This window comes from Rhipicephalus microplus, chromosome 10, assembly GCF_043290135.1.
Source record: "Rhipicephalus microplus isolate Deutch F79 chromosome 10, USDA_Rmic, whole genome shotgun sequence".
NCBI classification, from domain to species: Eukaryota; Metazoa; Arthropoda; class Arachnida; order Ixodida; family Ixodidae; genus Rhipicephalus; species Rhipicephalus microplus.
In genome coordinates this window covers 64,954,556-65,055,995 of record NC_134709.1, presented here as the reverse complement: position 1 = coordinate 65,055,995, position 101,440 = coordinate 64,954,556, and the positions used below count along the sequence as shown (strand labels likewise).

At 46.7% G+C, this 101,440-nt stretch overlaps 1 protein-coding gene across 3 annotated transcripts; it reads right to left on the bottom strand.

Annotated features, from left to right (window-relative positions):
- Positions 1–14,809: 14,809 nt before the first annotated feature.
- LOC142774431 (uncharacterized) lies at positions 14,810–99,788 on the bottom strand. Of its 3 annotated transcripts, none has more exons than XM_075874786.1 (15): positions 99,698–99,788; positions 54,647–54,700; positions 52,371–52,530; positions 50,160–50,350; positions 42,320–42,629; positions 34,182–34,311; positions 33,442–33,487; positions 32,149–32,220; positions 31,285–31,327; positions 30,617–30,757; positions 24,420–24,558; positions 18,496–18,582; positions 16,547–16,595; positions 16,017–16,091; positions 14,810–15,217 (listed from the first exon to the last, which is right to left on the bottom strand). In XM_075874786.1, the coding sequence occupies exons 1-15, from the start codon at positions 99,746–99,748 to the stop codon at positions 15,146–15,148; spliced, it is 1,620 nt and encodes a 539-aa protein (XP_075730901.1). In that variant the 5' UTR covers positions 99,749–99,788; the 3' UTR covers positions 14,810–15,145. The 3 variants fall into 3 exon arrangements, with proteins under 3 accessions (XP_075730901.1, XP_075730902.1, XP_075730903.1); XM_075874787.1 differs by having other exon boundaries at positions 50,172–50,350; XM_075874788.1 differs by lacking the exon at positions 54,647–54,700 and having other exon boundaries at positions 99,698–99,783.
- Positions 99,789–101,440: the final 1,652 nt, after the last annotated feature.

Genomic DNA, 101,440 nt, shown 5'->3' with positions numbered 1-101,440 from the left:
CTGTCTTTCGATAAAGGGTTCTGTCACTCTCGTGTATATATGGTAGAATATTAATGCGAAGGCAAAAGTTCAAGGCAATATGATAAGACTACTTAGGTTAAAATTGTGTATCACTGCGGCAAAGCACACAAACGTCATTTCCGTCCCCATTTCGTTTGCCTAAAGCATATAGACTATGTTACGAATGGGTTTTAGTGCTGCCAAACTGGGCTGTTGACCTTTGTGGTTTGCATCTTTGACAACTAAACGAACAGTGTTACTGTAGACGCATGTATACACATGAAAACGGTGGAGTAGGTGCATGCGATTCTTCCTGGTTTTATAATTGGCGTCACCATATGAAAAAGAAATATATCACAGCATATGTATGAAGTTAATGACAATGAGTGGGTGAAGCTCCAGGGGATCATCGGTAAAACCCTGAATCCCGTGAATCCCTTTCCCAGTACATCGTCAAAGACGGCAATCTATCCATCCGTCCATCCGTCTGTCTGCTTGTCTGCCTGACTGACTGCTACTCATCGGAGTGGAGCGAGTGCCGCAGCACCGGCGTCATCTAGTGAGCACTCCGAGTACTAGTGGTGGCTACGACAGACAACTACAACGGCAGACAAGCCTACGTCTTAAAGAGCTTCGCCCCTAAAACAAGATATTGGCTTAACACCCCAAGGTGACGGCACCTGGATGTCTTACGGGAAATCGTCTATACGCCGTTTGTCATGTTGCACCTTCTGTGTAGTCTTTCGCGTAAACAAAAGCTAGATGTACCAACTGCAACAGTATACCAAAGAGTGAGAAAATAAATTGAGAGAAAGCCAGGGACGTTAACCAGATCAATATACCAAAGACTTTGTAGCAACAATACAGAAAAAGAAAAAAAATCTTTTCGGTGCATGCTGGAAGTCCATAGCAAATCATTCGAACGAAACGTTTCACTAATATTCTTCTAGGTACGCAGTTCTTTTTATTTGAAGCATGAAATTTAGCGCATTCGCGGTGTCACATACTTGTTGCGAGAATTCGAACGCTGCATTTCTCGCGACGCGTTGCTCCGGTTGCTTTTCTGAGGCAGCATTCGCAAAAGGGGATTGATGCATATTTCATAGAATATGTTTTAAAAGGCACGTTAACGAACCCCAGGTGGTAAAAATTTTCGAAGCCCTCCACTGCGACGTCTCTCATAATCATATGGTGGTTTTGGGACGTTAAACCCCTCGTATCAATTAGGTTATAAAAGGAAAGTAGAACGTGCTTTCACGGGAGTAGTTACAGTGTACTTGGAAGTAGTAATTGTCAATGAGTGTGAAATAATCGGATTCCTCGCAGTATAACTATTATTTAGTTTGGCGATATACGATACGCTACAGAACACACGTGCTTGTGGTAAAGAGGCGTCTGGAATCTTTAGCTCCGGCTGCTTGTGCATGCGAAAGTTGTCAATCTTTACGTGCGAATAATTGATGTATTTGCTTTCACCTTCGAGTATTACAATGTGTCAGATAAAATAAATACGAACCGATTAATCAGCTGTCATAACAGTTTGAATAAAATGTAATTAATGGGATATTCCACAGAATATAATAATGAAATGACCAAATGGGGCTATCCTATTTGTGGTGCGCGTGTATCGTGACAACTGTATTACGTCGTCCTTTACAACGTGGCGTACTGCCTTAGCAATCCGAGAAAAGGTATATTTTGGTACCTTTGCCATTCTATTAAACCACCGCTCCACGCCGAGTCTGCTGAAAAGTGTAAAGCTGCATCAGTTCATTTTTTTTTTCGTCTGGTGGCACAGAATTGTTATCGCGTCCAGCGTTAGCTCAACCGCGAGATCAAGGCGGTTTTGCATTCCCCGACGTTTCCGTCACGGCTTCTACATTGTGCCTCCGCACTCTATTGCGAATACTAAGCAGTGATGGCGTGCCCGCTCAGACACTGGCTCGCTACCATCTGGGGCCATCACTACGTGTCTTCTTGCTGGATAGCCAAATAAACCAAGGTCCCCAATCAACTGAATTACCATCTTTGTATCGAGCCCTTCTGGCATTTCACCGACGTTTGGAAGCTACATGCCCAGAGGTAGAGGTGGCCGATTCTAAAGTGGTGGACACAATGGCCGCCCTTCCACGGCTCTTGGGGCCCCAGCATCGTCAATCTGCAATGAACCACGCTTGGAAACCAATAACTGCCGCAGTGTTGCCACGGCGTCTCAGAGACTTTGTCTGGAGGTTGGGCTGGAACTTGCTCCCCACGCGACATCGGTTGCAGCGATAGCAGGTGGTTCGCGCTTCCACTTGCCCCAACTGCGTCATGGTAGAGACCAATCGACATGCGAAGTTTGAATGTGTGGTTTCCCGCCTTTTTTGGCGTGCGGTTAATGCTGGTTTTCGGGGACAGGGTGTGCGAACTTTCGTGTCCAACGGCCGATTTCCGCGTAGCCGCTTCTCCGCTCTGTTAATAGTTGCGGGGCTGTTCAGCCTTTGGAGAAACCGATGTGAGGCCGTAGCTGCCAATTGCCGCCGGCGTACTTTGTGGCCGATACTGGGGAGAATGAGACGAGAGATCCTCGCGTTCCTCTCCGAGGAGCTTTTCTTCCTCGGGGAGCAAGAGTTTCTGTGGCATTGGTCATGCCCTTTTGTCAAGGTGGAACACGAAAGGATACAACTAATTTTTCGACCGACTTGGTGCTAAGCAGCGCCCGTTGAGTTGTTTTATGTGATTTCATTTGTTACATATCGTGTTTCATTGCATCTATTGTATCGTTATACCATTGTATCATGATATCGCATTGAGTTCTTGTGTACATATATGCCAACATCGTACGATAAAATAAACTATTTGTTTTAACACGTGTAATATGGCATTTCCTTCAACGATTACACTCTGAAAATGCTTGGAGTTTTACTCAGCGTGAAAGCTTCGTGGAAGTGCGGAGCAGTGCGTGCTCTCTCTCTCCTTCTTCCCCTCCTCCTTTCTCTCACAACCCTTTCCAGCCGCCTTGCTATACTAGACAAAGCTGTGCTATGCCCTCGAACTCGTCCTTCGTTTTCCTCATCATCAAGCTCACTTTTCTTTCTTTTCCATACTGCACTGTGCAGGACTGTATGTTATGTTTCACCCTCCCCCTCCTCATTTCAACTTCCTCGCCCTCGCTTCCCTTTCCCGCCCCCTTGCTACATGCACTGTAAATACACGGCTATGTAAATGCGTGAATTTGCCCCGGCGTGACGTCCTATGTTTAGCCCTCTCGCGACAACAAGCAACGTAAGAAGACTGATGAGAGGAGATTGCAGCATACGACAGCCTTAAAATGTACGTCTTTCTGTCCGTATACTTGCATGCAGGGTGCCGCACAGCGGCTTTAGCCGTTGGCGACAGCAAAGTAATTTCAGGTTCCTATAGTTTCGACTTCCGGCATTAGGGCTAACACACACGCACACACGCACGCGAGCGCAGGGTAGCTTGGCGTGTTTTTTTCTGACGACCTCCAATGTTATACATGATCTCACACCAAGTTCCTCACTGTGCGTGCAGTGGCTGCGGTTTATATACGCGTTCACTGTTTTAATACCCAGTTGAGTGTGAACCCATCTTTCCAACCGCGTTGTATTTATTGCAGTTTGAGCGGCACTTGTTCGCAATCGGGCGTCGAAATGGGAATGCAGCAGCTATTCCGGCCGCTCCCGTTACCTTTTTTTTCCTCTCCCGGCTCCGTCACGTGATACGACCTTCGTCCGTAGGAAGCGACAAATCTCTTCTCTCGTCGTATATACTGTCCGCTAGCGTTTCGCCTTTTGACGGCCAGCCATTCGGCAAGCGTTTCAGTTCGTGTAACAATCCACATCGTAGGGGTGCGATGGCAGCGAAACGGTGCCCAGAGAGCTCTTCGTCTTCTCTCTTCTCCTCTCTCTATCTCCTTCGCGCACTGCCTCCAAGTTTGAACAGAGCTGCCTGCTCCTAAAAATTATATATAAAAAGAAAAATCACCGCTGACGCGTTTGGCCGCCGACACCTTCCGGCGCAGCGTATCGTACCGTCGCAAACTCGGGGGCAACTCGTCGGACGCTCCGGAAACAATCGCCCCGGGAGCAACAAGCCCGCAACGAGCCCATGATGAAATCGACAAATCACGGAGCCGCCCGCATTCCTCCTCGCCCGCTTTCAGCAGTTGCCGGCTTGCGCGCGGAAAGCCGAGTGGCGGGACCAATAAAAGCCTCCCTCTCTCTACTGTTCTTCTGTCCGTCTCTTTCCCGCTCTAACCTCAGTAGCTCGAGCTACGGAACGGAGCCTTTCTATCCTGCAACTCTCCCCCCCCCCCCCCCATCTTCCCGTCTCTTTCTGAACCTTAACGGCTTCTACCCTCCCGCTTTCCCGGCTGCAAGCAACGCATAGCGCGGTGCGGCGTGCCGTGAAAGCGGCAATTGAATGGCGCCCGAAGTGGGACCCGAGGGAAGGAGAGGGAACCCTAGCGGTGTGCGGAAAAGGGGCTGCTGGCAACCATGCTCAGCCGCGTCCGCCACGCTGCCTGTGGACCACGCGGGGCTGCTACCACACACGACGCCACCGTCGTATTATTATGGCCGTGTATATAACAAACCGACCGGAGGAAAAGTGTTTTTTTGGGGAAGCGTAATAGCCGAGGTGAGGAACTAGAGCTAAAGAGGAAAGGAGATGGGGTGGACGATGACGGTGAGAAAGGCCACACATCTTTCCAACTCTGCACCCTCTTCCTTCATTTGAGCGTCGCTTGTAGTTGTGTTCGGCGTGTAGCGCCATCACTTTCTGAGTCACAGTTTGTTCGCATCGGCGTTTTATATCGGCGCGCCGATCTTTTTCGGTCCGCCGCCCTCCGTCGCGATAGGGAACAATTAGGGAACACCGGCTAATTGCGCCTTTTATTGGCGCGCGTGCCTTTAATTCGGTTAGGAAGGAAGTGTTGCGGGAAGTTGGGGGAGGGAAAAGGGACACGGTATCTAGGTGGCGTGCTTGTAGCGAGAACGATGCGGTCCTTTTATTTCGGGTTATGTATAGATAGATTCGACCCCCACCCGCCGACTTCCTCGTAAAAAAGCTAATTAGCCACGTCAGACGGGTCGATTGCGGCTCCGTAATGACGTAGTGGAGCATCAAGGGCCGGTCAGCCCTCCCTGTTATCGCGGTATTGGTTGCTGGATCGGGAGCAGAAACAACCGATCCGTACGTGCGTGCAATAAAGTGTAAACGTGGTGCCAATCTACATTTTTTTCTCCTTTTGTAAGACTGAAGAAAAGTCGTGGTTGCGTAGGCGCCATCGTCTGCAGTCACTACCTTGCATCATCGGGAGCAGACGACGTGCAACTGGGCAGAAGAAAAACAAAAACGACTGGCTACATGCTAGCGTTCTGCAGCTCTCTGTCAAATGCAGCGGCTTCGGCTGCGGATTCTTTCTTGGTCGCGCCGTTTCCGGCTTTGACTGTCTTTCTTTTCGCGGAAGTCAAGACTCGGCGGCAGGCTACAGGGGAAAGAAAAAAAAAGAAAAGAAGAAATTGAAAAGGAAAGAAAAAAATGAAAAGGCCTCCCGCTTCCGCGTTAGCGGATCTCTTGCTTGGTTCCGCTACGACCATGTAACATCTACGCAGAAACACTGAAAAAGCTCCCCGATGCCGCTAAAAATAAAATGATGATGATACGAAGATTAGAACAAAACACAGAAACGCTGCGCAGTTTGCTCACGGCCACATCCACCAGTACCTTTATTTCGACGTCGTCGCCGCGCGGTGGAGCTGCTGCTGCAGACGGGCTCCGGGCTTCTTTTGTTTTGGTTCCGCGATGAACCACCAGACGGCCGCGCCTTCGCTCGTCGATTTCGTTCACGGGAGCAACAAGCGAAATCGCTGTGGCGTGAAATACCTCTCTCTTGCTGGCGGAGTTCGCCTATCAAACCTACCATATACGCCTCCCCTTTTCCTTTATCTTTCCCTAGAGTCTTTTTTTTTTCGTCCCATCCCGTTTTAGGCGTTTCTTTTCATTCGAAATGGAACAAAGGCCTCGGAAAGGATCGTGATCTTCTTGTTCCTTTTCAATTTTTGTTTTGTTTCATGCGTCGAGTGCTTATACAGTGGCAAGCTCTGACGAAATACCGCTGAAAGGGGCCGAGGAAATGACACTTTCAGCAGGAAGAGAATCTGCGTACCCCCATCTTTTTAACCCCCCCCCCCCCCCTTTCAATTTCTTTTCTCATATCTGTTTTGCATAGTTGTTTTAGTAGTGCATATTTCGCGCCGACCGGTAATTACGGAACAGAACCCTTTCATAGAGAACGCTGGGTGGCTCGAGCTTCTTTTGTCTAGCCCTGCTCGACACGGTGCACGTTGCCAAAGAAAGACACATGAATAGCGGTGATTTGAAATCGAGGATGTTTCAGCGCGGTGCTGATGAACAATGAAAAAGGAGGGCTTGTAGTGCCGTAATTACAAGTTTGATAATCTTCCCATCTTTATCGATGCAGTTTTCTCGACTTCAACGCTTCTGAAATTACGTTCATAACACCTCCACGTAACACTTCGTTTTTCGTTGGTCCATATGGTAGCCACTTTCAAATTGTTTAACCGCGTTACCATGAATGTACCGCATGTAGTAGTTTATTGCCTGTCTGTATTTCTTCAGTGTTCATGCAAACCATTGCATATTGCAGATGTTTGCGCACACTTTTTGACATGGGTTGATTGACGGTTTACTTCTCACACAAATTATGATGACGCCAATGCAATGTTTGCATTTGGCACCGTAACTCGGTAGCCGTTAAGCTATACAAGGGCTGGCAGAATGCAGGACTGTAACCAAAACGGAAAATATGGAGTTCTAAAATAATTATTTCTGAACGCAAACCATCCGTAATACAAACTTTCACCCTGGACGAGTGAGAGGCCCCCGGTTATACGTAATAGCCGAACGAAAAATTCAGTTCATAATTTCACGTGGCGCAGCGAGAATTTTTTTTCGTTCATGAATTCAGCAACACATTTGATTTGTGTAAGTACCTCTCAACAACTCTCAGCATTTCTGCGCTAGTTTCAGATTCCACATTTGCTTTTGTGTAACTGATACCACTGATGACTAATTGCATTTGTGATGTAGAACTGTGCATTAACCTTGCTCTGTTCTGTCTGTTTCATTGCTTGCCCTTGAATATTTCCACGTGATGTTTTCCGCAGTATTACCATTATGTTATGTATTGATCGTATTGTTATGGTTAGTCAAGCTCGTTAATCGTTGCTTACACATTCGCATATTTTGCTGCATTTTTATATACCCGACATATGTAGCCATAGGAGGTTTCTCTGAAACTTTGGGACCTCCCTGCTGTAATATTCTGGCCATGCAACTGAACTGGACTTAATAAAGCAAATTTGGCCAACATAGAACTTTTTGGAAAGGCCGCGTGGAAACGCATGCAGTGGAGCCATATAGTAGACACAGTAATTGACATGGTTCGCAGTGAAAAGGCACGTAGACAACAGGCACTGACCGTCCACAATTTTTGCTAAGCGTCACGTGTTTTAGCGTCTATTTGGGTCGGGTGTCGGCTTACCATGTAGAAAGTACGCAACTGCCGTACTGTCGTCATCTTCAAAACATGTTTTAACCACTAGTTGCCTGATCGATTTACTGTGCGCTCTGAACAACTAGCGCTGCTGAAAGATATTTGAAAGATCTGCGTAGCGAACACAACGGCAGGGTGTTTCCGTGCTTACCGTGTGCGTTATAATGGCCCTTATAATAAAATCGGGGCTTTATTTACGTCCAGAAACTCCGATATGTCTACGATGGACGCCTTCGTGGAGAGCTCCAAAAATTTCGACCATCTGGTGTCTTTTAACGCGCACTCACAAACCACAGAGCAGGGGCCTCCAACGTTTCGACGAAATGTGACCGCCGTGGCCGGGATCAAAACCGTGACTTTTCGGTCAGCAGCCAAGAAGTGCTACCGCTGCTCCACTGTTGCAGACGTTAGAAAAAACGATGAAAAACTCTTTTAAAGCTGCTTTCTTTAAATTTTTACCATGGCACAAACTATGTTGGAAAATAATACTCGTGCGTCGGTATGCGCTCATACACATCACTCAGTGACGGACTTGGCGCATGCTGTACATTTCGCCGTTCATCGCCATTTTTTTTTCTCTCATCGCTACAATCTTCGCCCCAGCTGCGTGTGTATATATACATTGCGCTGCCGCCATCAATCAAAGTAAGCGATACGCAATATGGCACACCTACTGGGAAGAAGGGTGTGTGGGTGGTGAGCGATGGAATGGCACTTGTGCGCAGGAGAAGTTACCTATGTGTGAGCTGCTGTATATACACTTTGGGATGCTCTTGAGACACCACCACCACCACGGTACGCGATGCGGGAGATGTCCCCCGGTGGTCGTAAACAGATGTTGGCAAATGGGTCTTGGAAAGGAGTCGACGGGGAGAACACGAGACGAATAGGGGAGGGGGTGCCTGTACGGCAATCGAGCGGGGCTGAGAAGGATACAAGTGCCGCGATGCAGGAACGAGCGAGACGGGGATGTGATCATTGCTGCGGATGTTAGCCGAACGGCGTGTATCGCACACCGGAGGGTTATTATTCTCGCCGTGCCGTGAGCGTTTTCGAAACTGCCCGATGTCTGCGCTCTAAAAACACTTCGCGCCCTTGCAGGAGTATTCCTTTCTTTCTTTCTTTCTTTCTTTCTTTCTTTCTTTCTTTCTTTCTTTCTTTCTTTCTTTCTTTCTTTCTCTCTTTCTTTCTTTTTTCTTTATTTTTTCTTTTTCTCTTTCTTTTTTCTTTTTTTCTTTCTTTCTTCCATCTCGGAACAATAATTGTCATTTCCTGTTCACTTGACCGCGTTTCAGTTTTGATAACGTGGCGCTCGCCACTTCTCTATCAAGAATGCTTCGCCACAGAAATATCATGCTCAACACACGCCCGAACTACAGGTAAAAAACTGCATGGCCACATATCTGCGTGCTTCGGTGCAAAGGAGGTCAAAAGGCGATAATCTTCAGACTGGAGGCGCTGCGTAAGATATGGCACCTTCTGGCAGTAATGTGAAGAAATGAAAATTCTTTAGAACGCAGAGCCACGTGGTAGGTGGCAGCATTAAACCATTTTAGCTAATTTTAGCGTAGCGTAGGGAAACGCCCTCTTTTTCATTCATAGCGCCGCAATTTTTAGCACAACGTTATAAACACTGCGGCCTTTAGAATTACGCATGCATGCATTTTCTAATTAAAGAAACACACATTCGAATTGATCTTGCGCCTCAAATACGCGTAGTAGTGCTTCTTGATTCACAATGTTCACAAGTATCAACGCAGCCAGTAGATCAAGCTGGGTGGGCGTTGAGCCAGGGGTTAAACGTTCGCCGATTGGTTGAATCATTGGACAAGAGGACCAACAAACAGGCCGAGAGACAGAGACATCTGTGCTGAAGTACATGCCCAACTAACACTACAGTCATTAAAGCAGGGCCTATGATGATGACTACGGCCTATGTAAATGGCTCACACCCACTGTGGGAGATGAGACTTATTTAAGAGAGATTCTGTCGTCGTCTTCAGTTTAAAAATTCCTGCTGGTGCACGCGCCGTGCAGCTGCTGCTATATAGATGCAGTTCCACAGTCGTCGTGATACGGCCGTCACGTTAAAAGAGCTCATGCCCCTGCTGTGCTGGAATATACAGGGCGCGCTGGATTGAAATAATTAGGTCAGACACGAAACATAGGCAAACATTATCGTTAAAAAAAAACGAAGCAAACCGTTCTCAGTTTCAAATGCAGGCTTCACCGCACACTTATTCCCAGTTCGCTGCCTCACTTATTTTCCCAACCGCAGATTCGCCCTTGCATACTTATAAGCTCAATAAGTTGTGTGTGTGTGTGTGTGTGTGTTTGTGTGTGTGTGTGTGTGTGTGTGTGGTTGCCGCGCTACATTCTTGACAACGCTTCTGATGGCCAAAGCAGTCGGCGTGGCGGTGGCAGTAAACAGCGACGCTAATTGCAAGACACACACGTCACTGGCGCACCATCCATGCTCAGATGCGTCCCATTCGTAGTAAGACGGTAAGTTGGGCCAGTTGGTTAGGATTCATCGTGAACTTACTTACAGCGCAAGACCAGAAAAAACACAGGACAGGGAAGGAGCAAAAGAGAAAGAAAAGAGGGCGCTGTCTTTTTTTTCTCTTTTGCTCCTTCCCTGTCCTGTGTTTTTTCTGGTGTTGCGCTGTAAGTAAGTTCACGATGGTGTCCCATTCGAACTGTAGATGTTCCGAGCACGACGCTCCTCATGAGCGTTTACCTTGTTGCTCTCAGTAGACGGCTGCATGCTATAGCTTACCTATAGCGGAGAACACATATATTATACGCTAAACTGCCCGTTATTCTTTCTGAACACGTAAGTGTTTAGGAGTGCGCTATTACGTATAGTTAATTTAGCTTTTATAATGGACAGCTTACAGCTTTTGAGTAGTAGATTACCATGAGCGCTGAAGCACTTTAACGCGACAGCGTTAAAGAGCGTTGGTTGTGAGCGAAAAATCATCAGGTTGACGGTGACCAATGCAGTGCGATGTGGTATTTGACATGGCTGTAGAGGTGCCCTCAAATGAATCGACATATGGAAGCGTAAATTTTACTTAGGCTAAAGTTCTGACCGTGCACATTGGACCACAGTTACACAAGACATGTGAGTTGAACGTAATATAAAAATGCCGAGGAATCATTACAGAGAAAGATCTTGCTAGTTCATGCAAGGTAGTTCACATATTGGTTTTCTGGTTCATCTTGAAGAAAGCATGCTTTTAGCCTATGTCAGTCCGCCAGCTAAGGGCTACTGCCTAAGCCTAAGCAAACCTATGTAGTGCCTTCTATATGCCGAAAATACTTGAGGAATGTTGAAAAATTTTTTTTTGATAAGAAATGTATATTCCGAGCCTCATTCTCGATGAGCGGAAGAGGAGCAGTCAAAAGTAGAAAATATTATTTCTGCTGTGGCAGGGCTTATACAAAAATAACACAAAAGTTTTCCCAGCTCGCGCCATTATATATAATTGCTTATGAGATGTATTTGGAGCATTGCATGTTCGCTGGAGCGGAAGTTTCGAATGCGGGTCTCGTCATCGTGAAAACTGTCTTCAAGAAGACGAGACCTCTAGTCGTAACGTCGGCTACAGCGAATGCCCAACGCTTCCAAGGACTTCTCATAAGCAGTTGTACCTATAGGGGCGCGAGCTGGGAAAACTTGTTCTACATAGTATTACCAGCGAAGGTGTACTTGGTCAGGTATCTCATGTCCCAGATACATGGTAACACTTGTGAGCATCGCGGCCCGGTACGGAAACACCAACAAAAATATTGAAGGTCACTTTGTAAATTACAAAGTGTGTTCGGTGAAAGCCTGAAGAAGCTGTATTTGGTTGAGCATTTCATTTCCGCGATTCAAAGTAACACTTTTGGGCACCACGGCCTGGTACGGGAACAACAACAACAAAACAATTAAAGGTCACTTTATAAATTTTCAAATGTGTTCGGCGAAAGCCTGCGGCCATTCGACTGAGTATGTCATGTCTCTGTATTGGCGTTATCCCCATTTGAGGGGAGATTCTCCGAACCTCTTGCTGTGGAATCCTCACCAGGCCGCCTGGGAGCCATTTGACTGGCTCGACTTTTGCAACGAGACGTCTGACGAATGAGCGCTACCGCGCGTGCTGCTGTGACATCACATCAAGCGATTACTGATTGAGTGACAGGGGGAGAGACTACAGTACGTTGCAACGTTCCAGGGCGTGGATGGACCAGTGGTCGGACACCGTGAGTAGGATCCCTGAACAGAATTGGTCGTAATACGCAGTGGTCTCGGTCGACCAAGCTGAATCGATCAGCAACGCCGCATTAATCGAATGTTCCTCCTCGAGCACTGATGAGCAGGTGGACATCGCCATCGCTGTCCTCTATATAGGAGAAACGTGCTAATGTATTCAGTAACTCCCGGGTCGCCATCCACTTTGTCGCTCAATCTCCAAGGAAGGACGCTGACGCGTGGGTGAAAAGGGCATCCTTAATCACTTCTTAACGTAGATTCGTGCTCACATAGGCCATTTTTGAAGAAGGCCTCCACAAACCTCAAAGAGCGAGCACACTCCAAGGCGCGAGGTCGGATGTACCGCGCTCGCTCTCCCTATCCAACGACGTTGGACAATATAGATCAGCCCATCTCATACAATGACTGATCGCACTGCACTTCCATCTAGGCAGGTGGTCTTCTCACAGAAAATTACGCACAGCACAGGCTCTGTGTAATGTTTGGACTGCTACAGGTGGATGTTTTTTCATATCTGGCGTTATATAACAAAATTTACCGGGATACTTACTGTATCAGCTTTAAATGAGGTAGCTTTTAAAGCACATACTGCCCCTCATTACTAGGCAGTGATAAAGCCAACCCGGCCAAGTGGTGCTCCGCCATAAGCCACCCAGAGAGGGGGTCGATTTGGAGCGTCCAGAGAGCATACGATGTGGCGGTCAGCCTCCGTCTGCCCCCTGGGCGCTATAGTTACGTCTCTCAAGACTCGGTCAAACTTGACGAGCGAAAGAATTATAAACTGGTATATGCGTCACCTTAAGAGACAAGAAGAGAGCAGAGTGGATTAGGGAACAAACGGGGGTTAAGGATATCATAGCTGAAATCAAGAAGAAATGGACATGGGCCGGGCATGTAGCGCGTAGACAGGATAACCGCTGGTCGTTAAGGGTAACTAACTGGATTCCCAGAGAAGGCAGGCGAGTTAGGGGGAGACAGACGGTTAGGTGGGCAGATGAGATTAAGAAGTTTGCGGGTATAAATTGGCAGCAGCAAGCACAGGACCGGGTTAACTGGCGGAACATGGGAGAGGCCTTTGTCCTGCAGTGGACGTATAGTCAGGCTGATGATGATGATGATATGCGTCACATGCATTAAATAAAGCCCACCAGTAAACACTTGTTCACTAAAAAAAAAACGATGGTAACAGTTAGCCTAACAAGTGGGTGTGCCACAGAACTCTGTGTAGCCTGTCAGAGAACTACCATGGTCACAAACACGTATATGTGCCCCAGCAATTAAAAAAAATGCGACTGCGCACTGCATTAACTAAAGTGGAAGATGGCGACAGTTAGGTCAACAAATGGCCGGCGCGTTGCCACAGTCACACCACTGTCACGTGATATTTCGTGGTTATAAATGGTGATAACACAACCGAGCATCTTAAGCGAAGGCTTCCTTATAAACCTGTGCAGAAGTTTGGTATGGTCCAGGTGAAATAAACCTACACAACCACCTCATCAACATGGAGGGTTTAATAAAAACCAGTGACAAAGCATATCTGAAAGACCTACATAGCACACAAGTAAGTGCGTTAGCCCGACAAAGGGAAGACCACCAGCCTGGCTGTTTCATCGGTGTCCGCGAAGCGCGCATGGTGTAATTTTTTTCTACGCACCCTTCACCAAAATTTTATTAGAAATAGGATGATAGCATTGTATACACCTGTTTGTGTCGTCAACAACCCCAGTAGCGTGGAAATAGAGCATACTTCAGTACAGACCGGTACACATTAATTACAGTGGTCGTGGAACTACGTCTTTGTGTAAATCTTACTAGACTTAAAGATCTGGTGCGTGTGACATTCCGAGTGCTGCTGTTTGGAGTGCTGTTTTGACGGGACGGCTGAACTTCGTAACGGGGACATGTGCGCGAATCCAACGAATGGTTGGGTCACATCATTGTGAACATGTATGCTGAGGAAGTGTGAAAGAAAATTAAATGAAGTGGCACAGGAGGCGGGATTTCAAAAAAGGAACCATCCGTTTATTTGGCGCCTTTGGCAACGTTTCACGGGCGCGATTTTAAATAACTCAACGTGTGACAAACAGTGACCTCAAGAGGAAAGGCCCAGAAAAACGGTACGTGTAGAACTAGGGGATGTGGGGTGAGGGGATATTTGGAAAAGGTGGGGGCGATGGGAAAACAGGAACAAAGGGAAAGGGGCGTGGGGATCAAATCGCGAAGGGGAGGGGGTAAAGTCTGCACTATGTACAACAAGGAGGAGCAGCTGTAGGCGCGCGCTCGCTCCAGCACTGTCGCTGGAAGGGAGGAAGGTTCACCGTCCTCAGTAAGGGAAGAGGTTGTACAAAGGATTCTGGGGGTGGGTGTCACATGAACCCATGCGACGGGCGCCTTCTAAAGGCCTTCTCCCTCTCCTCAACTCTAAAAAGTTTCGTCGGGCTACTCTGTGCACCGGCAAATGGCGATGTTTTTGATGGGTCAATCTCTTTTCTTATATTTGGTGTAAGGCTTTCGAATGAAGTATAGTTGTTTCATTCAATTTCTGAGTCACATGAAATCCATTCAGAAGGCTTTACCGCAAGCTATAGAATTTCCACGTCAAAGAAGGTAGTGGACAACTGTGAAGCACTTGGCATTGGCTTCTCTTCAGCAATACCAGTATCCACGCAGTGTAGCGTATTAGCCTCAAAGTTTCGTAAAAACAATATTTTAGCCAACCACGCCACGTATTAGAAAGTATATCTTAGACACTGGCAGCCATATATATATAGTTTTTAAAACATAATCCGGGTAGGAATATTTGTTGCAAAAACTGTGTTCACGCTCTACAAGAAGGTGATGGATTGAACATCGCGAAAGGGCCTGGCAGGTAGAATTATGTATTATATTAAAATCATTTCTGGGATGCCATAGCGCCAGTCGTGAGCTATGTCAACTCGGCATAACAGGCTGTTCATAGCTATGCAGAGGTAAGCAGTGAGGTCATAAAGCCAACCAACCAGGATCGCCACTTCTCGACGCGCAAGACAGCTAGCCCGACATATCTCTCCTTCGTGACTATAAAACTCGCCGTAACACCGCGACACCTCGCGGTGAACATCACGGCTTGTTGTGTCTCGCGGCGGCGAGAACCATTGCACTTCGTCGTTGAAAGATTGAAGCCAAGCTCGCTCATTAGGGCCCAGCGGCCAGTCTCCGCACCACGTGACGACGTACGAAGGATGGACGCGTCGATGCCCTTCGGAGGCGAGTAGGGGTGAAGCGGAGCTTGGTAGGTGGCGCCCCCTCCTTCCCTTCTAGAGGTGGATCTTGCGCAGGTCAGAAGGGCACGTGACCGCGTCGCATTGTGGGCAGAGCCTCTTCGCACTCTGCATGACAAAGCAAGACGGGAGGCAAAACGTTACGATAGTGAGGAAAGTTTCACGATGAACAAGTGACATGGTGTGCAAAGCAGTGAGTTTCAGTGTAGCACACGTGTAGGCCTGTTATATTGTTTAATTTTTTTAAGAGCGAAGGGTTAACAATAGACAGCATTATTGGTGTGTTGGTATTACGAGAGTAAATTCCGAAAGCTTCATATATACTACAGACGAGGTTCGATATATCTAATACATATATAACGAATTATCGGCTATAACAAAGTAAATGATGACCTATGTTGTCATAATTACAGTTCCGCAAACATGCATTTATACCAAAATTTCTGATGTAAAAAAGCTATTTTCTTGTTAGACTGACTTCTATGTCACGAGTTTTGGCTTATACTATCAGGAGAAGTAATGTTTGAGCGTTTTGCGCAAGCTTAACCTTGATGTGCACTTTGAAATGTGTGTCGTCACACTAACCTATCACCGCTTATGAGTAAGTAAGTTTCACGTGATGCAGCGCCTGTACGTGGCACGACCCGCGCTCGATCTTTTCATGCATTTCGGCTATTGTAATGTCCTTTAACGAAGCAGCTATACCACCTCAATGCATTCAATTAAGTCTATCATAGCCCTGTCTTTTTCTTTCTGGCTAACCCAAGCTCTTTGCATAGTAGGACTGCTTTTTCTTGTTATTGTGAAAGAGTTCATTCGCTAGTGCAAAGTGATTATTTTCGGTCCGTGTCTCTACGGCATTTTTATACGGGTGAGAGGAGGCCGGATGTGCATATAGAGTGCTTACCAGAGTCTGAAGCCAGCAGCGTTCGCAGTGAACGTGCCAGCAACATACGGAAACCACCGGAGTTGTGTACGGACCCTGCGAATGAAGAGAGAGAGAGAAAGAAAATTAGGCACATATTGACGCAGCACTCACGTCGCCTACTCTAATTTGTATATATCTACTACAGAAGCAAGGCGATGTAGTAGATATATGCATAAAATAAAATGTAAACTGTTCACTTCCACCAGGGACGTTTCAGTTAACGTGATCGTGCGTGTGCGCAAAGTCTCGTATATCGTATTTCCGTATTGTGAACTGAACTACAGTGATGTTTGGAAACGGAACGTGGCAAAATATTTCTTGAAGCCAGTGGCGCGTCAATTGGTCAAGTTCGTGAATTTCCCGTGGTTCCATTAGCAACCTAGCAACGACAGGATGTTTGGTTTCTCTGTTTATTTATGTGTGGCGAACTGCCTGTACTGTATAAAAATAATTATGATTCGACAAAAAGAGAAGAAAATATGACGCATGAGGTATCCTTCCGCACTTACCGAGCAGACGACGCACTTCCACCTGACCGTTTCGTCTGCACTGGCGCTTCTGCACAGAAAGAGACGCAGGGAAGAATATACGAATATGAATAATGAAATTTAGCAACCTTAAAGCATCAGAGCGACATCAATGCAACATCAAAGCATGGGTTTCGACATCGCGGCAGCATTTTTCTACGCTGTCAAAGTAGCAAATGCCCTAAATATCACCGCAAATGACAGTCAATGCCAGAAAGAAACATACATTATACGCGAAAGGCAAAGATGTTGACTAGACGAAAATATTCATGGTTTTGCCATCTTGCATGCACTCAAGATAAATAAAAATCAATAACAAAGGAGGTTGGAGAGAGTGCCGGATTTGTGTCTCGTAAGAATACTACGCATGCATGAGTTTGAATTGTGCTTTGATGACGTGGCACAAACGACTCTCAACATGATTTGGTAGATTGATTGGACAGCATGACGACAACGGACAGCGCGCGGTTGGATGAAACCAACGGTGATGATGATGACTACACGAGTTGATAAGGGCGGTATACGACGACTACAATGGAACGAGACGACAGCATCTTCGCGAGGTCGTCAAGGAGGCAATAGCACGTGTGACATGAATACTGCAGCACGACAATTGAATGATAACACCCTAGATGCATTATCTTTCCGCTTCTATACTACACGAAGACACCTAGCTGACAGTCCTCCGGCCATTGCATGCTTCTAAACCGGCCCACTTCCGACACCACGAGAGAACCAGACACCGCAAATATAGCCGACTTTACGAATGGTGAATGGACAGATGGATGTTGGACGGATGTAAGAGGCACTTCATTAAGATCGGGGTAACGGATATTGTCAATATAAACTTTTTATGTCAGTTGTGATCTTCTCTTCCCGATCCTTGTCGTTATTGTATTATTATTATTATTAATTTTAAAAATCATGCCGGAGGCAATCAACTGAAATTGGGTACTAGGGCAGAAAAAAAGATGTATAAAAGCGAAACTTATCAGCGAAGGATGGATGGATGGATGGATATGGCTGTACCCTTTAGATCGGGCGGTGGCTAGCGCCACCAAGCCATAATAGTTAATGAACCCAAAACTACATTTATTTTTTTTTCCCTTAAAAAGTGAGTTTGAGGATTCGTACTTTGCAGTGAAGAGTTTAATTTTCACTCGTGCCTTGACTTTAACCATCAATCAGATAACCTCCTTCTAGTTAAGTCTACTTGCTTAAAGTCTATTTTGCCCTCCCGGTCCCTAAACCCCAGGCCTTTGAAAAACTCTGCGCCATCATCCTGAACTATAGGGTGAAGCCCTTTACAGAACATTATCAAGTGTTCGGCAGAATGGTCGAGGTCGACAGCGCCACCTGTCGGTTAGGTACCCGAGCGAGTCTGCGCGAGTCTAAGGGATGCAAGTATTCGGGCATTTCATTTCCACCTATATGGAAGTTAATCGAACGCCGACTGTTGATACGCCGAGTCTCAACCAAATATACGCTTCGTGCTCGTGTCTGTATAAATCAGTTACTATGACTTGCAACTCGGAACGTGACAGAGTGATGTCCGCCGGGGCCCCTGGTTAGGAGGTCACGGTACTCGGCTGCTTACTCGAAGGTCGTGGGTTCGACCTCGTCTACGGCGATCGCACTTCAATGAAGGCGAAATGGTAGAGGCACATGTTATGTGCGATGACACCGCCCCTTAGAGAACACCAGATGGTTAAAATTTCCAGAGCCCTTCGCTATGGCGTTCCTCATTATGATATTGTGGTTTTGGGACGCAGCTTCCCATTATTATTATTATTATTATTATTATTATTATTATTATTATTATTATTATTATTGAGAGCGAGAGAGAAACAGGAAGAACGAAACGAGAAGCTAGATAGAAGATAGAGAAAGGTAATCTACAGCTATACGAAAGGTGCCGGACAAGCAATCACCTCTCATCGGCTGCTTGACCGTCTTCAGGGCAGGGCGTTTCACTACTGCTCCCGACACCGGCTCCCGCGCCCGATGACGAAGGGGACCTGGGACAAGGCCAATAAAACGGAGAGAAAAAGATAAGATCGTAAGCCGAATGAACGAAGAGCGTGCTGGATGTTTGAAAAACTAGAAAAGTGCCCCCCCCCCCCCACAAAGAAAAAAATAAAACCTAGGTTATGGATGCCATTGCGTGTTCATCATCGTGCGTAAGCAAAACTGGTGTCGCGATCTCTAAAGTTCCTCAAACTATATTGCAAAGTTATGGATTCATCGGGGTGACATTCATGATCAACGCAAACACCTGGTACGCTCTGACCATCATTCGCGTTCTCGGGGAAACCGAAGTGTCATCGTAGCTCTGAGGCGTAGAAGAAATGACTTTTATGAATGTCTGCTATTTTGTACGCTGTTTAGGGTACAGGGTATGGAATGACATGCCCATTATTACATTACTGAAACAAAAAACAAAGAAACAGAAAAGGACTAGAGCTATTCACCTTTCTTGTGCCAGCATTCTAATTGTGGCCATCTCTGCCAACTATTGCATCGATCAACGATTGTCAATCGAACAAGTCCAATTCGTTATTATTTTCTTTCTTCAGCTCAGTGAACGTGCCGGTCATCTTTATTGCTATTGCCACATGTCATTCTAATCGCGTCACCCTTTGTTCTTTTCTTCTTTTTTTTTTGCGCTGCCGAGCATATCGCACGAATACAGACCCCAGAAAGGACGGCGGAATTATAAAAAATCTCTTCCCCTCCTCGGCTCCCCAGTTCCCTTCATGCTTGCGTATTGTCCCCAGACGGGACAGGGCAACAGCGTGTGGTGCTAGGAAGCCGAAGCACCCTCCCTCGAAACGTCAAACAGGCCCCGTTTGCGCGTGCCTAAATGGCGTTGTGCGCCGTCGACATAACGCCCATAACGCATCATTGTTTTTTTTTTGTTCATCACCGTACATTACTCTTGGTGATTCAGGCGGGATGAATTGTCCATCACCCTGAGCATCGCTTCTCAGTATCTACTCATCTTCTGGATTACTATCAGCCTTACCTCGATTCACGTTTGCACTCACATCTACTCACACGCGTTGCAAAGGTGTGTCTTTCATACACCATTTTGATATTTTTTATTGATCACAGGCGCGAAATGCGTAGGAGAGAGTCTTGACATCAACTGCCCTCCCCCTCCCCATACCCGCCAATTTTACCAAAGAAGTTCTTCGTAAACATGTCATATTGACTGCAGCAGCGTTGTACGCATTTGCTCGCCAGTATATTCATTGTGTATACTTTATACCCCGCACCTCCACCAATGATGTTACGGGGAATAAAGTATACACAATGACTATACTGGCGAGCAAATGCGTACAACGCTGCTGCAGTCCGAGCACGTTCCACACAGCACTTCGTCGTCGTCATCCTCAGGCATCTACTTAGCCCGTGACAATATGTTGTCATCTGTTTTAAGAAAAATGGCCTAACTGGCTTAAAAGCAGTCATAGTTCTTTTTGAAAACACTAAGAAGAGCACCGACTACGTGAGATATTAGGGTTATACAGCATTGATATCGTGAACAAAAAAAAATAATTGTAGGCTAACGGACTCGTGAGTCGCTTCACTCAGACTCGGACTCAGATCAAGCCTTGAGTCTGAGACTGAGCGAGTCTGGGTGAATAATGTTTTAGTGAACTGAAGTCCCAGCGAGTCCTAAACGCAAAATATATTTCATGAGTGAGGCCGAGTGAGTTCGACAAGACATAAATGGCTCTCCCCAGCTTCACTTAATCTGACAGGCTTCGCCATGAGTGGTATATGTTTCGTCCGTCACCTTGACTTTCCGCCTCTGACCTCCATCACCACGCCATACGGGTCAGTTCCGTCACTCCCCATCTCTTTTGTAACCCTCCGCTAGAGGTCGCCCTCTCACCTGACACCGCCAATTTGATGCGACTGCCGCGTCACTCACTTCGGTCTACCGGAACTGATGTCACTCACGGCGTCGCCCCTTGCCTCCCTTCCTTTCTACTCCCGCGTTGGGCCTGTCCCCAGCTTCACCCAGTCACTGCTCCCGCAAACCCTCGCTTCCCTTTTGCGTGTTGTTTTTTATATAGCAACTCCCGTGTCGGTCTCTTCGCGTTCGCGTACTTGGAGCCGTATTCATCTCCGTGGGTGCGTTTTGCACCCCCCCCCCTTTTTTTTCTCAGGCCCGACGTCGAAACGGACGGCACCCGTCAACCCGGGTGCAATTTGACTAAAAGCACCGCCGCTTCCTACTTTCCAGAGCGAGCGTTCTCTTCTGCGTCCCGTCAAAAGTGCATGGGACGGCTGCGATGCCCTCCGCCTATCACTTCGAACCGGACCGGTTCCCGTTGAAACTTTGTGTCGTGCGCGTTGGACGCGCAGTGCCGCAGCCTTGAGAAGAGAGCGTGTGGGGCGTATTTTTTTCTCTACGCCCCAAAGTTATCGAGCATCGCTGCCGAAACTGGCGCCCCCTTGACTCCACTTCACACCGCGCGGGCTTGGATCCTTATCTTGTTTTCTTGTATAGCTGTTTCTTTTTTTTTTCGATTTGAACTTCGCTAGGAGTAGCGACGATGTAACCGAGTGTCGATCTTCGTGCCGGTCATGCGAGTCAACTCGAGCCGTCCCGCGTCAAGCCGAGGCAAGTAAGTTACGCGCTAAAATAAGGGTAGACAGGCGGGAGCGGGGGAGGGTAGAAAAAAAGATGGGTGGTTGTCAAGCAGCGGAGAACATCTTGTCGTTGAGGAAGCTTGCCCGCAGTCCTAATTGAATTATATCGAGAGCATTTGCATGAAAGCGAAACGGAGACCCGTCGCTTGTATGCGAGTGTTTTCTTTGTTGTTTTTTTTTTGCTCTTTTGTTCTGTACGAATGCTTCTTGATACGCAGAGGCTAAAGAAGAGCACACGCTGCACTTACCCTTTGTTTTCTTTAGAAATGTTTCATAGTTTCAATTTATGCTTAAGAATACAATTTTGTATTTTTTATACCACCTGACTCTGTAGAAACCAAGTCCCGACTGCTCTTCTAGTGTGTCGACAATGAAGACCTTTCATAACACAAGAAAAAAAAAAGAAAAAAAAGAATGCACAGTGAGAGAGAGAGAGAAAGAGAGAGAAAGAAAGAAAGTCCATTAATCTAGAGCTCTCTGATTTTTCTCGGTGGCACTCATAGAGGAGTGACTTCGTGAAGTACCGACCTAGTTTTTATTTCTGAATTTCAATGCAGGATACAATTGTTTTTGTTCTCACTTCTTTAGCACGCATTTAATCTCGCCTGTCAGAGTTTGAAGACAGAGCCGACTCATCACGACTAAGTCTGACGTTCGTACACTTCGCATTGGTGATTTGTATCAAGTGCCTGACGTACGCGTACGAAGATAATTTGGTCTTGTTTTTTTTTCTTGTTCTACAGTTCATTCCCTGCCTTTTTGGTGGCGGGGAAGGCGTTTCGTCTGCGCTATAGCTGCGATCGTTGCATGTTCCCGCATGCTATCATTGCACATAGAATGTGCGACGCTTGGCGCAGTGTTATCGCAATAGAGACTTTATACAGAACCTCACGGCGATACTGACGCCGACGGCGAAATTGTGGATGCAGTGTCTATGCAATGCTATTGCAGTAAACGTTCTTACGTTACTTCCGATCAAAACTGGCGTGCATTTGAACCACGCGCTTGCATGCCATGATTTTTGCTTCACCTTTAAGCGTCCATCTTCTGCGGGCCGCAGTTGGCGTCGCTGTCACAAGGTTGCGCCAAGATCGCCGTTGTGGTCGAATGACTTTATGCTTTAACAGTTTAATTTAGGCCATGCTCCTTTGTGTGTCTATAATTTCGGTATTATATAAGCCTAACAAGTTTACGGACATTCGAGAGTTTCGTAATTTCAACGGTTTAAAAAAAAAGGAGAAATTTAATCACCACCTTACGCCCTATTCGTCGCATGGTGTCAGCTGTGGCGGCTTGCAACTGGGCTTTTAGTGCCGGCAAAGCAACGTCTTCTACTGTTTTTACTGCACTGTACTTTAAAATGTTTTTATACCTCTGAACTCATTTGCGTAGCGCCCGATTACAAGCAGCTATATATATTTTATTTTTCTTTTATTTATACTTCAGCATTACGTTACCAGATGCCACTAGGAACTGCCCAATCACAAAGCATTCACAAAGCACATGAATTCACAAGGAGCAGCTGCATGCAGTACGATGTTATAAAACAGTAAAACTGCAACACATAACGACGTATCATGAAAAAAAGCAGTTATGAAAAAAAACGTGCTTTTAGTCAATACTTCGTTTTCGTAGCCTAAATGAGACGTAAAGGTGCAGTAATAGAATGCTGCATAACTAATGAATGTTGCAACACGGCACGAAATTCGGGCTATTTGGCTCACATTTGCATCAATAATCACAGCGCTCATTTGGTAACACATGGACGCTTTAATAACCTCTGCATTTGAATTAGAGCATGTTTTTTTCCCGACTCATACATTGTAGAGGCATCGACAAGACTGATGGCGATCAAACGACATAAGAGTGTCTCCCGTTGCGCCAATGGACATTGTGAGGAACATGCGTAAAGCGTGAGAGGACCTTCTTGAGTGTTGCCACTCTTGTATCTGATATGGGTTCCTTTCTTCAGAACTCACCTTTTATTGTAACAGTTTGTATATTGTGTTAGCCCGATTAAAAGGAGCCACGCATATTGGTATGATCATTTACACAGGTCAACACATTTGTCTAGCGCCCTGGAACAGCCCTCTTCGACACGTTACGGCACGTTTCGGTGTCGTGCATACCGATAATGAGTAGCTCGAGATAGCCCGAATTTGTGCACATGTTCTATATAAGCGGCCATGCCCGGTACAATTTGGCTTTTTTAGAACCAAGTGTAATAGAGAAACGGCGTAAGTTCAGCCCGCAGCGCGCCGCTGCATTGTTCTAGACAACTTTGTTGACCTGGCAACATGTATTCATCTACCCGGACAGCTGCGACAAACGTAGGAAAACTGTGCAGGACACGCAGCCCAGATGGTGCATTCAGGGTGAGGTCAGTAGATGATGCAAGCTGCTTTCTCATCTCTCAGCAACATCTTTTCTCCCCTTCATCCCTTCCCCAGTGCAGGGTAGCAAACCGGATGTGCGTCTGGTTAACCTCCCTGCCTTTCTTTGCATCTTTATCTCTCTCTCTCTCTCTCTTGCATGCTCAGAGGCGAGGTGGGGTCAAAGAGTGCCTTATGAATGGTACTACATACATACGGTTAACAACGACGTATCTAAAGGGTCAGCTGGAACGTGCGCGAAGAGAGAGTACGACGCGACGCACGTTGGTGCTTCGCAGTATATACTCACTGACGTTGCGGTCGGTGGACAAAACCTTTGCCAAAGTAACTTTTACTTGACAAAGGCTGGTCCACCAGCCGAAACGTCAGTGAATATACCGTGAAAAAAACCAACGTGCGTCGTACTCTCTCGCGTTCCTCGTTCTACAGGGGCCAGCGTGATTTTTTCCCCTGTAACTATAAACAGAGAAAAAAACGAAAAAAATAAACGAAACAAAACTAGCTTGTGAAAGCAGCGCTGCTGCCTCACTACGATGCTTAGAGAAAAGGACACGGATGCAACGTGTTATGCAAAGCGCGGCCATCCCAAAGCAGCTCATTGGGCCACTGCTCCAGTAACCCGTCACCGAAAATGTAAAGCAATGGTGTCGCTGACGGATTTTTAATCCGGTCTGCTGCTCTCGTGAAAACACCTGTCGCTTTTGCGGATGGCGATACAATACCGCGAGAAAAGGGAACAAAAACAAACGAACAAACAAAAGAAAGAAGAAAGGCGTTATGAGAAGGAGGAAACTCACCCATCACGCCCCGTGGACGACTGTTCACCGCCGGCCCGAGAGTCGGCGTTCCCGTCGGCGCTCCCCGTTCGATCCCGAATTCCCGAAGGCGACTGGGGATCCTTCCCGCCTCCTCCAGGAGATCCCGATCGGCAACGCTCTGCAGGAGAAGAAGTGGGAAAGTGAGAAAAAGAACCGTAAGCACGAAAGAATGGAAAAACTTACGAAACTCTGAATGCACTGCGCAACAGAGCTACGTACATAACATGTAGAAAGAAATAATATGTATCAGATAAAGTAGCACACATTTTAGTACGAACCAATCTGTTTGCGAAAAAAAGTACACATTAAATAAAAAAAGAAAATCATCCCCACCGCCACACACGACAAATATTAGTAAAAAAACAGAAATAGCAAAATGATACAAAGCTCCTCGTGGGTGGCGTCTATAGAAACGTGGCTCGGCGATGTGACGAAGCCGGTTGCGCACTCTCTGTAGGGATCGGGCGGTCGCTTACCCGTTTCTCCCAACCTTTTAACTCCCCATTTTCGTTCAGCGGTCAAATCCTCGTTTTTCTTGGCCCCTTTCGAATATGTCGCCCCCTCCCGGTATGTATAGCGTCGTGTCGAGCGGTATTGAAGCATTTTTGTTTGCATTGCGCAAAACTGTCTTCGGTGTACAAGGTGTAAATAAGGTGGACATTAATCTACTTAAACTATATGATAGCGCTTTAATGGTGGTTTTGGGACGTTAAACCCCGCATATCAATCAATCAATCGCTCTAATGACAAAAAATGAGAGTAATAAAATTCGGCAGTTGCCATGTACCTGGGAATCGAAGTTATGTGAAGCATGCGGAGGAAACGTGATCGTGTGGCATTTTTTTACTGAGCTACACGTCATGAAATTACACTAAATATATATACAAGTGTTGCATGCATACACATATGTTGAAGAGTTGCAGATATTTATATAACCAGTTGTTTGCACTTGCGCAACGATGCCAACAGGAACATGCGTATTAGCAACATCAGAAGCTTATTTGAAGCACTCATGCTTGCGAAAATGGTGGCCCTAGACACTGTTACATAAATCAATTTCAGTGCATGGCAAGTAACCACATTTGACGTTAGCCCGACGTGACGGCTGTATCAAAGGAGTACATATGTAATGTTTATAAAATTGGGTAGGCAGCACTGCAACCACAATTGATGTTTCTCGAAGATTAGCGTCTATATGAAAAGTAGGTCTGAGACCTGGCGCAGCTCTATGGTACAATGCTTCACTACCACGCAAAATGCTTGGGTCAGATTCCAGCTGGGACCCTGACGTTTATTCTTTGCATTCTTCGAGTCGATTCTACCGATGTCGGGTATTTCTTAACGCTCTAGCGTTAAAATTACCCATGTGTGGGATCGTCCTTCCTGGTTAGATACTAAGTGTCAATCACCTGTGGCACATACCCGCATACCAGCGGCACATACCCACCTGTGGGTATGTGCCACTGTCTGGCGCGAAGTGTTTGACGACGTACGTGACGGGATTGTGAAATTAATCATGTCTTGACCAGCGCGTCTTATTCGTCAAACCATCTTACCCTCCCATGCTAATTTTCGTTCACGCGAAGTTAAGGGGGTAACCACGAGAGCACCCAAGCGTAAGCAGATAGATAGATAGATAGATAGATAGATAGATAGATAGATAGATAGATAGATAGATAGATAGATAGATAGATAGATAGATAGATAGATACGCGAAAAGTCGCCGAAGTTCGCTAAGAAATGCTTCGCATTTAATAATATGCGGGGTTTTGCACGCCTGAATCTAGGAGGTGATTACAAGGCATGCCGTTGTGGAGGGCTACGGAAATTTTGATAATCTGGTGTTTTCGCAGTGCACTACATCACACAGTGCATTTGCGTCTACGAGGGTTGTACGAAAAACCAGGTTCCCTATGAGCTATAGCCTCGAGGAAAAGGTGCTAGGCTAAATCCGACAACAGTGCTGGGCGCAGTCATTCATCCTCTCTCGAGCCCGCCCGTCCTCGACTCGCTACGTCGCTCAGTTTAGCAGCCGTCAGGGATGAAAGTGCAGATCGCAGATGCCTCCAAGTGCGAGATTCGAGCAGTAATTAACTTTCTCCAGCCAAGGAAGATACCGTCTGTGGAGATTCATCGGCAAGTGACTGCGGTTTATATGCTGAAGAGTGCATGTCTGTTCAATACACTCGCAAACGACGCAAGGCTTCTAGTTGCGGAGAGGCAGCTTCTCCTTCTAGCAGGAAGGCAACGAGAAGAAGATGTTGGACCATCGTCACGGGAGATGGAACGTGGCTGTTTCGTCACAGCCCCGAAACGAAACAACAGCCTAGACAATGACGTCACTCTGGTTCTCCACCACCGCCCTTCAAGAGCGATGGTGAAGGCTGAGCAGTGGTCACGCACTTCCTCAACGGGTTGGCGGGAGATTTCTGCGACTTGAGCATACAAAAGCCAGAGCACCGTCTTCAAAAGTGCGCCAAAAAAAAAAAAAAAGACTATGTTGAAAAAGACAGACAAATGAAGCAAACGTTTCAACGAAGTCAATGAACAGCAACAACACATTTTATGTATTAGTAAAAAATATGAAAATCTTCCTTTTGGTACCACCCTCGTACCATTTCGGCAAGTGATAAAGGAGCAAAATGCTATTAAACACACTGAATAGATTCGGGGGTAAATTGAGTCTCAATCATGCGTTAACCAACATCGCGGGCAGTGGTACAAAAGGAGGAACACGATATATTCAGGAAACGTTGCTAAATCTAGCGTAAGCAGTTATTCACTGTTGTACATAAAAAGTACGCACATTACTACTTTTACGAGCCATGGACAGGGATTTCTTCCTCGTGTTGCAATGCACAGCTGCGTAATCATTGGACCACAGCGAAAACACTTTTCGGAATATTTCAACGTAATACACCTCACTAATATCAATATCTGGTGTTTAACGTCCCAAAACCATGATATGATTATAAGGGACGCAGTAGTAGAGGGCTCGGGAATCGTCGAGCATCGGACCGCTATGATCTCGCCTCCGCTGAAATGACACCGCCGCGGCCTGGATCGAAGCCACTACCTTCGCGTCAGCAGCAGAGCGACGTAACCAGTGATCGACGGTGGCGGACGAGTAATGCACCTTGGAAAGTGGGTAGTGTGGCATGTAAGAGCAATTTGTTTTGTAGCTCATGCGCAGGCATTCCTACTGAGCACATACGCAATGGTGTCGCTTCAGAACATTTGGAAGTAAGTTGGCACACGCGGCGGCAACTATAGTGGCGTTTGATAGACTCGAATACTTTCCCAATAGTTTGAAATCTTACACTAAACGTTAATTCGCGGAGACTTTCTGATTTCTCTGCTTAACGTGTAGACTATGAGAGTACGTAAGCTTTTTCCCACGCCTTTTGTACGGTAATCGATGCGGTTCTGCTAAGCTGCAGGTTCACATGGAATAACCAATCTTGACCGATAGCGTGACGATGATAAATGCTTCCTTTTTTTTCACAAGAGCTTTCGGGTGGGGCGAGCAGGATTTGTCTTACGTATTCGATAATGCCATGAACCACAGTTGGTAACCTTTACCAACTGTCACAGCAGCCGAAGTGCAAGGCCGTCTCGAAACGAAGAAGCAACCGAAAGAAACGAATGGTTGTGTGAATCCCGGAGGACAGGACGGCCGTTCTTGTTCGTTCCAGTGAATTCAACGTTGCCCATGGTCTGTCGCATATCCCCGTATAAATCTTCCTCCCTTTTCTTTACCACCGCGAAGAACGTCCTTTTAATAAGTGGACCCTTCGCGCGCTGCCGGGTCAGAGTACGTAGTATCTCCGCCCGGCTGGCTCAGGGCGCAGCTAGGCCGCATAACGGGGACTCAACGGGGCAGAAAGGATTTCGGGAAACGCAGGTGGGGAGAAAGGGTAGGAAAGCCCAGCCGAAAGAGGGAGAGAGGGAAGCAAGGCGGCGGAACAGAGGCCGAACAACGCCGGCTCGGTGACGCAGCAAGCGAGGTCAGTGAGGCGAGTGGCAATACTGTGCGCATCCTCGCGTTCAACTCGGCGTTTCCAAGTCTTGCCCGGCCGCGCTCCCTGTTCCCCCGGAGCGTAGCCAGCGTTGCGCCGCCGGCCTTGGCTCTACACCTGAACAGAGACAGTAGTGGCTGCGCCATAGCCTCCGGAACTGCGTGTCATATACGGCACTTCCCGCTTGCGGGATGCTGCACGGAACTAGGGCGAGGGCTTCGCGTGGTTTTGTACGGCGCATGTGTGTGTGTGTTTGGGGAGAGATGGCCCCGATAGAAGCGACCGCTTTTACACGCTGCGTTTCGTCCAAAATATATGTGCCCGGTCGCAGCGTCAATCGCTGTGCTCGGTAGATGATATTGCGGGATGGACAAAGGGCTGTCAGCCATCGATACTCTAGTTGTTTTTTTTTTTTGGGGTGGGGGGGGGGGTTCTTTTGTTTCGTTTGCCGCGGGGTTAGTCGTTCTATTATTTTTTTTCTTTGTTTCTGCCAAAGCGTTGCTAACGCGTTCATGACACAAGTGGAGAAGCACGAATGGAATTCGGGGCAGTCGGGCGCCGTCAGTGTGCTGAAGCACGCACGCACAGGCGGCTCTCGCATGTATTCAAACAATGAGAAACACGCAAGGAAGCAAAAACAAAAAAAAGAGACAAAAAAGGAAACTGACGCGAGAGGCTGCCGAGAATGTGTGTAGCGTGTGAGCTACGAGCCGGAAAAGACAATGTCACTGCATCCAATTTCGAGGGCTACGCGAAGGCGCGCGCTCTGCAGCTCCCGCTGGAAGTTCACGTGGGGTGAACACGTGCGGATGGGCCACTTATTCGAGCTAACGCGGGTGACTCCGCGGAGGCGCCCGTAAATTGACGGCGCGTGCCGTTCCGGTTCTGCGCATGCGCAGCACGTTCGCGAAACAAAAAAGAAAGGAAGAAAGAAAGCGTGTCTCCATCGTGCGTCATTTACTGTATAGTCATTCTAAAATGAACACTGTATTGCTTAAACTGAGTGCGCGAGAAGTAACGAATCTGTAAGTCGAGAATGTGATGACTACAGAGGTGATCTTGTGGTCTCAACAGCGCGGTTGTTTTCATTACATTCTTTCTGTATAAGAATTCTTGATTAAAGAGTTCCTTTATGATCTTTCAAGCGTTTTCTTGGGACGGCTTTCAGCTCTCCCATAGTAGAGTACTAAGTACTCCAAATTGGTAATCACTTCTTCTAAACAAACATGTTAGTCTTCTAGTCTTCGTACTGACAGACAAAGCAACACAGTACTTACCCTGTCCTTAGCTCTTGACACTTACGAACATGAGATTAGACTGATACATGCATGTATTATTTAAACGTTCCCGTATTGGGAAATATCTGTTGGCAGGCGTTGTGTCACGTTTCCATGTAATGACATGTTTTCATGCTTGAGCGTTCAGGCATGCATACAGAGTCCTACAGGGTGTCATTTCATGGCTCACGGACCCATTTTTGAGTAGGGCTGGCTTTTTATGCTTATTTAGTTTTAGTGCCATTGCGCGCTTAGGTTTTTCTTGCTGCAAGGAAAGACCAACTCGCTTTTTTATCGATTTCTCTTCGAAAAAGAGCGCGCCAACACAAACACACACTCACTCACACGAACACACACGCAAACTCACTCACACAAGCGCTCACCACACTCTCACTCTCTCACACATAAATACACACACTCACCCACACACTCGTTCACATGCTCACTCACTCAGTTGCAAACACACACTCATTCAACCACTCACTCGCACACAAACGCTCACTCACCCACAAACACTCCCTCATACACTCACTCACACTCACGTTCACTTACACTCACACAAATGCACACACATTCACTCACTCACTCACCCACACACACACACACACACACACACACACACACACACACACACACACACACACACACACACACACACACACACACACACACACACACACTTTGCTCTTATCTCTTGGCCAAACACGTGACATAGGTATTTCAATGTGTCGTTGATTTCCCGTTTACTTGGAACTCTCTGGACTAAGGCCATCGCAACCAAGCTGAACAAGCCAGAAATAAAAGGCCCTCGATGCGACCAAACGGTGTAGCACATATATCATTGTACGTTATGTGAGGGTGTATAGGTGTATACACTCACCGGCGGCGGACTCGTAGGAGGCGTCCGACAGCTCAACCTTGAGCGGCGGGGGTCTACTCTGGGGCGTGCCCGGTGGGGAACCACCGTCCGCCGACTGCAGGTCCAGCGGGAGCTCGGCGCGACGACGACGACCGCACAGCGCTGCGTGGCGCATACGAAGCAGACAGAAAAGAGAGGGGGAAAAAGGAAACGTTTTTGGTGGGAGTTTGATCGAACGACTGGTTGTTAGTTCGTTCATTCATTTAATTGGGTATAAGGCATAGAATAAACACTGAGGCCCCGTAGATTGGCTATGAAAGGAACTTTACATTGAAAGGCTCCGGATCAGCGATGCTGACGAAAAAGTTTTTTTTTTTTTTTGCCAGGACATGTCTCAAAATGTAACTATACCGGTCTTTTGTTTTTCGTTTTTTTTTTTGCGCGCGCACTTGGCTTTTGTGGTGATGCGTTTCTATCGAAACGTTAATTTTTAAAGCAATTTCTGAGATTGGTTACACATTTATATAAAGCAAACTTAATTTCTTGATTCTTATGCCATGAAAGAGGTTATATGCTTTTCTTTAACGGCATCGACCCTAGGTGGCCTGTTCATGGAAGAATAGTCGACCACGTCGTATATCTGTAGTTTCAACGTTTATTAAAAAAATCACATATAAGCCTGTACCCACCATTCAATCGCTGATGACGGTTACCGCGAACCTTGAGGTAGGTCTGGAAAATAGAACAGAGAAAAAGAACGGAAATAAAAACATGGGGCCAATTAGGAAAACGTATAGAATGTCCCTTCTTATGACACCTACGTACAATGTACAGTATACATGCAAAAACAAAATAATGGTCTGAAGAGCTCGTTTCTTTTTTAGGCATCACCTAATGAAGCCAACAATGAAGCCAAAGAAAGGACATCTAGAGTGAAGGTTCGTGATCGGGCCACATACACGGCAAAGGTGTATTATGTACATGTTAATTTATTTCCGGTTATATCTTAATTGCCACACCCCTGCTTAAATATTGACGAAATGACCTCAATCTATCTCTTGGCTTCATTGTTTGCTGGCATCGTTAAGTTAAATTCAAGTAAATAACACCAGGACGCTCTGCGGAAAAAAAAGTTTGACAGATACGATTGACGAAATTTGCTTCCTGTTCAAGCTAAAACACATAAAGCTGTATTCACACGACGGACCAAATTGCGATTCGAGTGGGCGGATTTCGTACTACGTCATCATACGTGAGCCGTTCCCACGTTCCCGCTTCGGTCCGCGCGGACCGATTCGTGAAACGACGGAAGGTCCAAATCGCTGTTGGGGTACTCGGAGCGCAATGGCGAAATCCTCGCTTTTAGCGAGAATTCTCTCCGGTCGTGCGAATGCTGCTGCTGTGGAGGGATCCCAAAGGACGCCGCAAGTCACGTGACTGATCCGTCCGCGATCACGCTCGTCGCGTGAATACGGCTTGACAGAGAGATACGGAAATGGCGGATAAAACAAGAACTAGGAAGTGGGTCAGAGCATACAAAGTCAGGCTCTCACCTCCCACCGAGATAGGGGCGATCGTTTGCCGGCCTCGTAGGGTGTTCGGCAGGCAGATTGTGGTTCTGGTTGCTGCCGGGAATAGAAAAAAAGAAAAGAATGCACGTTGATTAAACTCGCGGTGCGACTCAATGACGCGATGTCGTCTTTATGTGTTATGTGAGCAGGAAAGACGCCACGCGAAGTCCAGTTCATAGGACAGTAATATTGTCATAATACGGAAGCGTGGGGCACTTGGTTTCACTGCATAATAAAAATTCGGCGCACACAGCACGAAGACACCAAAAAAAGGCTCACAAGGACCAGCGCTGGCTTTAAAATAATACTTATTTATTAAGAAAAAAACTATATTGTTACAGGACTTAATTATCCCTGCGCATGAGCAGAACGACATGGTACATGCTTTTACATAAAAAGTACGTAAATAATGTATCCTCATTTATATGTGAAGGAGAATACTATGCCGTTCTGCTCACGCGCAGTGATCATGAGGTGCTGTAACGAGTATTGAATAAAGGTCAGTTGACAGTCTGCGCAGGTCCTCGTAAACCTTTTGTTCGTGTCTTCGTGCTGCGAGCGCAGAATTTTCGTTAAGCAATGTTGCGTTGCGCGTAAACTACCGACCATGCAGTACTCAAGGTCCCCGCTGAAGATAGGTGCAGCCCGTATGACAGTGCCGGACATATCACCGGAGAAAGCGGCCGGCCCGTGGCAGAGATTGCGTACGAAGGATGAACGTTACGAATTGTGATCCTGTCATTTTAACTGCAGCGTCGAGTACACTGAGCTTCACATGATGAGTCACAGAACCAGTTTTGGTATTTTTTTTCTATTTGATGCCTGCAAAAAAAGAATTGATTGATTGATTGATTGATGAACTGCGTCTCTAAACACATCCATGCACTAATACAGAGAGGAGGTCCTGTTTAATAGGGATAAAGCTGTCAGCGCCAGCATAGGCTGCGCAAGGTTGCTTTTAGGGTGGAGGAGGGAGAGGGGGGTTAATCGCAGCACGCCCTCCTTCTATTGAGTCAATGTATGGAGCGACAGACTTGGCTCTGCGTCTATTAAATGCGAAGAGGAAGAGGGGGTGGGGGGCCCCATGCTTTGTTTCCGGTTAGTATAGCAATATAATTCTAAGCGGAATTAAAAAAAAAAGCGAGTAGCTTACTGTTCAATGATGTTGAGATTATGGTGTCGCGCACGCGAATTATGCCGTCCGTATAGACTGCACGCCCCGTGCTGAAGAAGCATGAACGCTTTTTTTGGGGGTCCGCATGCAGTTCAACTCACCAGCGGCATGTTGTCCTCGTGTGTCCGGTCGACCCACCGACGACAGCTGCGAAAGGGCGACGTGATAATTAGAGGGTGAGTCTTTAATAAGAACGAAAAAGAAAAAGAAAAAGAACGAGAAAGAAGCAGAGAGAGAGAGCGCGCGAGAAGATGCCACACCGAATGATTAAGAGTATACTACAATATTAAAAAATCATAATACCACCTGAAGAGTCACAATGCTGCTCACTGTGCCTATATTTTTCTCTGTCGCCACTACAGGGTAGTAGATAGTCTTCAGCCACGTGCCCAATACCAGAAACGTTCTTAACTATAATAAGGTTATAATAACGTTGCAGGTTCCGTAATTGCTTACTGTCAAATCGGCTTTTCGAGCCTGCATTATTATTGTGTATGCATTACTGTATTGCGCTTCCACCTTCTTCCGATTCTTTGATGTCCAACCGCACAAAGACATAAAAGGAGACGAAGAAAATAGAGGAAAGGAACAGGTTACCCTTCTCAGTATTTTGGGTGAAGGAAATAGAAACACTTTGTGAAGAAGGAAGGCAAACGACGAATAGAGATCGCGACAAAAGTAAATATAAAGGTTTAATAGAAAACAACGCACCTCATTCGAAAATTAGGCGCGTATAGCACTCTCGGAAGCATTACAGCCGTACTTAAGGAGTGCACGTACGAATTATCGTTGTACGCAAAGTGTGCTCGTTCGATGGCCCACATTAAACACATATACAGACCTGTAGAAGTCTGCGAGCTTGTCCATCTCTAGCTGGAAGTGGTCGGCCATCTGCGCCTGCGCCAAGGTGATTCCACACACGGGACAGCTGGTGGCCTGGCCCAGCGTCCACTTCGGAGACCCGAGGGGGCCTGCGCGGGTGTAGAGAGAGAGAGAGAGAGAAAACGAGAGAGACGCTAGCTTTAATGAAGTAAGGCGGCAGTATTGCTGGTGATCGCTACCATTAACACGTCACATGTAATAGTCAAGGTGTGGCGTTGATGTATACGACACGTGATTAAGGCGAAGTCTCTCATTTAGCGTTGAGCAGCGTGACACGTGACGTATTTGAAAACGTGACGTCAAGACGTGATGTTTAACATGTCGCGTTGAGCTGCGGGACGCATGAGGTAGTTGAAAACGTGACGTCAACGCGTGACATCACGTCCAGCAGTAAAAAGAATCATTATATAGCGCCGTCAGTGTTAGCGGCAAGTGCAATGTAATAGAGTAACCTTATTTAAGTGATCCGGGGCGTAAGTTGGCAGCGAGTAACTAAGGAATATTTAGAAGGGAATAATGTGCTATACAGGGCACAGCTGGCGGGAAGGAATAAGCGAAACACACCATCCCAACGGTCGCAGTGGCAAGAGCGAACGCGTCAGGTTCCCAATACACAGCGGACGAGACAAAAGAAGAAAAGGCAGCCCGTCTCTGAAGGAAAAATCGTTCACGTGCGGCCCTTTTTTTTCGTCAAACGGAACCTCCGCCAACGTGTAGAAAACGCACTGGCGGCACGCCATTCGAGGCAGCGATGACAACAGCTTCTACCAGTGCCACTGAAAAAAATAATAATAATAAGGAAGTAAATAGATAAATGAAAGTTGACCCGGGTCCTGAAGAGGCAAGATGAGGAAGAACGCTGAGGAATGGAAAGTGTTTCGTCCACGAAGAAAACTGGTCGCGGAAGCACCCCGCCTGGGTGGGCGCAAACAGACAACCCGTTTTTTTTTTTGTCCGATGCACCCAAACAAACACCCAGGGGTCGCCGACGTGCTCAGAACGCCTCGCAGACAACAAAAATGGATGCGTGAAAGACGGTCCTTTTGAAGATATTTGAAGAGGGAAAAATAGATGTATACATGTATAGATCTGCGAAAGAAGCGAATCGAGGGGACCGTGCTGTATCCTAGCCCACGTTGCGTCGAGAGAAGTAAAAAAGAAAATCCAAGAGGAAGGAGCTAAAATTGGGAAGATAAAAGCCATGAATAAAGATAACGCAGACGTGGACCGCGGTCGATGGCTCGAGAGGCGACGAGCGAGGCAAAGCTAGGGATGGATTTTTGCGTGCTTCGTCGTGCCGGAGGGAAGTGATAGGCGAGAAATCCCCGCTCTAGCAAGCCCAACGTCCCCTTCAAAATGGAATCTCGGCCAACAAGAAGGACCCGTTTCCCTATTTTTGTTTTCTCTATTTTTCCCTCCACCCCGATAGCTGTAAGAGCGCGCGCGCCCACTGGCGGCGACGACCGTTGATCCGCGAACGAAATTGACACAGGACGAGCTGCGAACGCAGAGCTGACTCTAAAAGGGGAGGGCGGAGAGGGAAAGTCGCCGCCAAGTTTGTTTTATTTTTCCCTTTTTTGTGAGGTAACAGACGAACCTGAACGAAATCGCCTTCTTTTCTGAAGCTCGTCGGCTTCTTCCCCGGTGTTGCAGAATAGGGAATAGTAGAGCAAGAAGGGGGAGTTTAGGGCGGAAAAGGAACATCCCGCCACCCTCCTATGCCACCTGTCAACAACGCCGAGGATTGCGGACACCGACGTCATCACACAAGTAAGCGTAATCAAGGACGTCGATGGACACCGAAAAGAAGATGGGACCCGAGCGCGAGCTCGTCATCTTTTCGCGAACTCGAGAGCAGACGATACCTGCTGACAGCATCGCGGGAGGTCGTCTGCTTCCGTGTCAACTCTATATTTCTTTTTTTCGCATACCGGCAATGGGGGAACTATCAATGACAGGGGCGCGAAATAGAGGAAACATCGAACGGACCAGGTGCGTTTCACCGTGTGGAAGGAGCCGAGCAGGGCGTCTGGGGATTGCCATTTCGCCGCGGACCCCACAACGCCCCCGAGGAGTCTTGTTGGCAAACAAACAGACAAACAAAAAGCCGCGACAAGCGGGTCAACAAAAGCGAAATCGAGCATCGGACGACCGTATAACAAACAGAAGCCGATCGACAGGCGTAGGTAGAAAGGATGCTCGCGAAGCGGTGAGGAGGGAAACAGAAAAAAAAAAAAAACCCTGATTCGGTTTCGGCTGCCAGCGCCGCAAGCAGGAGTGGGCGAATCTCGCAACAGCAACGGGAGCAGGACGGCGGATGACTAGCTAGCAAGGCAGAACCCCCACTCCCCCCTCTTAATCCGTCCGAGCTGTTCTCAATTTACGCAGCTCGGGACAATCCATCTGTGGCCTCCCCGACCCTGTGAAGCGAGCGATCGCTGCTCCTTCTTTTCTCTCCCCGCCTCCCCCCCTCACCGCTTCAAGTCCGTAGCATCTCGGCGAAGACGGGAAAACGATAGGGAAGAAAGAGGGAAGGACGGGCGAAGCGGTCCCTTTTTTTCTTATTTGGTGACTGCGCTAACCTGCGGTCAGATCGCGGCGCGCGACCCTGTCGTTGATGCAACGTCGACCCTCTGCGTGGCTTTTGCTTGTCCGTTCGCATGTACGCGGTCCGCAGCGTGAGGGATTCGCGGGGAGGAGTGGGAGAGCGAGGGGACTTTGATTGCGGCCCGAGTCCGATTTCGAGTACCCGGGCCGTTCTCGCTACGAACGCGCGCCCAGAGCCCTGCGAGCAAGATGGACGAGCGCTCATATCGGCACACTATTACGTCGCCACCGCCATTCTTTGCTGGCTTCTTTGCTTTATTGTGTCGGTCCTCTTATTTTTGCAGACACAGAGTAAGGCGGTATAGCTTGTTTCGACTCTTAGGAGACATGAAGCGAATTGAGCGCCGCCGAAGAGGGACTGTTGATGGGACGGGAGGGAGCTCGGTTCTGGCAGTTGCTGCGTGGCCACCGCAAGTTGGCGGCTGCCAATATGTCCGCAAATAATCGATGATTACTTGTCCGCGTTTTTCTCATCGCGGGGACATTTGATCTGGAACGGAAATATGACCGTTTCCCTTATTACTGTTTTTTTATGGTTTTTCTAAGGCAAGCTTTTGAAACTCGCAGATATGAAGTTGTACGCTAAAAACACGGTGTCGGTGAGCGTACAGAAAAGCAAAGGTGCGCCGGTGACATGCATATTTCCATGCACTGTTTTCCGATAACAGAGGCTCTCTCAGTCGTGGGCTTGGTGATCATCAGCCGTTTTTGATATGCCAATCTGACCCTTTATCGAAGTCGCTTGTCATTTTACGTTGCTACATTTCGTTGTTGCTTAGGTAGGAACGCATGGATGTCATTGTAGCCTGTTGCAATAGTGTCTGGCTTTGATAAGCACGCGGGGGAAGTTCTAATCCATGTCATGGAAACATTAACCTGATAGGAGGCAGTATTGCACAATGCGATAGAACGAAAGAAGAAGGAAAGAAGGAAAGAAAGAAAAAAGAAGGAAAAAGAAAGAAAGAAAGAAAGAAAGAAAGAAAGAAAGAAAGAAAGAAAGAAAGAAAGAAAGAAAGAAAGAAAGTGTTGTTCGTCACGGATGAACACACTGAGGCTTGCTTTTCCCCGTTTTTTTCTATAGGGAAATGACTCTCGATCTTTTTTAATATTGCGTTTTACCACCTTCGCTTCACACCGCTTGACACACGAAAGTTCAATAGATGACGTATGTAGCCATCTCTGGCATGATCGGAAATAGGAATTCACAGGTTCAAGATTAACGCTGTGCTGCGGGTTAATCGTCTTGCACTCATACACCGCAAGGTCCAACCTTTCCGCCGAACTTGTTCCGATGCAGAACAGAGATTTTAACGATATTCGCTTCTCTAGACATTCCACTCGCCTTGCACGCATCTTGATTCAAAATTTCACGGTTCAATCAGCTCGGCTGTCCGTCGAGAAAAGCGTCGATTGATACGTCCTTAAGCTCGCCTTCGGCATCAACTCCAAAGAGGTTTGCATTTGTCACCGCAAAAATCGACTAATCAGTGTTTGTTTTCGCTCTTCCGACTTGCGGACTAAGTGTATCTGAAGAATGTAAGGTATTTCAGTACAAATTCACAAACAAGCATAGTGAAATTACCAGTAGTAACATTCGGAGTTTCAACGGCACCTCGGTGAAATGCTCTTCGCGCAAAAGTAACGAAATTCGATCCGACAGCATGTTACACTCTCGGTATCACATGAAAGCGAAAGCCATACGCACACTCGTTAATGCATTAAGTTATGCAATGGGGCCAGACATCTTTCAAGGAAGGCGTAACGAGGTGCAGTGGAGAAGGCACGTATCGGTAACAGTGATGTTAACCGTCAATCGCATTGCCCCTTCCCCTACCCTGCAGGTGACTTGGTTAAGCACTGTCTACGAGATCAGCTCGCTTTTTAGAGAGCGAAAATTTCATGTGATGACGCCATATTGCGACATCTTGTCAGAAGACGACGTCACAACAAGCCATTATCTCTCCCCACTCTGCTCACTCAGAGAAAGCCACGTGTAACAGTCTCTTAGGAAAAAAAAAAAGAAAACTGCGTTTGTGCGTCAGTGGAGCCAAAGAGCCAGTCAAGCAAGTCGTGAGGCTTATCTCGGCGCACCGGACGCCTGAGAATTTTAAGTGGTGACGTAACGCCGACGTCATGCTTTTACGCGAACTCGGTCTCCACTTTTCTGCGGCATTATAACGGAGCTTATTCCTTACGCTGAGTGAGTGGATATTTTCGAAGCGACGTTTTACCAATATCAACCGGTTTAAAGTTTGTAGACCTGCCATCATGGTCATCACCACAATAGGGTGTGGTGACAGACGTAAGGCTAGCTGTTTCAGTGCGTCCGCTGTGTGGGTGTAGCGGTTGCGAAGCGCGGCTCATCACTAGAAGGTCGTGGTGGGATTCGATTTCTATTATGAAGAAGCCACAATTTCGACGGAGGTGAAATGCTAAGGGCTCGTTGGCTTGGATTTAGGTGCGTGATAAAGAACCCCCGGAAGTTGAAATTTTCTGAGCACTCAGCTATACGGCGTCCTTCGTAATCATGTCGCAGTTTTTGGAAGTAAACCCCCAATTATTATTCAAGTTCGTAATGCATATTCATCGTATAAACATAAAAAAAACAGCGCCAATAACGAGGAACAAGAAAAGAAGGAGACAGACAGCGGCACTGTTATGTCAATCATGTCGTACCAACTCGCCCAAGCAACCACGTTAGCATATTCATCGAATCGAACTGTGTTACCATTGTCACTACCAAAAAAATGATAAAATTTGTTCATCAGCTCCAACCTTGAGAACATCTTCGTTGATCTTCCTCACACAGTTCACCTGCAGTGACTGCTGCACTGGCTACCAGTTTTTTTATCATAGTTATCCTCTTTTTCATCCCAAAATTGGGATTTTGAGGAGGCCAGTCAACTCCCCTTTGTTCAGTGTTCGAGTTCCCTTTTTTCCCCTCCTTGCAATCCTCACTTCTCCACGTCGTCCTACTGCCTCGTCTCGCTTTTTTTTTTCTTTTGTGTTTATCGCGGCACTTACAAAGCTCCTCTGTCAACACCACTTTATCTCTAGGCCCATTCCTCCGGCATTGGTCATAGTGTTTTTCAGGCCGTGTTGAGTTATCGTTGCCCGGCTCACACGAGACCGTCTTTGGCTCATCTCTCTCTCTTTTTCTTTCGCTCGACTTTCGCATCGAATCTTCAACTCCCCATCACTATCTCCCTCCCCCTAGCTTTCATTGCTCTTCGCACGCTTTCACTTTCTCAGCCAAAATGACTCCCCCCTCTCTCTTTCAACGCATGCTGCTTCAACCTTCGTTCTCAATTTAATTTGTTTCGTTTCTTGTAACAACTTCCACTCTGCTATGCGCAAGCACTGTAGCGTGAACGTATAGTATTTGGATTCAGCGTGAACGTATAGTATTTTCAACCACATCCCCTCCCCTTACCCCAATTTGCTCTTTCCCTTTCTCTAACTGTCGGCACCCGTCTTCCACATCTGTATGTCTGTGTTGCTATACCGTAGTTTCCCCAAAATTTCCCCGTTTTTTTCTTTTCTTCCGAGCCCCGTCTTTTTTATTTTCCCCAATTTTCCTTTCTTTCTGGTTTTTCCCCTATTTTCGACTCGCGCGATGGAAACATCTCACCACGCTCTCGACCCTCCCCGATCCAGCGTCAATCCCGAATGCTATTTGTTTTTGCGCCCGCTGACAGCTCTCCCCACCTTGCCCCTGCATGTCCCGAAAAGAAGGAACGCTTTTGTTAGTTGTCCTTTTTTTCCCCTATGTTTCCGCTCGCAAAGCGTGCCGGCCGCGCCGTATCTGTGGCGCGCGTTTCACTCCCAACTTGTATATTGTGTACATTGCTTGCACCCGTTTCGGTGGAGCTGCGGCGACCAGAGCACGTCGGGTCGAGCTGACCCCGGCCACACACACCACCGTACGTTATACGCACAGTACAGGTCCGGTAGAAAACGTGAGCTCTGTCAGAATTGCCGGTGACATCTGCGGGACCCGGGAGTTCACGTTTCTAGCTGCGTTATTCTTTTCTTGTGATGTATGTATCTACGCTTGCCGGCTGCGCTGGCGCGGGGACATATCTTAATTTGTCGTCCCATTCTTTGTGTGTGAGTTGCGGGGCAAAGCTTGGCTCCGACACGCGACGTACGTCGCTTGTTTCTGCGGAGAGCGTCCGACCATGATAGCGTCGATAAAGACGTCTCTTTTTTTTTTCTCCCCGCGGCCTGTGTGCACAGTGGGGGCAGGGACTCAAAACCAATTTGAAAGATTCCGGCTTTTGCTGCTGCCACAGTGGTTTCCCATTTTTCTTTCTGTCGGTGTTTTCGTTCCCTCGTGAGAGACTTTAACGCTCGCCTTCGAATTATAAAGCGACTCCTATGTCGTGCGACTCGGCTGTCAATCACGTGTTAGGCGAGTGGAACGGACTGATATGTAGGAGACTTGTCTAGCGGGATGACTGGTACAGCAAAAGCCGTAACGGTTCGATTGTAAAGTGTACCCGCTGCATACTGAAGGGAACGGTGCTGTGATGTAGGAGGCTTTAGGATGGACAGAGCCGCGTGCTGTAGCAACCTTTTGACGGATAATCGTCTTTTCTCCGGATTGAAACGACGCAAGACGCTCACACGAGCAACGCTCCGGTTGACCACGTATATTCCGCATGAGTGTTTCTTAATCGGGGGGGGGGGGGGGGGGGGCGTCGTATCGATTTCGCCTCGGAGTGATCGCTTGCAGTTCACATGATGTTCCATGTTCCTCAAGAGCATATATACAAGTTGGCCATTGAACGCGCACAGCAGTCTTGAACTGCAGCTCTTCAACGACGATGGGATTTTTCGATGATCGGTGGTCGGCAAGGGAATACGGCTCGCATAGTCGCCCTTTAGGTATACTGTTACATGCATGTGTTTTTACGTTGTACTGCATTTAAGAAAAGTAAACGCCTGACTGTTAAGGGCTGTATTTTTAGTTCATTTAACGCGGTAACCGAGAGAGATGGAGATAGTCTAAAAATCACAATGTGGTTAAACGATCACCTGCTATCCCTCCAACCTCCAATTATTCATATGCAAGAACTTAGCCCCATCGTCCGAATCCAAAAAAGTTTGTCAGGCCATCTGACAGGCCATCTTCGCCAGTGTACTTGCCCAGCGCCAGAAATGATTTGCGTAAGACAGTGCTCACGATTACGTGGGCTAATAATGAAAGGCAAGTATTATGTTTGTCCAACCTTTTCGGAATATCGTGTTACTTGATCTGCCATTGAATAGATAGAAGGATGAAAGGTGACGGAAAGATTTCCAATGCCAATGAAGTATTTCTTTCTATAAGAACGAAATATCCAACCAGCCCATCTGCGCAGAAATTAGGGGAAAAAAACTACGAATTGAGAGCTTTGCGGTTCTGTGAGGCGCTCCCAGCTCCCGATGGAAGGAAGCGTACTAATGCGCGGTCGGCCTAAGCTCTGCAATGGTGCGTCCACTCACCGCTCAGGTGGTCCGTCCTCTTGAGGTCCAGTCCCTTGGCGGGCGAACCGCTGCGGTCCGTTCCGAAGGGCGACGGCGGGGAGGCCGCGCTGTCGCCGGCCGACGACATCAGGTCCTGCACGTGGTGCGGAGACCGCCACCGGTCGTGCAGGCCCGGGGGAAAAGGCAACGTCGGGGCGCCCAGCAGCTGGCTGCGAACGTCGTGGGGCGACGTGCCTCCCTTGTTGGTGCGCTGTTGGTGCGCGGCCGCCGCTGCCTGCTGGTGCGCGTACGAGCGGGCGGCCAGGTCCAGGCACGACGCCATCCGCTCCTGCATTGCATGCAGGCAGAAAAGAGAACGCGCGTTTAGAGAAATTTATTATGCCATAGACAAGTGACGTCAATAACGATTCGACATAATACCGTGGCATACGTGCTTACGGAGACACACGTTTGCGAGAATACCAAACAGGGTTCAGTTTCATGCCCCGCCACGGTGGTCTAGTGACTATAACTCGGCTGCTGACCCGCAGGTCGCGGGATCAAATCCCGGCTGTGGCGGCTGCATTTCCGATGGAGGCGGAAATGTTGTAGGCCCGTGTACTCAGATTTGGGTGCACGTTAAAGAACCCCAGGTGGTCGAAATTTCCGGAGCCCTCCACTACGGCGTCTCTCATAATCATATAGTGGTTTTGGGACGTTAAACCCCAGAAATCAATCAATTAATCAATCAATCAGGGTTCAGTTTCATGGACAGAAAACGTCGAATGACGTGGAGGCAAGACGCACAATCGATACTTCACAAACTAATGCGATGGCTGTTACCGTATTCGTCCCTCGTGCGAAACGGAAGCGTACGTTGTACTGTTTACACTGCGGGGCTACCATACCGCTTTAAGAGGACAGCGTTCCGAAAACACAGCAGCTGCGGAAAATTGCTCGATGCATAGATGGTAAGATTAATGGGGATAATATAGGTCTTGTAGATATGTGGTGGTTAATTGTATATATAACTTGTTCAAGGACCACAGGGTATTGGGTGCCATACTTCGGTGCTTTGTAAAGATATATGTTGTGAGCTTCGTACAGGGTGTATATCATAACTTGAGCCAAGGATTTGAAAATGAAAGGCACTTCAGTGGTGAATCGAACCAAACGCGTACTACTCGCACTATCCTGTAGATGCTCAGGCTATTTTTTATTTATCCCCGCACTAATTAATTATTAATTTTTAATAACTCATCTTTTAAATTATGGAATGGAAATCTGAGATATGAACACTGAGATGTAGAGCTCTTTCAAAAACCACCGACAAAATGGTTTTCTGTACGATACGTCAAGCGCTGTTATTTTTGCCGCGTTGTAAAGAAAGGCTATAGCAGCACTATATATCAGTGCGCTCGCGGTCCGTCACACGGCTTCTTTTCACGTTTCGTGGGCTTTCTCGTTTGCGAGGCACACAAGCGTTAAACTTCGCCTCCTCCTCGGCTTCTCAAGGAGTAAAGACATTGAATTGAATTGAACTAAATTGAAAATTGTGGCCTGCCAACCACGATAGTACGGTGTTTCCGTAATTCCCTTGGCGTAATTTGGCATCGCCAGAGCACCCTAGCAATAATTGTTCCAGAAATTTTACATGCCGAAACAAGAATATAATGAGGCATTCGCTAGTGTGGGACTATACGGTTTAACTTTAACCAACTGTGGTTAAAGTTGAGTCTAAGTACACCCTCCGCTCATAAGTCCACCCTTATGAGCGGAGGGTGTACTTATAAGTACACCCTCCGCTCATAAGTATACCCTCCGCTCATATAGGTCTAAGTGCACCCTCCGCGGCGTACTGTATAGCAGTTATAGTGCTTGCCTGCTGACTCGGATGTCACCGCGGAATCGAATCAGGGCCGCAGCAGTCACAATTGCAATGGAGGTAAGGTGAGAGCTAGAGGGCTAGAGGTCCTTCTACTTAGATTTAGGAGCACGATAAGGAATCCCAGATGGTCCAAACTTACGGAGCCCTCCACTACGGTGGCTCAATAAAGGCCGTGGTTATGGGACTTAATGTCCCGACGAGTTGGAGTAATTTGTTGTGAAAACTACACCATACCTGCTGTTATATGCTTATAAAAAGAAGTTTAGCGATATAGAGTTCTTCGTACTTTACTGCCGGAGAATAGCAAGCCGTTCCAGCTCGCATGCGTTAAGTGGCAATATCCGAGAAAATGTTTTCACAGTTTTTGTTCGGAAGTTATAAATATGATTTTTTGCTCCTAGGGTTTAGATAATTTTTAACTTTAAAGGAACATTTAAGAATACAATTACCTGTCGCGTTTTAGTTAAGTGCAATTTAACTATGCAGAAAACACCACTTTTACTACTACGTGACGGTTTGTAAGCGAGAAAACGTGCGACCGAAAAATGTGGTCGGAGACGCCACCGCGAAATTCCCGCACCAAACACGATGACGTAGTAAATTTGGAGGGTGTCTACGAGGTCCCACGTTAGCTTCCACTCGATAAAAATTAAGCAACTTGTCGTCTTTGGGTGCCATAGCCCTAGCATACAAAGTTTCGGAAAATGTCACCGATCCAATGTCGCGAAAATACAGAAAATACATTTTGAATTATCATACGTCACGCGTGGAAATTTCGGTGCGAAATTTAGAAATGAAACTTCAATTTTCGCTTTCCCCGCTAGTAATTAACTTATGACAGTGAAACTTAAGGCATTAGCGTTCTCAGAGTGCAGCTTATCTATCTAAACCAAATAACTGTTTATCTTTAGTGTCCTTTTATTATATTGTAGTAGCTGAAATGTAAACATTAAATTTATAAAAATTGAAATGTTCTGAAATATTCTGCGCCAAGATTCATAACTAAAAAAATTTGGTGTTACTCAAACGTGGCTAGACAGCCCCTTAGTGAAGGCAACATTCTGTGTTAGCCTCCATAATCATGGTATCTAAACAAATAAGTGCGTTGTCATAAAAAATGTGAAAATGTTTATTTGGCACGTTTGTTTTGCATGGAGTTAGCCATAGCACAGAAGGTTACCGCTTGTTTTCAACGAGTATGCTTAAATTCACAGTTTCACCTATAAAGAAAGAGCATCAAAAATTTTATGCGAAAATTTTGGTTAGCAGAAAACTACTATTGTTTGCGTAACCCTAGGATGCGAAAAAAAAAAGCACGCTTTTACGTTTTGAGAAAAATCGCTTTAAAGATTTGAATCGAATAACCAGTAACGGAGAAGCAGTCAGTATGCCTGAAATTCACTAGGCTTATAGCTTGGGACCTCTTTTGAGGCAGCATAAGCTTGTTTTGAGCGATACAAAAGTATTTTTTTTTCCTAACTCGTTTTGTGTTTCCAGCTGACTGTCATCTCCATGTTCTACAGGGGTCCGTGCTTGCTATATTGACTCTTTAACTTGCTTTTATACTTACTTTTTTGTCCTCAACTTTGCCCTGTTTTATTTCGGTTGTTTTCCTGCCCCTTTGGAATCAGGAAGTGATACCGGGATGGCTCAAAGGTCATGTATATTGGAGTATACCGTACTCTATATCGTCGAAGATTTGTTCTGAATACACCCTAACTTTACCCTTCAAAAGCAAGAGTTGAAATACGTTCGGGGACACGAAGTGGCATGCAAAACATTATCATCATCATCAACAACAACAACAACAAGAAAACGTTGACTGCCAAACAAAAAACGTGCGCAACTTATGTAGAGTGCTGCAGCTGAATAGTACGAATTCTAAAATAAATTGAAAACATCAAGTCTCACAAGATTTACAACGTACTCAGACAACTTATTGTTACGTAATACGTGCTCGAAAAACATTTATAATGGGATTGTACATGTTGTGGAATCAGAAACCTACAGCTTCGGCTCTGGATGCGTCCAACATGGATTTCAAAAATGGTCATAACTTTCGAATGGCTCACACGTCTTTTTTAAAAGAATTCTTGAATGTACAGAAAGTTTGAAAATATGAAATGTCCTGCACCCTCCCCCACCCCCCATTCCCCCAAAAAAGAAAAAAATAATTTTGACCACAAACTACGTTTTCGAAGGTGGTGTTCTTCACTGAACGGGAGCCCGCAAGAGGTGTGCGTACGACACATCCGCAACGCAAACTCAAAGCTTTACGCTGCACTTCTATGAAGCTGTCGGTGTGTTCAGAAAAATGGTGGATGATTTGGAGTACTACACACAATTAACTACAGAAGAGCACTGAGCCATCCCAAGGACCTTGTGTTCTTAGAATTGACAGCTGACGATATAAGTACGCATACTGTATGACACATAGTCGTCCCAACGTGAAAATTCTGTAACAGAATTGCGATCGCTTTAGAGCACCATACGTACTCCTTTATAGGAGATCCATCTGCTATCCCGGTGAGCGACAGTCTTTCCAACTGTGTGTTTAGAAAAGTGTTTAACGATTTTGAGTACTTCGTACTCAACTATGCAAGTTCAGTGAGCCGTCCCTCGCACACCAGCACAATCACGTTAGGCAGAGACTTACGACGATGCCAAACTGTGTGTTCAAAAGAAGGGGGTAACGATTTAGAGTACTGCTCTACTATGGGAGAGCATAAAGCCGTTCCGTGGGCCTCACACTTGATGAAGCTCTGTTGCCTTGAACGCTGAGTGTGTTTAGAAAGAGTAGTTAACGATTTAGAGTATTCGGTACTCTAGTATGGGAAACACGATCCATCCCATGACGTCACAGTTACTCACCGATCTAATGGACATGAGAGGCGTTCGTTTAGAAAAAGTTTATTCTATCATGGGACGCAACAAACCTAAGGAACGAGAAGAGGGGGGGGGGGGGGGTTAGAAAAAGGGGGTAACGATTTAGAGCACGCGGTACTCTACTATGGGAGAGCTTAAAGCCGTCCCGACAAAAGTCTTACTTTCCCATGATTGTTTGCTACCCTAAGAACATTAATGGAGTTGAACTATGTCACCAATACAACCTAGCTACAACTGATCACATAGTAAGCAACCTCCTCAAACGTTCTAGCATCATTGCGAATGTTATTAAATTATTCAATATGTTTTTCAGAAACTGGAACAAATGAACAAACGCGATGATGACACCAGCATCATAGTTTGCACCTTTTAACTGCTCGTAAATACTACCAAATGTCATAAAACAATTTACGTTTCGCATTTTCCAAGCGCACAAAACCCAAAGTTCTCATTCAGCGTCCCCTCTATCTTTCTGTGTCTGTGCGGAAGGGGAGGAGCGCAATGGGAACTGGCCATCGGCGTTAGTGCGGCTTTCATTCGCCAGGCACCGCCACTGACGTAGACCTGCCGTCGCAGCGTCGCATTCGGAAACCGATGCCCCGGCTTCATTCCGAGCTGCTAAATGGTTCTCATTCCGGCTGTATTCGTGTTCTTTACGGTACAGCGACGAAACATAAACGGGAATCGTGAAAAAACTTGTAGTGCTGGGTGACCAGCCAATTTCAAAGGCATGTGTCCTTCGCGGTTATTTGATCGAAGCGCAAGCGCGTAGTCCGTTTGGCCGATACCAGAGAGTGCGTGCCAGAGATGCGCGGAAAAATTTGTTGTCACGGTTATCTCCCCTTGACTGTCCGAAAAAAAAAACGATTTTCAAAAGCAGCATTTACCAGGAGCCAATACTCAAAGCTTGGGCGCTTAGCGTCGCCTTATGCATACCGTCCCCGGATGTGACGGAGCACAATAGAAGACCTATACAGTTCACACGCTAAAGACAACAAAATATCTCTGGATTGCTTCCCGGGATATACGGGATCACCCGATTCCTTCGTAAAGCTTTTGAAGATTACATTCATTGCCACTGAGAGAACGCTGCAGCTGGAGCCACAAAATGAGGAGCTATTCCAGGTGATTCCACTCCTTGAGAGCTGAAAGCAGTTAAGCCGTCGTGGTACCAAAAACAAACACAGCTGCATATGCGGAACGAATACTGGCCTATGTGTGTGAACAGGTGTTGTGCTCTTTAAGTCTAAAGTCGTAATGCCGACGCTAAAATTTACTTAATCTGATAGGCGTGGAAAATACAGCTTGTTGTGAGCAGCTTAAACTAGTCTTTGTATTTCGCGACGCATTGCTTTAGCCTCAGTATCTGGCTCCTCAGCTCTGCTTCTTTTCTTTTCCATTTGGTCAATTCACCATTTCAGTTGCGAGCGATGTAGAGGCCAAATTGCCGTCAAATTGGATGTCTTTGTCACATAGGGCTGCCTGCTCAGTCTTGTGCAGGCATTCATTGCCACACTGTATATGATGATTATCGGTTGCTTCGCCGATAGCGCATGCGGTGTCCATGGGCTCCTATTCTTCAGCTTCGAGACCTAACGTTAGCATTGCCGATGGCACTGATAGCGAAATGGCGTTGATACTTCTGCGTTCATCGTCGACTGTTCGGACGCAGAACGGTCATGTATGGCGATACCCGCCATGCTTGGTTCCTTTGTTACCTTCGGCTGAACAAGTGAATGATTGGCTTCTTGCAAAAACCGATTCTACAGCTTCTTTCTTGAGCCGATGCTTTTTATATTCTTTGAAATGTTCTGGTTGTAAAACAACTACATATTCTAGAACACATGAAAGATGTATTAGAAGACCAATTATCTCACTTAGTTACGGTAAGACATCTCCTCCGAACCCCACGCGGTAGCTGGAATTTCATGGAACGACAGCCGAACAGTGTGTAAAGGTGAAAATCTTAAATGCCTCATCAGACGCGAACCCTGACATTCAGTGGCGTCCAGTGGTGACTCGCATAAAGCTTCCTAAATATACACTAGAGGGAAATCTGGCGCTAGTGTCTAGGGGAGCTGCATCGTATGGCGCTTCAGCGAGCATGAGAATTGTGGGTAGTACACGGATTTTTCTAGTCTTAGTACCTAACATTCATTTTGGCTTCGCGGAGCTTCAAGCTGTTTTGTCACGAAACAACAATCAGCAAATGTTAAGCAGTTGTGCTTCACCACCTTAATCTTTTGGGGTTACCATTTCAAATCGGGTTACGAAGTTAAAAAAAAAAGTGTTTGTTCTTTCCTCCGAAACGAAACCGAAACACATCAATAACCGAATCCACAAGTGCGATTTGAGGCCCGCAAGTACGAAGACTAGGCAAATTCGTGTACCACCCAGCGTTCTTATGGTCGCTGAACAAACGCAGCGCCAGAGTCCTCTCTAGTTAATTTCAGGAAACTCTATGGCGACTCGAGTCGGCGGCGTCAACACGAGTGTCAAGAACTATCATCATGACGTGAAGACGTCATCCTATGACGTCAGATATCTTCAAATCTAGTGACATTATCATGACCTCGCATAACGCGGCGTGGTCATATCACATCTTCGCTTGGTCAAAATAGATCGATCGCGGAGGCTGAAGTGCAGAAAGCCTGCGGGGCCTCCAATCTTTGAGGCAGTGAGAAAGCCGTGTAAGGGGCAGGAATATCTCAGAGATAAGCCGGATATATTGAACGCTCCGACCGGGACGGAAAAAGAAGAAGATGACCTTGTCTGCGTAGTTTATGAAAAGAATAGGTGGCGAGGGGATATGGTCTTTGTAAGAAAAAGGTAGTGAATGCGAGAAAGAAAACACTCCCTTGTCTCTGAAATCTGAATGGTTTCGGTCCCCTTCAATTTACAGTCATCCGCATCGATGGACGATTAGAACCTCAAAAATGCATAGATAGATAGATAGATAGATAGATAGATAGATAGATAGATAGATAGATAGATAGATAGATAGATAGATAGATAGATAGATAGATAGATAGATAGATAGATAGATAGATAGATAGATAGATAGGCACAAGAAGCCACAGTGTGTCTTGTTGTTTTGTCACGTACGGCCTGGAGTACCTTGGCGAGGGGGTCAAATCCCGCGTGCAAGGGCGGGAACAGGAGCCCCCGCGATAGATCTCCCTGCGGCGGCAATGGCATGAAGGGAGCCGATCCAACGAGGAGGTACGACGAGGGCTGTCCGTACAAGAGGGAGAGTGGAAAGCCACCGGGCTGCTTGCCCCCCAGCAAGGGGAAACCTGGAACGACACGCGGAGGAGGTTTGTAGCGTGCAAATCAGCTCGCGGCCAGGATTCGGAGACATTGAGTTACTGTTATATAGACTACCTTTAGGCAGCAGAGTTGCGCACACGTCTTGCTAGCAACCACAGCTATGCGGTGAAGTCGCGCTTCGTTTTTGCGGGCGATGTGTTAACCATGTCGCCGAATAAAATGTCTGGTGTGTCGAAGATCAGCGATAAATGTGGATGGTTTAATTCAGTGCGCTGCAGCTGTGGTTCCGAAAAATAGAATAATTGGCCCGAGCGTCAGCTTTTCCGCAATGCATGGTTGATGGCGGCGTTTGGAAGACAGATGCGCGACTCTGCTACCTGATGGTAACATATACAGTAACTCTAGGGGACATGTGCGTGTGGCGCCATCTCTCGCCGTTGGCTGCGGCGGAAGGCCATAAGCGAAAAGTGCATAGGCAAAAAATATCGCATTGGACGAAAAATGATAGCTACCGAAAAGGGCTCCAGCTACTGTACAGAATTACGAGGAAAAATTCTTGATGCCTAAAACACGACAAGAAGAACGAAGGACAGAGAAATGAAGTTCCTCGCACTTGGTTTGCTAGTGAACTCGGTAGCTGTTTCTCTATGCTTCTTCGTTTTTTTTTTGTCGTGTTTTAGGCGCCTAGGATTTGCCCTCACTATGATGTACCAACAAGCCCAGCAACAAGGACTAATGTACAGCAGAGAGCCACTATAGATCGTTCTGGTAAGTTTGCAGTGTCACGTCACCAATCGCGTGGCTTCCCTGAATGCGTATTACATTACAGTGTTGCCCTACGTCCTTACAATGGGCTGTGTTGAGCTGTCTTAGAAGGCCACACGCCTTGTAGAGTGATACTGCAACTTTACGAAAACACTCCAGTAGATGTCTTCTGTAGTCCTTTTCACAAACTAGCATTTTTCGTCAGATGCGATTTTTTTTTCACCTATATTTCATTTAGTTGCGACAGGACACCGTTGCTGCCGTCAAAAGAGGGCGCTTCGCACGGATGTCCCGGAATCATGGGAATGGGGCGTCCCGACGGAACTCGGCAGTGGCGATCATCGCAAGTGTCGACGGAATGCCAGAATTCGCGCCATTGTAAACATACGTGACTTCACCAACGTGGCATTTTACAGTGTATATTGGTTTGTATTCGAATGTTTGTGCGAGCGTTAAGTAATTTTAAAAAATCACGGTTTCGACGCAATGCCAAAGCAGGGAATTTGATATCAACTGATTGGAATCTTGCGCTGACTTGCAGCTCACTCCTCTAGAAAGTGCGACCTCTGAATTAGGCAACATTCGTGCTGTCTGTGGCTTCATTGTAAACTTTACGATGAAAGCTGAACACGTACAAATATATGAGCCGTCTTCTCAGAACTTCTAAAGATACGGCATGTTTGAGCATTGCCAGTCGGTTACAGTTCATAGTTGCTGTCGGAGGCAGGCAACCTCACTCCGGCTCCCACCTCCACGCGCCTTTCTAACCTCTCCGCTTGAGTAGCAATCATCGGCAGACCTCCCATGATTTTACTCGAACATAGAACACACTAAGGCGCTTGTTTTTGATTTTGTGTTTGTAAAGAACATTACGGCGATGGCGTCAGTGCACCTTGAGTGTTTTTTACAATTGCTATCGCCGTTAAAGTAACCACCCGGACTTCACTTTCTGCCACATTGCTGCGCTTTGGTGTGATCGCTGTGGGGCCCAAATGTAGTTCCAGTACGAACAAAATGCCCTCCGTGTTATTCTGAGAGAAAGAGCTGGAAGTGCTCCTCCGCTCACCCTTCACGAAAAAAAAAAAATTCTACGAATTAATGCGTAACATGCATTGCGTAGGTGCGCTCTCTAAACGTATGACTTTATTGTACCCCGTACTAAAAAGTACTCATTTATGGTATACGGTATAAGCAGAATCTTTTTGATACACGTTCTTTACAGAGAAAAAGGCCCCGAGGGTTGAGGTATGAGTGGGCTAGGAACTCGTGACAAGCACTGACCGGCGGGCTGTGCCGTGGGCAGCAGAGGACCAACGCCTCCGGCCGTCGCCCCGCCGACTCCCGCCGAACGGCCCTTGTCGTCGGGTGATGGACTGGAAGGCACCCCACCCATGAGGAACGGGGACGGTGGCCCGCCGTCGTCCAAGGCCCCGCCGGCACCCTGCATGATGGTGAGGGCTATGGTCACTGAACGGTCCGAAGGTGTGCCTGTGACTCGGGTCAGTGCATGCAGTGTTGCGTGACGGAAGGTTGTCGTGGGAAACAAGGGTATTGCAATCGAGACAAGTGTATGGCAACAGGGCCTTGTGTGTTAACTAGATGGATAGGAATTAAGCTTAAGATAACACCATGAAAATATACGGCGTTGTGAACAAAATGACACCCTGAGTCCTTTTCGAAGTAGGTGTGCTATCTACACGAGGAAAAATAAACGCAGCATGAGAGGCAAGAATTGCAACTTGGTTTATAGCTATGTATACTGGGTGTCCCAAGTAACTTTAGTCAGAGTTTTAAAATATGCCAGTGCAAGTAATTATGGCGCGACCAAACGCACGTTGCTCACCGTTGCCTGGAGTTAGTCAGACTAATCTTTGTGTCCTCAAATATTGTTTAATTCGATATGTTTAATTAACTAACTTTTCAAGAAACGAAGAAAGATAAAAAATTTCAAGGAGAAAGTTGTAGATCGGTTTGCAAACCATCCGATTAGACAGCTTTGAACTTGACATCTGTTAAGTATTAGTGGTTTTCTGCTAACTACGAATGCCCGTGAAATACAAGAAATACCGCGCGACGATCCCACTCGTGTGCCAGTTCGCGCAATGACTCTAGTGCTCCCTAACGTTCCGCGTAAGAACGACCATAGCATTTGCCCCACTGTGCAGTCTCGGAAGGGCCGCAACGATGGTGGTGGCTTGATGATGAACACGTTTTGCTATCGGCCTCAAAGACGATAACCGCTGTGACTGCTTATCGCTGTCATGAATCGGTGCGAGGGAAGCGTGTCGTTCGTACGCGGAACGTTAGGGAGCACTAGAATCATCGTGCGCACTGACGCACGAGTGGGTTTGTCACGTAGTAGTTTTTTTTTTGTATTTCACGGGCATTTAAAATTAGCAGAAAAGCACTAATACCTAACAGATGTAAAGTTCAAAACTATCTGATTGGATGTTTTGCAAACCGATTCACAACTTTCTCGATGAAATTTTTTAGCTATATTTGTTTCTCGAAAAAAAAAACAGTTAATTAAACATATCTAATCAAACAATACTTCAGAACAGAAAATGTAGTCTGACCAACTCCTAGCGACGGTGAGTAACATGTATTTGGTCGCGCCGTAATTACGTGTCTGGCTCAAGTTACGTCGGACACCCTGTATAATGGCATGGTCTGCAAACTTTCCCGGGTTATCGAAACAAGCAACCCATATAAAGAAGGGTGCAAAGTTACAGTTCGCGTTCCTTCCGTGTGCAGAAAATCGTAGCAGAGCTGAGGGCATAAGCCGTGTGATGAATGCTTATTGTCAGGATACAAAAAAGTTTGCAGTTCTAAATAGCTATTGCGGTGTATGGCAGCAATGTAAAAGGAGCGGACACCGAAAACAAATGTGTATCACCTGTAGGGGATTAAGGATGTAACGAAGCAAACATTTATTTCAATTAAGTTTTGCTTAAATAGAAAAAAAAACGATGCAAAATTGCGGTCGTGTATGTTGAGCTATGGATTGCTCCTGAACGGTGTCAATCAACATTGTACAGATCTTGTGCAAAAACACAGTGTACAGATAGGTGAGCAACGTCATTCCATTGGCATATATCAACTTCAAGGACTCTCTTGTAAAGGATACTGTGGGGCACGAAAAGATTTCCTGATTGCTAACAAGAAAGCTATCGTAATTGCATAATCAATGTCATTTTGATTATTACAGTTTGATACGTGACCAAAAGCCTTGTATTGTCCTTTCCGTCCCATCATACCAGATAGCGCTTGCTAATCACGCATAATGCAAAGCGCCTAGAGTAGTTTACTGCCACTCGTTTACGAAATTTGGTCTTGAAAGATAGGTTGGACGCTTCCATCTCGCAAACTGGCATGTACATTGTTGACAAAAGTTTGGAAAATTAAAGAGAGGTACTCAGGTCTTTCGGGCGCCCATAGCACCGTCTTTGGAAAACTACTCTAAACACGTTGAACCAACGGTAGACTGAGACAATCTACGTCACTTTTCCAGCTATGATCTCTTAAAAATACAGAGCTTACAAATTCGGTCAACCTACGTTTTTGCTGAAGTTCAAGGCCAATTTGTCGTCGTTCGTGTTCCAGGACATGTTCTGAAAGCAAGACACCCAGAAAGTTGAGCACTCCCGTACGGCTGGAAAACTTCATTAGCACACTGCAGTTTATTTTGCATCCTTTTTTGATTACTAATCTATAGGTCGAATTTCGATATATTCGTAACGTTTGGTACAACTGCGCTGGTAGCTTAAATACGTAAGCAGGTATACGTATTAATTAATATCTTAGATGTACATGGAACGACCCATGTAATAATGTTCTTGCGCGTTAAAAACGCTGCAAAGGCCATAGCTACCAGTTCTAAAATTTGAGTTTAGTTTGCGAATGTGTATAGAAAAATTTATTATACCGTAAACAGTTCATGTCAATAACAATTCAACTTAAGGTCCTGACATATACGCTTGCTAGACGTATACGTTTACTAGAAAACCAAAACAGAGTTGCGCTTGAATAAACTGCGAAGGCGCTAAGGACTTTACGCAATCTATGGGAGAGCCACAAGGTGTGTCGGAAAGAACTTCATACGGCGAAGTTTGTGTTGAGAAAAAAATTATTCTCACACACAGCGAACACCAATAACATTGCGACACAACATTTCTTCAGAACGAATGTCGACGACTTAGAGTACGATGTACGCTAGTATGGGAGAGCATGAAGCTGTGTGTTTAGAAAAGGTTGTTGACAACTTAGAGTACTTGGTACTCTACTATGGGAGAGCATAAAAGCGTCCCTCGGGCCTCACTGTGGATTAGGCCGTGTTGACAAGAATTGCGCTGTGAACGAGTTCACGATGACGACGAATGGGGAGCCACCGACGGCACTTCACCACATAAGAGGTTTCAAAGTATGCATGTGCTTGTGTTAAGAACAAATATGCAACGATTCAGAGTACAAGTTGCTATGCTATGGGAGAGCAATAAACTGTCCCAGATGGGAAGAATGTGTTCAGAAAAAGTGGTTAACGATTTTGAGTACTTGGTACTTTACTATGGGAGAGATTAAAGCCGTCCCGTGGCCCTCACACTGGATGAAGCCCCGTGAAGTGTGTTTGGAAAAAGTGGTTAGCGATTTAGAGTACTGGGTATACGCTTAAAGCTGGGGCCTCACGCTTATGTTTAGAATACGTGGTTAACGATTTAGAGTACTTGGAAGAATGATAACATCATCCTAATACATATAAAGGCGATGACAAGGACTTTAAGAATTACAGGCTGATCAGTTTGCTCTCCGTAGTATACAAGCTATTTACAAAGGTGATTGATAACAGAATTAAGACAACATTAGAATTCAATCAACCAAATGAACAAGCAGGGTTTCGAACAGGCTACTCAACAATCGACCACATATCGATCGGGTAATAGAGAAATGCTCAAAATATAGCCAACCACTATACACAGCCTTCATAGATTACGAGAAGGCGTTTGATTCAGTAAAAATATCAGCAGTCATGCAGACACTGCAGAATCAGGGCGTCGATGAAGCGTATATAAACATCCTGGAATAAATATACAGGGGATGAACTGCTACCACAGTGCTTCATAAAGAAAGCAACAGAATACAAATCAAGAAGGGCGTAAGGCAGGGGGATACAATCTCCCCAATGCTATTTACCGCGTGCTTACAGGAGGTTTTCATAGGCCTATAGAATGGGAACGGTTAGGCATTAGAGTTAATGGAGAGTACCTTAGTAACCTGCGCTTCGCCGATGACATTGCATTGCTGAGTAACTCAGGGGACGAATTGCAGCTAATGATTACGGAGTTAGACAAGGAGAGTGGAAAGGTGGGTCTTAAAATTAATCTGCAGAAAACGAAAGTAATGTACAACAACCTCGGAAGAGAACAGCGCTTCAAGATAGGTAATAGTACACTTGAAGTTGTAAAAGACTATGTCTACTTAGGACAGGTAATAACCGTGGAGCCGAACCACGAGACTGAAGTAAATAGAAGAATAAGAATGGGGTGGAGCACGTTTGGCAAGCACTCTCATATCATGACAGGTAGATTGCCAATATCCCTCAAGAGGAACGTATATAACAGCTGCATCTTGCCGGTACTTAGCTATGGAGCAGAAACCTGGAGACTTACGAAGAGGGTTCGGCTTAAATTGAGGTTGAAGCAGCGAGCAATGGAAAGGAAAACGGCAGATGAAACCGTAAGAGACAAGAAGAGAGCAGAGTGGTTTAGAGAACAAACAGGTCTTAAGGATATCATAGTTGTAATCAAGAAGAGAAAATGGACATGGGCCGCGCACGTAGCACGTAGACAGGATAACCGCTGGTCATCAAGGGTAACTGACTGGATTCCCAGAGAAGGCAAGCGGGTTAGGGGGAGACAGAAGGTTAGTTGGGCAGATGAGATTAAGAAGTGTGTGGTTATAAATTGGCAGCAGCAAGCACAGGACCGAGTTGACTGGCGGAACATGAGAGAGGCCTTTGTCCTGCAGTGGACATAGTCAGGCTTTTGATGATGATGATGATGATTCAGAGTATTTCGTACTATAGGAGAGCGTTGAGCCGCCCTGTGTGCCTCACACTTCTTTAGGCCGTCTAAACGCCAATATTTAGTAGACTGTTTGAAAAAGTGTTAAACGATTCCGAGTACTTTGTACTCAACTATGGGAGAGCAGTGAACAGTCCCGATATCTGGTAAACAAACAGCGTCCAACTTCAGACTGTGTTTAGAAAAAGTTGTTAACAATTTGAGAGTACGAGGTACTCGACTACGGGAGGGCAGAAAACCGTCCCGTGGGCTTCGCAGCTTCGGCTCGAAATCCGACCTGGAAGGTGTGTGTAGAAAAAGTTGTTAACAATTTCGAGTACGATGTACTCTACTATGGGAGAGCAGAAAGCCATACCATGGGCCTTACAAGTACTGTGCTTAGAAACAAGGGTTAATGATTTAGAGTACTTGGTACTCTACTATGGGAGGGCATAAAGCCGTGCTTTGGGCCTCGCACTTGATGAGTGTCTGCGTATTTAGAAACACTTGTTAATGATTTAGAGTACTTGGTGCACATGTGTTTAGAAAAAGGATTAACGATTTAGAGTACTTGGTACTCTACTATTGGAGAGCATAAAGCCATCCCGTTTACCTATGTAATGGAAACATTGGTCTGTGTGTTTAGAAAAAGTGGTTAACTATTTAGAGTATTTAGTACTCTACCATGGGAGAGCAACGTCACCCTAAGAAAGGTTTGATTTCTCGCTGTAGACCTGGTGTGGGGATACTCTACTATGGAAGAGTGTTTACCATTAAAGGACAACCATTGCTTTGCCTTTGTAATATCACTTTACTATCGACACCTTATGATGCACAAATGTCGAACGATTTTCTTAAATTAATAAAAGTCCCAGTTGTGAGCACTCGCTTCTCTGTATTATTTAGTATAACGTGTTTAGGAGGTAATAAGCCAACTGTATATCCCCCACAAGGAAACATGCGTGCGTTACCCTTTCCTTGTGTGGCATTCCTCCGAAAAAACGTTTGTGCCTAAAGCGACGGCTATGGTTTTTGCGCTGGAACGCTCAGCTGCAGATATATGTTAAGCTACAGCCTGTAGTTCTTTTTAATTGACATCGCCGTTAAGAGCTTGAAGATAGCTTAAATGCCGCGTTAGCAAATAAAAATAAGGCGTCCACGACGACTGCACACTTGTGTTTGTGTGTGTGAGGGAAGGTGGGTGAGGTGAAATAGACTTCGAAGTCACGGAGGATAACTAGGCACCGCACAATAAAGCCATGTTCGTATTACTGTCGCGTCTGTCATAAGTGTCGTATCGCGTAAGAGCTGTATCACACATTAGCTATACCGACAACGTATGTTCACGTTCATCTTTTTTTTTTTTTTTGCGATATGTTTTCGTCGTCGTGCTAACGCACGTCGCGTCTGCCTTCTAGTTTGACAATCTAATGGTACATTAGACGTATTAGATAGGCTTCAGCGCTATTTAGACGAAGACCATAGGAAACACACAGAACGCAGACTGTGTTCGTCTGTGTTCCGTGTGTCTCCTATGGTCTTCGTCTAAATTGCGCTGAAGCCTATTCAATTATGTACCCACTCGCCCAAGTCAAAGTTCTCTTGCAACACATTAGACTGGTCGTTTTCGAGCGCCCAGGAGGCTCTGAAAAAGGCACGTTAGGCAGCAACTACGCACTGCCACTAAAATAATCAGGCAAGTACATGATCGGAAAGAAGGTACATGACCCGCAAACCTCCTGGTTTTGCTGTTGGAGCGCTGAAGCTGCTGTATTCACCAACAATCAGAGAGCTCGCAAACCACAACCCGAATGGGACGTGCACAGATGCACTTCGATTGACTTTCAAGACGAGCATGAAGATGCCGAATCTGGGGAGGCCGGAAGCCCTGCGAACGGAAAGTGAAAACCGATACTGCTTTGCCCATTGGTTATACGTAACGGTCACAACAATAGTTGTCGTGAAAGTCGCCGGCCCCGCCAACATTTACGCTCCAAAGTATATGTAATTTACGCTCAGTACAACGTCCAAACAAGCTAATTACGTTGCTTGAGTTTACGCTTACAATCTTTACCGAGGATCCGTACACGAATAGCGCGCCTGGTGTAAACATGGCTTTACACATGAGAAAATGCGAAGATCAACTCGCGTTCCATTGTTATCGCTTAGATAAACGGCTCCATACTTCGCAGTGTGCCTTGAGTATAGTCTGAAGTGTCGGTGCCGTTAAAGAAGCAACTGTATTGGTAGCCTGGCGTCGCAGATCATCAGCACGAAAATAAGGCATTACGAGGGTTGACGTACAATACACGAGGGACATATCTTACGTTTCGCGTGCCAAAGCCACGTTCATTACGCTATGAGGAAGGCTGCAGTGGAGGAATACGGAAATTCGAACAATTTGGTGTTCTTCGACGTGCACAAAGATCAGATGGTACTCGAAGCTTTTCGCCTCCAGTCAAATGCGACCGCCTCGGTCGGTTTCGTACCCACGATACTGTAACGGACTCTGAGACACTGTAAGCAAAAGTTAGCCGAGATGGGAGTTTCTCCAGCACATAAGCCCACAAAACTCCCCTGCCTCAATTATTTACTCCCTGGTAGGGAGTGAACTCGGCACATGTCATCGTAAAACGCCCCCTCCTTAATCACAGAGTTTATGAACGACATGACCTTGTTAAACTCCCCAGGGAGTTTCAGGTCACGTGGTTACAAACTCCCTATAGGAGCTTTAAAAACCCTCTTTGGGCGTGACGTGTGTGTGTGTGTGTGTGTGTGTGTGTGTGTGCGTGTGTTTGTGTGTGTGTGTGTGTGTGTACGGGCATATGTTTGCACGTCGGTGTGAAACACATGTGCTTTGTGTGGCTAACCGTGTAAGCATCTGTCAACAGGCAACGATATTATAAGTGCACCGAAGAATAGCAACGACTGGTTGGTATTTACTGGGAACATTTCAATATATTTCGCACCGTTAAAGCACGCTGCACATTGGTCTGATTCCTCAACGAAACGTCGTGAATGCCGTGCTTCAAAGGGCCGAGTAACAAAAAACTTCGAAGAATAAATTATAGGTAGCAAAAGCAAGCTGTTACGATCGTCAGCGGCTGCTCCTGAAGTTTCACCATCAGAAACTTCGAAGTGGTCTGAACTAGGCTTCGCTCGACTACGGCAGGCTGGCCGGCAACCGGTCTGAGAGTTGCGCCGGCGACGCGCTCGCCCCGTCTCCGCCGATAGTGGCTTCTCGGAGTGTCACCGGTATTTCACCGGCTGTAACATCCAAGTGGTAAGAAGGCCTCGCTATGTCGTCGGTATCAAGCCGGCATCGTATCGAACTCGCACTGCGCGCCGGCCACCGCGGCAAGCGCTACGAGCTAGCACCGACCACCGGCGATGCAAAGAATGTGTTTCACAAAAAATGAAGGCTGCTGGGATGTATAACAGTCTTCTGCGCCTTGCGACCGCAGCTGTCAATGACTAACTACAAGGCGAGCGCCGAACGAGGCGGAGTACGATCATCAGCGATTGCACCGTAAAATTTCGAAGCGGTTCGAAGTAGGCTTCGCTCGACTACGGCAGGCTGGCCGGCAACCAGTCTGAGAGTTGCGCCGGCGACGCGCTCGCCCCGTCTCCGCCGATAGTAGCTTCTCGGAGTGTCACCGGTATTTCACCGGCTGCAACATCTAAGCGGTAGGAAGGCCTCGCTATGTCGTCGGTATCGAGCCGGCATCGTATCGAGCTCGCACTGCGCACCGGCCGCCGTGGCGAGCTCTGCGAGCTATACATGCAATGCATGCGAGCAACGGGAAAAGCGACTGCGAACCGTCTCATTCGTTTAAGTCTATCGCTCCGTAGCTTAAACTGCGTGGATAGCGGACACCTATTTCTGTGCATGGGAAAAACGAGACGTAAACTGCACATCAGCAAGCATTTTGTGATCGCCAGCTCTCATTCATCGAATCACCGTGCCGTACTCGTGAGTGAGGCCTAGTCGTCGAATGCGGTAGCGGCGGTCTACCTCGGTTCATCGCTGGAGCTGCTAAATGTGCCTCGTTAATGTGTTCGTTCAAGGCCGCGCGCACTTTGTGTATGATTCCGTGCATTTTACGGGTCCACAAACAGTACTGCTAATGCAAATTCAGCCCATACGACAGAGCGTCAACTGATGAAACGTTTTCGCTATAGTAAAAAAATAATGAATATTAGGCACGCTTAGGATAAAAGGCATGTGTGTTGAAGTGCTTACATCAGACCACCCCAAGTTCATACTTACGCCGTGCGTATTTATTGCCTAATTAATAGCGAAAAAAGGCTTTCACCAGGGCTACATGGGAGGTAAAAATGTGGTGCATATATATACCCGGTGACTATATAGTAGGTGTGTACTGCGTGTGGCAAGCTGTGGTGAGTGCGAGTGTTGTGATATAACGTGAACGTTGTGATAATGTTTGTGTACTGTAATCATTGTTGTGCGCATTAAATGTTATTTAATTAAAGTTACGCTTGCACATGGTACGGCTGCTGACGTAATTTTTTTTCTTTGTCGATGCAAAAAATTTACTCCCATACTGACCTCAAAAAGTTCCCCAATGGATGTAAATAAAAGCTCCCCTGGCACCATGCAAAAACCCCCTACTGATGGGGAGTAAATTTTTTACTCCCTCCGGACGGTTTTTTAAAACTCCCATCTGGGCGTTCGGTAGAGGACAAGGTCATTTACTCCCATCTCGGCTTATTTCTGTTTACAGTGGAGGAAGCACAAGTAGTTTATTATAGGCGAACTTGTGCCCCGAAAACTAGATGAAAAACGTAGGAGTCCACTGGAGCGATCCAGATAGAGTATTTCTCCCCCAATGCGCGTCCTCTTCTTATAACCTTGCAGGTTAAATTCACTGTCTCGTGCCCGTGCATGAGAGGCATGAGTCGCGGTGTCGCAAGAAGTGGGAGTGGGTGCGACACTGTGGGCGCTGACCCAGCGGCTGAGTGGCTTTCATGCATCGAGAGTTGATTGTAAGCAGTCTCCGTGGAAAATTTCCAGCCTGCAGGTACTCTTCGCGTCTGTAATGTAGATTATAAACTCACGGCAGTATATGAATGTGCGTTGATAAACGTCCAAACGGTACTCGTGCCTCGGGATAGGCGATACCAACAGTACAGAGCGCATCATCAGATCAACGTCACAGTGCGTTCAGAAACAAGCACCGACACATGAAGCCATGAACAAACTGATCCGCTCTGCTATAGAGAAGACAGCATCGTCGGTTAATAATAATAGATGTTGGGGCTTGACGTCCCAAAACCACAATATAATTATGAGGGGTGCCTTGATGGAAGGCTACAGGTAATTTTGACGACCTGGAGTTCTGCAACGTACATGTAAATGCAAGTACATGGGCCTCCAGCATTTTCGCCTCTACCGAAAGTGGCCAGGATTCGATCGCGCAACCTTCGAGTGAACAGTCGAGCGTGCTACCTACAGGAACAGCGTGGCGGGTAGCTTCGTCTCCTAAGTCCAACGACCAAGATACCCTATGGCATGATGGTATATCGAACTGAAATACACTAATAACCGAGAAAGCAGTTGCGTATTTCCTGCTGTAATGTGTAACAATCGTCCATTGATTTCATTTACGCGGATGAAAAGAGACCTACAGACAACAGTCTGACATCTGTGGCACCCGCAACACAGCTGAAGAGTCAACATGGCCGCTGCCGGCCGACACGACAGGACGCGGTAGAGGAGGCCGCAATATGGCGGTGCGGTTAGCTCGAGAAAATGGGTTGTACAATATCACCGCGAAAAAAAAAAAAAATATTACGCACAGCTGCTCTGAAGTACACAGAACAGAAGCGAAAAGAATAAATAATCTCGAACGGTACGTTTCGCCCGAACTGATATAGACAGGCACAGACGGCGCGGCAGCCTAAATGAAAAGTACAGCGTACCGCCAGAATAACAGGCGGCCTCGAGTTGGCGCTCTGCCACTAAACATCTCTTCCCTTCCGTCTCTTTCCTCGACCGCCTTTCGAGCGAGTCCCGCGCTCCACTGCGATCGTATACACACGCGCCTGCGAGTACAGAAGCGAGACCGACGGTGTTGATAATACGACTTTGATCAAAACTCTGCGGGCCCTCGGCCTTTATCCATAACTGCTTTGCGTCCCCCCCCTCCCCCACCCCGCCTTCGCCTTCTTCCAACTTTATTTTCCTCGCTTATCTACGCGTTTCTCTCCGTTCGTACACCGCGCAAACTATTTTCTCCCCCTCTCCCGCCGGACTTTGCCGAGCCCTTCCCTCACCAGTTACTCCATGAAGCCTAGGGGGCGCTAGCTGACTTCCCGCTTCAGGGCGGAGACAGACTGCACCGTATCTATAGTCGCGCCGGACTGCGCCAGTGCCACTGCGGCAGAGGCCTGAGAGGAAGGGTTTAGTGCCAGTGGACGCACAAAATGAAGGGAGTGACGCTGTGTAGCCCGACCCAAAGTTATAACTGCTCTTCGTACCCGAGTCGAACCTCACCTGCACTGTATTCCTTCCCCCTAGTAACCCTCCTTTCCATCGCCAGTTGCGCAGTGCAAAACTACCGCAGAGCGCAGTCACCGCAGCCCATATAGAGCGCCGAAGGCATAGATACGTCCAGCAGCGCGAGCCAAGGGCGGAGTCTAGACTCTTTCAATGAACAACACTCCGCCCCCTGGCAGTGGAGTTTCCGCAGCAACGGGCCCCGGGTTCCGGGGGGAGTCGGGCCCGGGGCGGCGGACTCCACCATCGGAACCGTAGCTCGCACCCCATTGGTCGAGCCGCGGCAACAGACTCGGCCCCGGGAGCAACCTCTGCCCGCCGCAGCGGGTTAAAGCTCTCTCTCTCGCTCCCGCTCCTTGCATCGTCGTTCTTCGCCCGGGCTTTCGGTCTCGGAACTCGGGCTCTCTCTCCGGAGTCCATTGCGCTTTCTCTCTCCTAGAATCCGGGCTTTTCTCACCACCTTTCGCTTCTTCGACCTTCTCCCTGCCCTACTCCTCGGTGCTCGTAACACTCTTTCTCACCGCCTCCCAGGGCGCTGCGATCGGGCTTTGGTCGATACGACGTGTCGCGGACTGCGAACGTCTCTGCAGCCCTGGCAGTTCTTGGAAGCTCACATGTGTTTCGAGTTTCTAGCCAGCGGGAAATAGAAGAAAAGCTCGCCTCCACTAAGACGACTTGAATGAGATATATAGATTACAAATAAAAAGAGTAGGATTCTTTCGTCTTGGCTTGCGAAATTGTAGAACACTCAAAGCCCCGTAGACGCAGAGAAAATGTAGCACATTGTCGCAGCTGATACGTGACGAAGATACTAGGATGCCCTTATTTTTTTATTGTATCCTGTTGCTCCAGTGTAACAAATGGTAAGGTTATCATCAAAGGAGTGAAAAAAAATGATAAAATTCGATGAAAAATGAAGATAGATAGATAGATAGATAGATACTCATTTTAAAGAAAAGCTTTAAAACATAGCGTACTTCTTACTGTGTTTAGAAAAAATTTATCCCATCGTGGCACGGAACAAACCATTGGAAACAGTGCCCAAACATTAAGGACAGTAATGATAACACACAAACGACTAAGCACAAAGTTCCAGTAAGGAAGATTTGTTGCACACGTAACCTGTACATACAAATCACAGCATATCAACGGATTGAATGATGATGAGTGGGGCGAAGCGTCCATCAATCCGCCCGTAATTCCGTCCATGCATCCGTCCTTCCGTACATGCGCCCGTCTGCGCGTGCGTCCGTTCGTCCATCCATGTGTCTGTTTGCCCGTGTTCTTGTCTCTATGTCTGTGCGTCCATCCGGCCATCTAGTGAACACCTCAAGTACAGCCATCTCGCTTCTTTTTATCATATATTTATCATATACAAGTACCGCCATCCAGCGGACAATCCAAAGACTAAACGAGAGCATGTACCGCATTTCTGCTCCCAGCGCTTTGTTAACACCGAGAGATTGACAACGACGCCGTGCTACGTTTTTCGTAACATGTGGACACGCGGATATGTGCCCAAGGGCGGGTATCTGCCAATTGTATGCGGATATATGTGCCACAGGTTAGGCACAACGTCGACGGAGGACGCACGAGCCACGCTATAAGGAGCTTCGCCCTTAAAACGAAACAACAAAAACAAGCTAAAACGGTGTATAGGTACACCTCACAACTGAGCACTGAAACGCCAATTTATCTCTGTGTATATGAATGTTGCAAGTTAAAGAAAAATAAAATGGATCGAATCGTTCACACGCCAGAGAATGCCACACATGCACGCTACCTAGAGTTAGTAGCGCTTGGCTACTACGGAACAAGTGGGAACTCCCGCTGTGTCTTCCTTACTCCGAAAAAAAGAATGTTCGTGCTATCATTGAAGGAAAGCCTCTTCGCCGAGTTTCCAGTTGCTCAGCGAGATAATTAGTATTTTCTGAAGTGCAAGATAACTGTCTCTACGAGGCTTCCGCCGTATTTACACTAAACAGCATCGCCGCTAAAGCGCATATCAAATACCACTGGAGTATCTTCTGAAGTGCGGGATAGGTGTCTGTGCGAGACTTCTGCCGTATTTCCGCTGAGCAGCGTCACTGATACAGCACGTACAAGGTTTTTAGAAATACTGGTGGGCTAGAGTACTTGGTACTCTGCTATGGGAGAGCACTGGGCCCTCCCTAGGGCCTAAGACTTTATGAGGCCGTGTTGCCGAAAATAGTTTTGAACGGGTGCATGTCAAAAAAGGGATGCTTAACTGTGTTTAGAAAACGCTGTTAATGGTTTAGAGTACATGGTACTCTACTAGGGGAGAGCATGAAGACGTCCCGTGGACGTTGATGGGAGTCTCCGTGAGACAATTAGCTTGAGTTTATAACAAATGTTTAAAAATTTAGAGCACTTGGTACTCTACAGCACGTACAACGTTTGGGAGAGCAGAAAGCCGTCCCTGTCCAATCAAGCGCAACATGCGCATAGAACTGTGGAACGCAAACAGACAAGAAAACTGCAATTAGCTGTGTATGCGTGTTTAGAAGAGGGTAGCGATTTTGAGCACAAGGTACTCTACTGTGGTACAGCTGAAAGCCGTCCCGTGGCCCTCACACGTGAGGAGGCTGCATCGACGAGAATGACAAGTCTGCTGGAGAACGACGTATAGACCTTTTCACTCAAAGCTCCTTGGGTGCCGCCGTAGTCCTCTCTGGGCTGTTGTTAGTGCGCGTGAACCCCCCCCCCCTCCCCCAATGCACTGCCGAAGCTGTTACGCTGGCTTTTGTACTCTCGTGCAGCAGCCCAGAGAGGAGGCAATCCTGTGTGTGTGTTTAGAAAAAGTAGTTAACGATTTTGAGTACTAGATACTCTACTATGGGAGAGCATAAAGCCGTCCTGTGCGCAGCCAGAAGATAGTGTTTTTTTTTAAAAGGTGGTGACGATTTAGAGCAATAGGTACTCTACTATGGGAGGGATTGAAGACGTCCCGTGGGCCTCACATTTGATGACCTTAGTGTGTTTAGAAAAGGTGGTTAACGATTTAGAGTACTTAGCACTCAACTATGGGAGAGCAGTAAGCCGTCCCGAAAGAACATTGACTACATGATCGATTGATCATAGTGTGTGACCTCGTTTAGGAGAATTTTATTTCTGGATATATCATACACAGCTTATGTGCACACAGAAAACGGACAATGGTGAGCAATGCGTATGTACAATGCAAGCTGTTATATACAGCGAAAGAACTTATAGTGTATGCAGTGACGTGCAATGCGAAATTCTACAACAGAGACAGGAAATTCATGACATCGAGATGATTAAATTTAAATAAATAGTAAGGCTATGTGAATAAACAAGGGGGGGGGGGGGTCATTCACACTGTAGGTTGATGCTTAGCATTCACTTGTGGGGACAGTTTTCTCTCATGCTCAAGAACAATATTTCACAAAAAGGACATGTTTCTAAGGAAGAAAAGGAAAACACACACTGTAATGTCACAGTGGTACAAGCTCTAGCCCACCTCCTCAGTAGGGGAGGAAAGGCATGGACACTGTTGTTTTTAACAATAATAAATCGTGTAGACCAGCGTCGGAGGAAAGCCTCCTCTCCCAGCATGACTAGTTCTGCATTATGATGCATAAGCATTATGTTTCTTAGCCGATGTAGTAGGGGAAACATGGCTCTCTGGGGGCGTCCCCTTGGGCAGGCCAGTCCCCTTCGTTTCCATAAGACGAAGGCTCCGATAGCCATTAAGAGTACGACGAAGTTATCCCTGTGGCTAGACTTCCACTGCATACTTGTGTTTAGAAAAAGTGGTTAACGATTTATGGTGCTCCCAACTCTACTATGGGAGAGCTAAAAGCCGTCCCGGCAGGCTTTGAGCGTAGTGGTTAATAGTGGGTAGTATCTCAGTTTCGCCGTAGAATACGTATATTTCTGATGGGGATAGTTGCGGCCGTGAGGTACATTAATCACACTGTAGCTGACCCCCTCAAACGCTCTGTCATCATCCCAAACGTTCTTCACATTTTTGCCAAGTTTTCAGTAATCTGGAATAAGTGAACAAACAGTACAGGGACAACATCATCGAAAGTTTGTACCTCTTAACCTGTCATGTCAAATACCACCGAATATCATAACACATTCTATATGTTCAGCATCTGGCAAGCACACAATGTTCGAAGTTTCCTATGCATTAGCTGAGCCGCACGGCTATGAAACAGCAATGAAAAAAAAAAGGGGGGGGGGGGGTGTGGAAGGTGGCAGTCTGTTGTGTGCGCAGAAAAATAGGTTGAGCTGTCCAGTTGAACCTACTGCCGTTATGGCCCCACAAGGGTCGCACAAAGGTTGTATAAAAAATCACGCCGTATTCACAGAATGAATGATGATAAGTGGGCGAAGCTCGAGAGGAGGAGATCATCGGTTAGCCGTAACTATCCTGTGAAAGTTAACCCATTACATCATTAGAAAGACATAAGATCCTGCGTATATTACACAAATCAACTTTTTATCTTGTTCTTGTTAATTTGTTGTTTCGTTTCTTCGTTTTTGTTCTTTTCATATCTTCGTTGTAATGGCCCGGATTGCGAGACTCCTTCATTATTAATGCTTTAAAGTCTGTGAAATGAAGCGAGAGAGGTTCTTATACTGCCTGCAGTGGGAAGTTTGCAAACACTATGTCTATGAACCTCCCTCGAATCGTGGTAGGTTGCATATGGATACATCTGAGTGCGTATTCGGAAAGCATGTGCTGCACGATGCAGTCATTGGCAACCAGGTCCATCCGTCCATGCGTCCGTCCATCTGTCTTTTTGTCTGTCTATCACTCACACTAGGGCCACCTGCTGAGTGAGTCGGAGAACTAGGTGGTTAAGAACCGGCCAAAAAAGACATGCATAGACAGACCCACGGTTTTATAGAACTTCGCCCCTGAAAACGCAAACGCGTCTTTGTGCCGCGGTTTTTCTCAGGGGCTTCACATTCTTGGCAAATATTATTTAAGATAATGTCATCAATACTCCTCTAGATGCACTATCTTTTTTGTAAACAAGATGTGGTATCTTATCATAAGGACTTTTACCGCTATTCATGGTCACGTGGAAATTTATGGCACCGGATGTTGACATCTTTTAATGCTGTTCAAGGACATTATGAAACGCGGCGGCTGCTTTGAATGTTTATATAGGGCGGATGCATCACCTCGCGCATGCCACAACCCCGTTTTAGAGGCAAAGCTCCTTAAGCCGTTGGTCGTGCGGCCCTGATGTATGTGTTAGTAGTAGGTAGCCACCTCTCGTTTAGTCCTTTAAATGTTCGCTGGATGGCGGTTCTTGTATATGATGAATAGATGACGAAAAGATGTGAGATGGTGGTAGTTGGATGGTGGTAGACGGAAGCACGAACGGACGCTTCGCCCCACTCATCATCATTGTCTCTGTGGATACACCGTGATTTTCCCCCCCCGCTCTTTTGTTCTTAACGGGCGTCGCTGTACATCTACTAGCGCCAACGCGCAGGCAACTGCCAACGAAGCGCTCCCGATTATACCCGCCGTGTGCTTCATCGTGACCGACCGCACCTCTTTAGATGCGAAGCATCTTAGAGCGGGGTTAAATCCGGTGTTGGGAGAGATCACCTTGTACTGAGCGTCTCCTTCCTTTCTCTCTGCTCTCCTACTCTCCCCCTTCTAGCTTCGCAGCGGCGACGCATGCAGTGTCTGCTAGCGAGTGTATTGATGGGAAAAACCAACTGATCGTACTGCATAACTGTTCGCTGGCCACCCCGTATATATACAGGCCCGGGGTCTTGACATCCAAGGTATAGAGCCGGTAGGAAATTTTTCCTTTGCGTTGTTGAACAATGAAAATTCGCAGCGTGCGCGTTAACTAAAGGCGGACTGCATGTCTCTTTGTTCAATAGGAGTCTTCCATCTCCCATTACCTATTAGCAGCGACTAGCATGTTCTAGTAGGCAACGCCGGTCCATCACTGCGTGCTTTGCGCCTCCTCAGGTTTCTCTCTTTCTCTCCTGCTCCATGCCGCGATGAGCGCTAGCATCAAGCCGCCACGTTAGCGCCCACTGCTTCGTATCTACGTATGGTCCCCTTTAGCGGGAGGAGGTGAAATTGTTAAATGCGAATGCGTTTCGTAGTCGGGCTATGTTATGTCAGGCATCCTGCGTCGTCTGCAGCGGTGTCCGCGTGCCGGCAGGTGTTATCTCTCCGCTCTCGCTCCCTCTCTCATAGCAACAGCTGCGGGCGCACGCGCTTATCCTCTCCCCTTGCATCCGGAGCATGTGGTGCGAAAGAGGGTAGGTGCAGTGCTTCGCAGCTTTTTCTCTCGCCGTTCGCTCGCTCTCCTTCCTGCGCCCCACTCGCCCGCACACTCGCGCATCACTCTCGACCGTTCGCTGGCTGGGCGCCTCTCAAGAACACACGGATATTGTGTGCTCGAGACACTGTTGTGAAACGCCAACGCAGAGCCGAGAATGCTGCTGGCGCCCCACTCTGCCATCCGCTTGCTCCTCAGTCGTGACCGTTCGCTGGCTGAGTGCCTCTCAAGGTCGGTGAACGCGAACGTCTGACGGCAACGGTACCGCTCTCGGCACAAGAAATGCCTTCGCATTTCCTCACGATTCCCTTCTGGGAGGTAGAAGACATTTTTTAAAAATTTCTTCTTTGCTTTTATTAATCGAGCGGTAGTGTTTGCATTGGCGATGAGTAGAGGGCCCCTAAACAACCTGTGAAAGTATCAATAGCGAGCGCGTTGTTCTCTCCTGGTGTTACATGCCTCAAATGAAGGACATGCGTAGGTGGGGTCGCCTTTATATCATTACGACCCTTATCTTATCAGAAGCCGGTGTCGGCAACGTTTTGGAAACGACGAAGAGTTGTCAAACGATGTCGAAGCTGAAGCGATTTTATTTTTTGGTTTCATCTGGTACATTAGCTTGCGTGGCCACTAACACTTATCCGTCTTATCAACGTGTCTTCGGGACCTTGAATAAAAGCACTTCCGTGCGTTGAAAAAAAAAAACTTTCATTCAGAGCAATTTCCGAAGCCCGAAGTCTTTACTTTGGAGCGGCAAAATGTGTAAATATTCAGTCCAGTTGGAACAATAACTTGATTTTCCCAGGCCTTGTTTTGCGAGTTGACGTGGATACATCGGGCCATTCATAACTTTGACCGACTGGCCCCACTGTGGTGGTCTAGTGGCTAAGGTACTCGGCTGCTGACCCACAAGTCGCGGGATCGAATGCCGGCTGCGACGGCTGCATTTTCGATGGAGGCGAAAATGGTGTATGCCCGTGTGTTCGAATTTGGGTGCACGTTAAGAGCCTTAGGTGGTCTAAATTTTTGGAGCCCCCCACTATGGCGTTGTACTATGGCGTGCACCCAAGTTCGAGCACACGGTCTTACAGTATTTTCGTCTGCATCTAAAATGCGTACGCCTTAGCCGGATTTCGATCCCGTGACCTGCGGGTCAGCAGCCGAGTACCTTAGGCCCTTGACCACCATGGCGGGTGGTCAAGGGCCTAAGGTACACGGCGGGGTCATCCTGCCTCGAATTGATCGAGCCCAAAAGACAACGCGGTGAAGAATTAATGGACCCAAACATGAAAGTGAAGCAATTAGGTGCTTCTTACAATGACCTTTCTATAGTCCTAGGCTTTCCGGGAGTAAAGATGGAAGTAAACAGTTCTTATTATGCAAAATACGGGCCTTCGGTTGCCGTTGTTTAAAAATAAGTTAGCCGTGGCTTAGCTGGGATATGATAGGATATACATAGCATGAGCTACAGACAGATGGACGGACTCACGGATGGACGCACGGACGAACGCACTAATGAGTGAACTCAGGCGAGTCAAGCGCCAACCCTTCAGTGACATGTCACTCCGGGAGCTTCCAGGCCTTTTCCGGCGCTCCAGTGCCCCGTGTCACGTCACCGTTCCTTGGGCATGCGTAGCACGGCTCTCGGTAAGCCACGCGAAACTGCTCAACCTCGGCCAGTGTGGCTTACGCTACAAAACTGGCCTGGCCCTAACCGTCCTCTTTAAATGTTGACGGGACTGGTGAGGAGGGGCTCCGGTACGCATGTCCATGCAAGGCTGTGGTTTGATAGTTGAGTCAACATAATATACACTCTGAATGCGACCACAATGCAGTTCGGATGTGACGCAGGTGGTACGCTCTTTGGCATGGCTCAAGATTCACCGCAATGCGCAAACGTGACGCGGCGAAGCTTACTAAAATCGTGGTGGTAAAAGCGCTGTGAGCAGGCGGAGTGTGCCAGGTATGCATAGCCGGAAGTTGCGTTTGAGCCTGTCGTGCGTCGTGACCCTGGCGGCGTAGATCAAACCCTCGACCTTCAGGACAGCAGACAAGCACAATAATCGCTGTACCTACACTGTGGCTTTATTTTATCCCTTTCTGGTATGAATACATAATTTATTTCTGTGTATTCGTTTTTGATTTATTGCTTGCCGAATAAGTACCAGGAGGGTCGGTGGAAATTTTTTTGCAAGTGTAGGGGTGGGTAGGCACCTCTTTTATCTGAAGGGGGAGGGGCAAGCAGGGAAATGGTCATTTTGCGGTATGTATGCCATGGCGAAAAAAATTCCTCGCGAGGGGGTGGAGCGGGCACAGGCCTGGTGTGCCATGGCCTGGCTACGCCACGAATACGTACACGTTAAAGTAGATCACTTACACATTTCAGAGGTTCTACGCAGGTGTACCATAAGAGGACGGATTAGACGATTAATAACCTCGTCCTTTGTCTTCTCTCGCACTGTAAACACGTCGCAGCATAGGAATGCCACCGTTTTCTAAACGGGCCACATCAATTGGTATCTCATTTAACGTTGTTCGGGCAGCGCTCTTTGAAAGGCACACCTGCATTTCCCGCTTGGCTGTTGAACTTCTCAATGTTATCGCAAACACGAACAGACTTTCCGCCACCACCGAATTCAGCCGCAGCTACCGTGGATGCCCGGTTAAGAACACACTCGAACCCGACGCGCGAATGAAAGAGTACGTTTTAATTACGTCAAGGACCCGAAAAAAGGCAAGGCGCCAAGTAACGACTTTGCCCTCGTCCCCTTTTTCTCTCAAGGGCCATTCGTATGCATGCCACGTCGGAGAAAACAGCCACGAGCCAAGAGCTCGAAGCGGAAGCCAGAAAAAAGACAAAAAGCAAGCCCTACATCGCGGTGCGTCGCACGGATGCTTGAGTAATGGCGGGGCCATCCGTATAGAAGAAGCGTCGCTGGGCGAAGCCTGAATGGCAAGGAAAGGGGGGGTGGGGGTGATGCAGCACCGTGCGGTTGGGGGCGCGAACGAAGACGGAGCGGCGGCGGCCAATTGCTCTTCCGCTCGGCCGGAGAATGCGGCGAAGGGTATCTCCCTTGAAGCACGCATAGGAAGCCATCTACCCTGCCCCCCTTTCCTCCCCAATCGCTCCTCTCCGGCCTTCCTTATCGTCCCCGTTCTCTTCCTCTTTTCCTTCTCCGTATGGAATGCACTAATGAGTAGCGATCCTTTTTACCGGCTTTCCCTCGCTTCCTTTCTCGTGATCGAGTCGCCTTTGTCGTCCTTCGAATAAATCGACAAGCGCGAGCCACGAATCTCGAAATGTTGTCGCACTTCGCGACGTGGCGAGAGCCGGAAATAAGTAGCGAGAGCCATGAAACCCGTCGCGGCCATCACGTATAGGGGCCGAATGTTTATAATCCATAAATTTCGCGTGGCAGCGACACGTATAGTACGAAACTGCGGCCTTTGAATGATTCCAAGCAATTACAAAGAGATCAGTCATAATTCTTCATCGTCATCAGTCGCCGAATGAAGTAATAAGGTAGTAGGTACCTTGGAAGTGTACTTGTATGCGCAGCCCCGAGAGAGTTTGCAACGGCTCTTAGAAATGAATATCAGAACAGCGCCACAAGACTGACGACAGTATACACACACACCACTGACCTTTAACAAAGATAGCTGATCTTTGTTCAAAGTCCACGCTGTGTGCCATTCTTTGTCAGTCTTGATCTGTTGCGCTGTTCTGATACTCACATTGTGTCTCACCAACCTGCTCAAGTTTCGACACTTCGTAGAAACAACGTTTTAGAAACAATGTCGTAGGCCCGTGTGCTCAGATTTGGGTGCATGTTGAAGAACCCCAGGTGGTCGAAATTTCCGGAGCCCTCCACTACGGCGTCTCTCATAATCATATGGTAGTTTTGGGACGTGAAACCCCACATATCAATCAATCAATCAATCAATCAATCAATCAATCAATCAATCAATCAATCAATCAATCAATCAATCAATCAATCAGGGTTTAGAAACGGCGCTGTTCCACCTTTTGCTGTGACGGTGCTGCGCTTTACACGCATGCAGGCCTGGCGTTTTACCAATAATCAATAATCGATATACTGTGGACTTGTCGGCGATCGGCTGTTTTTGATACAGCAGTCCCATCTTTCATCGAAGTGACTTGTCATTTCACGTTGCCTCGTTTCGTGGTTGCCCGGATACGAACGTGTGACCGCCGTTGTTGACTGTGGCAACGGAGGTGCTGCGCTGCAAGGCACGTGGGTGACGCTTGAATTCCCGGAATGTAGGAAGGAACACTGCTTGCAGGGTGAATTCCGCAATGAGCTCGAGCCGGTGTTTCGACAAGCGGGATCGTCTTTTTCAAGGCTAGATAAGAACTGGTTCTTCTAACCTTGGGGAAGAGAAGCCCACTTGTCGGAACTTCAGCTTGAGCCCATAACCCATGTTCACGGATTTTTTTTTTTTATCACAAGGCCTGTGCTAGGTCTCCTAAATCCGTGACAGACACCTTATCCCCTCAGTCTTTGCGTCGTGTGCTTAGCATCAGTGCATCAGGCGTCTGCACTAGCGGCGTTAGCTAATTTGTGAATCGTTGAAATAGTTAATTGCATTTAAAGAGTTATAAAAAAGTACACGAAAGGAGTTTAGATGCAGGGAATAGTTAACATTTAGAACGTCCATACCAGTGTAACGCGGAGAGTATAAGGCTGATCCGAGTAATGCTTTATCCGGATCATACGCGGTCGCTTCTAATCGCGATCTAGCGTGTCAGCACACAGCGATGTGCGTATAGAGATCTGGCTTCCACAATGCGATTTGACAAACGTTTGCGCCAAGCTAGCACATCCAGATTAGTTTGGATCGTGTATAGCGGCGATGATTGGCAAGAGCTACAAGGTGAGCGGTGCCGGTTCATCTTTGAAAGTGGCTGAAAATGTGTAAAGTGCGCTGTGTAAATGTGTGAAAGTGCGTTGTGTAAAAAAAAGGACACAGGACAAAAAAATATATACATTTATATGGGTCGGAAAGAGCGCGAACCAGCGACTGCTTTATTGATTGTGACGAAAAAATGTAGCCCCCATTTGCCGGCCACAGCCGAGGAGTATACATTTTCAGTTTCTTGAGGAAAAATTATCCAAGTAGTGACACTAGGTGCTATACGTCGAAAGGTTGGGATGACAACACGGGAACTTTCGGTATGTGAGCACAGGAGGTGCGGTAATCGCGAAATTAAAGAACAAATTTGCAAGTTTGGACAGACGGCCCCTCACAATAAAGAAACTACTTGGACCATGGCCTGAGATGCATCTCCAGAAAAAGGCAATAATCTTTCTGACAGACTTTTTAGTGGAGACCGGACTGGACAAGTGCCTATGACTGACAGCCAGAGATGGGTATTATGTAAAATGTAGTCATGTATATACTGGAATTAGATTAGTAAGGTGTGCGTGTAATTAGTTTATGACTGTGTGAACTGCGTGAAGAAAACTGTGTATTGGCATGTTGTTTGAACTGGTTTCAGTGTGCTATTATGTGTTTTTTTTTTTCTTTTCCGTATTGTTAATTTTTGGGTACCATTCTGTATTATTATTTTATTTTTCGCTGCAGAACTTTGTGATATGCAGTAGCCGAGGCAATAGGCACCTCAACCTCTCCACAGCAATACAGTTAAAACAGAACAGAACAGAACAGAAATATGTCTGACCCAGAAAAATTTGCTCGTACCGACTACGCGTTTTCAGTAACAAACGATGTAGAACACTGTTGACTGTACTAGATCGATGGTAACGGAACACTGGTAACTCATCGAAATGCGTAATCAATGTCTCGAGCTTCTAAGCATGATAAGAACAAATTAGTACAAGAAATCAGAAAGCTATAACGACTGACTTCAAACAGCCAGAAAATGCTTCGTGACGCCTGTGTCTGTTACGACAGCCACTGAAATGCATGACAGTTACAGACAATAGAAAATCCCTGCACAGATTCATCCGGGTTTTTCAGCTGGGACTTGCCAGGCAGTTACGTCAGTTTGCAAAAATGTTCAGTAGCTATTATTTCTTAGCATAATAACGAAACAAGTCGTGCGTAAGTTTGATTTGAAAAATCGGAGAGCGAACAAAAGTAGGAACCGACAGACAATACATGACAGACGAAGACAGACGATCAAGCCAGCGTTCACTCTGTGGAAGCCTGTCATGCGTTACTTTCGTCGTTTGCCAATTTCTTGCAGGTGAGCGAGGCATTAACGAAATCAACACAGCGCCGACCAAGGTAAACATATATTCAGAAATTTCAAAAAAAAAAGATGCTTCAGCTCCCATGCAGGAGCCTTGTTCACAATGAAGCATGAGCGGTTAATAAATAAGCGAACTTGCTGCTCGTGCTTCATTGTGAACAACGCTCCCATACGGGAGCTGAAAAGTCCTTTTTGAATATTTTGAATATATTTTCACTTTGGTTGGTGTTGTGTTCATTTCGTTAACGAAAAAAAGTCAGCCTAACAATTATGGCGATTTCTCGCAACGCAAAACGCGAAGCAAGGTGTCAGCACTTAGCGATGCCACGTTTGGGAAACCAAGCATGGAGATTATCGAGAGCGTGAGGGGTCTCAAATTCAATGTAGAGAGCGATAGGCAAATATCATCTAAAACGACGGGAACAGATCGTATACTCAGTGGACGCTGAGTGTAGTGAAATGCGCGTGAGCAGTTAACTCCGAATCAAGGAATGCCGGTGAGACACATTCCGCGGCGCGGTGAGGCATGGAGATATGAGGTATTCTGTGTGTGTGTACGTGTGTCTGTGTGTTGTGTGTGTGTTATTATTGATCGGCGGCTTTTACATGCCGAAAACCTCGATATGATTATGAGAGACGCCTTAGTGAAGAGACCACCTATATATGAGGACAGGACACCTAATCTAAGCACGCTGGCTTCTGTCACACTGGTATACCATCTAAATGTGGCCGACGCGGCCGCAATTCGCTCTTGTGACCTTCGGGTCAGAAGTCATGTATCGTGACCCCACAGACAATTGCGACGGGTGTGTGCGTGTGTGTGTGTGTACTCTTTGTTCCCATATAGGAAACATCCAAAAAAGAAAAAAAAACATTCGGGGTGGCCCGCGCAACCTGGATGTAGAACGGGCTCAAGACAATCTAACACAAATGAATAAAGAAAATATCCCAATGAAATGTAAAATAAAAAGCCTACTTGTTTGCTAATGAATAAAAATGGAAGAGCCTACTGAGTGGTGTGTGTGTGTGTGTGTTTGTGTGTCTGTGTGTGCGCGTGTGTGTGTTCGTGTGTGTGCGCGTGCGTGTGTGCGTGTGTGTGCGTGTGTGTGCGTGCGTGCGTGTGTGTGTGTGTGTGTGCGTGTGTGTGTGCGCGCCTTTGTGCAGAACACCACAACAAGCAGACGCACGCACTCGTACGCAAACTTTTTTAAGCCCCGTGGGCATCAACTTTGTCAACACCGTCGCACAGGAGCACGGAGCAAGGATATGTTGGTTGCTAAGTGCCCAGAGTCGAACTTTCTCGTGGAGAAGTGGGGGGCGGTCACTTTTATTTTTGATTGATCAGCGACGCACGTCGCGAACAACTTCCGAAACGCAGTTAGCCGGGAAATGCCCGTTGTCCCGACCATTGAAGAAAAGACGTGAAAGAGTACCGCCACCGCTGGGAGTGTACGTATACACAGATCCATAGCGAGCATAAGGCTTCCGTAAAACTTGAGTGGGGCCCGCCAATTTCTTTTGTGGGTTAGCTTTCTTTCTCTCGTCTGCTCGTTGGAAGCAGACTACACGCAGACGACTCAGTACTATACGCTTTATTACTGTTCTTGTTTTCTTCACTCCTTCTTTTTTCCTTCTTCACTGCCAAGACGGCGCGGCCTAACTACACCGCAGCATTGTCCTATGACCTGTTTTGCGAAGTTCCGCTCGTTGTGTTTGCGAAGACGGCGGCCTCTGTCTGTGAGGTCCCTGTGAAGCCGACTGGCGGCAGCATCGTTACAAGCAATGAATGAATGAAGACCCCGAAAAAAAATTGGATGGGCTAGTAGTCAGGGAAGTGTTCGCTCGTGTAGCCGTACTTCGAAGAGGGTACTTGAGGTTTCTGACGTCTATATACAAAAGACACACCGCCGATTATGTTTCCCCCTAAGCCAACTCCTTGCCGAAGGACACCTTTCTTTTCTTTCTCGATATTTTTCCTTCTCGGTCGGTTGTACTTTTGATACTTCAGCCCGCAGTGCAATATGACACCATGAGGACGCCACAGGAGGACACCTATGACACTCTGGTCATGTGACTGTTTGTACGCCGACGGTACACGCACACATTCTCTTTAGTATGACGTGACTTCTGTCCTCGTGAATGGTACATTGGTTATGGTACTCCACTGCTGAACCGAAGGTCATGTGTTCGATCCTTGCCGCGGCGGTTCCATTTCGATGGTGGTGAAACGCTAGGGGCTAATTTACTGTGAGATGGCAGCGCTCGTTAAAAATCACCATACGGTCGAAATGTGCGAAGTCCTCCCCCACGACGTACCTCATGTTCATGTCGTGGTTATTTATGACACATACACCCCATAAAATATTTATATGCTCTACCGCGACTTTTTAATTACTTTTATTATTTTTTTTCATGATTCATGTTGACACCGAAATGTTGCGATTAATTTTCTTATACCTCAATATTTCAAAAAATTTCTTTTCTCACGATACATGAAAGGCTTTCGCCTTAACAAATAGTGTCTAGTATACTTCGAGAATTTACAAAACCATCCTTTGTGTGCAGTCAAAATGAATGCAAAGCTAATTTTCATTTGTGCGAGCTGAGTATGGATGAAGGGGCCTCCAAATGGAAGGCTCGGTCTAAATTCTTGCTATCACTGTTGTGTTTGGATTGTACGGTGAAAAAAATGCGTCTTCGACGTCATGTGCAAGCGATATGCGCAAGGTTACCCGTTCGCAGCACAATGTGACGGGAAACGCCGGGACTGCCAAGCAGAATGTTGTAATTGGCGTTAGTAGTGGAAATGTTACACGAATTCTATAGGTAGCATGCTGTAGGCATGGACGGAACAATGGGTATGAATCAAGGGCCGGTTTTCTTTGTGAGACACAACCTATTGAGGGATGAAATCTGACTTGAACGCATCATTGACTGGAAGATAAGCTGCATGTCGTATTTCCAGTTATCAGCCTTGATGCTGACGTTGTGTGTGTGTGTGTGTGTGTGTGTGTGTGTGTGTGTGTGTGTGTGTGTGTGTGTGTGTGTACAATGTCCACCCGCGCATGAGCTTCACATCACTATTTTACCACTCACCGGATACAATGGACGTGAACTTACACGTGTTCGTGAATGTGCGTGTGTGTGTGGCTTGGCTGAGTATCTGTATTTACGTTCGAGTACTCACAAGTGTAGCACTTTGGGCCAGCTGGTATATCATCGCGTCTTGACTCTTCGACGCAGCTCAAACTGAGTAAAAGTAAGAGTTAAAAGGCGGGAAAGGCGAAAAAAGCTATACAGTTGCATCCAAAAGAAACTTGCAGCCATTCCTCGCGCCGGCCTAATCATTAGCGATCCCGGTAAGCCGACGAGTTCAAGCACTTATCAACGACGATCTTTTGCGAATTTCGCCTCAGAAGGAATGACCTCATTCACAGATTTCTGCGCAAATTATCAAGCAACCTGCTACCATTCTTTTTTTTTGTTTGCTACGTTAGGAGACTTGCAGTATATCAGAGTACGAGAATATAAGCTGTCGTTGACCGGTATACAGCGGCATGTGAAGAAACGACATAGTTGAATTACAGAGGACGTGTGTCATTTTGTCTTTTGTGATTATGCCCTTTGTTACGTTTGTTCGTCCAGAGTTCACAGAGATAAAAAAAATATGCAATGTAAGATTAGGTGCACCGTCGTAAATAACGCGTATGAATAATGCTACGGCACATTTTTAAATATATAACCCTCAGAGGAGGCGTTCTATGACAAGAGAGTGTCGTTTCATTGACAACTAAAACTACTAAAGTGTATATCTAGCGCTGCCACACACACACACAAAATCATTTCACTGGAGTGACGGTGTCTCAAGTGCTGGATCCAGAAGACGGCCGTCCAGGTGGCCCGTGAAAGAGCACCGAAGCAGGTCTTCCCGATTTCTACATGGGAGCAGCGGATGCCGAGCCTCCACCCACACCCTCTTTCCTTTCGACTAGCATTTCAGGACCCCGATGAAGTTGCTTGCCTGTCATCTATTTTGTCGTAAGGCTTAACTATCCACACTAATTTCATTTTCCCCGAATTGTTAGGCGTTGTTGTCGTGTTATTACTATCGCGAGTTGGAGACTGTGTCTCGGAGAAAGTGCGGCTTCATTTTGCTTGTTTATTTGAGCGTTCCCTGGCACATACGGCATCCTAAATAAACGCCGAACGACTCGCCATGTGAAAGCCCTAACTTGCAATTCTCTTTTCTTCGGCAGGCACGAAACAAAAACATAGTGCCCCTCAGTACTGGAAACACATAAAATAGCTAACAGCCGCAGCCGCCTACAAAGTCAACTTCCCTGCACAAAGCGACGCCACCTCGAGAAACTTCACAAAGCCACCAGAGATGCCCTCAACGTGAAACACGCGCGTTCGTATTACAAGGGCGTTCATTCTCTCATTTCTGAATTTTTTTTTCTAGATGTTTAGTTGAAGACGATCCATATCTGTCTTCATCGGCGCCAACGACTTTTCAAAAGATCCGCGCCAATATTCGTAGGTCGCGAAAAGCTGTCGACGACACTCAAAACCACGTGATGCTCTTCTCCCAACCCATCTTTTCCCCTCCTTTCCGAAAACATACGCGGAAAAGATGGAGAGAAGGTCAAGCCAGTTTAGTACCAGCTGCAGAAGCTGTGTACAGCATGGTCATAGTAGTCATTCATTCCCCCCTCCCGTTCCCGCTTGCTCCTTTCTTATCACGATCATCATCCCCCATCCACCACCACAAGGCGCGCACCACAAGGCGCGCACGGTGCCGCCAGCGCCACCTAACGTCTTCTTCGGGCGACGTCCCGTCGCGCTCGAATCACTTGGTCTCTTTGTTGGCTTTGATCCGGGAAACGAGTGCTTCAGGGGGAGCCCCCGATGCTGCGCGCGCGGTCGCCCAACCGAACGACTTGCCTAATCAACGAGAAACAAGATAGCGTAGTGCACAAACTGGTCGGGTATTGCTGTGCGCATGCGCGCGGGGGCCAATTAGTGAGAAAGACGTCGCAGACGAGCTGCTGAAGGTGTAATACAGAGGTTTGACTTTTGAGTAATGGAGGGAAGTCAGGGGGGCGGGGGAAATGGAAGGAGTTCAAGCCTCTTCCGAGATCACCACAACACAGGAGTTGCCGCCGCTTACAAAAAAAATGTCTTTGCCGACTCCCCAAGACCAGAAGGAAAACCCTACTGATGATGCCTTAGGGCGATAGGCGCTGACCGTGTCTTCCAAACAAGGTCGTCTTCCTCGAAGCTTTTTTTTGTGTCACAAGTGTAGCACCACGTGAAGCCGTGTCGTTTGTCGGTGCACCCAACGCGCCGAATGGGGGAGTGAGTTGGCTTTTCAGGCCCTGCATCTATAACTGCGTGCTTGGTTCAGTTTGTGTATTCGCGGTGGCAGCGGTGACCGCAGATGCCGAGGGGCAGCCATTGGGGTGAAAAGAATGCGTTGCTGGGCTCGTAATGGGCTTTGTGATTCTTCTTCTAAGGGTCTCCCAAGAGAAAGAAGGCGTCATAGTTGGTGTTCAACGTGGCTCGAAGAGCAAGAAGAAGAAGAACCATTTAAAGTTCAGGGCCAGCACTTTTTGTCGTTTTTATATTCAAGAACCACTTCAAGGATTTGTTACCCAGACGCAGCGTCTGTTTAGCTCCCCAGTCGGTGGCTGCAGGCCCCAGGCTAGGCGGCAAAGTGGTTCCAGAAGTCGCTGGGTGATCTTACTCCGCTAGGAGGCGCAGTCTGTGCGTGCCGCCGTTAATGACCGAGCAGTGAAGAATGAAAAGAAAGAACATTAGCCATCGGCTACTTGGGACAGTGCCTGCCGAGTCGGCCGTCATACAGCCGAACCTCACTTTTAAAAGTTCCGACGCGTGCACGGTACGAGTTGGTACGCGTTAGTGCTTCGAACTGTTACACGTGCGAAAAGAAAGTCCGTGCAAATGGGCTGTCGGCGTGAAAATAAACGCGGTTCCAGCTGCAGGATATATAGCGCGGCGGCCGGAGTCGAAAATGACCTACAGCGGCAGTTCGGGCGGGCGGAGTTTCGAAGTGCCACTGTCGCGCACGTATGTGACCACCCACGAGGTTCACACGTGTGACTCGGAGCACCCTTCGAACGAGTGCTAATAAAGAAAGTAAGTGTATCACAAAGCGCATTTGATGTTTTATGCGTTTTAGAGTTGCATGCAGGCGTACACGCTGGCTTCTTGCGCAGTCTGCCTCTGTTTTTACCTCCAAAGATATCGGGGTCCAATCCACGCTGTGCGGGTGGTTTGCAACGAAGCAGCGCTGCCACCCTATCTGATAGAGACGGAATACTGGGATCTCTCACAACCAGTTACTTCAGTCAAGTAAAAAAATTCGTTGATATAGTCTGCTGCAGTTCCTCCTCAAAGGCTGATGTATAGAGGCCTGCAGGCCTGCATCAATAAACACGACATCAGACTGACTTAAAAATGTGGCAGCTTGGGCTAGTTGGTATGGCATGACGATAGTTATAGCGCGAGAACAAAACGACGACACAGAGACAAGAAGGACACGAAGGACATAGCAGTCGTGTCCTTCGTGTCCTTCTTGTCTCTGTGTCGTCGCTTTGTTCTCGCGCTATAACTATCTTCAGACTGACGCAGTCAACATGGCAGGTGATTCCACCTTCGAAGAACATCGACGTGTTTAAGAGCGGGACTATTTCGTTAGTTGTGGTATGATCGGCGAGCGCGTTTAGGTTATCTGGGCTTGTTAAGTCAAGACTTCTTATTGCATCCGATGACAGACAAGTCGAATTCTTCATCAACGAAAGTGTACTGAAGTCCCTTCCTGCTTCACATGCATTGTTCGAACGAGCCTTGTCATCAATCATGTGGTGCAATTGCACTCGTTTTCGCGCTTTTCCATTTTGAAACGCCTACTGATATTATACGTGCCTTGGATGTGCGATTCCAAAGGAGACGGTCGCTTTTTTCGCTTTGGGTGGAGTGGTTTTCTGTTCACCGAGACGGAGATATACCGATGTCATAGTCGTAAGGCACAGCGTCGCTCTAAAATTTTACGCTAGTGAACTATAAGTGGCAGATCTGAGTTGGGTCAAAAAAAGAAGACCTGTCCATGTATTGCCCTGTCCGTGTATTACCTCAGTCGCGTGAAAAAATACATTTACAAAAAAAGTTACAAGATCGCCTTGTTCCTCAACCACGAGGTTCCCCACCGGAACGCTGAAATCGAGTTACTGAAAATTCCTCTTACACGCTTCTTCGATTGATCGCCATCTTCATTTATACCCAACAGGCTGCGTCTCACATATTTCTACGGTGGTTTTGGGACGCTAAACCCCACATATCAATTAACAGGTAGTTCTTAAACGGACCGACAACTACCCAGAGCATGAAATGAGATGACTGCACGGATGGAAAGATTGTCCTGCGAAGTGACTCAGACCTACCATGTTTTTCTCGTGAAAAATAGAGCTGTATTTTTATGTCTCATTAAAAATCGCAAAAAAAAAAACTTGTGGCACCACCTGGTGAAAAAAAAAACGGTAATTATTCGATGTGCCCTGTCATGTGACCATGATGGAGTGTACGCGGTCAGCAGTTCTCGTGGTAGTAGTTAAATATTGTTTGCTTTTTTATAGTAAAAGGTATTACCTCATGAAAATGTACATATGGGCATGCGTTAGTAGTAAGCATTGCAGTGGCACTGCGTTTGAATAACGTAATCATCCCATGCTTGTCAGTGCATCTTGAGCAACTTTTCTGCATGCTCATGAAACCGTGCGCGCAGTTTCCAAGCCGCAAAGATTTTGGAGCGACGTGGTTTTTTTATTTGCAATTTGCCTCGGAAACGACTTGTACTGCTAGTCGGCCAGCCCGCGCGTATGCGCAGTGACTTTTTCGGTGACTTGGCTTGGCTCGGCTGTCGATACAGTAACGACGACGGGACAAGCCATCCACGACACAGGCGCAACAACCTTGGGTGTAGACGCACACAACGTGGTACAAATAGAGAGAAGGTGTATAAAACCACATTGTCCGGCCGTAACAGCTTGTTATTTTCAAAAATAGTTGTAAGGCTCAGAATAAACGTGGTTAAGCATATTTACAAGAACCCCTGCGAAAGCAGAACAACGGCAGGATGCACAAGTCGCCAGAAAGGCTATACCGGCATCGCTATCGATTCTCAGCACTGCTGGATGAAAGGGCTCATCCCTGTTTAAAGCCTTTCAGATGGAAAAATACTGCTTATACAATGACTACGTGCTTTTGGGATTAATTACGGCAGGTATGAACACTAAGAACGGTAAGCTATTTGTCGCGGCACAAAAAAACTTGGCCGAAAAAAAAATCAGTTTCCGGTCCCGTTAATGCATATTTGCGTAAACATGCCATGTCACTCATATCACGTGTATTTCGGTTACCCTCTTGGTTGATGGCGTTCTGTAACGCGAGACCAACGTGCTTCACCCGCCACCTTCAGTTACGAAACATATAAAACAGCCGTATGTAAACGTCGGTCGTGCCTGTACAACGGAGCGGTATAGAACTGGCTTGCATAACGCAGCTTTACGCGTACGCATTTGCAATCCGCGTTTTTTTTTTCCTCGCAGTGATTTTCTACTTGCAGTTACAGTGATGGCATGTCGGGCTGCTGGCCATTCCGATTCTAAAAGATTAAGCATTCGCAAAGACCACTCCCAGCCACACGTGCCTTGAGTGTCCTCGATTCAATGCGCCGAGAAAAGAACGTTCAAAAGTGATGGACAGACTTAACAATCGCCGATTGACGGAGGAAAAGATCTTTTAGCCCTCTGGCCGAGATTGTCATCCTCGGCACGCAAGGCAGTGGGAGCGTTGTTGTCAGAGTTGCTGTTGAGTGGATTGGAAAAGGCGCCAGAACTCAAGCCACATGTCAAAGTAACCATGTCTTTTAATACTGTCGCCAAATTGGTAGCCAAATAGAGCAAGATAGGTATTATCGACAGAGTCTATAAAATTTGCTCTGGATGAATCGGTAAAACTATTTTGAATTTGTGAAAGCGGAAATTTAGATGTAGTCAGTGAATAACCATTGTGCCAACTGGGAATTTCGGTCAGCAAATGGGTCTAAACGTAGTCAATTTCGCGAAAAGTGGCCACTTATGGTAACCCTATAGTTGTGCTTCTTGCGGGCAACTGGTCTCAGAAACAGACTGTATGCAATGTCGTCTATAGTATTAGTGTTCTTTTCTTTGTTCTTTTTTAGTTTTTTTTCCTTCTCCTTTTAGTAACATCTTCTTCCCGTCATCTCTTACTCCCCTCCCCCCTTCCTCATCACAGGGTAGCCAGCCGCTCTGAGAACTGGCTAACTTCCCTGCTCCTCCTTTTCTCTTTTCTCATTTTCCTCGTTTCTCGCTCGCAGCATTTGGTACTTCAATACAAAATCATGGAATCGTACAATCACCTTTTCTTCTGCAGAAGATAGTGGAGGGGGGTGAGGACGGTGCAGTATCCCTCGAAATGTTCTCCAAAAATGTTACACAAAACAGCACGTTGGGCGAGTGGGCTTCTATAGCTTCGATATTTACAACACAAGACGACACCACAAAATAAAGGCGCATATATAGGAAATTTGGCGCTTCGCGTATCTTTCGTGACTTCTCTATACACGTGGCGTCGTCTCACGCTGTAAATATGGAAGCTCGAAAATGTTGCTTTGTTCTTATTCATATTTTAGTACAGAATATTTAGTTGCTTATTTACAAGTTTCTGTGATCGAAGGACTAGGAAAACTGAGCCTGGAATAAAAACAAAGGGGGGAGGGGGGGCAGTAACAATACCTGAAACTAGTGAAAGAAATACAGAAAGAACAAAACAGAAAGATGGCTAAGCAGAAAAAGTATAATAAATATATGCACTTGTATACAAACAATTCAAACGATGCAACGGTATACTATGAGGCTAGCGCATTTATGTGAAATAGGAAATACACAAACATGCTAATTTGTACCATCGGGACATGAACAGAACATTACCCATTTTTCAAACTCAAGACTATAAGGACTGTATCTTCCACGAAATGATTCCAGCTGTAACCCGTTGCATAATACATTGATGGATGGGGAAAAATAATAGTCTACGTGAAAGTTTTCGCACGTGCGAAGTAAAGGCGTTAGCAAATGCCCACATAGTTTCTTTCCCTAGATATCTAGAGCCTTATGGCGTCATTCATTGGAAGATTCGAAGCACTTCCAATAATAATTTTTCTGCTCCACGCGGAGCAAGTCTATTCTGTTGGCAGATTGAGAGCGCTCCCCGTATGTTCTATTCGCAACTTTCACCGCCTCGAGAGGGCGCTGGTGCAAGCCCAACATGGCTGTCGTTTGGGGGATCGTGCAGCCGGCGCGCCGGTGTCCCCGTCACTTCGACTTGTTTAGTATTTTCGGCTGCAGCCACCGTGTGGTCAAGGCTTTGCTGAGAAGGTCATTGACACCAGCTTGTATTATATCCCACACTGCGTGTTGAGAAACGCGTGTGCGGCGTAATTTCGTGCAAAAGAAGTTTCGAACGCCGGGCACATCGACTGCATGCTGCGGTGTACAGCGTTGTGAACGCTGATCGTGCCACGGCCGGGGAAGAGCGAGCGGCCGTGCTCGTGCAAAGCAGGAAACTTCGCCTTTGACTGCACGGCGTCGGCCCAGCGGCATCCAACATATTTCGTGATTCTTCTAGCTCAGCAAGCAAACTATAAAGAGTAAATCATTGCTAGTACAACTCGCAGTACCTGTCCGACTTCAGAATAACCGCAGTAAAAACTGCCAGCGACAAAATAGAAAGCGCCAGCGAACCGCCAAAGTGAGGCCGACTGAACGATGGCATGGGCTGGCTGCGTGGACAACCTCCAAATGACAGTTACGATGGATGCCGCATGGCGTCACCACCATCTGTGAAAGTCGCGAATTGCCAGATCTGGGGCACCTCCGTCGCGAGATCCACTCAACGGAGCAACTTTTTATACTCAGCGAAAATCGGCGGATTCGACCGGAAGTCGCAAGGGCTCCGTGCCTTGAAACGGTGCCAACTATAGGGGGCGCACCAACGGACGCCGGTCGCGTCGGTTGCGCCTAGCGTCGGCGCTCATGTTTTGCTAGCGTAGCGTCACTGTGCGTAGCATACGTGCCCACTCATGCAGACACACGCATCGCATTCCTTTCTGAACCTGCCACTTGCTCCAGAGAGGGCGCGTGTGTTCCATTGGTAGATTTCCTTCTGTTGCCCTCCGCCAGAGTGGAGTGCTCCGGGTGCAGAATTCGTGGGCCACTCCAAAGCTGCCAATTGATGACACCGTTATATATGGTTCTCGAAACATATCTAATGGAAATATGGAAACACAATTGATTGCTCAGTACCACGTTCTCTCAATGTGCTCTTCTTTGAAAAGAACTGCTTAGAAAAAAAAAAATCATCCGCCTATCTCCTTCCTTCGCTGCAAGGGACGTCGGAATTCTTTCGCCTGAAGGATCTGCGTTATATATAGCGCCATCTGGCAGTATGGTGAAGAAACAATTTCTTTTTAGAATGCAGAACCACTCGGTGGTATGGCACGAGGTCGTTTTAATTAAAAGTCCTTCAATTTTTTTTTATCGGAGCGTAGGATCGAAACACCTGCTTTTTCGATCGTAGCGCCGCATTGTCAGTGGTGAGTATACGAAACACTTTGGTCTTTAGAATTGCGTATCCATGCAATTTCTAAATAAAGATAACGAAACAATTGCGTATTGATGTTGCACATCAAATATGCGTAATAATTGCATTTGGATTGACAATCATTAACCTAGGGGAGCAACCTCGACACTCCTCCTTGCTTATTCTTAGAAAATTTAACTTTGGGGAGCAGTAAGCCATCCCGACGGTGTTGGAAATAGTGGGTATCGATTTGGACTACCAGGCACTCGAATGTGGGAGAGCTGAAAGCCGTCTCAGCATAGCATACATAGAGAAGTCCCAGCCAAGCTGTGCGTTTAGAGAGTTTGTAACGATTTAGAGTACTAGTTGCTTTACTACGGGAAATCTTAAAGCCGTCCCGTGGCTAGACTACAAATTCACAGAAAAAGCCTCTAAAAAGTTTTTAGTGTCGCAGAAAGTGAATGATATATTGGCGCTACTGGGTATATCAAGCCACAGATCTTGCACAGGCACTCGGATTTTACATGCCAACTTCGTAAAAACGTCGTTTCAGTACTGTCCTATTCGACTCTGCATTTCAAAAAGATTTCGTTCGACGCGCGTGCTCTTTAGCGTAGTACGTAGCACGTTTTCACGTGGTATGAACTGTTTGTGGGTTACAACAATTGTAAGCCACGTTCATAAAACCCCGTTTCTCGTCTGTCACCTCAGTATGAAGGCCAGTATCGCATGGTCCTTGTGTGAAGCCTAAACCATACACTTTCTCCCCGCTGACGCCCAAAGTAGGCAAAATGGTGAATAAAAATTTGTCGTACGCCGCCACTGGGAGGTGGCCTTCCAAAGCTCGCAATCGAACGACCAACTCTGGGCCGTCCGGCAAGCCGAGGATTCCACCAGAGTCCAGGAACTCCGAACGGTCACCTGAAGCCGCCGATTCCAAAATGCTGGCCAATTGTGTGCAATAAAGATGCAACAAGATGTAATTTTTCGCTGAGCCGTGATGTCAGACTCACGGACAAAATTTGACGGGACTATAAGGTTTTCTAGCTAAAAATATTTGGAACATAAAGGCGCCCATAACACGTTTTCTATATATTCCAAGCCAGCGAACCAAAAATGACTGTTTACGAAAACGTTGGACTATCTCCAACGCGCAGAATCGGGCTACGTAACGAATATGAGCGAACGTAATTGGTTGGCGAGCTCCGACTGGCCAAGAAGATGGAGCTTAAGTTGCGCCAAGTGACAGGTGTGCTAGATGTGGCCACGGTGAGACAACTATGCTTTGCTTGGATTTGTTACTGTTAAGGGTGCATGACACCTTGTTTGGTGTACCTTTGGAGCAAGAGCCACATTGATGTCGCAAAGGAACATTGGCATGTTTGCTTAATATAGTGGTCATAATGTATACGCTATTCAGAGGCGTCGCTGCCAGGCAGAAGCTCGTCCGCAACCACGGCGTACAGGGTTGCCGCCTTTATGTTTACACTACCGAATTATTATTCAATACATAGTAAATTAGATTAGAGTTAATGCTACTGATGCCTTTTAAAGACGCTAGCTTACGCAATTTTCAAATTGCGTACGTGAGGTAAGATTGCAAAATCGATCTGTTTATACATATTAATGACCCTGAGAACAAGTTAGCCGCGCCACAAAAATGTAATAATTATAATGTCACGAAAACTAAGGCACGATGGGGCTATTCGCGAGATTGATTTATCACTGGTGGACGTCTAGCTTGTGCACCAAGTGGCAATGTTTTTCGCTGTGACGACAGGGACCCATTTAGCACGTTCGCATCTTCGCACCATCGTATTGAGGCTCACTTAAACGCATTACGGTGTATAGCGGCTATAGGCTACAAAAACTAAATTGTGTATATAGTTGAGTCCCATGCACAAGTTTGCAGGCACACGTGTCCCCAAGTATACCATCGTTTCTTTTCCTTTAATTCGGGTACACAAGCGAACGAGGCGTCACGTGGTGGTGTCGCGCATTTACTACTGCAGCGGGGGTCTCTCTTTCGCGCGGAAAACAGCGCTCGAATGCCGCGCGGGTCGTTCGGCGGCAACGGACTCATCTGGCGGGAAAACGCTTCGCGTTACAACTACAGAGCACGCAGAGGAGTACTCCCTCCCCACCGCCTCTTTATTCGGTGCATGTGTAGAGACAGACCACCCATCCGAGTGCTCGCAGTTCCTCCTATATAAGGGGTGTCCGTTAAATTTACGACGCATGTGTGCCCTCTAGCGAGACCGATGAGAATGTTTTCAGGCTCGCTCGTTTTAAGGGTTGGGTGTGGCGTGGAGCCTAAGCGGCCCCGCTTTTTTACGCAAGCAGGGTGTTGCGAGCTGCGGACTCTCGTGTCGTCATTCGTGAAGGGTTGAACAAGGCGCACGTCCCGAGTCATTGGCTCGGTGAGAAGACCACGCGAATCGGCTGCCGCCGCAGCGTAAACACGAGTCGACCCTTCGGCTTGCTTTTCCTCTTCGGTTACGGGAACGATTACATCGACCAAGAACAGGGACGGAGAGGAGAGAAAGGGTGCGAAGTCGCTGTTTCTTTAACGTGCCTTGTATAAGGTGCAATGAAGCGTTGCCGACGGACGAAATGAAAAACAACGCTTATGTGCGTGAGAGATAGCGTGTGTGTGCCTGTCTTTGCCTTGTTACACCAGAAAGACGCATAACAATATTTGTTGGAGTTTAAGGTCCCAAGCTCACGATATAAAAAGACGCCATGGTGGACGCCTTCGGAAATTTCGACCACCTGACATTGCCTGACGTGCACATAAATATCTGCAGTACACGGCCCTGAAGTTGGTCTCACCTTATAAGAAAAAAATTCGACCGCCGTGGCCGGCATTCGATCGGGCTACCTTCGGGTCAGCTCTCGAATAGCGTGCCATCCGACCACCGTGGCTCGTCGCAATAGACCATTTAGGAAATTCAGTCTGGCAACATGGCTCTTCAGCCATATCTTGTTCACTCGTGCGAGCTGGCGGACTGTGTGTCCCAGTGACGCCGATGAGCGTTGTGTACCGCGTTTGGACGGTACGCCAATGAGCGTACCATAATTGGACCTAAAACTCTTTATGTTATTATTATTATTATTATTATTATTCAGAAGATATTATTATTAATATTGTTATTGTGGTTATTATTATCGTTTGTAGCTGCAAGATGATGGGATATCAGCATATGGCGCCATCTTTCAGTACCAGCAATGGCGTCCAGCCATAACTGCATGCGAAGTAGGGGAAAGGAATCACATCTTACGAAAAAAAAGCTCGTTATCAAAAATGACTCCCAGCTATATGCAGCAGGGACCCACTGTAATGAGTCAGGTCAGATTTCTATATCCCACTACGCAGCGTGTGGTTTCCCAGGACTATTGAACAGCACCCATTAGAAACACATGGGGCCCTATTGCAATATGTTTAAGACTCTTGGAATAAGCGACTTGTAGTGCGACGCTGTTTTTTTTATGATAATTTTCTGGTGGGTCCCTTCCGCATATAAAGGACAGTCATTTTGGGTAACTATAGTCTGTTACTGTATAAGAATAAATGGAAGCTCCGCCCACAGCGATCCCCATCCTACCCAGGGAGAATTTGCGGAAATGTCTTACTTAATAGCAGTCGCTTATTTACGTGACGTCAGGCAGATTTCATGGATTTTAGGCGCATCACTTGACAATACAGGCTCACGTTAATTTCGCTAGTTCTCGGTCGAAAAATTGTACTTCTGGGAAAATTTCTTGAGAATGAAATTCACTGCTCCGCGAAACATAATATTTCAACAAGGAATGACGAAAATTTATTTATAATATGCGCAGTATTTGCATTAGCCGCGAAAATGTGCTTATGGTTAGATCAGAGATCGCCAATCATTTCTTTTGTTGCACGTCTTAATAACAGGTGTGCTGCAGTACTGAGGGCGGAGCATGCATTTATTTGTGGGTTGTAACTGAACGGAGCTTTTTTTTTTTTGTCAGGTACGATATTTTTTCGACTATTGTTTATTCAGTTACAGCTGGCCGCAGCTGTGTCCGACGAAAGATGGCGCTGCGTGCATATGGCCCAAATCTTGGTCATGATCCACTATGACGAGTGCGGATGCAAGTAGCTTTAGTTAACACGTTTTTTTTTTTTTGTTCTCTCGGTCAGATCTTCCGTGCAAAACGGACTCTGATTTGAGCTATAAACCCGTGACGTCATCAGACATTACAAAGGAACAAGTAAATACGTGGTCTTAATGCTGTGTGTAGCAGTCTCTGGTCGTTCGTGTTCGCGAAGTTGACAGGAACCGGCTGTACCGTATCGACGCCTTAGCAGAGCGTGCTCATATCTATATATGCTGAAGGAATAATCAGATAAATAATAAATGCCCCGTACAGGAAGTTGAGCCGTGTAGGTGTACGAGTGTGCACTTTGAAACTGACAGGCTAATTTTCTACGGTTAGTGATGTGCAGGAAACTTGAGACAGATGGACGATTGCAGTCTACGGTATGCCTTTTTGCTTATGCGGCCTTGGCATGCAACCACTTACGTTTGAAAATTGCGTCGTTCATCGAGGCTTCAAAGCTAAAGGTCGTCAGGTAGTCTGCCTAAAGGCTCCGTTATGCATGGGACGGCTTTATGCTCTCCCATAGTAGAGTACCTAATACTGTAAATCACTTCCGACTTTTTCTAACACACGTGCACAGTGTGAGGCACACGGGATGGTTTTAAGCTTCCCATAGTAGAGTATACCAAGTACTCTAAATCGTTAACCACTTTTTTCTAAACACAGGTACTATCGTAACTTGCCTAACCGGGACAGCTTACAGCTCTCCCGTAGTAGAGTACGCATAATGTTCTAAAGCGTCACAATTTCTTCTAAACATTGGTTCTTCTCTTGTATTTCACGTCTTTCTATATGGGTACTGGGACATCGTGTTGCTCTCCTATAGTAAGTCGAGTTAGAGTAACATCGTACTCTAAATTGCCGAACATTTGTTCTAAGCACATCGGGATGGCTCCCTGCTCCCCCGCAGAATATCTCTAAACACATTTGAAGTGCACCCCATACCTCAAAAAAATTTATAAACGTAAGGTCCTAGCCCTTATATAAGGCTAATATGACGGCCTCTGCGTTGTATAGGATGCGTGAACGCGAGGGATGCGCTATTTAGATGGTTGTAGAGCATCCCGCTACAAGTGAGTTCCGCATAGTGCGCGTAACGCAATATTTACCAATTTAACTGCACTAGAATAGACTTCACGGACCCTTAATTCTTTTCTTCCTTGAAATAAGCAGAAAGTAATGCCCTGCCCTTGATTTCTGCGGAGTAACCTTCCAGCTTCGATTTTGCGGCACTCTCGATATTTACAGGGTCGTTTATTCACTTGCTAGACGAGAACGCGTGGCCGATATATATCGTCGTCGAATCACGCCACGATACGGCTGCAAATCTGAACATGGTGCGCCCCTGTATTCTATCTGAATGTGCATTCTCAAAGAATATAATCGCTCGGGTCAAGTTCTTCCCCAGACACATAACATCCAGGACGCAGAGGACCCTGATCTGTAACAATTGGGTAACCGAGACATGAACACAGTCTAATCTTGCCAGCACACGTTATACTCGACACCGACTGTTGTCGTCAAATATCGCCACAGCGACAACGACACCGCAATGTGCTCCAACCCCCCAACTTCCGCGGATTAGGAAGAAAAAAAGAAAGAAAGAAATAAAGCAAAATAAATGCTGTCGTTTCTTCCCATACCGTTTTTCCTCGGTTTCGATCGTTTTCTCACGGCAAACACAGCCAGAACGGACAGCTTCGATCTCGTATACATCCGTGTACAAGCGCGCGCGTGCGCGTTTGCTCTTTTCTCTCTATATACATACATATCCCTAGTGAAAGACACGTAGACAACGACCGATGCTGAAAGAAGGGGGGGGGGGGCTTCAGTAAAGGTTCCCCCCCCCCTACTTTCTTCTTTCCGGCCGCAAAAGCAGACCCGGGGTTGAGAGCAGCCACGCGGTGCAGCAATTCTATAGCCACCGTGTATACCTCGGGAAACGGCGTCAGTGCGGAAAGCAAGACGGTGTGCGTGCTATACGACAGTGAAGAGTAGGGAGGGGGGGGGGGGGGAAGTGCGTCGTTAATCGAGAGCCATTTGTCCCCGCCGGCTTCGACTTGGCTTCTTGCGCGGCTCTGGCCCCGGGCTCTTCTCGCGTCCCCGCTGCTCTCGAGAAGAGGACAGCGGGGAGGACGAGGCGAGAAGAGCGCGCTTGTCTCAATCTCGTTCTTGTTCTTTTTCTGTGTGTTGTGTTTTTTTTCTGTTTCCGCGTGCCCGTGTCTCCCGAGTGTCTCGTCCCGTACAGGCGTGCTTTCTTCTATGCCTTAGTTACACTCGGCCCTTTACACTTAAGATGGCTGCTCTCTGTCCTTCCTTCCTTTCTCTTCCCCCCTTTGGGGATTTCTCTTCGTCGCCAGCCTTTTCCCGCAACCCATATGTTCCAATCCTCCCCCTTGCTGTATATAGCGTTTGACGACACTTTTTTTCCTTTTTGTGGCGCGATTACATCTTCCGTCTTCCCCCCTTCTGTAAGGTGATAGAACGAGGGAAACCTGGCGGTGGGGAGTGGCTGTTTATGCCCTAATGTTTCCATAATGGATCCCCCCTTTCACGAAGATTCCGCCCCCATCTCGTCCTTTTTTCGTTCGAGTGTTTTGAGAAATGGGTGTTTGGGTGTCAACATTCATCACGCTTTGTATAATAATAAACACGAGAAGTGGCAATTCGTTTTTGGTCACTCTATACTGTAAATAACTGCAAATCGGAAATGAAACCTAATTCCTTCAACTGTATAAGGCCTCAAAACAAATGAAGCTTACACCGCCACATTTTGCGTTTGTTTTTTTTTTGTTTGGCAAAAGGTTGTTATGATGACTTCAAAACACCCTAAAGCTGCAAATTGGTTTATAATGCGAGAAATCAACTCGAGAAAGGGGTCATTCTTTCATTTCACCTTCCCAAAAGATCGTTGTGCCGTTCCTCTTGATGGGATGCATGAAAAGAAAAAGATTGCACTGTTTCGAATGCAGTTGTCTAAGACAATCGGAAGGATAAATTAATCGCCATTTACTTTGCAGTAGATTGTACTGATACCCCTCTCTTTTCAAGCAAAAGCTTTCTGCACTCAGTGTGGCTTCTCACGAACTCCGAGATTACCGGAGATGAGAGCTTTCTTCAACTTACGTAATTTTGCAATGCCCCCAAGATCGACGCACCTGTAACCGAGATACGACGGAATGCGATAGCGTCATCATGACGCGTGTAACGCCGTGATGACGTCTTACATTTTGGCGACTTGCGACGCCGTAGGCTGACGCCCTCCCACGATAACGATTTGAGGCGTCATTCGTGTTGACGCCGGTATACTCACTATTCTCGTTTGATGAGGAATCTGAAGCTCTAGTCATAATAGCTCCTTTCGTACCCGTCAAGCCAGTACTGAAAGGTACATGTGTTCGTCTCTCATCCAATGAGTTTCTTTCGAGAACGACTTCAATAAGGCGAGATCCTAAGTAAGCGACCTCGCTCTGTCGCGTGATAATTGATTATTGCAAATTTAGAAAACTTTTAATTAAATACTGAAGAAATGTCCTAATCGATTTGATTTTCGGGTAGATTGGGGAATATTTGTAAACATGGATATTCTTAAATGGTTTCTGTATATCTAAGAGCATGGACACTGCTCAGTAAAAAAGAAAATTGCAAGAAAAGGCTGTGTATGTATACATATTCAGCGTATAGAGCCAGCGATAGTAATGTTGTTAGCAGTGTGTGTTACGATGGGCGAATAGGTCCAATTGGCGACGCTATATTGTTATATTATTAGGAACTATAAAGAGCTGCACATAAACCCATTGTCACAGTGTCCCTGCTTGCGACAGAACGAAAAACTATAAACTAAAACATAGCAAAGACGCACAGGAAAATTTGTGAAGTATCCCGTGAGTGCTAGTTGGATTTAAAAAGGACAACGTTGTACATATTGGGATCATGGCTGTCTATTGAGGAACGTATTATTTTTACTGAAGAATGACTAGTAGAATACATTCAGTCGATTATTTTTTGGTATAGTACTCAGTTCTTGGCAGATTTATTCTTTAAAGAACAAAGAAAATCTCTCAATTTCTAGTAACAAGTTACCAAACCAAGCTGATCATAATCGCGGTTTTATCAAAATTAAACAATAGCGAATGCTACACGTTTATGATTTTGTCAGTTAATAACCTTATCTGTGTCGGTAAGATCGGCGGTTGTGCGGTGTAGCTTTCTGTACAATGGACAGCAATGTTATCATGCTACACGTTGCACGCCAAATTTCACATCGCATGCAAGCTGTAGTTCTTCTCGTGTCATATACGTCGCTTGCTATAGATAAACGGGTACTAGATATTTGATTGTACTATTTCACAATTGCGGTGCTTATAAAAAACACCCTAAAAACGTGTTTGTCAGCAGCATTTGTCAAATAAAAATCATAGAACTAACAGGAAAACTACAAGCAAAAGGTAACGACATGCAAAACGTCAGGTTTTTTTGTTTTTTTTTTGCTGAAGAAATAAAATTTTATTAGTTGATGTTTGGCTGACACCAATCGTGAATGTGTTGTATTGTAACACTCCTAATCATACTCCACGTGAAGCACTATAGACATAGTCGGGAAGCTAGAGCTCTTTCTTAAAGTTTCCTGGCTGTACCTATATAGTATATATACGGGTTGATTAGGGATGTGTATACTTTGAAACTTGCCTGTGGTTGGAAATTATGTAGTGAAGATTACCAACGCTTCGTTTTGTCTCGTGGAAATACGTTGTTTTATGTCCGGTTTTCCCAGTGCACAGAACAGCCTTCTTGAATTTTCGTCTATGTACAGGCTGCTCTGTGTGTTGTGCTGATCACTTTGGTGTCACGATAACTGATGTGTTCGTGACGTGCACATACCCCTGGGCACAAGGTGTGGTCCTTTTTTGCCACTTATATATGACGATTGACAGTATTTCACTTTGATTTTCCTTGAAAGAGTTTACTGTCAATTATGTAGACAGTTGTGAGGTGTAGAATCATGTTGTGAAGCCTCACGCAGTTAATATAATACACACACATTTTCTAGCTGTAATGAAATCAATATAAAGTGTAGAAATAGAATAGCCGTTATGATGTGAACCGCAGGAAGGGAGAACTGAACCTAAACCAAACGGTATAGGTAACTTAAGGCACAGTTTCACGTGACTTTTCGATTATTATACTTTCAAATGGCTTGATTTGTTAGCGTTCCCAATTATTAGCCCAACACGCAAAGTATATACGAAGAAATAAATAATAAAACTATTAGCACGCTGTTCGAAGAAACAGGTTAATAATTCCTCAGCAAAAGCATTAGTGACACTTCCGTAAACAACAGAAAAATTGATGTATTGTTTTTACCTATTCGCCATTTATTTGTAACTTGAAGACAGATTGTTTCACGTAACCTAATTTTGTGAGACTTGTTTATTTTCAACATAGCTGGGTGCAGTATGGGTGCCCACACACCAATCTAGCATGTCATTTATGTAGGCTGTAGGCACTTTCTGGCATGTTGGTGTTTACACTATTGTGATGATAAAATGGCAATTAGTTATTCTTTCGCTAATTCACAGCTTCAATTTTCTAGAAATTATTCCAAACTAGGTCGTTTTGAAGTATTGACGTCGCAGTTGCCTTTCAGTCAAGGTTTTGTTAAAAATGATGAAAGATATGGTGTTTTAAAATGTACAGGTGTGATTATATCTGTTTGATTGTCCTAGCGCTGCACAATTAAGCAACTGGCTTCGTGCGAAAATCAATGAAGCCCATAAAAGACGCAGGAAATGATGCCTGCAATGCATGATCGGAAATGATGGCACCTACGCACTTTGCGCGTTCACATTGAAACTACAATATTACGTGTAGTTGCGTACTAATTGTGCAGAAAGGAGTGCACGAGATTTTAACTAGCAGATATGGTTGACTGCTCCTGTATCTTTCGTACCCATCTTTTTTAACAATTATTTATTGTTTAATAATTTCGCACAATCGTACATTTCTTGCAAAGTGCATTGTACGTCTCAACGGCTCCTGTTTTTATGAAGATCATTGACCGAACTGCAGTCATTCACAGTGATAAACAGGCTAATGAGACACCGGTTTTTAGACTTGGAATTAGGACAATCACTTCTTTCGTCGGATAGCACACGCGTATACATGTACTCTTCTCCAGGTTATTTTTATAGCTCCAGTATGGTATAAACTCTTCGTTCTTGCAACAGTCATGGTTTCCAAACATTTGTACGTGATCTGCACGTATAAAGTCACCGAATATTGCTCGTTCAATTGTCCAACGGCACGATCCGAAAAACGACATTATCATGACGGGGTTTGGTGTTATGAATCGCGAAACTGCATGAAATCCTCAAGCTCGTCGTGCTGGGTCCGGCTTGATCTCGATTCATGCCTGTGCGTTCCAGCCGAACGAAGCTGAAACTCCTGTTCAAGTCGCACAAACCACCTATATGGCTATAGGAACCAGGCATTGTCGCACAGCATACGTATAGGCTGCTGCACAAGAAAGCTGAAATTTTCATTCAGGTGAAACAGGGACAATTAGCACAAGTTCGCTGCAGGTCCTTCAACGCATAGTGTCTGCTACTGCCAAGAAGCACTTCCATGGACCCATTATGTTTCTTGAACATGCGTGGTCTACAGGTCTAGTACTTAGGTGGTGCATCACAGTTTTGTGGACAAGGCGATAGTAAGTTTCGCATAGTCCTCGGCGCTCGCTGCAATTCAACCTTAGTCCCCATCATGAGGCAGCTCTTGGTGAAACATTTCTTTCGTTATATGCACAACAAATCCTTCCCGGGGCTCACGCTCTGGTTGTGTATGGTCATCTATGGTCGTCTTGGTGACCAGAAGCTATCGTGTTCGAAGCCACGCAATACTTTGATGATACAATACTTTGATAAGGTCCTTGATTAACAACCTCCCACGGCGTCCTGTTTCTGTGGCGGACGTCTTGACGAAGGTGTCTTCAAATATCCTTGGGACTGATGGACCTTGCTGCCGACGATGATGAAGAACACAGACGCAGTGCGATGACACTCCGACGTGAGACGCTGTCACACTCGGTCTTTGAAGATGTACGTCGTTGTACACACGTGGACGCATCATCGGCAGTTGTCGATATCCGTAGCCGTCTTCAGTGGACCGTGTCGAGTTGCAGCACACACGTTGATGATACTCCAGGCAACACTTGAATGGCGATCGAAGCGAACTTACGTTATACACGTCAGTCTTGCTGGGCATACATCACTTCGGTTACATTGTTACATTCGGTGCATATATAAACTATTCACTCCACCTTTATAGAAACTTGCAGCTTATTCCTTGAAAAGGTTAAGATTATAACAGCACAGTTAACCGATACACAAGTCCTGCTCTCATTGCGCCTGACGAAGCAAGATACCGAATCCGCTTGATTAACGCAATCATTTAGCTCGAGCCATCCAATTATGCATAGTACAGTGGCATGACTTTACGATCTAAGCCCTGTCAACTTGTTCTACGTCATATAAGCGTATAAGTACCGAGTGTGACAGAACTTGTCACGCGATCGCCTTAGCGTGACTGTGTAAAAGATGACGTCATGTAACGTCATGTACGGTGCCCTAGGAAGTTCTGCGTTCAAAGCGTGCTAGCGGAACCGGACTCACCTGGGCAAACTTGAGCGCCATGGGGCCGACCAAGCCCGGCGATGCGTCCATGGCCGGGCCAGCAAAAAATAGCCGTTCCTTCCGTCCCTCGCGGAACTCTGCGAGTGCCACCGGCGGCTGGACCCCGCTGTGGGCGTGGCCTGCACTCAGCGGGGCCCCTCCCACCGGGGGGGTCTCCCCGAGGATCCCGATTGGTCGCCGCGCCGTCGTAGGGAAAAAAATGAAAGCGCTCGCGCTCGCGAAGGGAAGCAGTGGGGAGCGTGGTCTGTGCGTGTACCGTATACCAAGGGGGTGGACGGAAGTCAATAGCTCTGCGGGCCGCGCCCCACGGTGCAACCCCCCCCCCCCCCCCTAGTGCCACTTCCCTCTACACAAGCACCACAGCAGCGAGACGACTTCGTCCACGGCCTGGAAGAAAAAATCGGGACTCGACCTCATTTGAGAGTAGGGTTGCTGGCTTCGGATAGTCGCGGGCAAGATGTGCGGCTCTCCGATTGGTCGGTCCCCCACCCATTTACGAGTATTAACGAGTACATTAAATACGAACACGAAACTGCACAGGAAGCTGGGAAACCAATGACGAGCTCATACAGACAACTGATAGATTATTTGATTTGATCGATATGTAGGGTTTAACGTTCCAAAGCCACCACATGATTTTGAGAGAAGCCGTAGTAGAGGGCTCCAAAAATTTCGACCCCTTGGGGTTCTTTAAGGAGCACGCAGATCTGAGCAAACGGGCCCACAGCATTTCCGCCTCCATCGATAATGCAGCCGCCGCTGCCAGGATTCGATCCCGCGACCTGCGGGTCAGCAGGCGAGTACCTTAGCCACAAGACCAACGCGGCGGGGCAAAAGACCGATATGTGGAAAGCAATGAAATATACATCTCCCAGCAGACAGTCCGCCTCTGTGGACCAGTGGCTATAGGGTGCTCGGCTGCTGATCTGAAGGTCGCGAGTTCGATCCCGGTCGTGGCAGTCGCACTGCGACGGAGGCGACATGGTAGGCGTCCGTGTATTGAGCAGTGGAAGTGCATGTTGAAGAACACCAGACGTTCAACCTTTCCGAATTCCTCCGCTACGGTAACTCTCATAATCATATCGTGATTTTGGCACGTGAAACTCAAGATATTATTATACCGGCATACAAACTTTCCCAGACAAGGTTAAATTTTCCGCAACAACATAGTCGTTCCGGAATGTGTTTTTTTTGTGTGTAGATATTTATGTGCTATTGCCTTCCACTAAACTTTCAGGTGGTAGTAAGTGCTTTTCCCAGTGCAGCCACGCACTAGTACTTTAAGCAGCATGAATCAACAATTAGCCCATCTAACTATTTTGTAAACGAGCGTGACCCGGGAAGTGCAGTTACGCACGACCAACTTTGGGCCGTCCAGCAGGCCCGCGGAACGGCTGATAGGCTTAGCCTAACGGTCCCTACGTGGGAGTAGCCCGCTCCGCGCTGACGCGCACCTTGCAGGACCACAATAAAGTTTTGCAACCAACCAACCAACGCAGCAACATGACTGCATCTTAGCCTGGCCTCACGCATGTTTACGCAAAGATAACACGGCGTAAATGTGTGACCAAGAGATAAAAACGCCGAAAATAATTTTGTGTAGCGCAAGTGCACGACCTCAGCCTTTGAAAGCTCTCTTGTATGATTTGGATACGCTTTATGATACTCAGCGTGGCGCAGATTTTCTGTTCGTTCGAGTGGTATTCTACTAAATACGATTCG

Excerpts from the sequence above, each read along its gene's own strand:
- LOC142774431 (XM_075874786.1), bottom strand. The coding sequence starts at position 99,748 with ATGGACGCATCGCCGGGCTTGGTCGGCCCCATGGCGCTCAAGTTTGCC. Across the intron at positions 54,701-99,697 it reads TGGCGCTCAAGTTTGCCCAG|AACATGTCCTGGAACACGAA; the intron begins GTGAGTCCGGTT and ends TCTTGCTTTCAG. Across the intron at positions 52,531-54,646 it reads CCTTGAACTTCAGCAAAAAC|GGTGCCGGCGGGGCCTTGGA; the intron begins GTAGGTTGACCG and ends ACCATCATGCAG.